Source organism: Anolis sagrei, chromosome 2 (assembly GCF_037176765.1).
Source record: "Anolis sagrei isolate rAnoSag1 chromosome 2, rAnoSag1.mat, whole genome shotgun sequence".
Taxonomy (NCBI): Eukaryota; Metazoa; Chordata; class Lepidosauria; order Squamata; family Dactyloidae; genus Anolis; species Anolis sagrei.
Genome location: NC_090022.1, coordinates 199,130,444 through 199,273,703, shown reverse-complemented (window position 1 = coordinate 199,273,703; position 143,260 = coordinate 199,130,444). Strand labels below are relative to the sequence as shown.

The 143,260-nt window shown below is 38.7% G+C and overlaps 1 protein-coding gene across 2 annotated transcripts; it reads right to left on the bottom strand.

The window, feature by feature from the left end:
* Window positions 1–22,688: 22,688 nt before the first annotated feature.
* On the bottom strand, window positions 22,689–121,865 carry SLC44A1 (solute carrier family 44 member 1). Of its 2 annotated transcripts, XM_060762568.2 has the most exons (16): window positions 121,417–121,836; window positions 86,140–86,229; window positions 84,280–84,422; window positions 74,792–74,928; window positions 60,600–60,693; window positions 54,552–54,721; window positions 51,483–51,572; window positions 46,900–47,036; window positions 45,210–45,396; window positions 43,013–43,178; window positions 39,797–39,953; window positions 38,143–38,226; window positions 35,591–35,728; window positions 30,867–31,103; window positions 29,899–29,979; window positions 22,689–27,382 (listed from the first exon to the last, which is right to left on the bottom strand). In XM_060762568.2, exons 1-16 carry the CDS (start codon window positions 121,444–121,446, stop codon window positions 27,359–27,361), a joined length of 1,965 nt encoding a protein of 654 aa, XP_060618551.1. In that variant the 5' UTR covers window positions 121,447–121,836; the 3' UTR covers window positions 22,689–27,358. The 2 variants fall into 2 exon arrangements, with proteins under 2 accessions (XP_060618551.1, XP_060618550.2); XM_060762567.2 differs by lacking the exon at window positions 22,689–27,382 and having other exon boundaries at window positions 29,094–29,979; window positions 121,417–121,865.
* Between the last annotated feature and the right edge of the window lie 21,395 nt (window positions 121,866–143,260).

The window sequence follows — 143,260 nt, the reverse complement described above, 5'->3', positions numbered from 1 at the left end:
CCATATATTTTACGAGCTTCAGCTCGTGTCGTTAATGGGATGGAGGCTGCTGAGTGCTGCTGGTGCCTGGGAGCCAATCCGGCGCTCCCAAGCACCCCAGCAGTAAATGGGGCGGGCGGGGCGAAGGGGCGGCGCGAGCGCACACCCAGTGAGCCAAGCACCGCCCCTGCCTGTTGGGCGCCCGGCCCGCGCGCGCTCACCCTTACAACCGGCCTCCGCACACCATCCAATCGGCTCCGGCTCCTGCGCCCTCCTCCTCCTCCTCCTCCTCCTCCCAGCTGTGTTGCAGCCAGGAAGTGCCAGGAGGAGGAGGAGGAGGAGGGCGCAGGAGCCGGAGCCGATTGGATGGCGCGCGGAGGCCGGTTGTAAGGGTGAGCGCGCGCGCGCGCCATCCAATCGGCTCCGGCTCCTGCGCCCTCCTCCTCCTCCTCCTCCTGGCACTTCCTGGCTGCAACACAGCTGGGAGGAGGAGGAGGAGGAGGGCGCAGGAGCCGGAGCCGATTGGATGGCGCGCGCGCGCGCTCACCCTTACAACCGGCCTCCGCGCGCCATCCAATCGGCTCCGGCTCCTGCGCCCTCCTCCTCCTCCTCCTCCCAGCTGTGTTGCAGCCAGGAAGTGCCAGGAGGAGGAGGAGAATGTCCAGGGTGGGAGAAATGAAAGCCATTCAATGCTAATCAAGGTGACCATTACTGCAACATTCACACTTACAAAATGTTTTGTAAATATTTACGAAATTTCGTAAATAACAAAACATTTTTTTTGGAAAGTTTTGTAAATATTTTAAATATCGAAACAAAAAAACACCCCAATTACAAATCGATTTTAGAAACAAATTTTTTCTTGATCAAACAGGCCTACTAGTGGAGATCCGCAGCTCAGAAAAAGGAAAGTTCATGCTACCTGGTATTAGGGACAGTAAAGGTACACAATGTATCACTGCAGAGAGAGGAAAGTTAGAGGAAATTATACTTTTTAAATTAGGGATTGTTACATTGAAACAGGGGGAAGTTAGCAGAGAAGAAGGAAAGTCTCTGTATTGGAGCTGCTGTTGGAGCCACAGTCCCTTTGATTATCTTGAAAATCCATGCTTCCAGGAACTGTGGAACTCCCTGCTGTGTCTCAGATCAGCTTGAAGACAAGGGTCTGCGAGTTCGTCCTCAGATTCACTCCCAATCTTCTAGTCATGAGTGTACAAGCCTTTCTTTCTTTCTCTCCAAATATAGGCCCCTTCCACACAGCTAAATAAAATTCAAAAATTTCTGCTTTTAACTGGAATATATGGCAGTCTGGACAGATAACCCAGATATTGTGGATTTTCTGCCTTGACATTCTGGCTTATATGGCTGTGTGGAAGGGACCAAACATAACGAATTGTCAATTGAGGCAAACATAATGAAACTGAGGGCCCTTCCAGATAGGCCCTATTTCTCAGGATCTAATCCCAGGTGACAGATTTGTATGTGTCCATTGCTGTGAGTAGGGATACTGAAGTATGTGCATAGTACATAGGATCCCTGTCAGGAAAAAAAAAAATAGAAAGTAACAGTCTCAAAAGTGAGGTGAGAATAAACAAAATGAAATACTTCAGCATCCTTGTGGAAAAGGGAAATGAAATTATTTCATCTTATTTGGCTTAGGGTCTTTGGTGCACTATAAATCTTTGCGTTGGGGGTGTGTTGTTCAACAACATTTCATTCCAGGAGCTGTTCCCAGATTATCTTCTTATCCCAAGTTATCTGACAGTGTAGACTCATTCAAGCCAGTTCAAAGCAGATAATCTGGGATCAAATCCTGGATACAGGGCAGTGTAGATCCAATCCCAGTTTCTCTAACTCCTTTGGACATGAGCCTTTGGTACAGTCCAAGATGTTTTATCCCCTTTGGCAAAGTGATTCAAAATCCCTTCACCCTCTCCTGATTGGCCAAGATCTGGGTCCTCATTGGCTGGGGGATCCTGTTGATGTCAGAGGTGGTGGATGGAGTTTTCTCTGTGGTGGGAAAAATAAACAGCTATCATTTCTCAGTTTGAATTTGGAGCCGTTTGGGGAGTCCAATCCTGAGAAGGGGCTGGATGGGCAAAATGGACTAATGCAATATGTAAACTAGTTAAAACGAGATTATACGCTAAATCTGGTCCACACAAAAGGGTGAACTTCAGAGAGAATGGGGTTGATGTGTAAATATGAACAGTTCAAAAGACGATATATACATTTCATCAGGATGCTGTTGTGTCTGTTTGTTCCCACCCTCGGGATTCCCTTTATTTAAAGGATTTGGTCCTTTCTGCCAGCATTGTCTCCTTTGGTGCAGCGGGGAGCCAGAAAAGTTCCATAAGCATATACAAAATATTTTATTTCAGATTTTCCTACATGTGCTGGATTGTATCTAGTCATCCCCATTTCAATGCACTTTAAAAATATATATAAAATACATATGCATGAGTTTCAAATAGAATATAACCACATGTATTCCATAAAGGATTCACTCCCCTCATTGTCCCCCCCCCCTTTATTTTCCACACTTCCCCACACACTATACATTCAGCAACTGCTCTCTCTCTAATTTTATCAATTTCTAACTTTACTGCTATACTTTATATCTAAAGCTATCAACTTTCTCATACCCTTATACCCTTATAACCCTTTTGTCTGCTTCTTTCTATCTACTGTATTTTATTATTATAATAGTGCATCTTATGTGTTTTTAACCAAAAAAACAAATAAAGATTATATATATAAAAGATGTTTCCAAAGAAAACAAAAATATATAATTCCTTTTGGGGAGGGGGGTTAGGTTAGACTTCAGCACACATTTTCCTGCCACTTTCCCCCCAGGAATTTGGATTACAGTGAATGTTTAGTTAATTTCCTCTGAAATGCATGGATTCTGGCTGGGCTGCTGGAAACACGATCTACTTCAGAATAGTGAAACAAAAGAGCATCACTATTATGAAACTTGTATGGAGAGGGTGGGGGAGGGAGGGAGAGACTTGGGGGTTTGTTAATCTTTTAGAAGGGTCAATTTTTTTGACAGCATTTCAAAAGTATTTTGCACTCAACTCAGCAAAGGGAAAGAGAAGAAGAAAAGAAGGAATATTTTGGATTACTGTGAGTTTTCCAGGCTGCATGGCCATGTTCCAGAAGCATTCTCTCCTGACATTTCGCCACATCTATGGCAGGCATCCTCAGAGGTTGTCAGGTCTGTTGGAATATTTTATTTCCCTCTGACAAAAATAAACTACCAGTTCTCCCATCTAATATATTCTTCCTCATTACTAGCTTTTGCCATCACCACCACTTTTTCATGTGCTTGACCATAGGTATCCTGCTTTTCACCTCTGAAATGTTAGAGGGTGTAAAAAAGTCCTCATGCAAAAGAAGCTGGAGCAGAGGGGCTATGTTTATCAGACAACTGTTTTGAAACTGAAAGTAGGCTTGTTAAACATGAGTCCTAAATGCAGATTTGCACGGCTGTTACCCTTCTGCCTCCAGGGAATGCATTAAGGATCTTCATAGACATCAAGGATGCCCAAATGCTAATATTCCTGGAGGGTCACTTCTATTCTTTAGAGTTTGCCTCAGTAAACAAGCTCCAGCTGATGTGGCTCTACTCGGCTAGAGAATCAAATGCTTCAACCAATTAGAACAGAGGATTTCCTAAAGCTATTATGCAACAAGGATTATCTACTGTCCTGTTAACAAGCTCAAGCCAACTCTAATCCTATTCTTGTCTTGCAGGCCATTCCCTCAACATCTTGAAAAAAATTGAAAGAGCTAAATATAAATGTGCATATTGCACATCAACAGCTCTTCTGCCTTGTATTCCTTTGATTAAGGGATAGCACTCCAACCAGGCCAGGTTAGGAGGATGGTACTTTTTAGCAAATCCAAGGTGATTATACTTATTTTGAGCTTCACAAAACTCCTTAAATTATTATAGATGAAGGTGAGTTCTGTTAAAATGAAAGACAGAAATGATTTATTAGCCAAAATTGACAAACACATGAGCTGGCATTCTGTTAAGTATTTACATCATTGTAAATCCATTTGCTGTCATGTAAAAGTGAAACCCGATGTTGTACAGCGTTCATCTGCTCCAGATGAAAAGAGCAGGAACACAGCTGCATCTCTGAGACCATTTGGCAAATGGAACCAGCAGCATATCCTAATGGATAATGGGATGCATTGTGCATTGGGACATATCTCGCACAGTGCCTTGTTGCGCAGCATCACAATTCACTAGCATCATTGCATATCATGTCAGCAGTGTCATTCCATCATATCACAAGATTACACATTGTAGTCTCTGATGCAGCCTCTTAGCCCTTGCGTGTGCCAAACTCTTTCCATATTAATTAGTCTAATAAAACAGTAGCGCATCTGTCACCTTCAAAACCCTTGAATTTCACTAATTTTTTACAGATGTGTATAACAACAATAAGATCTAACAACAACATTTCTAACAATATAAATACAGGAAATAAAACTTATTTCAAATGCAAAGTTACAAATATTAAATAATGAATTATAGCAATAGTCAGTTAAGATAGTTCAAGGCAGAACAGCACAGCTGATTGGGAAGTCCTGACAACAGGTGGATAAAACTTGCCACAATGGGCACTTCCAAAATTCTACAATAATGAGCTTTATTTAATGATCCTGGCTTGGCTTTTTGGATGTCACCAATGCACACTAGGTAAAGGTAAATGTTTTCCCCTGACTAAGTCCAGTTGTGTCTGACTCTGAGAATTGGTGCTCATTCTCCATTTATAAGAGTCAGTGTTGTCCATAGACACCTCCAAAGTCATGTGGCCGGCATGACTGCATGGAGTGCTGTTAACTTCCCGCTGGAGCGGTACCTATTGATCTACTCACAGTTGCATGTTTTTTAACTGCTAGGTTGGCAGAAGCTGGGACTAACAGTAGGAGCTCACTCTGCTCCACGGATTTGAACCAGTGACCTTTCAGTTAGGAAGTACAGCAGCTCAGCTGTTTAACCCACTGTGCCATAGGGGGCTCCTTATTCATGCTAACCTAACAATAAAAAGTGGCCACACCTGAGAAGATATCATGCACAGGACTGTTACGTTAAAAAGACAACTGTGGCCAGTGCCTATTCAAAATTCTTGATCAGTAGACTAGTTTGTCATATGGTAAATGCAGCATGTATACTATAAACACTGGAAAATATTGAAGAATCTATTAGAGGATGAATGAATTACCAAGTTAGTAGACATTACAGAGATGGACTAGTTAACTCAGCTATTAAAGGAAAATCTAAATCAATAAGAACTTGCTTACATTCTATTTGATACTAATTAGTGATGTCAACAGGTTTTAAAAATGCCTATTAAATTTAGGAAACAGATGGAATTATAAGGAAAATGTGAGGTGGAAGTTCTTGTTTAAATTAGAAATTAAGAATGAACAATATGAGAATGTAAAGCATGACATCAGCAATTAAAGGGCAAAATATATGCTGTTTTCTGAACAAATAGAAAGTAATCTTTTTAAAGTGGGGATAGATAGATAGATAGATAGATAGATAGATAGATAGATAGAGGTGAGTCAAGGTTTTACTTAGTGGTAGGTAAAGGTAAAAGTAAAGGTTTCCCCTGACAATAAGTCTAGTTGTGTCTGACTCTGGCTCATTTCCATTTCTAAGCCAAAGAGCCGGCGCTGTCTGTAGATGTCTCCGAGGTCATGTAGCCAGCATGACTGCATGGAGCACCGTTATTTTCCCGCAGAAGCGGTACCTATTCATCTACTCACATTTGTGTGTTTTCAAACTGCTAGGTTAGCAGAAGCTGGGCCTAACAGAGTGGTAGGTCTTGTAACAGGGTCGGGGGATTAGGTTTGTGTCATATGGTATTATTTATGTCTTATTTATTTTTATATTTATGTCTTGCTGTGCTTTGTGGTATTGTTAGATGTTTTCTATATTATCAGTTATGCGTGCATTTATTTATTTGATATATTTAATAAAATATTTTTAAAATCTTGACCCTATTTGTATCCTACGGAAATTTTCCAACAGAGCCATCAGTTTTGGTTGTTGCAGGAGCAGAATTTGCTTGCTAAAGTTTGTTCTTTCCTTTTTTCCCCTTCTTTTCAATAGCAACTGTCTTCATATCAAGTTGCCTCTTCTGTCATTCATTCTTCAGTGAATGAAGAAGCACAATTGTTATTTTTTTTTTTAATGAGACAAACAATTATTCTGGAGTATTATTTGTTTCCTTAATTCTGGATATTCCTACTCTCTGGTTACATAATTCTGGCTCAGGTTCAGTGGTTAGGTCCCTGGTAATTTCCGAGACTTGAACTATCGTTCAGCAGTTTAAACCAGTGCTGTAGCTAATCCCTTAGGGGAAAGGCAGCCTGTCTTAACAAATTTGTCACATGGTGTGTTCCTTCGGCTTGGACTGCCGTAATTCTTGTGAAATGCCTCCCAGCCTTTGCAGATGTAAGGGCATATTCATGTGGCTGATACTTTCACCCGAAAACCAAGTTCAGGTAATAAATGAAAAATGGGGAAACCTTCCTTTGTGAACTGGACTATGGTTTCTGGATGTCAGGAAATTCTGAATTATCCTAACATTTCCTAAGGCCCCTTCCATTCATCTGAGTAAAATCCCACATTATCTGCTTTGAATTGGAATATATGGCCATGTAGAATCAGATATCCCATTTAAAAGCAGATATTGTGGGTTATTCTGCCTTGATATTTTGGGTTATATGGCTGTGTGGAAGGGCCCCAACGCCCCTTCTACACTGCCATATAAAATCCAGATTATCTGCTTTGAACTGGATTATATGGCAGTGTAGATTCATATAATCCAGTTCAAAGCAGATAACGTGGATTATCTGCTTTGATAATCTGGCAGTGTAGAAGAAGACTTAGCTGAGCAAAAGATCCAGTAGCTGGAGAGCACTGATTTTCTATATTTCCCAAGGCAAAGGGGGAACCATATTTGAATAGCATTACCATGTTCAAGATTTAAATCAGTGAATGAGACAATATCGAGGCAAACACCAGCATTTTAAGCCCAGAGCTTAGAGAATTTACCCCTATTGACTTGAGTCTATTGCACCATTGAATTTAATGTTCACCTCAGTTTTCAGAACCATGAAACAAAAAATATTTTTGTGGCCAAAAGTGCACTGTTTGTAATTTGGTCAAGAAAGACTTGCATTGCAGTTGCTGCCTGCTTAGAATTATTTATTTTTTTAAAGTATTGGGATAGAAAAGCTTCCGGCAAAGGAAGAGAAAACCTTGGGGTGTACCTACCGTTGCCTGGGTGCTGTTGGAACCACTAGCTACCTACTTTATCCTTTTTCCAGCTCTGAGAGGACCTACCTCACAATCTCTCCATGGCAACATTCTGGCAATTGCTGGAATTACACTGCCCTATATCCTAGGATCTGACCCCAGATTATCTGGCAGTGTAGACTCATATAATCCAGTTCAAAACAGATAAATTGGGATAAAAGGGCAGTGTAGATCCAGCCTTTGTGGGTCTTTCTTCCTTCCATCTCATAAATATGTCACCTTTCTTTCCCAGTGACATCACATAGGGCCACTTCACCTAGCAGCAACCAATCCTTCACCTAGCAACAGCCAATCTAGCAACATTTCAAAGGGCCACTACACATAGAAACAGCTTTGTGGCACTGACAGACAAATATGGATACCTTGACTTACACACACATTGATGAAATGAAAGCATTATTTCTTTCCTAAATGTAAAGGAACCAATATAAAAGAGCTCCTAGGTATGCCATCAATGTTTTGATCTTTGTTTCCTAGGCTTGAAAGTAGGCTTACATTGTAACTCATTGCTAGTAATATCTTTCGTTGCAACACATCACTTGTAACACATTAGTTTTGGCAAGTAATAAATGTGAAACATTCTTCCTGTTGCACTGGTAAAAAAATCCATAAAACTATTCTGTTCCCCATAATGAAACCACAGTTGCAGCCATTACCTGCAAAGCATAGCATGTGTTCCCCCAAATAACACATCACACAACATCATTTGAAAGACATGCCGTATTATCACAGGATGTCTACACCCTACATTACTGGAGAATTTATACTGTATAGCCAGTATTATACCACCTGACATCCGTCAGTAAGTAGCACCCTGTAATGAATGGACCAGGCCCGTAGCCAAAATTTCGATTCGGGGAGGAGGAGGGGCTGAGTTTTTTTCAGGGGGGTGTTTCGGGGGGGGGGGGGCTGAGTTTCGGGGGGGGCTGAGTCTGAGTAAAAGAGGGTCTACCCTAGCAAACCTTTTGTATCATTACCCCAATACCCCCATGCATATGGGATATATTGAGTATGGTGATCAGATCATGATACGAATAAACATAACAGTTAAATAATGCACCAGTAAGGCCTTTTCGTGAACCACCATTAGAATTTCAGGGGGGGAGGGCTGAAGCCCCTCAAGCCCCTCCCCTGGCTACATGCCTGGGACCAAGGCATTAACATCTCTGGCCCATCCTCTGTTCAAATGTCAGCCAACAAGCCAATGGCTTAAATCAAGAAATAGATTTGTAAGATCTATAGAGATACTTACAAGAACACCTCAGCAAGCAAAAGTCCAAAAGTGGCAGGCTAAAACCCGGAACATCAATCAGTGGCTGAGACCGGATGAGAGACCCCTTCCTGGGCACACAGAAGACTGGGTGACTTGGAAGGCGCTGAACAGACTGCGCTCTGGCACCATGAGATGCAGAACCAACCTTAAGAAATGGGGTCACAAAGTAAAGGCCACAAAATGTGAGTGTGGAGAAGAGCAAACCATAGACCATTTACTACAGTGCAGTCTGAGCCCTGCCACTTGCACAATGGAGGACCTTCTTACAGCAACACCAGAGGCACTCCAAGTGGCCAGTTTCTGGTGAAAGGACATTTAGTATAATGTCACATTTAAACTTTGTGGTTTTTGTGTACATTATAACTGTATTCCAACTCGCTTCTATCACAATAAATAAATAGTTCAAAGACATATAAAGCTAATGCATATTTAAATCCATTCGGTAAAATTTTAATATACTCACTTCTGGATGTCCCAGAAACCAATCCGTTTTATGGGAGACCTCTCGTTAAAATATCTTGTTCTGTTTTTCCTCCTGGTGAAACTCTGGGGAAGAGAATATGGGATGCAGCAACTGGGAGAAACATGAATTTCAAGTATTCCCCAAGACATTTGCATAGCTTTACCAAGTTAATTCATCATATTAAAAAATAAATAACACAGGAGATATAAACATGCATTTTAAACCTCAGAGTTTGTTTCAAGATTGTATTATAGGTAAATGTTTCAAACTGTATAATAACACCAAGTGTGTGTCATATTTTCTGGAATTTGTAGTCCATATCCAGCAGAGGGTGCTATGAGATTATGCTATGCAATTGGTAGTTATAAGGCTTTTTTGGATTATTAGAAAAACAAGTATAGGTTGAGCATCTCTTATCTGGAATTCTGAAATCTGAAATATTCCAAAATGGGTGGCAGGCATGTAGCCGGAGGGGGGGGGGGGGGGGTTGAGGGCTTCAACACCCCCCCCCCCCTGAAATTCTCATGGTGGTCTGCGAAAAGGCCTTACTGGTACATTATTTAAACTGTTATGTTTATTCATATCATGATCTGATCACCATGCTCAATGGGATAACCATACAAAAGGTTTGCTAGGCTAGATCCTCTCTCACTCAGAGTCACTCACTCAGAGTCGTGCTTCACTTTAACCTATTATGCAAATGTATAGCAGTTATTTAAAAAACCAGTGTAATTTTCTAAGCTGTACTATGCTGGCAGTTATGGCTCCATTAAAGATGTTCATGGAGGATTCACTCAGAGTCACTCAGTATCATGCATAAAATTATGGAAAATATTGCATACAGTTACTTTTAGGCAGTATTTATTATTATATATTTATTTACTCTATTTATACTTTTCTCTAGCCCAAGGAGGACTCGAGGCAGCTTATATGCAGTCACGCAGGTAGGAGGGTCCCAAACCATTCAGGGCTTTGTAGGTAAGAACCTGCACCTTGAATTGGGACCGGAAAATGAACGGCAACTAGTGGAGCTCCTTAAACAGAAGGGTTGACCGCTCCCTGTAAGGAGCACCAGTTAACAACCTGGCCGCCACCTGTTGAACCAATTGAAATTTTCGGGCCGTTTTCAAGGGTAGCCCCACATAGAGTGCATTACAGTAATCCAATCTGGAGGTGACTAAGGCATGGACCACCCTGGCCAGAAGAGAATGAATAATGTCTTAATGAGAAAGAAGAATGTCTTAACTTCACTTTGTCCCAGAAGCAGCCATTCGCCTAGGATTTCTGCCTTAACTTCTACACCAGAAAATGTGTTCCTTTTCTCTTTTTGTGTATGTTTGAATGGCAAACTGTAGGCCATTGTAGTTAATAATGAACGTGTAATTTATATGCTGTGAAATGCTGTGAAGGAGACCCTAGTGGTAGGAGGGAGAAAGGATACAAAACTGAAGCTTGTCTCTGACAAAAGGCAGATGGGGAAAGATAGCCTAGAGATATGGCAAGGATTGCAGAGAGATTGGGGGGGGGGGGGGGGGATAGCCTAGAGATAGGGGAAAGCTGTCATAGTACAGTGTGCTGGGGAAAAACTGTAATGGATTTTGGCAAGCTATGAATGACTAAATAATTCAGGGGCTAATGCTTGATCTAATTGTGCATTAATAAGGTTCCACTTGTTTATTTTTTTACAACAGTGTCTGGGTATTCCTATTAGGTTTTGAGTGAGAGCCTGTCACATCTACAAAACAGACCCACTGAGCCACATGGGGGTTGTAACAGGACAGGGTGGGTATTCCCAAGGGGCTGTATACCAAGTCCTTGAATATCCCACCTCTGTCTACATAGAACATATATGTATGTGCATGTGAGGCAATACGAGGAGAGTGGTAAAGGATTCCCATCTTTTTCCATCTCCTGCATCTGAAGGCTGCGCTCAACTTCGGTCACAGGGAGGTGCTATTGCTCCATCTTCTATGCCGAGGAGCTTTGTTGTCCTTAGACATTCTCCTGATCAAATTGCCAGCATGGCACCAAAATTACACATGGCACCTTTTTTATTACCTCCCCGACAAAGCACTACCTGAGTAGTCACATGGCTGTTTTCGAACTGTTACGTAAGCAGAAGCTGGGCTGATGGTGGGAACTCACCCCACTGTTAACCTTTCAGTCGCAAGATTTTCTACAGCTGGTGGTTTAACCCGCTGTGCTAAAACCCGGGAGAGGGAGCAAGCTTGTTTTCTGCTGCCCTGGAAATTGTCTCTGCTCAACAGTGGAACCCTCTGCCTCAGAGTGTGCTGGAAGCTCCTTCCTTGGAGGCTTTTAAACAAAGGCTGGATGGCTATTTGTTGGGGAGTGCTTTGGTTCTATATTTCTGCATGGCAGTGGATTGGACTGGATGGCCCTGTGTGATCTCTTCCAACTCTGTGATTCTATGAAAGTTGAGTGGCAGGAGTACAAAGTTGGAGCTGCAGAGTCTGGAGGAATAATCCATCACCCCTTGGTGGTCTGAAGTTTTGGGCCAAAGAACCTCAGGATCTAGCACAATCCTGAGCTGGGAATCCCAAGGTACAATTACACTTTAAAATTAATGCTGTTTGACACCACTTTTAACTGTGAAGGCTCACTGCTATGTAATTCTGGGAGATATAGTTTGTTGACGCACCAACACTCATTGGCAGGGAAGGCTAAAGACCTCGTAAAACGACATATCCCATGACTCCACAGCACGGAGCCATGGCAGTTAAAGTTGTCTCTAATTGCATTAATTCTACTGTGTAGATGCACTGTTCAGTTTCAGGGACATGTTGCAAACAAGGGATATGATGGGCTCCAGTTGATATGTGTTTCTTAGCCATAGGCAAGAACCCAAGACAAGGAAACTGCAAAGGACAGCCAAATTGAGGCCACCTGACAAAATATGCCACTGTTTTAACATTAGCGGCACAGTGTGCTGCTAACCTGCTATTTCACAAGGTACTTTGTAAGGGCTCATTGCCTCATTTAGACGTCTTGCTTATCCATGTAGATCTGCCATTTAGTCTCAACTAGAATGTTAACATGGCCACTTGGACCTTTGAAACTTATATCACATGTACACAAGACCATAGGCTTTCTCGGTGAATTAATTAACCTGAAGTCCATTATGTCTGCATGTGTTAATCTGCATGACTGTGTAGACAGCTCCTCATCTGGCTTTAAATGCCATTTCACAGCACTTAGTCTATTATTAACATTTATATCCTGGCTTTCCTTTCCTCTGAAACAGAAATAGGAAATGTTTGCATCTCTAAATGCTTTTGGGCTGTAACCCCTACCCTCATGGTACCTGTGTTCGCGAAATCTGATGGGAGTGCAGTCCAACAACAGCCAAAGAGCCATCCCATTACCTTTTCCTGGATTAGACCAAACAATATTATTTGAACTCCGATTTTTACTCTCTACTAGCAACTAGTCAAATGCCATGGAAAAATTATTGGTTGAGGCACAATGCTCTAGGTATGATCTGTTCCATGCTCCAGGATTCATCTGTCATTGAAATATCCTGTCTCTAATAATAGAAACCTAATTTGGTTTGTCAGAGCTAATGTCCATCATTAAACCCTATCCTCCATGAACATCTTTAATGGAGCCATAACTGCCAGCATAGTACAGCTTAGAAAATTACACTGGTTTTTTAAATAACTGCTATACATTTGCATAATAGGTTAAAGTGAAGCACGGCTCTTCAAATGTCTAGAAATTGGCCTTACTCCCAGGTAAGAGTATATAAGATTATAGCCTCCAAAATGTTTTTTAAAGTCTTGTGGAAAGGCAGACAAAAACAAGTGCATCAATAGTTTAAGTATATAAACTGTTTGCATATTTTGCTTGGTTACACATAAACACATGTAAGCCCCGTCCAAGAAAAATCCCTGAGCACCTGATGTAGTTATTCTAGATGTTTGTGCATTTAATATAAATACTGTAAATAAATAAAATAAATAAATATTTTATTTATTGTGTCAGAAGTGAAATGAGAATACAGTTGGAAACCAGCCTGAGTCCCTCTACGGAGGTGAGAAGACCGATATATAAAAGTTCTAAATAAATAAATAAATAAATAATATAGTATAGTATAGTATAGTATAGTATAGTATAGTATAGTATAGAAAAACCACAAAGTTACAAACTTGGCATTGTACTAAATGTCCTTTGACCAGCAGCCAGCCACTTGGAGTGCCTCTGGTGTCACTGTGAGAAGATCCTCCGTTGTGCAAGTGGCAGGACTTAGACTGCATTGTAATAGGCAGTCTGTGGTTTGCTCTTCTCCACACTTGCATGTCGTGGATTTCAATTTGTAGCCCCATTTCTTAAGGTTGGCTCTGCATCTTGTGGTGCCAGAGCACAGCCTGCTTAGTGCCTTCCATGTCCACTATTCTGTGTGCCCAGGAGGGAGTCCTTCATCCGGTATCAGCCATGGATTGAGGTTCTGGGTTTTGGCCTGTCACTTTTGGACTCTTGCTTGCTGAAGTGTTCCTGCAAGTATCTCTGTAGATCTTAGGAAGCTGTTTCTTGATTTAAGGCATTGGTGTGCTGGCTGATATCCAAACAGAGAATGGGCCAGAGATGTTATTGTCTTGCTCCTTTCATTATTGGCTGCTACTTCCCGGCAGATGACTGGTGGTACAATACCAGTTAAACAGAATAATTTCTCCAGTGGTGTAGGGCATAGACCTCCTGTGATAATGTGGCATGTCTCATTATGAGCACAGCCACTGTTTTAATGTGGTGAGATGTATCCCACACTGGGCATTTATATTCAGCAGCAGAGTAGCAAAGCGCAAGAGAAGATGTGCATTGAGTGAGCTCCTGTCAATAGCCCCAGCTTCTGCCAACCTAGCTGTTCGAAAACATCCAAATGTTAGTAGATCAATAGGTACCGCTTCTGCAGGAAGGTAATGGCACTCCATGCAGTCATGCCGGCCACATGACTTTGGAGGTGTCTATGGACAACGCCAGCTCTTCGTCTTAGAAATGGAGATGAGCAGCACCTCGCAGAGTCAGACATGACTAGACTTAATGTCAAGGGGAAACTTTTACCTTTACCTTAAAAGCTTAGAGATGCTTATTTTTATGCACTAGGTGGCACCAGATGTAGCAATATGTGAGTGGCATCAGAAATTCAGCCTTGTTGGTGAAAGGCATCTATCTTGCCTTTATCATCTGTTGTGTTCTCTAATCCAGGAATGGGAAAGGTGTAGCTCCCTCCAGATCTTGTTGGCTAGCTATTTCAATCAACTCTAGGATTCATAACAAATGGACAGGGATGATGGGTGTTATAGTCCAACAACAACTTTAGAGGCAGACGTCATCCAGCCCTGCTGTAAATGTTCCATTGCAATATCCTTCCATTCAAAAAGGCTGAATTATATTTCAGCACTGCTTTGTATTTTGGAAGCCTCTTGAGGACAGAATCATTGCTCTCTTTCCCTTCTGCATCAATTTTATGACAATAATTGCCATCTCCAGCTAAAAGCTATTTATTTCATGCTCGCTTACAGTGTCGGGATTGGCTAATCGAGCAATTTAGCTGGAATCTTTGTAATTCTCCTAGGTTTTTAGCATCACCAGACACTGTGATTACCGGACCAAGGAAATGACTTAACATTAAGCCGTGCCAATTTGAAAATATCACGTTGAAGAGGCCTTGTTAGATTTGCCCTGGGGCTGATGCATATTGACAGCATTCAATTGGTTGCACTAGGGCATCCTCAATTAACCTTCTCTTACCTTCACTGTCACCAACAATTTCCATGTATGGTAGGTACAGATATAGGCAACTGGAAGAAAGATTTACACTAAACAGTAAAAATATTGGATTTGAAAGAAAACAATTAGAATTTGAAAAAGAATTGTGTATGAATGAAGAACATCTTGTGTTTTGTTTGTTTGTTTTCAATGCAACACAACTGTCTGGTTCACTCCTGACATGATAAATAAATCTTATTAGAATTATTATTTTTTATACTGAAGATGGAAATAGAAACAGAGCTGGTAAAGGAATGCATGATTAAATGGGCACAACATAGAATTATATAAATGGGGAAAATGTGGACTATTGGATTAAAGAAAATTCTGTGCTACGACCTTGGAGAATTTTTTTACAAAATGATGAACAGGTGGTAACTGACTCCAGCAAAACTTGCTAAAATGTATAAGGGAAAAAACAACAAGTGCTGAAAAGGAACTTTCTTCCACATGTGGTGGTCCTGTAAAAAAGGAAGAGAACTTTGGGGCAAAATACAAAAAACACTGCAATGTGTTTTTTTTTCAATCAAAGAGCCTGAACTATTTTTATTGGGAATGTCAAATAAAAAACAAAATTATTAAACTTCAAAGTATTGCACTACATGATCATGGCAGCACATGCAGTTTTGGAAGAAAGTGACCTCCCAACAATAGAAGAATGTGTTGTCGAAGGCTTTAATGGCCAAAATCACTGGGTTGCTGTGAGTTTTCTGGGCTATATGGCCATGTTCCAGAAGCATTATCTCCTGACGTTTTGCCCACATCTATGGCAGTCATCCTCAGAGGTTGTGAGGTCTGTTGGAAACTAGGAAAGGCTGCCCTTGTGAAATTGGAATAAGTCTTAGAAAGGCAGCTATGAAGAAACTAGGTAAGTGTCTGAAGTATAAAGATAAACTGTTTAATTTAATGGGTTGTTGTAGGTTTTTCCGGGCTATATGGCCATGTTCTGGAGGCAATTTTTCTCCTGACGTTTCGCCTGTATCTATGGCAAGCATCCTCAGAGGTAGTGAGGATGAGGTAGTGAGGATGAGGAAGTGAGTTTAATTTATTTATATAATTTACAATATTTGTATATTTGTATTATCAACGACAATTAGCAAAAGTAGTTGGGTGGTAATAGACATCCTTGCATTTATGGGTTCCATTATTACCTTCACTCACACTCGTACGTATTGTGACTCCTGACTAGAGCAGACCCATGGTCGTTGACTCACTATTCAACAATGATAGCTGGAACTATGCAACAGGATTGCTGCCAAAGTGCAGCAAAAAGTCCTTGTCTCACTTTGTGTCAGAGAATACAAATTGTTCTTTGATGCACTGAAATGAAAAGTAGAAAGACTGGCCAAAGGCTTTTTTCTTTTTAAAATGCATGATCTTAATAGCAATTATTAATTATGTATGTAGTGTTTAGGCAAGATAATAAATGAAAAGTCAGTTTGCTGGGGGATTTAGCAAGAGCAGGAGTCCTGGCAGACTGCCACTCCAACACAACACATGTACTGAACACTGGCAGACTTCAGACTTTACCAATAGCTTTTCCAAAGGTGAAGGGAGTTTGGGGAGGGGATCTCCTTCCTAGGTGCTCTTAGATTATCTGGAGTCTGTCTTGGGCCTGTAAACTAACCAATTTTTTCGTGTCAGGAGTGACTTGAGAAACTGCAAGTCACTTCTGGTGTGAGAGAATTAGTCGTCTGCAAGGACGTTGCCCAGGGGACGCCCGGATGTTTTGATGTTTTGCCATCCTTGTAGGAGGCTTCTCTCATGTCCCCACATAGAGAGCTGGAGCTGACAGAGGGAGCTCAACCCCCTCTCCCTGGATTCGAACCACCAACCTGTCAGCCAGCAGTCCTGCCAGCACAAGGATTTGGTGCCACCGGGGGGATTCATTAGTGATTAATCAAGGTTGATGGGTTCCAATATTTGTTGGATTTTTAGGCAAAAAATCAATAGATGAATCACAAAAGGGTGTGTGTGTGTGTATCCAGTCCAAAACTTTTTCTCTGCCCTCATTATTACTGAAGACTGAAGAATGGGTTATAAACAAATATCATGATCTGCCCAATAATAGAAGTAGATAAAATGCACATTTATTATTATAAATTATAAATTATAATTATTATAATACTAAAGTTAGGATACTAATTTAATACTAAAATTTAATACTAAAATTTAATACTAATTTAATATTAAAGTTAGGATGGTCCATGCCATTTTATTGCACTTTTATTTTGAATCAAGGGACCAAGAGTTGGCCAAAACATCACTTTCTAAAACACTCAGTTTTTACTGCTGTTTTGCAAATAATAAAGCATATGAAAGTCTCTTTTTTGCACTCCCAGAATCCCCAACCCAATCCAGCAAGATCTCTGGCCTTGTTGGCTGGAGGATTCTCAGAACTGCAGTAGAGAAGCATAATTTTTCCAAGACCTGAGATCTGTACCCTGGAATCTGGGAGGTAGGAACATTTTTTTCCCAAAGTGTAGGCTGCATCTCTCTCACAGGGGTTTAGTCCAATAACCAATTTAGGTGCACAGCCAGCTGCCAAGTTGTTACTATGGTTCTGCCAGCCTGGCTCCAGCTAACCACCTGTTAACTACAGTATCTGAAACTTGGTTATTCAGAAAGAATAGAAAACACACTTTTAGCCTCCAAATGCAGTTTCACTGGGGCAGTGACTTCCAATGTCAGATCCTCAAATATTGTTGAAGTTCCATTCCCAGAGACTCCAGACAAAATGGCCATTAGGAATTCTGTGAGTTGTTGTCCAACATCAACCCACACCTTGAGAACTAAACTTCTAAGTACATGTATGAGCCCAAATAACCTTTGCTTAATACAGAAACCCTAAATAAAAATTTCTAAATAGAAATGTCCTGCTTTCAGCAATGGAGATTTCAATGAAAACATTTCTTGCTTTTCACATAGCTCCCAAGGAGATAGAGACCATTGAAATATGGTTGGCTTCCGTGCCTTGTTCACCCCTGATAGTGATTATCGGCAGTTGTGGGTGAGGGGTGTTGCTTAATTAGTTCCATAATAGAGATTTAAAGATGGGCTCAAAGCCAACCTCAAAAACTCTGGCATAGACACTGAGAACTGGGAAGCCCTGGCCCTTGAGCGCTCCAGCTGGAGGACAGCTGTGACCAGCAGTGCTGCAGAATTCGAGGAGGCACGAGTGGAGGGTGAAAGAGAGAAACGTGCCAGGAGGAAGGCACGTCAAGCCAACCCCGACCGGGACCACCTTCCACCTGGAAACCAATGCCCTCACTGCGGAAGAAGATGCAGAGCAAGAATAGGGTTCCACAGCCACATGCGGACCCACAAGGAAACCCATGATGGAAGACCATCTTACTCGTCCAACGAGGGATCGCCTAAGTAAGTAAGCTGGAGCCAACTCAGGTACAAGTGTAGATTAGAATGAGGTTGGTCTGAATTGGAAATAGAAGTGGTTCCAGGTTGCGAGGGCTAACAGATAAGAGAAGTGAGCCTGTGGGGCCAATGAGACGCTAAGAGAACAACTATTGCTCTTTCCTGTCTGATCTCCCTGAGCAATCTGGAGGTAAGGGGTGTCGGAGCAAAATCATGCAGTTTTCCTGGGGGCCAACTCATGTGGAGCAATGGATCCCGGTGAAATACTTGGGGAATGTGTGGTTTGTCTCTCATGTGAAGAAGTCAGCCTGCAGATTTCCAAAGTGTGTCTGAATTTGATGAAGGGTTGTCAGGTCAAGATTCAGTTCTCTCTGAGGTGTGGCAGCTCTGAAGGTTCACTTCCATGTTCAGAGCATCTTGAATGTGATATTATTTTTCACCCAGGAAAGGGGGTTGGTAAGCATCCTTACAGAGGGAAAGGGAGTGGGCCCATTCCTGCCTTATCAGTTTAGATTTTTGCAGTCTGTTGTTCATCCAGACTAGGACACGTGTTTGTCTGAGGGCTTACTGAAAGTGGGGAGCTAATCTGATGGTATAGCCATGGTGGTACAAACACTGGTTACATCCCGCTTGGACTACTACAATGTGCTCTATGCTGTAAGATAAGGCAGGGACCCCTCTCCCTGTAGGTGAAGTGGAATCCTCAGTAAAGGCTGGATCGACAATGTCATGTAATTCAGTGTGAACTGTATGGTAAGGTCACTGACAACCCATATGATACAGTTCAATGCAGGGACAACCGTTCCCCCCCCCCCCCCCCCCCCGGCCTACCAGATTTGCTATGCTGCATGGCAAATACTCTAGCTGTTGTCTGGCTTCAAGACCTATTGTGATGGGGTCCTTAGTCTTTTCGACGCACAGCAACTAACGGGGCAATTGGCTCAACCCTTTAAGCGAATTAGTAACCATAGATGAAAACTGTTTTAGCTACGAATCCTGATTAAAAATGGGTAGGAAAAGAGAAGGGCATTGGGAAACTTTGGTTCTTTTTGTCGAAATGGCCGGTGTCTGCCAGACACTGGCCATGAGTGCCATTGTTTAGATTTGGCCCAAGTTGCCTGCTTAAGCTATCTACTCTCTTCACTTCCTCTCTAGATCTCGGGTGAGGAAATAGTCCAACTAACGGAGAAGTGACTAGGGAATTAAGCGGAACCTCCTCTTCTATATCAATGGTTCCCTCTTACTGCTTGTCAGCATTAACCTAGCAATTGGGGTCACCTACTTGGGGGAATTAAATGGCCTCAGTTGCCTCAGCCTCGGCTTCCTCTAGATGTATTTACTCCCAGCCAATTCAAACTCCTGGCCTGTAGTAGCAGTTCTGGAGGAGCCAGACACTGTAGTGGGAGCTGCAGACAAGTGCATGTTCCTATGGGATTGAGGAGTGTTCACACATTGCAGCCGAGATTGATATAGCTAACAAAGGGACGCTTAAGCTGGAAATGCTGGGGGGGGGGGGGCAACAAAAGGTTTTAAACGTAAGGTGGGCAGAAGGGAAGAAAGAGACAGGACAAGACAGAGGGGAAAAAAACCCAAAGCCAAGAGAAGGCAAAAGATCAACTATAGTGTATGACCTTTTCTGGGTGTGGAAAGGAGAAAAAATGAGGAGGAGCTAGGGATCTGCTTCTGAGAAACCAAAATCAGATTGGCAAAATGAAAACAAAACAAGTAGTTTTGGTTCAGCAATTTCTGCAGCTTTGGCTTAAAGCAGCCCCCTGAAGGCCATTGGGCTTTTTAGCATTTGGATATATATTCCCTTTTTCTTTGTGGCTTCTGAAAATGTCAGAATTTGTTTCAATTCCAAATCCTGGCTTTCCCTATCTTTCTCTATTCCCTATCCTGGCTTTAAAGTACAAAGGGCTATAGCTGACACCATACTACACCAGGGTTCCTCACCTGTGGCCCATGGGCCCCATGTGGCCCAGGACGCCTATGAATACAGCCCAACACAAAAACGTAAATTTACTTTAATTTTTTTTCAACTGAGTTGTGCAGTTCTCAAGTGCAACCTTTGTAAAATCAACAGAATGGAATGAAATAATCAGAGTATGTTAAGCCTACAAATACAGGCAGTCCAGTCCCCAAGTTATAGATATCCAACATACAAATGCAACCCTAGTTAAGAAATTATCTCCTGCATTGGAGTATTCTCCATAATTCGCATTATAATTGCAGAGTTTAGATAAAAGACCTGCTAGACAATTTTGAAAGACCCTTTGAACAGGATGATGCATCATTAGGATTATTATGTGCAGACCTATTTTGATAATTTGTGGTGGCAGATATCACAAAAAACTATGAATGGAAATTTTATTCCATTCATTGCTTATTAGCGTATTTTATGTGTGGCACAAGACAATTCTTCCAATGTGGCCCAGGGAAGTCAAAAGTTTTGACACCCTCATACTATGCTGAACACACCTAATCTCATCGGTTTTTGGAAGTTATGCCATGTCAGGTCAAGTTAGCATCTGAATGAGAGAGTACCTGATAAATCAGGACTCTCTAGTAAAGAATCCCATCTGAAACCTTGGAAAGTTGCCTACAGTCAGAACTGACAATATCAGCCAGGATAAACCAGTGTTGTGACTCAATATACGGTAGATTCCTAAATATGTCATAACAGAAATATGCAGTATTTAGGCCCCACTGTGTGCATTATGAATCAGGGTTAAAAGTCGTGCTAGTGCAGGGAAACCTCTCGGGTGATACTTGGCAAGTCATGTTCTCTCAGAGGAAGGCAATGGCAAATGACCCTGAAGACACTTTGCTAAAAAAAACTCCAGGACAGTGTGGCCATAAGTCAGAAATGACTTGAAGATATACAGCAACACTGGTCACTTTCCATACCTGCCACAGCATGTATTCGTATTCACTTTCTATCCCATACTAAGAATATCCATAAGGGAAATGACACATTCCAGCCTGAAGGACATTAAGAATTGCTTATGAAAATATCCTACTTTGCTAGTAATCAAATTCAGAATATTTTGTGTCTCAACATCATCTTCAAATAATATTATCCAGATGAAATAAACTCAGTGCTTGATTCCACAGTATGTGGCCCCCAAACATATGCAGGAAGCTTAGCTGCCTGACTGGTCAATGAAAACTATCCATAATTTAGGGGATTTTCAGGACTGCACATTTGCAATATTCCAAGATATATCTAACCTTTCTTTATGCAAATTGCCACTTACATAGTCTGTAATAAACAAAGTTGGTGGGAAACAGCATTGCTTGACTTGCTTGACAGCTGAAAGGATGGATAAGCTTTCTGTAGTTGGCATGGAACTGGGTTATGGTATTTACTTTAAAACCAATGAATTGCTCCATTCATTGCTCAAACAATTTGGGTCAAAACAGACCTTAGGAAAGCAATGTAAATACAAGATGAGTATCCCATATCAGACATTTTTTATACCAGATGATATCAAAGATGGGTTTTTTTTTGGATTTCAGTTTTTAATCACCCTTACTTTAAAACTCTTTCATAAATGGATGGACTCTGATGTCCTACATGTAGGTTACTTAGGAAGTTTTCCCTTTCTAATAGCTCCAGGAAGACATAGATATGTTGGAGTGTTGTCATTGTTAACATCAATGATGTTAAAAGTAAAGTGTAAGTCACATCAAAGAGTTGACTTAAAACACAAAAGAAGATAATCCGTTCAAAGTCTCCTGCCTCCAAAGCACGAGCTCTGTAGAAATAGCCTCTCCAGCACAAAGGTCTGGAGATTTATAAGATCTGAAGAGAAACTATCTGAGGAGAAAGGGTAAAACATTAAAAAACATAGTAAAACTGCACAATACTGCAAAATTGTACATGCTTACAGTATCTTTTCCTTCTTTTAAAAATCTGGGGTTTTATTTACAATCCCCCCTTAATAACATAATTAATTTACTTAGCTGTATCATTGCAGGAGCCCCTGGTGGTGCAATTGCTTAAACCCTTGTGCTGGCAGGATAGTCAACTGACAGGTTGGCGGTTTGAATCTGGGGAGTGGGGTAAGCTCCCGTCTGTCGAACTCTAGCTTCTCATGTGGGTACACGAGAGAAGCCTCCCACAGGATGGTAAACCATCAATCAATAAACTTGCCAGGATTTGAATGGGAAGTGTGGGCCTGGTTCTTGCTGCTGAGATAGTCAAGTTAATTAATATTGTTGTTGTTGTGTGCCTTCAAGTCATTTCAGTATAGGGTGACCCAAAGTCTAAAGTTTAGGTTAGGAGGTGGATAAAGGACCTTGGAGGGCTACATTCGTCCCACGGGTCTTAGTTTGGGAACCCCTGTTGTAGATGAAAACCTGGGCACACTTTTGTGTACTCTCTCCAACCTGCGGAGAATTGTTTTTTAAAGAACACAGCTACCTTAGGGAAGCATTAGCCACAGAAGGTTTTAGACACCATGTTAAGAAACCAAATTTATTTGTAAAACAGGACCTGTATATAAAAATGCTGCACAATCAAGGTATACAAAAATACAAAATTTTAGTTTCTGATTACAATTCTAGTTGCAAGTTCAAACCAAAAATCATCTCTCTTCCTAAGGGAAAGCAAGAAACACAGGCTTGTGGAACCTGGCAAAGCAGGAGTTTCGATGATATCAAAGTGAGCCAAATCTGTGCCTCCTGTCTTGAAGGATGATTTCTGAAGCTGAGGTTAATGGGAATTAACCTCAGTGGAGCCACAATAAGTGACCCACCACTTTCCTTGCTTTGGAATCCAGCGTCTGTAGTTTTCAAGCAGCTGAGCCCAGGTTTCTTTCTGTTGTTGCCAAATACATTGACGTAAGCAGACTCTGTCTGAAGTCCAGTTTTACAGCAGAGCCACTGTACTTCCTTCCCCAAATTAAGGCTCCTCTTAACTCTCCTTCTAAATATTCTTACAGTAACATGTAATATATACATTGAAAGAGATTTAAAGCAGTGCTCTAGTTTAAGCCTAGACTAATGCCTTGGTTCCTGCTAACACACAAGCATTTCAACCAACAGACCTAATGAAGTATCACGATTCACGCTGGTCATGTTCAACAGGTGTCATGAAGGTGCTAGCAGGAACAGAGGCCAATCTAGTTTGCTAGTCTTAAAATGCACTTCCACAATTGGTTTCTGTGACTGATAAAGAAAGGATTCTGCTTTTTCTCAACTGTCCTGAATTTTATTGCAAGTAGTCTGAAAAGATTTAGATGTCAGATGATTGATAAAAAAATGAAACTGAAGCATTTTAGTTACACAGCAAAGACCACCAATTAATTACAGAATGCTATGTTTCCTTCAGCAGCAATTAAAAAAAATGATCCTTTAAAGGAAGCACAGAATCAAAACAGCCATTTGTTTTTTTTTTAAAAAAATCAAAACAGAAAACAACATAAACATTGGTGGCCATTCAGCTCTATTGGGTGTCCCTTCACCCATTTCTGTAACCATTTAGCTAAGCTTACCTAGAACAACAGCTCTCTTTTTCAAAAAGGTTTTCTTAAGGAGTGATCCACCTGTTGAGGCATTACTTCTCTCTTCTCCACATTTGCATTTAGTGCAATAAAGTTTAAAAATTCTGCTCTGAAATATTTAACTTTACATTAACAAAAATAGTTTTCTTAAAAAAATTGTAACAAAAAGGAATATATAGCATAAACAGATCATGAAATTATTCTCTGCAATTACACTATAAGCATTTACCATTACAAGAAGCCAAACAATGGAATACTAGCATTCATTATGAATTAAGTTTCAGGAATGAAGAAAGGAATTTAACACACAAAATATGGACAAGTTCTTGTTACTGGATAAAATGGAAGCTACCAACCAGCAATGAAGCTCTTCAAAAGGCCTCTGACCATCCATGCTGATAGGGACCAAGCCCTGTCAAACTTTGGAACCTTCTGGAAAGCAATTGTGATCGTGTTTCTGCTGTTCTGATTTATCTACACACTGTAGCAGGCCTACAAAACCTGTGGCCATCCAGGTGTTTTAGACTTCAGCTCCCAGAATTCCTGGCCATTGGACAAGCTAGCTAGAGCTTCTGGGAGTTGAAGTCCCAAAGCCTGGAGGGCTACAGGCTATGCTCAATAGCATTGCCTACACAAACAACAGACAAGCTGAGCAAAATTGTTCTGTAACTATATTACTTCAGGGCATTGGATGTGGGAACATCACAGTTAAACATTTTCCGCTAAAAGGTCAGCCTCCATATTTGTGGGTTTGACTTTTATGGATTTGATTATTCGAGGATTTTATTCTAGGAGTCTCTATGTCAATTTCAGTCAGATTCTGACCACAAAGTTGCACTAGATGACCTATAGATTCCTAGGGAGATGCTTTGCTAGATATTTGTAAGTCCTTCTGCATGATTCTATGACCAACTTTTGAATAGAGTGCTGGAGGACCTACAAATGCCTACAATGTTCTTTCAGATAAAAAATATAGTGTTTTTAATAGGGGTTTTCATTCACTTCTTGAGTGGTCCTCTGTGCCTAACCCCAGTGAATGTGATGGTCTACTATAATAATAATAATAATAATAATAATAATAATAATAATAATAATAATAGTTTTATTTATAATCTACCCTATCTCACCAAAGGGACGACTCAGGGCAGTTTACAGACAAAAGTAACAAAGTGGCAAACATTCATTGCCCAAACAAACAAACAAACAAACAACAGCAGCAACAAATGCAGCCTGCATGTAAAATAGTAAACCATATCTGAGAGAAGGATTCCAATAACAATCTACTTAACAAGTCAGCTTTCCATATGTAATGATTTTTGGGTGTGTAATCAGAGTCTTCAAGTATGTAACTCCTCACATCAAGAATTTGCAGTTTAATGTTGTACCTTCCTGGAACAGCATTACTACCTCATATGTTGGTCTATGGAATCTATATAAAGAACTAGCCAGCATTCTAAATTATTTCCGACCATTCTCCCTAACAGATATAGCTACTGAGGTGCTCCAGAGGGTCTTAACACTGCGGTTCCTATGGTCCCAATGGCTGTATATATGGTAGGTGTAGTCCAAAATCTACACATCAGAATGTTTGACTATATGGAAGTTTGGATATCTGGAGACTCTCAACTCATCTCATTACAGAGAGAAGCCATGTGCACTTTGATTTGACCTTGCAATGAATGAGCACTAGACCAAGTCTTGAAAGCAAATCAGGAGTAGAAAACTGAAAGGCTTCATTTCACTCCATTGTACAAATTCAAATTACAGTATTTTAGACCAAAAATGAGCACTGTCTTACAAGGGCATTAGAGCGTTAATCTGTCCATTACCAAGAGAATCCACTCACATAAACGTTTCAAGATCACCTCCCAGGTGCAAGTAGAATGAAGATATCTACTATATATCAAATGTCATCACTGATCAATTTGTTTTTGTGTGGCACTAACACAATTAAAAGTTCTATTGCCACAGAACCAAAAAGTAAGAAATGTTTTCCAGAATGGTCATTTAGCATGATTGAAGAACATACATTCTTTGAATTAAGAGACCTAAATGGCATTCCTATGTGTTCTTACAACACAAAGGTGAATGACTAGAAATGGTCTGGGTATTTAAATGGGGCTGCATTGAATTCTTAGGCACTAGAAAGAAGGGAGGACTTAAAGTGCAGCATGCATGGGGACGAGAGATTGCTGAATGCTTCTTCCACCTACACTTTTTCTTCCACCTCTCTTTCCCCTGACAGGATGTAAGCACAGGAAAACATTGTGAGGGCAGGAAGGACAATAAAGACTAGTACTCTGGGAAGAGAAAAAAATAATCCACAGTTCGCCCTGTACCTTTGATGCAGTTTAAATATCTCCCTCTCTATACTTAGTAGGAATCTGGTATTTTAACACACAGTTTGGGCCACTGTAAAATCCACTTTACTCCTAAAATAATTTAGATATGCTAAATTAAACCCTAGAAATGTGGAAAAATAAGCAAGACAGAAATATTGCTTTCTGGAAGCTTCTGAAGTATTCATGTGGCTCTCCGATACTATGAGCATGAATGTACAGAGGCTCTAAGAACTATGGTAGATACTAAGGCAGTGACATTTTAAGAAGATATTTACCTGCTCTTTCCCACAACACTCCATTAATTAGAAAACATATACTGAAACATGACCAAGAAATGATGTCAACAGTAAAGAAAACAAATAAATGACTTACAGTACTTTTTTTTGTATAGTTGTACAGCTTTTCTCTTTTCTCCTAGCATCTTTCCATGTAGTCATGGATGACAGAGCAGAGCTAAGGCTGAGCTTTAGATGTCTGTTATTCATCCACTTATTTAAAGAATTTGCGTAATTGAAAAGAACAATGGAGTGCAAAGGACAATATTAAATTCAAGGGGAAAACTAAAGTAACACAGGACAAAAGTTGCATATAAAACTCGTCCTCCCTCATATGCCTTTAAGTTTGTCCTTCACAGATTCAGGGGCTGTCTCAATATCTAAATACCTGAGGAGTTGGTTAGGTTTTTTTTAATGCATTAGATAGAAATTGTCAAATGTGTTAATGAAAAAAAAACTGGATAGGCTGAACTTTGTGAATCCTATTAGAATCCCATTGAAAAAGAGCAAGCAAAACCCAACATGATTAATGTATTATTCATTCCAGTTCTAAAAAAGAAAATAAATTTTATGAAGGATTTCTCCCCTCAAAACAGTCATTATCCATTGAGTTTTAAAGTGTTATGCTCATTAAAAATAACCAGGAGGGGAAATTATTTGACCCACTTGTTATTTCAAATCTGCATTCTTGCACAATACCTTTCAAATATTATGTTACCCTTCTCTAAATTATGAAATATCTCAATATTTTTACAATCATAACATTGCACAAACCACAATGATTAGATTTTTAAATGGAGCAATGATAAAAGTTGCTTGTAAAAGCCACCCGTATGAAAAGAGTACATGTTTCACAAAAATAATCATTAAAAAAGTATTAAATCCCTGTTCCTTTTCTCTGATTTTGGCTGCTTTTTAAATAATATATATATATATAGATATATATAGAGATAGATAGATAAGATAGATATTGTTTTGGAATGTCAATGGTTTCCATAATGGCTGGCTAGCTTCAAGATGAACTTGCTCCAGAAGCCTAGGACAAAAAAGACAAGAAAGTTATATGTAAAAATTTTAGATGGTGAATAAGAAATCCATGTTTACATATATGGAAAAACATTAGTATAAAGGAACAGAAGAATTTCGGAAAAGTTATCTGCAGGCAAAGTTCGAGAAAGCAAATATAAAACAATATTCGGTCTGCTAAAGAATAAGGGGAGTTTCAGATACAGAATATTGTTTTAATATACATAGTACCAGTGTAATGTTATGATAGGACACATCTAGGCATGACTTTCCATGAACAGAACTAAAAGGACTTGTGCTAGGTGAGACCAAAGACCTATATCATATAATATTCTGCTTTCACCCATATCTATTCAATACATGGCATTTGCTATACTATACTTAGGCTATACATACACTTGCTATGGAAGCACATCATTAGATGAAAACAATTTGACCACTGTTTTTTTCTCCTCAGATCTTTGATTTGATACAGATGTCTTGGAAAATATACACGCAAGCAATTTATTACCTCTCTTAACACAGAGGACTGACATACCAACCCTATGGGTGCCAAAACATACATTTTTTCTCTCACACACAGAGACAGATGTTAAAACTCTGCTTTACCATAAGACAGGAAAATAAAGTCAAACATAGGTTTAAAGCAGTGGTTCTCAACCTGTGGGTCCCCAGGTGTTTTTGCCTACAACTCTCAGAAATCCTAGCTGTTAGGACTTCTGGGAATTGAAGGCCAAAACATCTGGGGACCCACCGGTTGAGAAGCACTGGTTTAAAGCATCTACATTTTCTTGTCATTTCTCCTATTCTAGGTGCTGTTTTGTTACCACAGTTTGAAATTGATTGGCGTTACAATAATGGTTTCACTCAGATAGAACAGCAAATGATGGTTTAATGTTATGGCATTAAAGCTTTGAGTCAGTGTGGTCCTCTTCTTTTATCCTTTGATGTCGATGTGACAAAGAGACTGGAAGCACCCACCTCCCAAACTCAGGGCACTTCAAACAGGTTAGTTAAAAGGCCATGACCACAAACCATTGCTTAAACCATGGCTTGATGGAACTGTAGTTTGGTTCAGATTTAACAACAAATGGCAACCAGTTTAAAATGAGAGTCTGTAACCAAAAAGAACTAAATTTGCATGTCGCAAATTTCTGCAGCAACCTCTCTCTATGTCAGCACCCATCTTATTTCCACTTGTACCACCATGATAAACACAACCAAAGCTGTTGTGCAAAAAGGGAACAATCATTCTACTAAAAGATACAATATATGATCTAATATTTCCAGCATCTTCTATTGCTCCCAATGATTCTTCTTTTCTCATATATTCACTACCTGTTCTTAGCTCATTGTGGGATATTATGAAAGTTGTAGAAGTTTCATTTGTGCATTATTAGACAATGTGTTTAGGTTACTTAACCCAAGTCAGTTTCTATGACTGATTTTTTTTTTGCTCTAAATATATCATATAAGCTAACTCCCAAATGACCCAACTGGATGAAAGAGGCAGTATGTACACTGTAGATGTTTTGACTTCAATATCACAACAAAATACACAAATAGCTCAATTTTGTTTTACAGTTTTTTGACTTTTCTGATATCTGAGAATGTGATGGCTTACTTTTAAAAAGTGATTCCCTTTGAAAGTAAAACAAGGAAGAGTTTGAAACTGAGAAAGCCATATTTTTCTATAAGACACAACATCAAAATACAGAAAAAAGAATGACAAGGAGAGAAGGGAAAACAGAACACAAGAAATATTACTTTAGCAGGTTGAAAGGAGTAACTGTATCCACTTCCTTGGTTGGTGGGGATGATTACCCTTTGAAATGAGTGCTAAAACCAGGTTAAATAGAACTTGTTTATTTAGTGGAAATAATCGGGGAAGTGAAACAGCTCTCATTCTGAATCATCACTGATCTCCACAACCACAGATACTAGAAATTCAGTTACAGTAAGCAGAATGGTAGTGAATACTCATATTTACAATTTTTGCTCTTTGAAGTTAAAAGATTCACAAATGTGGCCATAATACAATTATCTACTCAGTGTTGGCCCATACATTTTAACAAGAGGTTAGCACACATTATGCCAGGCCCATCAACATTGAATTCAGGCACAAAAATAACATCACAGAAAGGGCACACAAGTACTTTGTTGGTTGTGCTTTATAACAGGAGTCCTTCAAGGCAAGGACTATTTCTCCTGCATGTGTCCAGCCCCTAGGGCACTGTCAATACTATTAGACATCTTTACTGTTGCGCTCTGAGGTTACAGAAACATTGCAAAAGAATGAAGATACAGTTCCTTTCAGCTTACTTTTATGGGAGATGGTCTCAGCTGTGACAAAAACTCTGCCATCCAGGTGATAGGCAAGCTCACAAACAGAAAAAGCAAAACATCCTGAGTGACACAAATGACAAAGACTTCTCCTGAAGTAGCACAGTCAGTGAAAATGGAAAGGGACAGGAAGTACAAGTGAAACTCCTGGAAGAGAGCAGCCATCTCTTCTCTCGAACCTACCATTGGTTTGAGTTCCCTGCCTTCAGGTCCACCTCCCCTGCCAGCTTCTTTCATTGCTTTTCTGCTGTTCTCCACAAATTCCTAAAATAACAGTTGGGGAAAAGTCCTGCATCATTTTTCTATATCACAAATTCCAGGATAAAATGGCTAACCTTCTCCAAGGCAGTGATTCTTGTGGTTCAAAGACTGTCCCTAGTGCTGTTTCACTTAGTCATTTTAACCGGGGGTTCTTAAACTTTTTCCACTCATGATTCCTTTCCGCCTGAGAAGTTTTTACATGAGTCCAGGAATACAGGTACAGAAAATAGGTATAAAAATCAAAACTTTACTGATAATAGACCAACATTTGCAAGGCTTGCTAAATATGGTAAGTTAATTATCATTTTTGTGGAGTACAGCTGAAGCATCTTCTGCAGACTCCACTGCAAACCCTGTGCACCATTGCTAACAGATTTGTGTAAATGGTGCCCTTTAGAAACATTTACTGCTTCCAAATTTTTCATGATCCCAACATGTCCCCATTTGTGGTCAGGACCAACAGTTTAAGAAGCAGTGATTTAAACCACAACAAAAATTGAAGACGATACTGAAAAGCCAAATATGACTGCATTTGGATTTTATACCGAAGACACTACATCATGTCTCAGGGCACCTTTTAAATTTTAACTGAAAAAAATGTCATGTGTCTTCCATAATGCAACTGCTTGCTGTATGGGACTCTTAAAGAAACTGCTGGCCTTGATATGGATGCTTTCAAGCATTCTCCTGTATGTTGGATGTAAAATGTTCCACTCCCAAATCCTAATCAATATCAATAGTCAGTATCAAACTCAAACCCAAATCAAGAAAATCAGAATAGCGGTCTTTAGTGTGTGTAAAATCAACAGGCACTACTCTAGCAGTTTCTCCACTTTATAGCTCCTCATATTTAAATATTGGATAGGTACAGAATGTGAAAAGACACTTACCATAAGAACTTTGTCCATATAAAACTCCTTCCCTGGGCTGCCATCATTATATTTAGTGTCAATGGCAAAACATAAGAAAAGGACATCCACGACCATTTCATAAATCGACAGGAAGCAGTGAGCAACCAAGAATGCAAACAGGCAGACAATGATAAGTGGCAGGACCCATACTGTGTAGTCTCGCTGGTAATTCAGCAGCATGATCCCTGCCAAGCCTGTGCTGCAAACAATTAGGACCTAAAGAGAACAAACACAGATTCTAGTTGACTAGAAACATTATGAGCGTTTCAGTGTTGCCGAGTTTTCTCTTACTAAGATTGATTTTTAAATGTGACTAATTTATTCTATTTTTGTTAGTGATGAGAGGTAGGTTTAAATTAAAAATTGACAGAATTTTGTTTCTAATGCTACTCCTGGGCAATATGGGAATAAAAGTACAAAGCATTGGTTATGATCTTTAAAGCTCTACATTGGTTTGGGACAAGGTTACCTACAGGATCACCTTTTCTTGAATCATCTACACCAAACATCTATAGAACATCCAAATGTGAGTTGAGATTTTTGATGTTGACATGAAACAAGGTCTGCTAACAACTGGGGGTTCCAAACAGATTGCTGTAGGAGTGATCACTCAGTGAGGCCAATATTTGCCAATAACTGATATAAGTCAGGGACAGAAAAAGTGCAGTCCATGAAATCCATTCCAAGCCCCCTCTGCAGCCATCAAATTCTCCTGGTTATTCTTCAGTTTAGAATCTGTAGATTCATTAAATATACCAGTATCATCGAAAGGAAGGTCTTCAATGACCATCCTGGCAGAAGATAAGAGGCTGGATGAGTGAAGCCAAGTATGACGGCAAATTGCCACCACATGAGCCAGCATTTTACCAGCAGTGATAGCTGTGTGCTTCAAAAACTGAAACCAGTGATGCACCAAGAACAGAGCTCTTGCTGGAAGATGAACAGTGCAGTTTTGACCTCATCATCCAAACAGTCAAAGAAAGGAGCAATAGAGTCTCACAGATTTCTCTGGTTTACCATGCAGGCTCTATAGGTTGAAATGTGGGCCAACAATGCAGTGGCAGAGTAGATCTTCCTTCCAATAGCATTGATATTTTTATTCTCCTTGTCTACCAGTACAAAATGAAGGCATTGGCTTGAGCGGGACTGAGTCTTGTCCACAATGATGGAGTTTGGCTTTGGATGGTGTGAAAGCTATGACAAGTCAAAATAATCGGTACCAAGTCTCTACTTTCCTTGAAGTAGGTGCTTGGACGAGGATGCTTTCATCACTTGCAGCAAGTTAGGAGAGAATGGAAAGTATGCAGCAGGAGAGGCTACCCTTAGGGCATCTGTGGGTCATCAATGAACTGCATAGATTGTTTGACCTTGAGCCCCAATGCTGTGGACATTTGAAGGACCTACAGACTGTCTGTAGGAAACTGAGCATCAGTAAGCAAGACCCTCAGTTCTGGCGAGCAATTGGGAAAGCTGTAGCCGGATGACACATAGAAGCTAGTCTCTGATCATGGGGGTGAATAGGGTTCATAATCTTCATTGACGATGCGCAGTATACCCACAGTTGTGTGATTCACAGAGACCACAAAGAAGAAATTATTTTCTGCAGACACCAGAGTCTGAAAAATATCTATGTTCCTCAAAATTTTCCCTCATTTGTGAAAGGAAGATTAGTTTGATTCTATGACTTTTGCTCTATCTTTAATATATCTTTTAGAAAGGCAATGCAAGTTTTCTAACATTTCTTTTGGAAATATCTACCCCAAAATCCTAATTTAATGAAAATATTTAAAATAAATTTTCAAGTGTGAATCCTGGTGTTTAAAATGAGTGAATCATGTGAAAAAACATTCTACTTGATTTTGAAACCTGGCTTAAGCTAAAAAAACAAAGTGCTTGATAGGGGCAGCATATTTAACTAACAGTGAGGGACAGTTATGCAGTGCTAGTTTCATTTCATCTTACTGTGTCCTTTTCACCCATTTGAGAAATGTACCCATCTCACCATCTCAAGGATTGTCTCAAGGCCTTTGATAGTACATGGCACATCCATTTCAAGGAAACCTCACTGTGCAGTCCAATACGCTTAAGGCCATTATATCTAATTATTCACTTTCTCCTACTGCGATTTATTGACTTGTTTATTTGTAGAATTACACATTCTCCTTTCAGAAACAAAGTTGGTTCTAGTGTAAATCAATGAATTAATGTGAATAATGAGAAAGGATAATTTATAACAGGTACCTCGGAGCCATAGCACGGATTTAAGCATGTTTGATTCTCAAGTCTATTATTGTGAAGCATTTTATTATTGTGGTTACATGCTGTCGGGTTGGCTTTAACAGACTGCAATTCTCTGAAGAAAAAACGTCCATGAGATCCTGTTATTAACCTGACCTGCTTTTCGTCTTGCAATTAAGGCTATGGCTTCCTTGATTAAGTCCATCCACACATATTAGAGACTATTTCTTCCCATACTACTTTCATCATAACGTCAAAAAGTGATGCATGTCATCCTATGATATGCCCAAAGTACAATAGCCACAGCTTAGTCATTTTGACTTCTACTGAAGAGTTAAGATTTGATCTGCCCTTACATCCTTTTATTCGTGTTTTTGGTAATCCATAATTCTCACAAAACACTACATTTTAAATGAGTTAATTTTTCTCCCTGTCAGATTTTTTCTACATTCATTTTTCATAACCATATATTGAAATATGGCATGGATTATCCTTATGTATTCAATTTCTGCATTTGAGGATTTTATCTAGCTCCCTCATATCTACCCTTCAATATTTGTTTTGATTTTTAAAATATTGAGCTGTAATTCTGATTTTACAATCCCTCCTTAACTTTCCTCAGTAGGCATTCAAAGTCTTTGCTATTTTCTGTATTTCTTATATTACTGATTTCCCCCACCCCCCCACCGCCATTTTCACACCTCCAGCTTCTGAGTATCTGCTTTCTGTATAGATAAGATGTTTCTGCATTTAAATTCAACAGGTAGGTAATAAAACACACTCTTGTCAAACCTCTCCCAACTGAAAACTACTGTTTCTGCATGTTTTATCCTGAGAGTGGCCTCTTGTCCAGAGTAAAAGAAATGCACTTTGAAAAATGTTTTTAAAAATTGGGGACTGTAGGGGAAAATCATCAAAATAAGGTCCTCTTTTCACTATTCTTTTAACTCTTTTACTTCCTAGCCAGTTCCTCCCCAGTCTATTAATTGAAATGGTCAAAATCAATCACCCTTTGACTTCTCTTCAAATTGGAAATAAAGGCATAAGAATACAAGCTTATTGGGAGCAGGGAGCATTCTTTAGATCCTGCAATCTAATATCACGGCAGAAATTCAGCTTCCTGTTAATTTCAGCTTTTAATTAATAGTTCCAATGCCCCCATTAAATTTATTATCCTTATAACTAAGGCTATTACATGTCTGTCAGTGATTGGTATTTTACTTTCACCCTGAGAACACTTCTTAAGTACAGGCTTTAATGTCATAGGACTCTGAGAGCCATCCACTAGCAGCAATGGCAAACCGGGGACAATCTGATCAGATAAAAATCATGGTGAAGTCAACAAATATTAAGAGGAGACTATAATAGAGGAAGTATAAAGTGAAGAAGTATGATGAAGTGATATCACAAAGAAGCTCAGAAAGACTCCTAGTCCTACTGTAATTGAAGTTGATGAAAAATATACTGAAGGAAAGGCGTGACCCTCATTAGCATAAGATTCCTACCAAAAATGCTTCACACATTTCTGGAAGTTTCTGAAGTGGCTCTGTGCAGTTGCAACCACTATATGTGCAGCAACAGACAGAGAAGGGGAAAAAAGGATTTCCAGTAGTTGATGACCATGAATTCTGACTTTGACAACAGAACCAAACTAAATCATGGAACCTTATTTTTTTAAAAAAATACTCAAAAGAGAAAGGGAAAATACAAAAGCATACAAAATATAGGTGGCATGTAGGTAAACGTTCTGCATAATTTATACATGATACATTGGGTACCTCAATAGGATTACTGTAATGCACTTTATGTGGGGCTGCCTTCAAGGAGTCTTTGAGAGGCATTAGTTGGTCCTAAATGAACTAGAAAGAGTGCTTATATGAAATTAAGATGATTTTAGAACATTTGTACTAACTATCAATATATTTGGGACACTATTCAAAGTGCAAGTAAAGTGCTACTCCCCCCAGAAAACTCATTTATTCTGACAATGGGCCTAAACTTGATTCCAGAGATCCTGCAAACATACTATTGTATGAGCTAATGAAGAAAGCTTTCTGGGTCCTGACATGATTTGTCAGGATGTGTGAGGGGTATTTTTTGCAACTTCACAACAATCTCCTTTCTCAAAGGTTCAGGAGGCTATCTTTCTTTTTAGCCTCTTATGCAAGATAAAGACAACTTGGTTCAGATGGGCTTTTTATTAACCTTGGTATTTTAAGCTAATGTTTTATCAACTATCTATCATGCTGGTTATTCTGTCTTAATGGTTTATTTGAACACTACTTTGAATGCTACTCTGTTAGGGGAAATATAGGAAGCATTAAAACAGAGTAAGTAAATAATCAACTATTTGGCATAAGATTAAGTTTTTTTTTAAAAAAAAAACTCTACAAGAATACACCACTTTGGATATACCTAAACAAAATGTCTGATATGAATTCCCAACATTTTTGTCTCAATCCTACCTTTCCAAGGAAGAGCATGAAGTCTCCCACTGTATTTATGGCAGCCACTCGCAAAGCATTCTCCACTAGTATCACAAAGGCATCCTTTGCTGAGGTGCAGAAGTTGGTGCTGTTGATAGCAGTGGCTGTGTATGCATTCTAGGTAAAGAAAAGGGTAGTTTCAATTGTTAGATTCTTTTCTGCCCAACCTTATAGAATCGTATAGTTGGCAGAGACGTTGTGGGCTATCCAGTCCAAACCCCTGCCAAGAAGCAGGGAAATTGTCTTCAAAGCACCCTCTTCCTCACTTTTAGATACCTTCACAGATATTAATGTGAATTTTGTCAAGAAGATCCCTTCATCACCAAGTGACATTTAGTACACATGTGATTACGAAGAAAAGATAAGAAAATATTAGATTGGATTCCTAATTCAATCAAGTCAATGGGACTTAATATAGAAATGAGAACACCATTTCTGATGGCCCTGATGGCTTGGATTGATTTGAACTTCCACTGTGCAAACAGTTTCACAATTTTGAAACTCACACAAAGATAACTTGCAATACTTTGTCATGCAAGTGGCATTTACATTTTACAACTATACAATGGAGGTTCCCCTTTGCAAAATAGCACCACCCAAAATGACAACCTGTGTGGGATTTTTATTCTGTCAAAACTGAGTCAGATTTAGGCTGATGTGTCTAATCTTTCTCTAAGTCATAAAAATCAGGGTGCAAATTATTACAGACAGATTAGAGTATGTGCGTGTGAGGGAGCTTTGTACAATTTTAAACCTTGACCTATTTCAAGTAAGACATGAAGCATTAGATTCTCATAAATTGTAGGTGGAAATCACATGGCCCTCCCAATGTTTTTGGACTGCAATTTGCAAGAATAACTAGTGGTGAGGGATAATGGGAATTGCAGTCCAACAGCAGCTGGAGGGCTAGGCAAATCCCAAGTCATTCCCCCCAAATCATTCAACGTAAGCTCTCTAAAATTAGAAGTGACACACTGTAAAATGATTACTATTCAGAATGAATTCAAGCTGCTTATGCAAAACAGTGAACACATATTCACATCTTGCTAAACCATAGTGTAATATGACATCTGAATACAGCTCTTGGATATTAACTGGGAACTGACCCATGAGGTCAAGTGTAACAAGACTCCTCTTGTTAACAGAATTGCAATACATGACAGTGAATTACTCAGAGAAATAATAAGAGAAACAGGACAGGAAAAAATAAAGTGGAGGAGGGAAGAGCATATTGCCATTACGTTTGAAGATTTAAGCTTTCAAATGCATGGAGGGTGTAGGATAACTTCCATGTATTCATTTTTCAGGAATTTTACCTACTTAAAACTGATCGGAGAGATGGATGTATAAAGATGTATATCCTCACATCTGGTATGCAGATGTGAAAAACAGTACATTAAGCAAAACTACTCATATATACTCAAGTATAAGCCAACCCGGATATAAGCCGAGGCACCTCATTTTATCAAAAAAACAACTGGGAAAAAATATTGACTCAAGTTAAGCCGAGGGTGGGAAATGCAGAAGCTACTGGTAAATTTCAAAATAAAAATAGATACCAATAAAATTACATTAATTGAGGCAACCGTAGGTTAAATTTTTTGAATATTTACATAAACTGTAATTTAAGATAAGACTGCCCAACTCTGATTAAACCATTATTCTAATTGTCTTCAATATAAATGTGCTTATGTATCCTTCCAATAATAATAGAGTAAAATAATAAAAATAATAATAGAATAAAATAATGGAAATGTAATCATAACAGTCATAATAGAGTAAAATAATAAATGTAATAATAATAGATTAAAATAATGGAAATGTAATAAAACAATAGATTAAAATAATGTAAATATAATAGTAATTATAATATTAAATAGAGTAAAATAATAGATGTAATAAAATAATAAGAATAGAGTAAAATAATGAATAACTTTGACTCGAATATAAGCTGAGGGGGCCTTTTTCAGCCTAAAAAAAGGACTGAAAAACTCAGTTTATACTCTAGTATATACGGTATTCACACAATAGTGACAGAATGTTGTTGGAGCAAAAGAGGAAAAATGGTAAAACTGCAAAGGAAATCCTAACCAAACAGTTGTGTATGGAATTATTATTAGTCTATTGCAATTCACTGTATTTTTCCTTCAAGGAAAAATGCAGGATAGGTATACTGTATAGGGGAGGAAAATGTTAAGACTGCAATAAACTGCAATAAACACATACTACGATTTCTCCTGTCAATCACTGCACAGATTTGTTTCAGTATTGAACCTGATTGCATCACTGTGGCTTCTCATCTAAACTATTAGATTTTCTCTTATATACAGTCAAGGACCTTTGAGAGATCACAATGTACCTTAATATAAGCAAAGACTCTACATATACTGTACGTAAGTGCATTTAAATAGTAGCACACCAATTGGTTATCCCAGGGGAAATATTTCATCCTCCGTTTTAAATTTGATTGGAAGCAAGGCTAAGGTTCCATTTCCCAGCCTTTTCTTTTTTAAAATGACAAGAGATCTTACCTGATTTAAGTAAGTCAGGCACTTTTCTAGACACCAAAGGCAGCAAATGCAGGCTTTCAGAATACATCGAGCACAGGCATTTTCCTAGGAGAAGGGGAGCAGAAAGGAAAACAGAAAGGAAATTTTAATGGAAGAAAGGAAGTGTTACATGCTCAGTTATATTACGATGTGGGATACTTTTCAAATAGCAACATACTTCAAATACAAATTTTATTTTATCCTGGTATTTTTTTTTGTACTAATAGAACCAAGTTTTAATTTGCTGCTTCTTGTAGCTAGATGCTAGACACACATCTGAATCATCCACTTTTTCTCTCAGTGCAACCTCCCTCCAGTTTACATGTCCATTCAGAGAAACCTCAATGTGAACCAGGTGGTAGAAGGAACAAGAGGCAACTACTTGTTCCTTAACCATAGCAAGAGTTACTGCAGTGATTTCCAAATCAGATTTCTCTATATACATTCTGGACCACACCAGGCACTTTGGACAAGGTCTTGGGGCCCACACAATTCATTATCCCAACTCTACAGTGACCAAAAATTCATCTTTTTCTGCACTGCAACCTAAAAAACTACAAAGGAATCCTGCTAAACCCCACCGTGCCTGGAATTATTTCCTGGACCACTTCCTAAAAATCGTGTAGTACTGTCAAGAACATTGGAATCCTCTCTCTGTATTCATTTCTGAAGTACACCAAAGTACTGTGGCTGCAAAGGGTGTACCATGATAGCAATAATTTATCTTTTTGACACAGACTACATTTTAAATCATGAGAGATCGAATAATGTCACATACAACTCATACTACGTATGGACACATAAATAGTCCAAAGACAATATGCAATTGAACAGTGTGCGCTCAACAACAACAAAAATTATTCCTTCCTCGCCACTGTTTTCTACACTTGACGACTCCATGGAAATGGTTCTTTCTTGAACTCGAGAAGCTAAATAATGGAATTCTTTTATTTACTAGAGAGAAAATGTCATTTTTCTTCTAAGTTTTCCTTTACAACTTTGTTTTCTGGGGTGCTGATTCTACAACAAAATTTGCTGTCTTATAGACTGAAGCAGAATAAGACGTTATTGGCCACAATTTCAGCGTGACTAGTTTTTGGAATGATCAGGTTTGTCACTGAGAAACCTAATACTGAACTACTCAGCTTACAGGTGGACAACAACCAGTGGCATATGGCTATGTCTAACCTGGTGAGACCTTGGTGGCGTCCCTACATTCAGTCTGTTCAATTCTTCCCAGACCCTCCCCCCAATGTCTAATATAGTTCCCAGAGGCATCTGGGAGGGAGTCACAAGTAGCTACTTTCTCCTTCTTTTGTCTTTCCTTATCTGATTTAGTACTGTATGGGCTTTTTTGAAAAACATAAAAACCTACAAAGAAAACTAAAGCATGCTAGGGGGGGTAATGACAGGCACAAGATAGCTTCATGGTTTCAGGGGGTAAAATGACTCACTTTTTCTAAAGAAAACTGGGGGAATCACAGGGACTTTGGGGCATAAAAATGACCCTAGAGGGGCTGTGTGGAGCTAAAATAGACCTTTGCTTTGACCCACAAAGAAACCTACATTATACTGAATTTTTTCTTCACTCAATTTCACCAAACAATCCCAATATATGCAACAAACCCCTCCTTACTTTTCCTTTGACTTGTGTATGAATATACATTAGTATCATCCGTGGAATCTTCACTAAGGTAATAATGAAAGACCCTTTTGCCACAGTTCCTAGGTGGTAACAGATCAAGCGATTGACAGATGCCAAAATAGGCGTGAATGGCAAATTTCTTTTTTCCCTGTGTGGAGGAAAAAGAAAAAAAACTCACAATGATAATAGATACCAGGAGGAGCCAAAATGACTATGGCTCAGGGAGCCCAATGAACTATGAAGGACCTTAAAGGTTATACATTTGATAGTTGTGAATCCTGCAACCATATAAATTACAGTGATAGCTCTGTACATCAGTCTCAAGGTTGACTGAGACTTCAATCTGTAAAGGCTTTGCAGAAATTTAAAGACAATACGCACATTAAGGAGGCAAAAACAATGTGGCAATATGTCTTGTTTATTATTGTGGTAACTAGTCTCATACATTTCTTTGCTCCGTCTGAGTCTTCATGTATCTCATCATGTTGGTCCCACTTGGTTTTTCAATCACTCCAAGGACACGCTTCATTAGCAAAGTAAGTCTTTCACTACACACAGAATCCAAATTTTGTGTGCATTTTGGCAAACAAAATGAAAACACCAATTTACATATATGTAAATAACTTTAAAATTATTAAATTTCCCATGAAAATTTAAATAGATGCAGGCTCCAAAGATTTTTGAATCCAGCTTTAAGCCCTGTGTGCTGATTCAGACATTAATCTTCACTGTGCATAAGGACCAAGCACTCATTACTTATTCATCATTGCTGTAGCTTGTATACTCTCAACCTTGGGAATAGTTCAAATCGGTTTCTCGTTGCATCTGAATTTGGACATTGTTTTAATAACTGTTTAAACATTTAACATTTTGAACAACACCTCTCCGAATTCTCAATTTTGTGAGTTATAGCTCGTAAGAATAATTTTCCAACTTCTGGTTTTAACTGATGTTAGTAAGTGAAATTCTAAAATACAGATGCTCACCTCTTACAGCAATAAGAAACTGTGCTTACATGAAGGGATGGGGGATTTTTGGAGGTCCCTTCAATCACAAAAAACAAAAATGACAAGAAAATACTCATTCAATACAACCTAAAGGATTGGGAGGGGTTTTTTTTTTTTCATATTTTGGCAGGCCTCTGGTCATTTTAAGCTCCTTTACTGCAGATAATGACAGGAAGGCATGTCACTTTCTGTTAAAAACAGTGCCTTTCTTAGGTTGAAAATTACCAGGATGATGGGGAAATCATGGTGAAATTGTTCCCATTGCCAAGAGAGCATTAGGGGACAGTATTTTGGGATAAAATATAAATATATTTTTTAAAAATGTTGTGGGTGGAGGATGCTGGAAGTACTAGCCAACAAAAAGCCCATGCACCACATTGTCCCTAATTCTTGTTTAAATAACCCCAAAGACCCCCACACATACAAACATACACAAAGGGATGATCATGTGCACATGTATCTCTCTAGTGACCTCTGAAGATTCAATTTAAGGAGGAACTAGAATGAGAGCAAAAATCCCTCTGGGGGGGGGGGGGGCTTTAATCTACAAAAGGCACTATGTATTGCTAATTTAAATTGGCCTATTCAGATAGTCTCTGAGGTACAAACATCCAACTTACATATGACTCAGGAAAAGAGAGGAAATCTACCCCTAGGAAGAGAAATTTACTCCTGTAAATGTTATCATGGGAAAAAGGTGTCTACATTGAAGTTTCATCACCCATCCTTGTTTCCATGGCAACCCAAAATTGTCAAAATCCAATTGTGATAGGGACAGAAAGTAAGGTGAAATCTTCTGAATAAGGGCACAGACAGCAAAACATATATTACCCTTCCCTATGCTATCCCAAACTTAAAAATATTTTTGGCTGGAGTTACACTTGAACAATGTATGTGTTCCGATTTACATACAAATTCAACTTAAGCAGAAATCTATCGAATCCATCTTGTTTGTAAACCGGGGACTGCCTGTACTCAGAAGAGGTATTTACTTATCTGCTTTGTTTTTTCCCCCACCCTTAGATTATTTGTTAAATTCACTGCATAATGAAGAATTCCTTGCCCATCGTCCAACTATTGTCTTACTTCCTCTCAAGTATCTGCCTGTTTTCATTATATAAAATGAGTACAAGGCTCTCAAAGGCAGTCCCCATTAAAGTAGAAATATGAAATCAACAGAAAGTTCTATTGAGTGAATAGGTTTACTTATACTACAGGACTAGAAAAATCTTTTGTGTGGACTAGAATTAAAAATATTTATTTATTTATTATTTATTTATTTAAAACATCTATATTCCGCCTTCTCGCCCCAAAGGGGAATCAGGGCGGAACACAGAATATACACGGCAAACATTCAATGCCGGGACACAAATTCACATGCAATACATAAACATTAAAAAACATTTATCAAAATATTAAAATACATCATTTGAAGCCATCCTAGTCATCCGCATCAAATCTAATTGGCCTAATAGTTATCCGCATCAAATCTAATAGAGAGCAACTACCATGGGATTATACAATGAATACAAAATAATAATACATTTTGCACACCAGGTCAATGCTTGGCTCTCCCTAATACATGTAATACACCAGAGTATGGGTTATTGGGGCAATGCTATTTCCAGTCAGTAAGATTTATTTATTTATTTACAGTATTTCTATCCTGCCTTTCTCAACCCAAAGGCGACTCAAGGCGGCTTACTATATATATGGCAGCTGCTATAACTTGGAATGCAATGTTGGATCATGAACATAACATGAACCTAATAATTTAGAGAGGCATCGGCAGTAGCCACGGGTTAGGAAGTGATTAGCCTCCTATAGATCAGTGGAAAAGTGCATCCCTGCATTTTTTAAAGCAACTCTGCCATTATTGGGAACCTTCCTGACCTATTTTAGAACTAGAGGGGATGAGAACATATGATTTTTTTAACATGCTCCCAAGAAATATGACAAATGATTTTACAAAAAAATTGCAATAAGAAGTGTTTTTGCAATAAATAAACAAACAAACAAATAAAAATCAGAGAGACCTCAAAATAGCTGATCCTCCCTCACGCCCTTACCCAAAGGACTGTATCTCAGTGAATCCCATAGGACTTATTTGTGAGAATGCATTGGGTTTATATTATCTGCCCAGTCCCAGATACTTTAAAGACCAAGTCTCTAATGATTGAATTGTCTCAGAATCTCTCACCTTGTAAAATAATATGTCACAACAGCTCCTGCTACAGTCATCTGCTGACAGGCAAGGATAAATTCACTAATCCAGACTAAACCCACAACATGATACCACCACATGTACCTCAGTGGGCCTGCAACTCGGAATTCCACAAAGCCCTGTTCATTTTTGACTGGGCTACCTAGAAGATGAAAGAAGGGAAAGGGAAGAAGGAAAATTCATTCTACAAGAACACATCATTTTCTATATTCAAATAAAGATGTTAAATATACACTGCACTGCATCACTTTATGTGATAATCATGAATTCTTATTTTAAAAATCCCACTTGTGTCCTTATCTTTAAAAAATCACCTTAACCTTGTTAACAGATATCAGTGAAAATATTACAATAAATCAAAACATACTTGGTGTTGTCAAACAGATAAAAGTAGTCAGGATATAAACATCCAATCATCACAATTTTCTGGCCTGCAAGCTCTGTAGAAAATGTCTTTAGTAAAAAGTAGAAGTCACACGTATGGGATCAAATGCACTTTCTTCAGGAAGATATACCTTAGTTGTAGTCTCAAAACCAGAGATCCCCCTCATGGATAAGCTCCCACAGTGTCAAAAATGGTAGGAATACAAAGAGGGCTTCTGAAACTGACTGAAGGGGTTAGACAAGAACATCAGGATGGAGATGGTTTTTCAGGTATCCTGGTGCCTGACTAATCCTAGGGTGCATCTACACTGTAAAACTGATGCAGTTTGACATCCCCAGGAATTGCAGTTTTACAACGTCTTCAGCCTCTTTGCCAAATTGTTCCGGTGCCTCACTAAACTACAACTCCCATGATTCCATAGCATTAAGCCAAGGCAGTTAAAGTGGTCTCAAATTGTGTTGATTGTGTAGTATAAATGCATTCCTAGTCTTAAAAGCTACAACAAGCACTTTAAACCAAGTTTAGAAACCAAACTATGATTAGTGAAGATCTTTAAATGCTGTAATATTTATGCCCATGACAGATCTGGTAATCAGTGATTAAGAGGGGACTAAGCTGGGACAAATAGTGTCATGTTTTATTGCAGAATCCACACAGATATAGACTAAGGCATTCTACAACATTGTAGACTTGCAAACCATGTCCCCAAACCTCAATCGTTGCCAACACACGTTTGTTTCCTAAAATCGAAATTATTGTCCCAGATTTGGGACAATAATAAATCTAATGATCTTTGCTACTGAGGTTCTTCTTAGTTCAGTTAACATGTGTATTGAGGATAAAAAATATCCAAAGAAGATTTCAGCAAACTATGATGTAGTAAAGTAGAAATGACAACCCAGTTGTCACTAGGTTATCTTCATTTACGGAAAATTGATTTTTTTGAAATAAAACAACTGAATTCATGGGAAGTGGAAAATATACTACAGGAAATGGCATTGATTTTTAAATTTTTACTTTAAGTCCACTTTGTGTTTTCCACCACTGAGTCAAACACGTTTAATTCTGCACACACAACCCCTCATTTGGATATAGGACAATTTCATACACTAGAATTTTCACTGGCATGACAACCCCACAATACATAGAAATTTTTTTTTTCTTGAAATTAAAATTGTAATGCGATTGTGAACAAATGTGTGGTCCAGGATCCAATTTCATAACCCTATGAAAGTACGAGAGCACAATGATGCCCTCCTACTGAAAAAAATCTAAACTGGCAATGCTCAGTAGTCTGTTTCTGGTATAAGTTTTATTCTAAAACAACTGATTTAAAAGAACTGCCACCCTGGTAGGGTTCCAGTAGCAATCACAACAATTCTCTATTTTTGATACACACACAAAATTTTGGCAGATGGCACAAGAAAATGTCTTGCTGCGGCAAAAATGGCCTTGGATGCATGAGTCCCAGCTCTGTACGTAAGAGTTAATGTGACTATTATATTCTGCATTGACTGATGTTTTTAAGCACTATTCCTACAAAAGCTAAAGAGAATGGAGCAATTCTTGTTCATCTACATTTATGTGAAACCACATCTCAGGAAATCCATAAAAATATTACAGATGATGTGCTTACACATACATACAAAAAACACAAACCATGCCTTGTTTCGTTTTCTTGTCAGTTACTTTAAAGTATGTGTGCTCAATCCCCTAAATTTCATTTACTTGCATAAGCATAATACAATCAAATTACAGAAAATAGCTTCTAAAATATATAGAACATACCTGTGGTACCTAGGAAGAGCAAGACTGTGATCCAATATACCCAGAAAAGCATGAGGGCAAAAAAGGTCCAAAATGGCTGGAAGACGAGCAGTGGCAGGTGAATGAAGACCTTTCCAGCCACGTGGAACAAGGCAATTGTGAGAGCTACTCGTTTACGCATAACTAACATTATCAGCAGTAAAATAACCTGGAGAAGAAAGGAAATTCTACATCATATTTTATACTAATTTTATGTACTGAAGTCAAATAGCCTTCCTATGCATAACTCTGCATCCAAACTTCACATATAGTAGACTTAGTCCCTGACAAAATGGAGGACATTATCCTTATTTTAACAAACACCAATTAAAACAATGGATATTTAGGGAACTGCATATAACAATTGATTTTCAATAGAGTATATCTCTCAAGGAAACTTGGATTTACAACAGAATATATATCTCAAGGAAACTTGCAGCCATTCTTTTCTAATCTTATCTGAACAATAAACATTTTATCATATTTATTTAGACATCCTGAGGAAATCATGCTGGAAGCAATTAACTAAAATAAATGAGTCTCAAGTTTGCCATGTGTCTGTCTACTACACTATGTAACATGACTTTTGTTCCAGGATTATACATGTCATTTCCTAATTGGTTCTATCATAAAAACATGGGAAATGTCGATTAAACTGCTAAAACGTTGTTTTTGCGGGACATCGTGCAGCACATTTTTCTATAGTTTTTCAATTACTATCTCATCGAGTCTCTGTCAATTCAACATAGTTTGTGGCAGCTACAAAAACAAAGTTTCTAGAATATAACAACTACTTTCAAAGTAAGTACCATACAATTAAACAGGAAATAACACTTTCAAACCAGGAACAGGTTTTTTTTAAAATTTTGTTACACAGTGCTACTGATATAATTAATTGTGTAAATACATCTTCAGACTGATTACAACTTCAACCAAATACGATTTTAACTTTAAAAAAAAACAACCTTTCTCTGAAAGTCTAAAAGGCAAACAGTATATATGACATTAAGTCCTTGTGATTGAATGAAATATTTCTGAAGCAGAGGTCAATTTGTCAGTTAATATTCCTAACAGGCAAACCTTTTCCAAGAAGCACAGTTATTTTACTTGATGGCTGTGACAGGGTTACCCTAAGAGAAATTATTAAATTATTAACTAGTTTTCATATTAGTGAAATGATCAAAGAATTATGTATGACTAACTACCCATGATAGGACACTTCAAGACAGAAATATACCAGAAAAAGAAAAAAAATGGGGAAAAGTAAATCAAGTAAAAGATGCTTTTTATGAAGACCAATTACAAAATAACCTTCTAAAGAATAAGTGTTCAAAAGAGCTAAATCTAATTTTTATTACCTAACTGAAAAGAATGGGAGTTATTCATCACACCTAATAATCCCATTGATTGGTTAGACTAATGTTTAGTTCAAAAGCATAAAATATAAATTATGAATTGATAAGAAAAACTGCTTATACTATCATTTGAGATCCAATTTTGGTCTTCATTGTGTCCAATATTGTGTATGACCATGTGCAAGAAAGTCACAATTTGGAGAAGCGGCATAATGCAAGATAAGATAACAACAATTGTTTTCTATTCTCCCCTTTGCAGTAAAAGATGCTTCTTCACATAAGAAGCATTCTTAACTGCACACCTATTAAATACTTACTGTAAAGACTGTAGCTGCAATGGCATAGATCAAGAGGGCCTGGCGATTGTCTTTGGCTATTTGAAGTTGATCAACAGTAAGAGTGTCACTGGGAGACTTCTGCTTAGCATATAGCCACCACAATACTCCTGTGCCACCTGTGTCCATGGAAAAGAAGAAAAAGAAAAGGCACAGTTGCAATGGCAACAGATATGCATGGGGCATTCAAGAAACACAATGGCTTTGGCCAATTTCATTTTTTACTATGATGGTTGTACCTGTCATACTACAACATAAAATGTGAAGATAAAATTGTACTTGTCAACAGGGACTGCCTCTTCAAGACATCTTGAAAATAAAGATGGGAGGGAAAGAATTTGAGGCAAACCAGTTGATGGAACGAGATATAGTAAATAGCAGCATTAGCAGAATCTGAACTAGTACATCACACTGCTACAGCTATGCTATTCTTACATTCTCATAGCTTGAGATCAGCAAATGCCTCTTTCCATTGTATTTCCCTTTTTTAATTCAACATTGGGAACTAGGGTGATCATTGATTGCTGCTCTGATGACTGCCGAAACAATAGTTTGTTCTCAATCTCAGACTCTTTTTTGCCATCAGGTGAACATTTTCAATATATTCAATAAATATTGGTTTTCTGGTCTTTTTGTTGATCCTTTCAAGCAGGGTTATCCATTTTAACATTCTCAAAAGCAAACTTTAACCTTGCCATTTTATTTAAGAGACAGCATTTCAGTTAAGAAAATCAAACCCCAGTGAATACCAAGGATTCACTGTACCATCTTCTTTGGTGAGGTCAACCTGCCCACGCATCTTGATGTGGGAAGATTTCTTTTTATCTGCATTGTCACAGGCTAGAGGAAAAGGTCTGTTCAGAGGTGGGAATCCCTGCTCCTCATATTCACCACTGTCAGGTATCTGCCTTTCCTCCATCACATTTAACAAAGGCCTCATACAAAAATCATTATGCAAGGGAGGCTTTGCTACAATAGCTTCCTACGGTGTATCAGATGAATTAAGAGTAAGTTCAATCAATACCCCTTTCAAAATGTCATAGCTTTGAATCTTGTTTCTCTAATATTTCCTTCCCCACAACTTTTTTTACTCGATAAAGTGTTATTCCCTGACTTCATTCATGAGAAGCCATTCTGTAGCATAAGCAACGCCACTGCTTTGATCCTTTATTAGTTTTATCCTTATTGAGCCTAATGAAACCCTAAACCCTGATAACGACCAGACAGATACTCTTTGTAAGGGCATAACTTTTAATTATTCTCAATATTACAGAGGTTGCAAATCAATTATTCCTCACATAGAAGGTGAATGTTTCAGAGGCAAGAATAATCAAGAGAAGCACCACAGCCTCTTTTAACTGGCACAAAACATAATTTCACACTTCTAGCATTAAAGAGCTATTTTCAACAATGAATCAGTGGGGCAAGTTTTGGCAAAAATGGGTCCTCCTTTATTTTTAATTCCTAAATTAAAATACAGGGTTACCTAGTATAGACTATTTCTTGAACTCAACTGAGACAGATGATCCAGGCCTACCCAGTTAATGCTGACCTGCATTTAATGAATAAAATTTAAGCTGAATTTTACCTGTGCGTAATTGTTGTGTGTGAGAGAACTTTGTTTTGCACCACTGTTTTAACTATTTTGTACCCCGCATCACGTCACAAGGAGATGCAGGTAATAGATAAACAAATTATTGTTATTGTTACATACACAAAGAATGGAAAATGTTGTTTTAGCATAAAGAAGACAACACTAACAAACTGTGATCAAACTACCAGGGGCAGGCTGCACAATTACATTATTCTGCTCCCAATATGCCCTTTCTGGGCCATTTCTTTGATTCTTCTGCCATAATTGTGGTTAATCATCACATTGTCATCAATATTAACAGTGATCAGGACCAACCCAGAATCTTCCTTAATGTGAATTTGAGACTTTTTTCATATCTTCATATACTTTTGCACTAAATTTACTGGTGATAATTTAATGTTTGCCTGTGATAAATGCAGTTGGGGTGTAAATCATCATACAGGCCACTCGCTTCTAATTTATTTAAATAATCTGGAGCACTCTGAAAACAAGGAATGAGAATCAAGTCCTTTGTTACTCAATTTAATATTCTTACCCAAAACCGTAAAACTGACAATGAATTTGGCTCTTCTCTTGATGTTTGTTCTTCCCTTTCTTTGGCTATCCATATTTCCTGCTTGAGTTCATTCACCAAGGGAGCTTCTAGGTTTACAACTGACCAACTGTACTGGGCTTTTGAAAGCACTACAGCAAACATAATATCTTATTCAGGAAGCCATGTTACATCTGTGAGCTCTCTGGTGCTCCCCAGGTCATTCATGGCAATAGATAAGGCTTGCTCAAGAGTTATATTGCTTCCTTAATACATGGAAACAAAATCCTAATTATAAAACAAGAATTAGAGAAGAGGATTTTAAAGAGAGTTTTACTTTCTCTGTCCAAATGTTTTCAGATGTCTAGAAGTCCTGTAAACATCACTCACACAAATATCCTATCCAGATAATGGAAGGAGAATAGTCTTGTTATACCCAAATAACCTGTTTACCAGATTCTCACCTTACCCTTCCTCAGCTTAAATTTAAAAACAAAATAGGCACTTCAGCACCTGAGAAATGAAGCCCAACACCTAAAAATAAACAGTACAAAGGGAAAGAGAGCAATGTTTCCAAAATAAAGAGATTTGCCAAATTTGAAAAATTACATAGAACAGAAGGCCAGTATTGGTCATGAACCATGTAGTTAACCTCTGGAATTTAAAATACAACATGTTTACACAATCAACAGCTTCAAAGGCTTTCAAAAGTTACTACACAAATGGCTAGAGAGCAGGTATATACTAGTTATTAGCAATAAAAACGAAATACCTCTGCATATCAACTGGAAAGGAGTGGTTTTCTATCCTGTTTGTATGTATATTGACTACATCTGGCTGAGTGCTGCTGGAAACCGGATAATGGACTGCTTGGCCTGATCCTGCAGAGCTATTCTTAGTTTCTCAACAGATATGCTACCTGAGGGAAAAGTGCATTGTTTCTCCTCTTTTTAAAAACTTTACTACCAGCTGTCAACGTGAGATATCTGTTCTGTAACATTCAGGAAAATGGGGAAAAAATCAGATCAAAGAGATCAGTAAATTATCTCCTTATTAACCTTTAAAATGTAATAACTGAAAACTCCTACAGAAATATTTTTAAGGTTGTATTATTTAATACTACCTACTCTACATACAAATAGGGATATGTTGGAAATTTCTATATGTCCTGCAAAAATATAAGAAAACAAAACAGTGACCATCATCTTAGCTGAGATGAAGACAAAATGGTACTGTGGTTTGTAAATAGAAAACTAACCACAGGGAAGAACAATTCATTTCTACCTCAAGTGTCCAATAGCAAATTATTCCTGAAATGGATAGACCACCTATTGATTACTGGACAATGTGAATGTGAACAATGTGAATTTTATCATGATAAACTCTGACACTGTAGAGTAGGGAGAAATTTACTTTGAAGAAAAGAGGAATATCCTAGAAATTAGCTACCAATTTAAGAACCATAGTTTTCTAAGTCAGCATTGCATCTGCATTAAATAAGGTTTTTTCAGTAGTGATAAGGTTTTCTTAGGAGCCCCAGGTGGTGCAGTGGGTTAAACTGCTGAGCTGCTGAACTTGTTGACCAAAAGGTCACAGGTTCAAATCCGGGGAGCGGCGTGAGCTGCTGCTGTCAGCCCCAGCTTATGCCAACATAGCAGTTCAAAAACATGCAAATGTGAGTAGATTAATAGGTACCGCTCCAGTGGGAAGGTAACGGTGCTCCATGAAGTCATGGCGGCTACATGACCTTGGAGGTGTCTATGGAAAATGCTGCCTCTTCAGCTTAGAAATGGAGATGACCACCAACCCCCAGAGTTGGACACGACTGGACAATGTCAAGGGAAAACCTTTACCTTTACTTTAGGAGTGTTATAGCCTTTCCCCTGGCAAAGTGGGTTATGAAATTTTGGCAAATAATCATCACTGCTAGAGAGTGTGGTAAAAGGCAAAATGTGATGACCTTAATTCATACAGCAGGTATTTCCAAAGGTACTGATCTCCATGGTAGGTGTAACATCTAGAATGGCTTAGTACCATAGGGAGACAACACAGAAAGACTCCCTTGTTCATATAAATAGTGCTATCCTTAAATAACATGCATTTAAAAACTCTCCTTACATTGGCTTCTAAAGGCAAGCCTATAAACAAGGAAGAAGGATTCTGGTCCTTTCCTTGCCTACATTTTCAGAATTAGGAAAGGATCACATTTTAAAATTCTCAAGCAGAATGTTTTTTCTAACAAATTTCAGCTTTCATAAAGTAAGAAAGCAGCTACCATGCAAGGTCCTGAGGAAACAGACAAAACAAGAGCAACATTTCTACAAGAAAAAAATGGTCAATGGCTTTCAAGGAATGAGGGAAAGAAAGGAAAATGAAGTATTAATCTTACATAAATGCAGACATGCCATCTTAAATGGCAGATTAGTTTCTGCAACTTACCTAGTGATCCTAGTACAACAAGTATTGTTAAGATCCAGACAAGTACTCTTGAGATATATCTGATTATCACCATCATAATCATGGAAAGCACTGCAGGGCAATAAAAGAGAATAAGCACGGGGATTATTATTTCTATCTTAGTCAAGAAATATGACTGCCCGAATATATCTGCACATTACTGATATGTTTGTAAACCCCATAGATTTTTGAACAAAACTGTTCAATTTCTGATTTTCCAATTGAACAAAACAACCCTGTATGAACATTTACATACCATGTTTATTTATATATCTATTTAACACAGAGATGTAGACATATACAATGAGAGAATAAATATGGCATGACAGAACTGCAAGTTTACTATCATGAGTTGCAAAAATACTGTACAACTCATGGTGAGCACAATCCAAAATGGTGCATGCAGACAGGCAGGTTCAACAAGCACTATTATTATGTCAAGTGTGAAATAAGATGATAAGATTGTGATTTTAAAAACCCTATTTTCTATATGTTATTCTTCAGTTGCGTTTTTTAAAAAATAGAGGTAATTTAAGAAGTTCTTTTTACTACAATATTCTACTTATTGAGTTTTTCATTTTTTTAGAGCCAGAAGCTTCCATTTGTTTAGACTCAGTAGGCGCCATCGTGGCATTATAGACAAGATGCTTGAAAGACAAGCTACAATTGTTTTTTTTAAAAAAAGCATGGAAACTCCCATTGCTTCCAAATTGTAGGCATCAGCTAGGAGACCATTGTTCTCAGAAAGAGCTTGCTAGTTATGCACACTAAAGGGAAGCAACTGAGCCAGGAAATGTAGAATAATTCCAAACTATCATATTTAAAGTAGTCTCACTGAAATCAATGGGTGAATCCATCTCTGTATGCAAGTGTATACATACACATATGGAAATATACAACATGTTGAATGTCGAAAGTATCATGAAACAGAGATCCACCAATAATATTGACAAGTCGTTGAAATGCGATTTGAAAACACACAAGTGAATATTGATAAGTGAGGGGGCTAAGGAGATTTTCTCATTTTAACTGGAATTGTCAACATTAACTGTTTTTGGCAAGATACTTTCCATTCGCCATGACATATATAAAGTACAGAAGTTGGGAACGAAAGGCTTGTAAGTAAAAGGGAATGCAGCCTGAAGTGACTGAACCTACGTAATGTTGAAAAGCATTACGAGATTATGCAATGTTAATTAAACTTAATGGCTAAGTTGATTATATAGGTTGATTATATAGGTATTAAAAGTTTTCCATTTGTATAGCTACTCCAAAATGAATGGCATTGAAGTGTTTCTTCAAAATTTAATTGCCTGTAAAATCTACTGTCCTGGTATTAGAGATAGCTGTAACAACAATTTTAGCAATATATACAACACAAATTCCAGTGTTCAAATAGTTTGATTTTTCACTGTTAAATAATGGGGCCATTAGCATGTTCTCGGTGTTAGGATCTGTTTAGTACTCATTTTAATTGAACATTTAAGTCAGGATTGGAAGTTAGAAATGTATATACATTTATAGAATATATTGATACAAGAACAAAACAAGGATTAATGCTATTAAAATTTTAATACTATTTTCAAGTTTTCCCCATGAAATTATATTTAAAGCAATGTGCCTTAGCTTCCTTGTAAAATATATAGCAATCCAAGCTAGACAAGTTAGTTCTTATTTATGCTCTTGTCCTCTATGCTTACTTTGATAACCATGCACACAAAGTCGAGAAATCTTAAATTCACCTGCAATAATCTATGTAATTGATAAACTACTAATTAATCAATTATTAAAGGGCAATTTTATGTGACATCGAGAATAATTAGAACCCTTCCTCTCCTCTTTTTCATGTTTGCTATTATTGTTCCCCATTCTATTGCAATGTTGGCACTTTTTTTTTTTTTAAAAAAGAACATGTTCACTTTTTTCTCCTTCTAATTTAAACCACTCAAGGAACATGATGTTAGTAAACACAAAGATGTACTGCCTCATCATGAAACTGCCAGAACATTTATTCTGGTGTGCATTCAAGTATACACCTCAAGAACAATATGGAATAGAGGGTCAGCGTTCACTGTTGGATGAATTTTGATATGCATCTGTGTCAACCTTCCCTGTTCACTAGAATAACTTTCTTTGGATTCTTCCATTGAAACAACTGAAAAGGTGGTAACTCAATAAGAGTAGGACCAGGTAAAAAACCCACCAATAAATCATGGTGTTAAAAACAGAGATGCCGATTTATTTATTTATTAACAAAACTATTTGGGATTTGTTTCTATAACATGAAACATGAGAAAATAATAAAGACAACCGTCTCCTGCTAAAAATGAGTGGTAGCTTTTCTTTATTAAAATTTAGAATTCTATATATTTCATGTAATAGAGTTAACAGAGCATCTTATTATATATTATATATGTGATAGTATATAGGTTTATTACAATATACCAGATAAATCTATTTATTTGTTTTATGTACAATAGTCCTCTATTGCTCCAAAGAGAGCTCAGTGCGGCTTATGATGAAGGTATCCTATTCACAAAGCATTAAAAGGAAAAGCCTGTTTTAGCTCCAGAGATGGAACTGCATAATGTTCTGTTATAAGCAGATGATTTGTCTACCAAAAACCCCCCCTCAAAATTGGTTTACCAGTCTTACTTTAAATTCAAGTCCCTAACTATATTATGGTTTAGATGTCTCTGTTCACTTAGCAGCTTAAATCCAGATTAATTATGAAAGCGCATTCAAGAGCCCAACTGCAAGCCTTCTGAACTGCGTATATTGGGGAATGGGCAGGGAGAGTTGAAGGTGGCAGAGGATTTAGTGTAAGCAAAAATCCCCACATCAGTTATATATAACTGATATAGAACATAAAACATATATTCACCTTGAAAGAAAATCTAATTCAGCTGCTAGGTAGAAATGTAATTTAAAATAGTCTCCTCTAATATTTAATACTGAACATGCTTGCTTTTCAATATTGTAGGAACAGAGGATGTTCACATTCTCCTGCTGCATACTATAGAAATGGCTAAGAAGGAGAAAAACAATTACCTAGTGATAACAAGCAAAGTCCCAATATAATCTCTCTGCAGGTCATTACTCCACTAATCAGCCTGTGCAAGACACTACTGTCACTGACAAAGGTGATCAGGGCCTCTGCAAACTTGGCATAGCAGGAAATGTTCACAGGAGCACAGCGATGGAAGAATGGAATAGGTGCACTGGTGATACAAGAAAAAAAATCAGAAAAAAAATTACTCCTATGTAATATAAATGCCACATCAACACACAAATGGAAGGTGAATTGATGCAATACACTCCACCCTCATCAACACGCTTAACAAGGAGCAGTGAGATTAATGTAAAGGTGCTGCTATAAATGAGGATGGCTGTAATGGTTCGTGATGCACTTCTTAAGAACGAAGATACCCTGAGGGTGGAGTGTACATTCAGATGTTTCTCAACCTGTCATCTTCAAAGGCAAAACAAAACCCATCTCACCCAAATTAAACTTGTTTTCAGCTGCACTTTTCAAATAGAATTGCCTATTTAATTGTATTTTAAAAACCTTTGTACATTAATGTTTGTTTCTTTTTTAAAAAAAAAATCTTATCTAATTCCATCTGTTATGACTGCACATAATATGGAGGTCCTGAGCTAGTTCCTGAAAGAACTCAGACTACAGTAGGCTTGCAGGTAACAGATTTGTGTAACTCAAAGATGTAATACTCAAGAGGCTGCCTTAGAGGAAGCATGGGCATAAAAGCGTAGGGTCTACTTTACATGTACAAACCAGAATCCAAACAGGCACAATGAGGTGCGGAAAGAATATCTTTTCGTCACAACCAATGTATTATATTGAATGCTTTTCTGTTGTGTCTCATAATATTCATAAGAACAGTGGGTAGAAAATAGAGATAAGGTGGGAATGGAACTAGAATAGGTCTTGGTGTATGTGCACAACACATTAGGTGGCTATACCATTCAAGCTTATATGCCCACATAATTTCAGTAGTAAAATACTAAGATACCACTGTGTTAAGATGCAAAAAAATGTGGACACCTTTACACAGAAATAATGACATATGTTGAATTTTACTGGCTTTCATCCTCACATGGTATAGCTAGAAACAAAATCTGGTACCTGATTAAAACATGATTTTGTCTATTTCACAGTCCAACTGTTCAGCATTAACCCCACTCCTTTCCAAATGCTATGTCCAAAATTAGATGTGGGTTGTGGTCGCGTATCCAGGTCCTATTCCCATCCAACCTTCAAGCCCTCTAGCACCTGTGGCTTGCGCAGCCATCAATTTTTCCAAATGACTGGATAGGAATTTGCAGTTCTGAAGAAAGATTGTTTTCAGGACATCAAAAGAGCCACCGCTTCTCAAAAATTAGAAATGGGGGGGGTGTGTGTGAGAGAGGGTGGTGATCAGCCATGGAAATCTCTCATGGAACGTCCCAGGAGGCTGCAATGGGAATCTTTTAGGACCCAAATCAAACATGGTACTGATACTACAGTGCAAACACACTAGAAATTGCTTCGCTTCTCTTCTCTCCCTAGGAACTGCCTAAAATGAGCTTCAAAGACTGTCAGCACTCTGAAATAGATTTTGGGGTGCAGTAGGAAGAAAAAACCCACTTCCGCCTAGTTTTGTGGATCCAGCAACAAAAGTATAGCTCTGATTCTATAATAATCTCAATTCCATAAACATAGCTAGGCATATCGAGCCATCAGTATTTTAACATGGAATTAACTCTCACTATTGTAACTGGAACTTCCTCCTATGTTAATTATTCTCCCCCGTTTTTAATTCCATAGCCAGCTGCACTGCTGCTGTCAAAATGTATAGCAGACTGTCAAAGTCTGTCTATTTTTAATTTTCCATTTTCATTCACAAGACATTCACATTCTTAATTGGAGACTAAAATCAACTCTTTCATATTTAAACTACAATTTTATTTAAACCTCCAAGTCTTTTCTCTGAATCAGTTCTGGTTGCATTTTCTTGCCAGATTAAGCAACAGTATGTGATGCCTTTGGATTCTTCAACTGGATGTATTTCAAAAACACTCCACTTTCACTTCATGCAAGCAAAGCAGAATATTCTATCCTCAACTTTCCTTCTCTGTGCCTTGTTTGTTTGTTTCCTTCAAGGAAACCTATTACGATAGTCATTTTCTAACTGTTAATCCCAAACTGGGAAGAAATTACTACCTGCTATATCCAGATAATTTTTCAGAGTCTACATTTCTAAATAATCAAAATGCAGTTCTTAGTTATAAAGTCTTATATGAGGTAAGGCATTATTCATGCAAACAACAGGCTGCCTGGTGAAACCTAACTAAATTTACAACTTCAGATTCGGCATGGGAACCATATGGCAATATGCACATTTAAATTATTCTCTCCACAATAAAACAAAAGTCCTCCCTACAGGTCCATTGCAAACCCAAAACTATCTCTTGGGCTGGATTTCAGACAGTATGTATGCTTTGAGGGAGGAGAGGAGGCAAAGGTTTTGAATAGGTGCAGAACACTGGATTTTACCCAAGGTGTACCTTCCCAGCTAGCATTCAGACCATCTGGAGGGCTAACTCAGAGATAGCAGGGGTAACAATGTCTTTCCCTAAATAGTGGTTTGTACAAATATCAAATATGGTCCACTAATTAAGGCCCAGCAAATGCAGAAAAAAATTCTCTGTGTTCTCTATTACCTCCCTCTTCTCTTTTAGTATAGTTACTCATTATTGCCCTGAACTCCCTTTTGGAGGGGAGATTGATTATCCAGCACATCTGAAATTACCTGGTTTTATGTGTAGGAGACAAAATTTAACTCTGCAATAATGAATAAAAAATGAGGTCAGTGGTTACTACATGATGTCTTGGAATAAATGGGACTCTTGAGAATTTAGCACATGAGACCATTTTCTATTTCAGTAGTTCCGGCTTAGACAGGTGTGACTTGCACTGGCCCTTCTTTAATAAGAGGCAGGATAATACATTTATTCAGAGTGACTGTTCATTATTTTATTAATGGTTGTTGGTTATATCCAAAAATATTCTATGCCTTAATGGAACTGCAGTTCTTCCTAAGTATCATTCCTCCTTTAATAATGACCATAACTCAGAAAAGGAGTGGCTGGATATTTATATAATAATAATAATAATAATAATAATAATAATAATAGTTATTATTAACATTATTTATAGGCCGCCTTATTTCCCCAAATAAAAATCAGGGCAGCTTCCAAGCAAAAGGCAAACATTCAGTGCCCTGGTAATAAACAAACAATTTCAGAAAAGGCCGGAATCACTCAGTTCTTGTGGGTTTTTTCGGGCTATATGGCCATGTTCTAGAGGCATTTCTCCTGATGTTTCGCCTGCATCTATGGCAAGCATCCTCAGAGGTGAGGTCAGAAGTAAAGTCAGAAGTGCAATTTAAAGTTTCAGTAAAGTCAGAAGTGCAATTTAATGTTAGCATAAAAACAGAAGCATTGAAGAATAGCATTTGTTTGGCCTATAAAACAGTAAGAAACCCAAGGAATTAAGAGTCCTCCACTTGTGATATTTTCATCTGTGGAGTCCTACCACCAAAACAGGGCATGCAAGGATCACTGAACTCACTGAAGCCTTGAAAAAAATCTTTGAGCACAAAAAGAGCTCCATAGGTGAGCAAGGTTCACCATAATCCTTGGGTAATCTCAGCATGTATGTTTCTATAGTGTTGCATGGTCTACAGAAGCTGCATAGCCTAAATATAAAACTTTGTTGATATAAAAGCTGTAGGCCTAAGGTACAAAAAGAATTTTTATGAAGAAGAATGGAAATTCTATTTAGAGATAGTTCTCATACGAGCTGCACTTTTCTTGTTCTTGTCAGAAATACAGAACATTAACTTTATTGAAACATCTACATACTTTACTGTATGACAATAGTAATTGTGAAAGATGTATGTTTAGCTTCCAACATTATGTCCATGATACTCTCAACTTTGATGAAAGCCCATTTTTTTCATTTTAAAATAAAATATTCTAGTCCTCCATTCAACAGAGGTAAGTCTGGGGAGCTAGTTTCTACTTACATGCCTAAGACCAGAAGAAATCTAACTGGAAAGGCAAGAGCTTTTTCACATTTCACAGCTTAGTGTCCTTCTTACACAAGGAATTACTATCAATTTTCTCATGAATTCTACTACTTTGCAGTTAGTACAGAAAGTTAGAATACAACCTGTTACTATTCTTATTGACATAATTGATTTAATCAAATAAAATCAGAGCAAGTAGGCATTAGAATAAATCATGAAATCTGCATAAATGTCTGTTCATGGAAGATTTCCGAAACCTATATGTAAGTTGAAAAGCTATTCGAAATTTGGCCAATAAAGAAGGAATTGAATAATTAAATGAGCTACTCATCACTGTGTTAACTTGAATCTAACACTCACTTTTTCAGCTAAGTCACCCTGCCAAAATTATGGTGTGTATTAGATTCGTGTAATAGCGTAATCTTAGTGCTGAGCCAGAGCAATAGGGGGAAGCTGCTTCAGGAGCATCTGGAGCTTCTATTTGAGGATGTCTTGTGTAATTTAATTGTCATAGCTAAATGCTCAAGACCTTGCAAAACTGTAGCCCCCATTACTCCATAGCATTGAACAAAGGCAATTGAAGTGGATTCATTCTAAGCCATAGATGCACCCCAAGGTTTTTCCCCCATTGCTTAAAGCTTTGATGTTCCAATACAATTGTTTTTTAAAGGAATTCTAAGCAAGCAGTAACTGTAATGGGCATATTACAAAGAGTGCACCTTTTGCTGCTGCAAATTACGTTCGTCAGCAAATACTTTTTTTGGTTTCAGGGTTTTGAAAATTGAGGTGTGCATTAGATTCAATGGTGCATTCGACTTGAACAAATATGGGTAGATCTCTTCTAACTGAATTTTAGATTTCTTCCAAACAGGGTGCTAGACCTGAAAATAGGGAAGAGAGGAATACAACCAGTAGGTACTACTGAATTTGACTAGTGTTCATTGGAAGATGTTCCTTCTGATCCTTGCTTTGTTGTAATGCAGTAAGGTAAATTAAACTAAATTTTATGAATTGAAATGAACATTGGATTTGCAAAATCCAGTAGCTTTCAAAGAAGTAGCTGTGTTACGACCTCTTCACACGGCCCTTTTGTTTCCCCGCTGCCTTTTCTGCCATCACATGGTAAAAAGGGGAGGAAAGTGCAGGTAGCTCCATTGGAGCTACCCGAACTACACTTTCCTCCCCGTAGTGGAGGAGAAAGAACCTTTCAGCACTTCCCCTGCACTTTGGGAGGAATGTGGGTGGGGCCTGTCTTGCACCATGATTAAAAGCAACAAAACGGGGCAAAAATATTCAGTGTGAAGAAGTCCTTAGTCTCTCACAGCATAAAAAGGAGGAAGGGAAGAGGGAAAAAAGCACCTTTAAAACTAGCTGGTGTTTATTTTAGCATGGAATTTCATATAAACCCATTTCTTCAGATGCAGTCTCTTCCTCCCCCACCCCTTCCTTCTTTTTGCACAATAAACCAATGCAGCATATTATTTATTCATGAGAAAATATTACAGGCAAGCAGCTCAAAAGATGAACTGCATGTAGTACAAGTCTCTATGAGTATAAAGAGGAACAGGTAATTTTGACTCCAGTTTTCACATTCTATATTGGGACAGTCAAGTACAAAATTTTAGAGTAGACAGAAAAAAACCCAAGACTGACAACCAAACCACTATCACTTGAGTGAAATACAAAAAAAAAAGAAAGAAAGAAAGAAAGAAAAGATCACAATTTACAACAGAAACAAAACTTTTCATGCACATGCACTAAACACTCTGCTCCTCTAGCTACTTCCTAGAATTCAGACCTAACAGTGCCTGTCTCCTTGAAGTGAAAAACTGATTGGTAGCAGTAAAATCAACATAGCACACTTTTAATGTATTTTTACTTTTTAAAAAGTGCATTTGTTAGAAAGGACATTTATCAAGATACCCTATGGTGTCGCTCTAACTCTAAATATGAGAATTTCAAAAATTAAGATTGGACACAGGAACAAGACATAAAGGAGTATGTTTACCTCTCTGGAACTGGGAGCTTGGGGCAAAGCTTATCAGCCCTTGGATCTGTAGTGTATTCAGATGGCTTTAGTTCATAGCTACATAAAGTAGAACCTGTTTAAAGAACAAAAAATAAATTTGAGAAATTTCTTGATGAGAAATGAGACCGATATTGACACAAGAAGCAAGAACATTAGTTGTAACACTCCACTCAGTAATAACAGATGCAGTTTAAAACAACTCTGTAATGGGATTCCAAAAGAGATGTGGGCAAAACGTGGTTCCCTAAAGGCAGTTTTCACAGCTCTTAACACCAGATTCCTTTGTTTGTCCACCTGCACCTCTCCCTGTGACTTACCTCTTCTAGAGGTCTCATGGCACTTTTTAATTAAAAAAAATCATTTTATCCAAAACTAGCTGACCTCTGGCCATTTCTAGTTTGTTTCTTCTTCTTCTTCTGGAAATTTTGGAAGTCCACATAACTCCAGAGGACCACAGGGTGGAAAACTGGCCCCAGAATCCCTCTGAATTGGTCATGTCAGGAAAAAATTATTTTCATTTTCAGAAACACTTCAGTTAAACACTCAGTTTAGTTTTTTAAATAATTAAATAAATCCTGGAATCTACCTGAAGGAACCTAGTGTGACGTACTACAGGTCTCATTCCATGCACAGAGCTTATCAGACACTAAGGATTCTCATAATATGTAGCCTGGAAGTTCTGATAATCTACCATGCTCATTATTGCCACTGGACTGAGCAGCTCCTTTTCAGAGGCTCTTACAAGCATCCTCCATAAGGTGAACATAATAAACAAGCATCCTCCATAAGGTGAATATAATAAACTCTTTTAGACCAGTGAGAGAAAAAGACAAGATATACAATTTCTTCCATGGGGACAGTGTGTTTCAGAAACCATGAAATGGAAGTGAAAAATTAAAATCCTTACATGTTTACTGATAGGTTTCAAGAAATTTAAAGATGAAAGGAAAAATTAGGGGTGCTTAGCTGGGTCTGAAGACCACAGGTGAGGACTTTCAGTAGGAATGGTCAGCAGAAACAAGACTGGACTTTGGAGGGTTGGCCCTCCCACATAGTGACCAGAATATCTTTTGCTTTTATAATCCCTGCCTATAAAAGCAAGTGGGAAGACCAACCCAACATACAGGATGTTAGACTCTTATCTGCTGGGAAATGAAAATATTGTTATCTCCTGCAAAAAGCACACAATAGATCACAAAAGAGCACGGGATTGGATAATTACAGTTATGGAACCTTTCATTCTGATAGATGGGTTTGGGCAAGTCACACTCAGTGTCAAAGGAAGGTTAGGCAAACCTTCTTTGAAGAAATCTTGAAAAAAATATTGTGATAGGGTCATCTTAGGGTTGCTGTAAGTTGGAAACAAACTTAAAGGCACACAGCAGCAAGCTGTGTTTAAGCCCCTGACCATATGGAGTTAAACAAGCATTGTTCTCCTAAATCATAATATCCTCTATGAAGTTGTTTAAAACCATAACTATAAATTGATACCAACAGGAAGAAAGCCTGCTAAAAGTACATTTAACATTTAGCCACAGAGTTCACATTGCATTGCATCATTTATTGCCACACTATATCTTAGCAGCACTCTTTTTTATCACCTGTAAAGCCTCAAGGTCTACTGTGCCCAACTGGAAACAGCTATATTTCTGATTGTAAAGAAACCATCGAAAAGGGTCCAACATCTCTGTGAATAGCAATAAAATCTTTAGAATTTACCATTTCTCCAATGTCTGTTTCAACTGAAAACATAAAATAATCCCCAACAAACACCTGTAATTTGCAAACCACTAAGAACAACAATTTCATACATTCTGTCCTTTGAGGATCATTTCTATATTTATGTATGATGCCTAACACAAAGACTCTGAATGGATTTTGGGTGTATACACTTGTGTTGATTCTGAGGTATATTTTGATTTGTATGTGGTATCAGAATCATTTCAGATTATGTAAACCAAGAATACAGCCCATAACAGGCCAGTAATGAGGCCATGGGACCCTGGATTTCTGTGGACAGTTGATAACATTTTTCCATTACTAGTTTTTGACTGATAAACTCTCAAGGGGCACTAAGGAGCTCTCAAATATATTATAAAGTCCCTAATTCAGAATGAAATTAAATTTGACATACGACATAGAGACTAACAACATAGGGATTTAAATTACGAAAATCATCACATGGGCAGGAGGGGATGCAAAAAAAAAAAAAATCAACCAAGACAGAGTACTACCTCAAAATATAATCTACTACAAAAAACAATAGAATACTATGAGTTCTCACTTCCAGGACCCAGTTAAAATCACTTGAATTTATAATCCATTAGCGAACATTTTAGATAGAAATACATCACTCTCGCAGGACCTGGGAGGTAAGGTGCAACTTGTTACAGCATCCTCTTACTTAAAACAGATGCTCAACAGAAGATCCTGTAACAGACTGAGGTGCCAATTTTGGCTTTATATCTACTCTGGCAAAGCTAATGCAGATTCTAACAACATCACCTACAACATTAGGGATTATACACCTGTTCATCTTCCAATATGATATATGTCTTCATTTGCTACCAAAACCCTACAGCATTCTAGAGGTCAGGGGTGGAGCACAGACTTCCAAATGCTTTTACACTGCATCACTCATAAAGAGAACCAATGCACCGAGACAAAACAGACTGATGGGCCAAAATTGCCCACCTCTGCTATGTATCAAAGAAGAAATGGACAAAAACTAGAAATGGTAATAAAGCAGGAGTGGGAAATGATTTCAGCCTCCCAAGGAATTCTGCCACTACTGTTAAAAGAAATTTGAAGAGACATCATAATACGAAAAAGCTAAAGTACATCATATTCTTTAGAATCTATACTTGTACTCTATACAGGCAATCCCCGAGTTATGAACAAGATAGGTTCTGTAGGTTTATTCTTCTTACTGTTATTATCAAGTTGAATTTATTTGTAAGTCAAAACACATACATTTTCAAAAGTAACTCCAGCCATACATACATATATACATACATATAAGATTTGGACAGCCCAGAGAAGGGTTAAAACCCCTGTGGTGTTTGTTTTACTGTTTATGCCTCTGTTCAGAAGATTTTGCCTCACTTTCTGTTTCTGTGATAATAGGCTTTTGAAAATGTGGCTTGTTGTGTAAACAAGCAATGGAGAGAAAGCACCAGTGGAGACACCCTTCCCTATGATAACTCTTTCAGGAGCTGATTTCCCATCCTAGGGGTAGATTTCTCTCCCTGTTGTCTTACTCCCAGAAATCCCAGCAAGTTTACCAGTTGTTAGAATTTCTGGGAGTTGAAGGCCAAAATACCTGGGGACCCACAGGCTGAGGACCACTGCACTAAAGTATATGCCATAATAGATTTGTCAGTTTTTAAGATGGCATGGCACTTTTGTTTTTTGTAGTAACAGACTAACAGTCACTTTATTGAACTCAGTTATCAAATGACAGCTTCTCTCCATCATCCTTCCATTGAGAAGCTGAAGTGCAATTAAACTCATAGCCATGTGTATATTTTCAGCATCATCTATAAATATGTAGTGATTTAAACTTCTCTTCAGATAGTGATCAAACTCAGACCCAACCTACCTGGAATGTATTCAAAACAAAGATTACTCATGAAAAAATAACTAGCTATCATCGCAACATTTTGTTCTTTAATGTAAGATCATATAAATTGATTCTTTCAATTTCAGATAAATGGCACTTTCATTACCACAATTGCCAGGCTGACCGCTAACTCAAGATACAAGTCTTTAAAATGGAATCGCAAAAGAAAAATACCTGCAGTTCAAAACTAAAGGGCAAAGAAATTATTTTTGATTTGCTGAAGTCCCAAAAAAACAACGAACCAGAAGGATTTTTTTTAAAAAAACAGGAGAAAATAAAACTGTGGAAGATGGTAGACAAATCTTTGCAAGTTCATGGTCATTCAAAGACTCATAAGGCATTTATATTATGAACCTTTGAGTAGAGAAACACTCCAATTTCTCTCACTTTTTGATAGTCCTTCTGCACACTCCTAATGGGCCCCAAAATGCTCAAAAGCATGCTTTCTTCACTTTCGAATAGACAGTCACTGATGCAAACACAATCTATGAACAATGGTACTCCCACTCTCAGCAGCCAAGTTCGAGGTCATTCAAAACACATTGTTTCAGATTTCTTTTTCTACTAAGTCTTTTTATATCGTCTCTATAAAAGTACATGACAACACTGACAGATACATACAATTCTAAGCTATTAGGAGGAAGGACTCTGCCAAGGACCCCCACACAACACTGTTGAACCGTGAAATATCAAACCAAAACATCTTATGTATCCATTACAGCTTCTCAAAATTGCATTTCTGTTGAAATAACAACTTTGGGTCATCAGCCATCTGGCAGAAATCCAAGGGTTGCAAGAAGCCATTTTCCCATACCACTTTAACTACCAGTCCTGAACTACAATATGATTCACACTTTTGAAAAAGTACTGCTGAAAATGACAAGACCTTTTTCAAACAAACATGCACAGAATTGCACTGATAACAACAAAATCAGCAGCATCAAAAACAATTTCATGGCTTTGGTAGCCACAGTTTCCTTTTGTTCCCCACTGGATAGTCATTTAAACAATGAATGGACATTTAAACTTTTCCTTCCTTAAAAGAGAATGAATTGTTATAATTGTCTAGATACAAATAATTTTAAACACAGCAGTAAGTGTATACTGTATATGTAAGAGACTTGATCAGAGGTGTGGGGGTTTTAGGAGCTAGTGTGACTAAGAATTTTTATGTTTGTTGTTGTTCATTCGTTCAGTCGTCTCCGACTCTTCGTGACCTCATGGACCAGCCCACGCAAGAGCTCCCTGTTGGCCGTTACCACCCCCAGCTCCCTCAAGGTCAGTCCGGTCACTTCAAGGATGCCATCCATCCATCTTGCCCTTGGTCGGCCCCTCTTCCTTTTGCCTTCCACTTTCCCCAGCATAATTGTCTTCTCTAGGCTTTCCTGTCTCCTCATGATGTGGCCAAAGTACTTCAACTTTGTCTCTAGTATCTTTCCCTCCAGTGAGCAGTCGGGCTTTATTTCCTGGAGGATGGACTGGTTGGATCTTCTCGCAGTCCAAGGCACTCTCAGAACTTTCCTCCAACACCACAGCTCAAAAGCATTGATCTTCCTTCGCTCAGCCTTCCCTAAGGTCCAGCTCTCACATCCGTAGGTGACTACAGGGAATACCATGGCTTTGACTAGGCGGATCTTTGTTGCAATAATAAAAGACAGAATCTTTCTCGAGTATAAGTGAGGCAAGACATTGTGACTTCAGGGATTGTCCATGTTATACAGTGGGGCATTATCCTTTGGGGTTTGATTCCAGGACCCCCACTTACCACTATGAATAATGAAATCCCCCCCCCCCCCCATATATATAGGATGTGTGAGAATTTTTTTCCAAGTCTTGGGTGGCTAAACCCGTGGATGCAGATTCCGTGGATAAGGAGGGATGACTCTATATAATAACTATGGAAGACAAAGGACTACCCAATAAGATTTTGTTACACTAGTCACTGTATTTAATAGCCCTCGTTTTTCACCTCTAATTAAGTGCATCCATCATAATGCTTAGCATCATATACATGGACAGTGTGGTCCCCCATGAACTTGTGATTTCTGCATTGGCTTCCTGGTTCTTGACAACTCATTGCTTATCCGTTTTTTTTTTTTTTCAGCTCACAAAACAAAATTGGTACCTGGCTTCCAATTCTGATTTGCAGACAAGCTATGTTTTGAGCAAATCACAGTTGTTAATTTCTATATGTTATTTATTTATTTATTTATTTGTCTTGTCAGGGGAACCAGTCAATTATATTACATTTCTAACAGAACAAGGCAAACAAACGGACAAAATTTCTATATGTAAAACACATTAAAGAAATTAAATCAGAACTGGAATTTCCAAATGTTTTTTATGTACAATATTTTTGGCTTCCACTCATTGCTGAATACTGATACTATTCTCTAAGAATTCCAGCTACTGAGTTCCAAAAGAGAACTGTGTTCCTCCCTTTAGCTGCGGATTACACCTGCGGATTACAAATTGCCTCCTTAGGCCAGTATAGGGATGCTGAAAAAGGGACAGTAACTCAAAGGATCCTAGATATTGAAGCCCAGAAAGATATAGCCACCCTGTCAAACACAGGATCTCTGAAGTGGTTAGGGCGTTTTAAACATCATTTCCAGAGGGCGCCATACCTAAAAGCTGACATGCCAAGACACTTAAGGACCACTTTTACCAGAGCAAGATTCGAACAAATTGAATCCATGGAGAGACATGGCAGATTCAATCATATCCCATATGAAGAAAGGCTATGTATCTGTGGTGCCCCTGAAGTCGAAAATCTGGACCACACTTTACATCAATGCAATCTATATGAAAAAGAAAGGAAACAATACTTATGGCCTTTTATTTGCAATAAAACAAGTTGGGATACAGCAGCCAAAACTTCATTTTTGTTGGTTCGTTATAACCCCATTCTGACAACACAAGTTGCCCTTTATTTGTTTAAAGCTGCTAAAAGGAGATCAGAGTACATAGATCAGATTGGGGTGCAGTGTAGGGGAGATGAGGATAGTTGATGCATATATCTATGGCTAACTGTATATTTGTATTTTATTTTAAGAGGACTAGATGTATGTTGTATGTTATGTCTGCATTGTTTGTTTTTGATAAGGCCAATTGGCTAATCAATAAAATTGTTGTTGATACTATTCTCCTTGACCTACTACTGTCCTGGCCACATTTATCACATCTGGGCTTTACAGTTATTTAGGGTAAACATATACACATTCATTTATTTAAGGGTGTCGGGCTGTATTTTTCAGCCATTAATTCTGTTGTCCCTTACATATTTAGCCAAGAACATCCTTCAATTCCTTTGTGTGTTGCACTTCTTGCCATTTCAATACAGCCAGGACTTTGGCATTTCAAGCAAGGAAATCTACGTGGACATTTAATCCATTTAATTCACCAAAACTCCGATAATATTTATTTATTTATTTATTTATTTATTTATTTTGGCATTTGTAGCCTGCCTTTCTCTTCATTCTTCCAGAGCACAAACACCACCGCACTTCTAATGATACTGACAGGAGCACATACAAACTCAGCAATTGCCTGGATATTTTAATCAGTTTTAGAAATATTTTTAAAACAACCTTACAGTAATTCCATGCTTTGAAGATAGATTTTAGAAAGCTGTGGTTAATGAGCAGTATCACTTTTTGTAACACTGGATGCTTTAGCTTTGGACTTCCTCCTTTAACAATTTACAGCTCTATGAATGGTAGTATTTTTTTTTCTCAACTTGATCATGGAACACAATTTCGGTTCCCTACTTAAAGGTACACAGATGTCTAAAGCGAGCAAGGCTAACAACCAAGCCAATCGTATTCATCATTCTTGTAACACAGTAGAAAAAGGTTGGGAGCCAGCATGGTATCATAGTTTAAGTATTGGCCTACAATTCTGGATATCAGTGTTTGATTTATCACACAATCAAGAAACCCATTCCATGGCCTTGGACAATTAAGATACTCTAGAGCTCAGAAATGACTTCAAGGCACACAGCAACCAGGAAAAGGAAAGAATTGGAGAAGAACACAGGATCCCAAGATTCTTATTGGGTTGAGTTTTCCTATTCATAAACTGAGAGAGGCTTTGTGTGCTTCCTCTTATCATGGAGTGGAAGTAACACATGAAGTGGACTTTACTACTCTGCCCTGAATTTTAGACTGGCCTGATTTGGATCAAAAGGTTCATCCAACAATGTCTAATTAATGAGACATGGTCTAGGTTTACAAATTATTTCTTCATATACCAGATCTGCAGTTTAATTCAAACCATGGCCTGCAGCTCTAGTTTACGGGCAAGCAAGAGTTTGATGGCTGCAGCCACTGTGGTTTGATGAGTGAGAGAGCAGGGTGCTAAAGAGAATGCAGGTAGTCCCCAAGTTACAAACATCCGACTTACAAATTACTCATAGTTAAGAACGATGGTGAGATAACAGGAAATGAGAGAAATCTACCTCTACGAAGGGAAATTCACTCCTGAAAGAGTTATTATGAGGAAAAGGTGTCTCCACTGAAGCTTTCTCACCAATCCTTGTTTCTACAACAAGTCATTTTTTTTCAAAATCCAATTATCACAGGAACAGAAATTGAGGTGAAATGTAGTGAATGGGGGCACAGAAAGCAAAACAAACACGACCGTGGTGTCAACCGAAACATGCATACATATACATATACATGGCTGGAGTTACACTGAAAAATGTAGCGGTTTCAACTTACAAACATATTCAACTTAAGAACAAACCTCCAGAATCTACCTTGTTCTTAACTTAGGGACTGCCTGTACAAGAACATGAACAGATATATCCCGGAGCAAATAACCATCATGTCGAAAGCAATCAACTATTTATCATAACTATTATTTCAGCATCTGCAAAACTTCAATTCAAGCCTGCATTTTTTAATTTCTAGAAGGCAAGCAAAATGTTTCCAGTTAAATACATCAGATACCAAATTATCTTAAGTCACCCTTTGCAATTATGTCCACTGAAGGAAATTACTTTTTCTCATTCCTTTATCTACAGTTTCAATCCAACTGTTCGTTGGTCCTGATGGTCAGCATTTACATATATTGTCTAATACGCTTACTTCAAGCACAAGCAGCTGCCCCCAAGGTCAGACAAAGTGAAGAGAGATTACAGTGTCTTTTCTGATAAAATCCAATGCCTTGGTTTAGGATTAGCACATTAAATGCTAATTTAAAAACCTGGACAAGTTGGCATAGTATATGAGGAAAGGGAAGAAAAGAAAAGGTGGTAAGGGAGAGAAAGCAAGCTTTTAAAATAGAAAGGGATTAATTTATCCTTTCAAACTTTACTATCAGAGATTTCTTTGGTCTATTACAGTTGCTGTTGCTACTGCAAATATTATTGAGTCATAAAGTGTTAGAACCACAGTATTTTATATGAAAGAATACATAAAATCTTACACAGTTACTAATGGGGCCAAACACCCTCTACTTCTATCAGATAGTTTTCCATGCCACCTCCTTGTTGCTATAATCAAATTTATCTAGAAGGAAGTCCAATTGAAAATGCTGGAACTCATTTCTAAGGTTCCAATGTGAATGTGCAACACCTTGGACATGGATAGATTTATACTGCCATGCCTCCCAAGTGTACATTTCAAAGTGAAATTTAGCATAAATCTACACTCAAACATTTTGATAAAGGTCACTTTAAAATTAGCAAAACATAACTTGAATGCATAGTTTATAAGAGAGACATATTAACAGCCTTTTGTTTGGATCCATTTTGTATGCAACCTAGTTGCATATTATGCTGATTAGATCAAACAAGAACCATTTAATGTAAAAATACAAAATTTCTTTATTGCAATTATGTGAGCCTATTACCTGTTATGGAACTATTGACTTCTTTAATAAGCTTGAGTCGGGGCTCTAAATAATCTTATTTCACTCACATAAATGCCTTTGCCACCTGTCAGCTTACACTAACCTGTAGGGGAGCTGCATGTTTACTTTTCATTTTACTTGAAATGTATAACCTGTTTGCGCCCAAATAAATAAACATACAAAATAGAAGCACTAGAATACAGTTTTGACCTAAACTCAATTGTTAGTCCTAAGTAGAGTAACTCTACTGAATTACATGCAAAATTGGTAAATCACCTATGTAAGTTCCAATAATTCAATATGTCTACTCCCATTCATTTAAGATTTCTTAAATATTTTAAACAATAAAACCTGTGCATGGTAGTGATTTGAGTGTTGGACTAGAAGTCTGGAAGGATTTGAATTCCTGCTTGGCTTTGGAAACCCACTGGGTGTCCCTGAGCAAGTCACACTGTCTCAGCCTCAGAAGAAAACAAAGGCAAATTTCCTTTGAAATTTTTTTACCAAAAGCACTCTATTATAGAATTGCACTAATTGGAAATTACTTTAAGTCACACAATAACAAAATATAATGCAGACATTATCCCCCCCCCCCAAATGCAAAGCCACAGTAATAAAATAAAGCAGCTTCATTGTAAGAAAGAATATCAAATTTGGGTACATTTTTACAAGACAACTCGAGTGAGAGATTGGAAACTCAATGTTTACATAGCACCGAGTCACTGCTCTGCCTTTGACAGCATCAGTACATGACCACTTCAGTAATGATAGTGACTGGTTTGCATAGACAAATGTTTTAGAATCAATATTTACATCACTATTGTATATTTACATGGCCATCATCAATTAACACAGACAACAGATATTTCTATGAAGTATTTGCTGTTATTTCCAATACAAATCAATGTAACTATTTCTTTAAAAATAGAAATTAAAGAGTATGTAAAGGCTTATGAATTTCCAAATGTTTCTCTATTACTGGCTTCTCATCAAAATGGCCTTTTATTTGAAGTGCTCTGGGATCTCTCTGTACTAATATTCCAGCAGGCCCTTAAGGATACCACAACAAAACTATCACAAGTAGCACAGAGCTTCTGGAACTAAAACCCATATACTCCCCTTTCCTGTTTTTGATGCACTTCAACATTTAAAACAATTCGTTAGGAAGCAAAATGTGGCAGTGAAGAGAATGTGCTCTGGTACTGAATAGCTCTACATCTGAAAGGGCACAATCACAGCAACACTCCATGCAAGAAATGTCCATGCTAGGCCTCTTAGGATGGAACTAACTATGTATTATCACAGCAAAATGCATATTCATTCTCAAGTAATGAAAACTGAATGGAAATAGAGAAGACACAGGAGAGCCAAAAAGACCGAAATCTCTTTCCCATGCCTACCCAATACTTCCCAGCAAATGCCCCTGCAAGGCCATTTTCCCTTCAGCTAAACTTATTTCTGGTTTCAGAGCCTGGAGAGAGGGGGGGGGGGTAAAAAAACAACAACTCACAATTAGATTTGTAGGCAATAACTGGGAAGAAATGTTAATGCCAACAATTCACTTCATAAAATGAGACTATATATGTTAGAAACCACATGTCTGTCCCATGATGTGCAGTTTTACCCTCCTTGTGAATATGACAAAAATTACAAATATGTCCTATAAGAGACAGAAAAGGGGGAATACAACAAATTCTTTTGCAAAAAGAAATCCAATTATGTACGAAAAAGAAATTACATCAGTTGAAACAAGAAGAGGATGCCAACCTGCATTCACACATATTTGGTCTATACATGCTCAAAGTCCCACTTTGGAAATTCCAGAGTAAAAGGTTTTGACAGTCGTCCCACCCCTCCAGTTTTATGTGCAGATTCATGTGAACTACCATTCGGTGCTATGTCAGCAAGTGCAGTAAGCAATAGGTAATAATAGCATATATTGTCAAAGGCTTTTATGGCCGCAATCACTGGGTTGTTGTGAGTTTTCCGGGGTGTATGGCCTTTTACAGAAGCATTCTCTCGTGATATTTCACCTGCATCTGTGGCAGGCATCCTCAGAGGTTGTGAGGTTTGTTGGAAACTAGGAAAATGGGGTTTATATATCTGTGAAGTGTCCACGGTGGGAGAAAGAACTCTTTGTCTTTTTGAGGTAGGTGTGAATGTTTCAATTGGCCGCCTTGATTAGCATTTAATGGCCTAGCAGTTTCAAGGTTTGGTTTCTTACTGCCTGGGGGAATCCTTTGTTGGGAGGTGATTAACTGGCCCTGATTGTTTCTTGTCTGGAATTCCCCTGTTTTTGAGTGTTGTTCTTTATTTACTGCTATGATTTTAGAGTTTTTTTTAATACTGGTAGCAAGATTTTGTTCATTTTCATTGTTGCTTCCTTTCTGTTGAATTTGTCCACATGCTTGTGAATTTCAATGGCTCCTCTGTGTAGTAATAGCATGTTTTGTATGTACAGGGATTGGCAACTGAAAGAATCTATTTACAGGTAACAATGTTCTTCATTGTAGCTTCTGCCCAGCACAATTAAGAATCAGTAAATTTATCTCATCCTGTCAAGTTAGGAGGTACATCACTGTCATATTGAACAAAGTATCATTTCCCCAAAAGGCACATCCACTTTCAGCTACCAGATAATGCTGCCAGATGAACACTGATGAGTGTCACCAGATTACGGCTCTATGCAATTCCATCAAGAAAAGCACCTATACCTGTCACTGTTCTACTCAAAAGACCTCATTGTTGTGACAATTAATAACAGCTTCACTATCTAATATGACAGGGGTATTTCACTGATCCCCCACCTGACCACACTTATGACTACAATCTTTTCCCTTCTTTGTTCTCAAATGATAAACAGTCATTAAGTGTTAAGTGTTATGTTAGAGTAAAATATCTATATGACATACAGAGAATGCAGAAGAAACAGTAGATTTGGACAAAAATAGCTGTAATTATGTTCAGGACAGGTGAAAACTATGAACTACCTTGAAAAGACAAACGTGAGATTCAGCATAAGAATATTTCTTTTTCTTCTTCAAACAGGCCAGGGGCCAAAATTACTCTTAAGTAGAAGACCAAGTCTCCTGTTTCTTCTGCAGCTGCATTTTCTCATTATGGTAGTATGAAGTTGTTGTTTGAGGTGTTAAGAATCAAGGGAACTGGAAAAGGTCTAGTGCAGTGGTCCCAACCTTTGATCCCCTGCTCTAATGTGATCCCCATGCTATACTCTGTCAGCCTTTTCAGCAGAGGTGCAGTGAAGTGTCTACCCTCCATTGAAGGGATGGTAATTTCTATTCTTAAAATGGTTGAGAGGGTGGGTGAATCTGAAATACCATTCTGCTAGCAAATTGTCATACTCTATTCAACAGCTGCCCTTGTACAAAGCCAGTGGTTTATGGTTATAGTTCCCTAGATATTTGAACTGAGGTTAAAAGCAGGTTCAAAATATGGTATATTGAATACTTTCAGGAACACATCATGAAAAGAGTCAAAATGCCCAATGGAATCTGATTGAGTAGAAGATATGGAAGCCTTCATGTTATGCTAGACAGTTGCTCAGTGTCAGTGGTAGTGTGCACTTGTCACTTGGCAGGAACAAACAGGAGAAAGCAGACGATTGGATGACATCCCTATCAATCTAGTTAATTTGACAGCTTGTGATAATTGTCAAATTTTTCATTGATTTTCTCAAAAAACCAAATTTCACAGAAAGGCATATATCATCTACTTTTGTTTGCAGATTTTGATTTAAAGCTACAGCTTGAAGCCATGCATATCTGTCAACGAGAGCTATTTTGATGTGCCATCTGCAGACAGTCATACTGAGATAAAATGCATACTAAAATATTATCCACTTTTGCCACACACAAAAATGGATGAAGGTACTTCTATTTTATCCTGTATGGATGTTCCATCAGGTCTGCCATCTTGTCTCAAAGGAACAGTTGGTATTGGCCTGAACATGCTTGATGATATGCAGTTTTTAAAGACGTACATCTTATGACTCATGGTATTTATTTATTTATTTCAAACATTTGTATCCCATCCTTCTCACACACCCCCTCGGGGGGGGGGCACTCAGGGTGGCTTACAACTGGCAACAATTAGATGACAACACATAAAAGCAAAAGCAATCTAACACAAGTTAAACATTAGTTAAAACATTAAATTCTAAGATATCCATTTTAAACGTTATTAACAACAATAATAACCACAGTACCCAAACATTTGAACAGAATGGAAGATCTGATTAGGATGCTACAATAATTAGATTAGGTGCTAAACATATGAAAATAAACTTACAATTTTCCTTTTATACTGGGAGTGGAGATGGGAGTAGAATGGCACCTAAAAGTCAACTGATTTTCCTCACTTCCCATTTAAAATCCCTGGTAACTCTGAATAACGCCCAATCAGTATCCAGGGATTCTGGGAAAGGTGATGTTTTGGCGCAGAGGTAAATTTTGGAGTCATGGATGCTTCTAAGCAGAAATTTACCTACTTGGGGGTAATTTTTTAGAAACAAAGTTAAGAGGGAAGTAATGCCACAAATAATCTTGAGAAGAGAACTACTACTGTTGGGGCAGATAAGACAAAATTGCATACTAGCTAGCTTGAACCTAGTCATAAGGAAGGAGAGACAGTGACCCTATATTATACTGGGAAGCAGGATTATTATTTACCTTACCATTCATATCTGCAAATTTCTGAACATCAGCCAGAGTTTTCAGCTCACTCTGTGGACATGCCGACACACAGAGAGCTATAGATTTGATTTTCCGTTTTACCAGGTCTACGTTGCAGGGTTCCAAAAAAAACACATACCTGAAATAAAAACAAATACATAAAAATTCCATTAGAACAACAAAAGGACAACACAAAGCTTTAGATAAGAAATATTCTACAAGTAAAGAAATACTTAATTCATTTTTTCAACCTTATTGTATTTTTTCTTCATCCAAAATATTATATCTTTTCCTATAAAAGGAATCTTGGGTATGATTTACACTTTTGAAAACTTTTTAGGACACTTTTAGAGTTCAAAATGACATCTCTTATCATATGATGGTGTTATTATGAACCTATGTCAGCTAAGGCAAATCCATTACAGGCTTTTCTTGGCAAGATTTCTTCAGAATTAAAGAATTATAGAATCATAGAGTTGGAAGAGACCACTTGGGCCATCCAGTCCAACCCTCTACCATGCAGGAAAAGCACAATCAAAGCATCACCGAAAGACGGTCATCCAGCCTCTGTAAAAAGCCTCCAAAAAGGAGAGAATGCAACTTTCACAAGATCACTCAATGGGTTTCTGGACAAGCAGGGATTCAAATCCTGGTCTCTAGTGTTGTAGTTCAATACTTCAAACCTCTACACCACAATGGTTCATAGTGGAGGTATGCTTGGCTTTAACGTTAAGAATTGAAACCTTTTAGTTCAAACTAGAACACATTAACTCAATTGTTGATTAGTGAGCTAGCATATGAGTAAATGTCAGCAGGACACAAAGACAGAAACCACGAAAACAAGAAAGTATTGACTGTCAAGGAATGGGGGACAATGGAGAATAAAGAAGTGCTAGCAACCTCACAACACATCTCCTAAGTACAGCATTACCTCTCATTTCTCCGTGATGTTTTCTCCTGGAACAATCAATTATTTTACCTAATTATATCTTTTTAAGATTTCAAAGTATGTTTCAGAGTATTTCATAATTATATATAGCAACTAATTTTGGCATCTATCTATACACATTCAAAGGTGGCCACAGTATTTATAAATGCCCTTCATTTCAGTGGCAATGAGCACAATAAATGTTGAATTTACAGAATAATTTATAAGAGAACACTGGTGGTTATTTTGACATATCTGATGCAGAAAAGTAGCAACTTACTTTAATCAATTGTTCACAGTCAGAGATTGATCTCCAGCACATTAATGAGCTACTGTTCATGCATTTCAACATTTCCACTATAAAATGAATTTTATAACCACTACATAAAAACTCAGCTATTACTTCAAATTGGAGCCTGCAAGATGATTATTACAATCTCAGCCTCACACTAACATACCAAGTAACAATCACTTAGTAAAATTATATCGGTAGTTTGCACTAAAGCAGTATCTTTGATACATAAATATTATGAAAGTAGATTAGTATTTCCACATTATTATTGTGGTTGTAGTTTTTGTATGCATTCAAGTAATTTCTGATTTATGTTACAGGGTTATTGTTTTGTGTGTGTGTGTGTGTGTGTGTGTGTTTTGCAAGATTCGTTCAGAAGCAGTTTGCCATTGCTGTCCTCTTATGCTGAGACAGTGTGGCTTGTTGCCATGGCTGAGCATGCATTCAATCCCGACTCCCACAGGCTCTTAATCCAATACTCAAACTACTACAACCACAAATAAATCAGTTTTGTTCCTAATAATGTTAAACAACTTATACAACTGTGTCTTATCCCCTGTTCAAAGAGTTTGAGGATAGCAGCATGCATTGTAAGCTAGAATTCTGGACATAGTTTTATTTTGGACTTGTAAGAAGTTAGATATATTTTCTCCTAGAAAATAAATATGCACAGTTAGAGAAGTTCATACACACACACTAAGACAGACAATTGTCTTGAAGGAGAAAAATGCCAATGAAAGTAAAGATAAAATTATACAGATGTACAAAAACAATGAAAGAAAACAAGGAAAGCATTTGTAATATATTGTATGAAAATATATATTGTATGCCACTCTGAGTCCTCTTCGGGGTGAGAAGGGTGGCATATAAATTCCGTAAATAAATAAATAAATAAATAAATAAATAAATAGTTGACTATACATTATTGTAAGATTCTACTAGATTCATTTTATGATCTGGGGCAAAAAAAAGACTTGTTTTTTTGTCAATTTCAGGAAGAAATGAATATGGAGTTCCACCACTTTCCAGAGGGGTGAGTAAAGTGTAGCCCTCATTTTTGTAACTTCCAATATAAAAAGGGGGAGAGGCTCTCCCCATAAAACAATGGCAAACTCCACCTCCTGAAGCTTTTGACTATTCCCATAAGGGGCCTTTTTTGAAAACTATGAGTGACCACCTTCGAAAGCCCCCATGGACCAAAAACAGCTCTGTGGCCAAATCTGTCCAAAATGGCCAACCAACCATGCTCAAAGGGAATCTTGAGGACATTATTGGTCATTTTACTGGATGAGACAAAAATATCTGTATATTTTTTTCAATAAAATGTTTTTTTTTTCAAGGCTTCATCTCTTTTTAATCATATTCCGGGCTTATTTGAGTCCTGGTATTGGGAGAAAGGGGAGCTATCAACAAACTAATAAATAAATGTATCTTATTGAAATACTTTCAAGTAATAGATCTAGGCAGTACCTTTCATACATACTCATGTATAAGTTAACCTCATGTATAAGTCAAGGGCAGGTTTTCAGTGAAAATTATAGATTTTGATATGACCAGTAGATTGGTCAAGGATCATTCTCCGGGGAGAGCAAAGCATTAATGTCAACTCAGGGGGCCAGCCATTCCTTGACACTACTGCTATTTTTCCCTCCTAGGCATTCAAAAAGGTCAGAAGTGGCACAAAGGCAACGAGAGTAAAGGAGGTTGGTATTTCTTTTAGTTTCTCCCAGGATGGGCTATGCTCTTGTCTTTTGCCTCTCAATTTTGGGTTGATATTTTGACTAAAAATTCCAGAGCTATCCATGAGCATAGAGTATCTTTTAAGGAACATACTAAACATCTTTATTGGTTTCTTTAGTAAAAGCACTTGTATCCACTCTTCATAAAACATCCCAAAATAATGTACAAAAAGGAAACATAAAATAAATTATAATTTACATAATATAAAAACAAAAGATGAAAATGCTGCTGTGGTCCAGGACAGGTAAATAAAAGGACACCAATGACTGGCATGTAAAACCAGCAAATGCCTGTGTACAAAAGAAAGGGTTTGGCCTCTGTCTCCATTCAAGAGAAAAAAAATATTCCAACATATTAGTTTCACATGGTGAAGGTATCTGAAGGGATGAGAAAGGAAACCATGATTGGTCAGGTGATAAGCAGAATTGTGCTGAAATGTAAATATGCATCCAGAAAGCAACATGGAAAGAAACCCTTTTCTGTATTATTTATGTTCAGGAAGGATAAATTTGCTAAATTCCAAACAAAGTATTAATATTATTCTCATCCAAGTGAGCAGGGTGGGAAATTTGGTTTTTTTGGGGGGGGAAAGGCGTGGCCTTTTCCTGCCCATATCTAGCTGTAACCAATATCACCACCAGCTATTAAAAAAAATTGTAAGGATTTTTCATATTTTTCCTAATATGGTTAAAAGAGTAGACTTTTCTTTTGAAAAAATAAGATTTTTATAAACATTTGAACACGAAACGAAGGGAGTATGAAATAATTCTATATACTACATGTAGACTTGCACTGAAACCATCTGCTAAGTCAGCTGCTGAGCAGATGGAGAACTTTATGTAGTGATCCCAATGAAATGAAAGTAATACATACATGCAAAAAGTATTAATTATTTGTAATACATTATAACAGTACTAATCCTATTAGAGGGTGCGTTATCTGCCTGATTTGTTGTTCAAAACATGACAGATTAATGTAAGAAGTTGCAAAAAATGCTTGAAAAAGTTGTTAAAATAAACCATTATATTTCCAAACCACTGATAATAACACATTTTGTAGAGATTCTGCATGTATAAATCAGTTCATGTTGTAAGGGTATTTAATAGATTCCGGCAATCCAGATTATAAATGTTACGTTCAGGTTTTGCTATCTTTAGCACAGCTACAATGTCAAAATCCATGATTAATGACAAATTGTAACATTTTATGTCTATCATCATCATAATCATCCATTTATTCTTATAGTGTCATCACTGTATATGGTATTTTATAAGCAAAAGAAGAATTTCCTGCCCCCAGGTTTGGAATCTAAAGACAGGACACAAAAAGGGAAATTGCCAGTGTAGGAAAGGATTAAGCCCAGCAGATCCTGCATTTTCGTCTCTCCCTTCAAAATCAGGGCAGTGGCAGTTGGAATGTAGGAAGAGCCTTTTATCTGCTTCTGAGTACCTGAAGCTTTTATGATCCAGCAGCAGAAGCTACAACACTTAGCTTGAGCTGGTGACATTTGCTATTTCATAATGTCTTTAATTTCTTGGCTGATTTATATATGGGTCAATGTGAGCACTGTGCCTTATCTGTTATCAGAAAAAGGAACCACCCCCTCCTAGGAGCAGAGTGGTGAAAGGTGAGGGCTTAGTCCATTCAGGAGGACATAAATAGAACCAACCCCCTCAACTCCCTCTGCCTTTTAGAATGCCTGAATGGGAAAATATGTGCAGCAGTGGTCAGGAGCTGCTAACCACTGAGGCAGGATTAGTACTTTTCTCTCTTGACTCATCCACTAAAATGACCTAATTCTTCAAATCGGTGCCACCTTGATTAGCATTGAAAAGCCTTGCAGCTTCAAAGCCCGGCTGCTTCCTGCCTGGGGGAATCCTTTGTTGGAAGGTGTTAGCTGGTCCTTGTTTTCTGTCTGGAATTACCCTGTTTTCTGAGTGTTGTTCTTTATTTACTGTCTTGATTTTGGATTCCCCCAGGTAGGAAGCAGCCAGGCTTTGAAGCTGCAAGGCTTTTAAATGCTAATCAAGGTGGCACCGATTTGAAGTATCAGGTCATTTTAATTATTGGCCCTAGTCTCCTTTTATAGTTCTTTTAATAGTAATGCATATTCCATGTCTCTTAGAGAAATCTTTTTCTCTATTTTATTATTTATAGTTTCTTCTGTTCTTACCATTTTCTAAAAAAAAAAAAAAGTTCTCATACACTGGCAAGACCAAAGAGGTTCCCTGCACTTCATGATCTTAACCAAGTTAAGACTGCAGCAAAGAAGTGCAACTTCCTCTCCACATCCATTACCATTTAAATAATATAACCACTGGCATTACCATTTAATTGTGGGTTCTTTGTAAATTAGTTGCTAGGGAACACAAGGCTGAAGGTGCAGTTGTAGTTCAGTCCTGAAACAGACTATGAACAGAATGCATGATTATTCAAACCTTCATTCTAATTCAGCATTGCTATATTTAATATTAGCCTAGCATTTATTTGATATGCTACAAGTTCAGTGAGTGTTGACATGCAAGAATAATATAACTTGCAACTAATGGTAGGACAGATGAAGTTATTAGAACATGGATCTGGAGTCATTTGATCTGATATGTACCATTACATGCTATCTAGGGATCAAAAGATTGAGTACCCTCAAGAAGATCCTTTGCTTGACTCTGAAATATTATGGCATAAATAATTCAGAAAGGAATAGCTAATATTTCTTCTTATTCTTTTTTTTTGAGATGGTTCCACTGAACAGAAATGAAACAAGTTTCAATGTGGGCCATACCACTATTCCTATCTGTATGCTTGACTGTACTTGTATGCATCCTTTCATCACACAGAAATTCTGAAAAGATGAAGGTCAGAAAGACCAGTACCTGAGACCATGAGGAAAAAGAAACAACATTAATCTGAAGACAGATTGAGAGCCAAGTTCCTCGTGTCTTTTATGACAACAGTCGTTTTTCTGCATGGTTGTCTCACTGTGTCTCACTTTCAATATCTGAAAGGGAAGAAGCCAATGTATCTGCACTGTTATTGAACTCTAGTAAAGGTAAAGGTTTCCCATGACATTAAGTATAATCATGTCTGACTCTGGGAGGTGATGCTGATCTCCATTTCTAAGCTGAAGAGCTGGCGTTGTCCTTAGACACCTCCATGTGGCCAGCATGACTGCATAGAGCGCCGTTACCTTCCTGCCGAAATGGTACCTATTAATCTAGTCACATTTGCATGCTTTCGAACTGCTAGGTTGGCAGAAGCTGGGCCTAACAACCGGTGCTCACTCCACTCCCCGGATTCAAACTGCCAACCTTTCGGTCAGCAAGTTCAGCAGGTCAGCGGTTTAACCTGCTGCGCCATCAGGGGGCCCTAAAACTCTAACTTGGCTCAAATGAAGAAAAAAGTTTAGTAGTCCCATCTTCATGATTTAAAATCCAATGCAGTCCAAATACAAATTTCACCTTTTAAGACAATTTCATCTCTTCCCTTTAAAAGTGTAATTGCATCTATTAGCAGTTCCCCCAAGACAAGGGAGTTACAGATGGATGGGAGTTTTTCAAGAGTGAAATACTCAAGGTGCAATTGCAAATAGCGCCAACAAAGAGAAAAAACAGAATTCAAACTAATAGCCAACTCCTGTAGGGAAAAGGTCCGCAAGACTAAAGCACAAAAGAGCTCAGGCTTGCCAGGGACATTAAAAACAATAAAAAGGGCTTCTTTTCTTATGTCAGTAGAAAAAGGAAGAACAAGAAGGCGATAGGGCCTCTTCGAGGAGAAGATGGGGCAATGCTGACAGGGAATAGGGAAAAAGCAGAACTACTTAATACCTTCTTTGCCTCAGTCTTCTCACAAAAAGAAAGTCATCTTCAACTGAGGGACTAGAGGACATCCAACCCCAAATTGGGAAACAAGTCATTCAGGAATACCTGGCCACTCTAAATGGATTCAAGTCCCCGGGGCCAGATCAACTACACTCAAAAGTATTGAAGGAACTAGCGGAAGCCATCTCAGAACCATTAGCAATTATCTTTGATAGTTCTTGGAGAACGGGAGAAATCCCAGCAGATTGGAGGAGGGCCAATGTGGTCCCAAGCTTCAAGAAGGGAAAAAAAGATGACCCAAACAATTACGATCCGGTCAGCCTCACGTCGATACCAGGCAAGATACTGGAAAAGATTGTTAAGGAAGTGGTCTGCAAACACTTAGAAACAAATGCGGTCATCGCTAATAATCAACACGGATTTATCAAAAACAACTCATGCCAGACTAATCTGATCTCTTTTTTCAATAGAGTTACAAGCTGGGTAGATTCGGGGAATGTCATGGATGTAGCGTATCTGGATTTCATAAGGCCTTCGACAAGGTCCCCCATGACCTTCTGGCAAGGAAACTAGCCCAATGTGGGCTAGGTAAAACTATGGTTAGGTGGATCTGTAATTGGTTAAATGGATGAACCCAGAGGATGCTCACCAAGGCTTCCTCTTCATTCTGGAAAAAAGTGACGAGCAGAGTGCCGCAGGGTTCTATCCTGGGCCCGGTCCTGTTCAACATCTTTATTAATGATTTAGATGAAGGGTTAGAAGGCATGATCATCAAGTTTGCAGACGACACCAAATTGAGAGGAATAGCCAATACTCCAGAGGACAGGAGCAGAATTCAAAACAATCTTGACAGATTAGAGAGATGGGCCAAAACTAACAAAATGAAATTCAACAGTGATAAATGCAAGATACTATACTTAGCCAGAAAAAAATGGAATGCAGAGATACAGAATGGGGGACACGTGGCTCGAGAGCAGTATGTGTGAAAAAGGTCTTGGAGTCCTTGTGGACAACAAGTTAAACATGAGCGAACAATGTGATGCAGCGGCAAAAAAAGCCAATGGGATTTTGGCCTGCATCAATAGGAGTATAGTGTCTAGATCCAGGAAAGTCATGCTACCCCTCTATTCTGCCTTGGTTAGACCACACCTGGAATACTGTGTTCAATTCTGGGCACCACAATTGAAAAGAGATATTGACAAGCTGGAAAGTGGCGACTAAAATGATCAAGGATCTGGAGAACAAGCCCTATGAGGAGCGGCTTAAAGAGTTGGGCATGTTTAGCCTGAAGAAGAGAAGGCTGAGAGGAGACATGATAGCCATGTATAAATACGTGAGAGGAAGTCATAGGGAGGAGGGAGCAAGCTTGTTTTCTGCTGCCCTAGAGACTAGGATATGGAACAATGGCTTCAAACTACAAGAAAGGAGATTCCATCTGAATATTAGGAAGAACTTCCTGATTGTGAGAGCTGTTCAGCAGTGGAACTCTCTGTCACGGAGTGTGATGGAGGCTCCTTCTTTGGAAGCTTTTAAACAAATGGATGGCCATCTGTCAGGGGTGCTTTGAATTCCTGCTTCTTGGCAGGGGGTTGGACTGGATAGCCCATGAGGTCTCTTCCAACTCTATGATTCTATAAGATATCAAAAGTGATGCCCACAGATTCAATTTCATTTCATTTCCCATTTTTAGTCTGCTGGATTATTATGGTTAATTTGGTTAACAAATTTTTAAAAAGAAGCAAAGCCAAATTACATAAATCAAAAAGATAAGGAACATAGATCAAATTAAATTTAATTTTAGTCTATCATGATCATATATTAGATCTGCACATTTGTAAGCCTCCCGACCTTGTTGTTTAAGTTATCCGTACTTTTCATTGTAAGCAAATTCCCATTCAGGCATTGCTGAGAAGTAGTATCTGCAATGTTTAAGAACGAAAGAGAAAATATCAATAGTATGCTTCTCTTTGACTTCGATCTGTACTTCTCCAAGAGCCTAAAAATATTTTTACTGTTCCTTTCATTTCCAAGAATCAGTTTCAGTGGAAGAGCCTAAAGTCAAATTGAATTATTGTTTCCCAAAACCCAGTTAAACTCAAGGCTACTTTAAATGTTCACAAAATGAATATTTCACCCCAGACATCACACATATATGAAATTCTGTTTCCTAGAGCCTATACTTTCAAAACTATCAAAGTACCATGGCTACATATTTTCAAACTAAATTGCTATACATTTTCAAACTAAATTGTGGCTGTGCAAGTAATTCTCAGCACTTTCTCAAACAACAGCTGTGTTTCTTTGTGGATACTCAAAAGTTAAGCTTGTATAATACTAATACAAGCATGTAGAACAGATATGTTTTAACGAGGCATTCTCCTAAACTGAAGTGACATTACCTTGTCAGTAATACAAGAACCTCCAGAGAGATACCAGCCATTGTACATATTGCTACAACAATTTCTGTCAAAAGACAAGACACACTAGCAACAGCATTAAAGTGCTGAGATCCTGATTCACAAGAATACCATTAAGGCACACATCACATCCTGAGAAGAATCCAGAAACAAGAATAATTAAGGAGAAATATAATTGAAATAAATTACTAAATGTATATGCTTCTGAAGCTTGAAATTCACTGCCAAAATGAGAGAATATTACATTCCATCTGTTTTTGAAACAGCAATCATAGTAGTTGGCTTGTGTACTCACTTTTTTTCTGTGAGGTCTAAGCCACTGTTTTCTATTCCTTCTACTTTTACATTCTTCTGTCCACAGATATTTCCGTAACTGTCATATCCTGAAACCAATCTTGCAGCTGCTCCAGTTGCAATTGAAAAGCCACAAATAAGACCCTGGGAAGAAATAAAATGAGAAGTGGCAAACTGCATTAAAAATAGGGGTTTTTAAACAACATCCACCTGATAGGTCTCTGTCAGAAATGTATAAGAGAGAAATGACTGTTCCAATTTCCTTTTCTTTTCTCTGAAATACTGAAAGGATTTATATGGTTCTTTTAAAAATATAAACCCTGTGTGATCAAAAACATCTCTGTCACACAATGTATAATATGACTTTGCTGTGTGCCTTCAAGTCATATGCCAACCATAAGGCAAATCTATTGTAGGGTGTTCTTGGCAGAGATTGTTAAGAAGGCGGTTATCTCTTTTCTTCCCCTTAGGCTGACAGTGTGAATCTTTCCTAAGGTCACCCAGTTTCCATGATTGAATCCAACACTCAAACCACTCCATATTGGCTCTACACACCAGCTAACTTCACGAGTAGTCAAAAAATACTAATTGAAGCTGATATGTGAAGATAGGGCACCTGATAAGGGGGTTAGAACTACAATAGACCACCGCAATTCTGCCTCCCTGTCCTTCTAGTCTCACTTGATATTTATTTATTTATTTACTGCATTTATATACCACTTTTCTTCCCCCTGGGGGAATTCAAAATAGTGTACATAATGTATGGCAAGATTCAATATCAACATACATATTAACCAAAGCATAATATCTAAAACAATGACATATAAATTTAAATTAAAACCATTAAAATCACATTAAACATAAAACAAAAACAAACATTTAGACAATTAAAACATCTTAATTAAAACATTAAAATCACATAATCCAAAATCATAATCTGAAGCAAACATTAAAATCACTTAATCCAAAATCGTAATCTGAAGCAATTCCAATTGTGAATTTCACATATTTCCTATTCATTTCTTGTACTGCATTATTTTACTGCCCTAAGGCTTGGTCCCATAGCCATGCCTTTACATTCTTTCTGAAAGCCAAAAGGGAAGGTGCTGATCTACTATCACTGGGAAGGGAGTTCCATAGACGAGGAGCCACCACTGAGAAGGCCCTGTCTCTCATCCCCACCAACCGCACCTGTGGAGGTGGAACCGAGTGCAGGGCCTCTTCAGAAGATCTTAACCTCTGAGATGGTTCATAGAGGGAGATGCGTTCGGACAGGTAAGCTGGGCCGGAACAGTTTAGGGCTTTATAGGCTAAAGCCAGCACTTTGAATTGTGCTTGGTAGCAAACTGGAAGCCAATGGAGCTGATGCAACAGGGAGGTTGTATGCTCCCTGTACGCTGCTCCAGTAAGGAATCTGATGGTTGGACATAGGACCATTTGAAGCTTTCAACAGTGTTCAAAGGCAACCCCACATTGAGTGCATTGCAGTAGTCTATTTCACACAGAACCCTAGTGGGCAAACTGGAGATAAATTAACACCCTATTTTCTACACAAATCAACCTCATTAGTTTATTTTTTGCTGATCTGCAATGGAGCAGTAGCATTTTCAACTTAGGAAGAGTATTTCCATGGGTATCCAAACTATTTTAATTAGGAGATAGTTTGGTAGTAAGCAACACCACCACCCGGACATCAGAAATTTAGTGCTGTAGTTTGCTGTTGGCATTCAAAGGCAAGAATTAACCCATTGCAGTTACCCATCCCTAACATGAATAAATCTTCTGAAAATGATATTTTAACATTCATCCAATGATAAGAAAGGGTTCTGCTGAAATCTCAAGCTGTCACTTTGTTACTTACCATGCCAATGCAAAAGAGAATGAACAGTAGCAGCCACGGGATATCTGTGCAACTTCGATCCTCCAGGGGCTTCCACTCTCGCTTGGAACTCTAGCATATTAGAATTGAAGAGGGAAGAAAGGGAAGGATGGGGGGGAAAGATAATGGTTAGTCAAGAGTAATAATAGACATTCTGTTCTCTATACAGAAGGCATGAAACATAAGGAACTCACTAGGCCAAGGATATTCCTGATATACTGGGTTACAGTTGCCATATTTCCAAATCATTTGCATATTATTTCAAAATAACCAAACAGGCTTCTCCTGAGCCAAAAATACTGGAGTGGGAAGACAAAACATCCCAAATTTCTTCCTACTTGGGGGCATTTTAGAGGAAATGTTTTTAGAAAATAAAAATGACTCAGGTGCCCTATGGGCCATTAAAATGGTTCTGTGAGGCCTTCATGAAGCCTGAATTTGTACTTTGCCCATTTCTATGTTACAGAGTTCCAGTTCAGTTAGTTTACACTCTGCTGTAACAAAGAAGCACCTGGAAATTAATTTCAATGCTTTTCTAGCACTATCAAGAGTAGCAATAAAATCTGCCAGTGTAAGGAGTTCAATAAACAAAAACCAATCCAAACATATTCAGTGACCAATTGAATGTATAAACAGCATTCAGCCACAAAAGTACTGCATCTGAGCCACTGTGAAACTTGGGTGGTGATTTGCTGTGGTTCATTTGTAAATGGGAGACTATACATGTGTTAATTGCATCTGCGGGCTTAATTACTTTTATATACCATGATCAATAGGAAGAAGGTTTTGAGCAGTGGGATTATCAAGTAATTATTCTGTTAAAAAGATTACATGCAAATGGAGCCAAGAGATCACATGATAACACACATTTAAAAGGCATGTACTTATAGTTAGTCATTACATTCTTATACATAAAAACTAAATATCCCAATAAAACCACCATCAAATGTACAGCTTTAAAACATTGGACCTTAGCCTTTGAAAGTTAATTTTAATTCTTTTTGTCATTTCAATGAAGGATAATCAAGGAAATCAAACCTTAAAGGGCTGAAATTCAAGAGATACTTGGCACTGTTGTAAATAGGAACACTGTTTATAGTAATAAAGAACTCTGAGACTTGAGGATTTTAATTTACCTTCAACAAAAAGATGCAATTGAATAAACATTATAACCACTCTCAGTAAACAGGAAGCCATAGTTTCAGATTGCTTGGGAGTTACTATTAAAAATAAGCCTTGATATTACAACTGAAATACAATAATTAAAATCAAATAAGAAAAATAAAGACAAACCTAATGCTATACAGTTTCACTGTATTATACATGTATTTTAATTTGTATTTAAAGTATTATTTATTTTATTTTTGCTGGTTGCTTAAGAGTTCTGGTTGCTTGAGAGTTCTGGTTAACTGAAACTACTGTAATATGAGGTAAGTGTGTAAATGAATGACTAGCCAGAGTGCCCTTAAAGCCATCTGAATGTGACTAACCTTGTGGAAAGAATCTTTTAAAAAAACCGAACGAGTGAATTCCTAAAACAATGTACCAAAGTTTGCAGCCTGGGCAAAAAAACGTTTTCATTGTAGGAAAAAAAAAAGAATTTCCCAAGTTGAAGCTCCAAAAACTTTACTACTTCTGAAACATTAGGAATGCCAGGATTTCAAGTTCATAACATAACACCATCACAGACCATTCTGATGTATAGCCCATTGTATTCATAATACAAAAGGAACTAAACAACACTTTTCATCATTGTGTGCAATGCTTTGACAGGTTGGAGGGAAGTTAATAATGACCATTGTATTAGCAAAAGCAGGTACTCTTCACCTCTTTTTGCCTAACAAAGCTTCAGATTCAGCATTTCCCATATCAAACACATTTTAGGAGGCATAATTTAAAGGATCCACTTCAAGGGGACCCCAAATGGTAGACATGTTAAGTATTTGTACCAACACTATCACTGGGTTTAAAGCCACCTGGCAAATGGCTAGTCTCCAAATCTGAACTTGAATTTCCTTTCAAGTCAATCAAAAGCACTTGCTCGTCTTGCTCAGAAAGAATACTCTTGCAGAACTGGTAGCTGCAAGCACCTTAAGAGGCTTTCAATCTCGTGACCACCTGTTTTCTATTATTTATGTGCACACACAGCAAATTCCTTTGCCAAGATAATTAGAGAACCACATGCTAGATATAAGCTACGCAAAAATTATGCACACAGCCTACAGTTGTAAAATGTCAAAAAAATATTAAAAATTGACATCCCTTATCCTCTATATTTCTTCTACATCACACAAGAACCTCCAGGTAGTGACAGAATGGGAGCAAGGGAAGAAGCAAGAAAGTTCTTTTTCCCTTCATTGAAGTGATTGGCAATGTTGTTTGATGCAGAATTCATTTCTTTTTCAGTGCTGCTCAACTAGTAATTTTCCAGAAACACACCAAGCCTATCAAAACAGGGCGAATTCCTCACATGCACACATTATCTTTTGGTTTTCATATGGGGAGGCAGGCAGGATATAAATCAAATAAATAATTAGAAGAAATGCAGTATCTCTAACAAAAGAGACCCAAACATGAATTCCAGAAAAAGTATATTGCCAGATATAGACTGAAATAGTTTTAGCTTGCTATGCTGACCACGGAAATAAGTTAAAGCAGTTTTCAAGTAGTCTTCAATATTTTAAAAGGATACCTTTGAGAATGTGTCATCCTATGTTTGACATGTTTCCATTCAGTGCTTTTAACCCCCCCCCCCCTTTAAAAAAACACCTTGTTAATGATCCTCTAAAGATGCCAGTCACAGATGCAGGTGAAATGTCAGGAGAAAATGCTGATAGAACATGGCCATACAGCCTGGAAACCACACAACACTTCACCTTCTTGATTACCAATTCTGACACATCAACCTAAAATCAATACCTATGGTAATCCTAATCACGATTCTACTTTTAATTAAATAATCAAATATCCTGACTCTGACCCCTCCACTACCTGTTGGTTTTTCTGTGTCATTTTTTTCAGTGAATTAGGGCTACATTGCTCTTGACTGTTTGCTTTTTATGTGTGTTTGTTTTAATACATTGGCTCTATCCACTGTACACATTTCTTTGAAACACCTTTGCAGTTTTTCTCATCCATAGAGAAGACTCAGCATCCTTGCAAAGAAAGGAAATGTATTTGAAGTAAAAGAAACACATATGTGTCATCTGAGTCTCCTGCAGGAGAGACAAAGCGGGGTATAATTCAATATAATAATAGTTGTTATTGAACATATCCAGAGAAGGGCAATGAAAATGATCAACAATTTGGAAGCCAAGTCCTATGAAAAATGGCTTAAGGAGCTGGGCATGTTTAACCTGGAGAAAAGGAGGGTGAGAGGATAGCCATATTTAAATGAGATCATGCTCAGTTATCTGCTGCTTTTGGAGACTAAGATACAGAGCAATGGATTCAATTTGCAGGAAAAGAGATTACACTTAAACATTAGGAAGAACTTGGTAAGAGCTATTCAACAGTGGAATCTGCAGTCTCAGAGAATGGCGAAGTCTTCTTGTCTGGAGATTTTTCAGATGAGGCTGGAGGGCTATCTGTCAAGAGTGCTTTGATTGTGTCTTCCTGCATAGCAGGGGATTTCACTGGATGATCTTTTGTAGTCTTCTCCAACTCTATAATTCTACTCTGTTGGTCAGATTTCCTCAGTGTACAGTAAGTACCATTTCTTTGCAAGACCAGATCCCTGTGCTATGAGTCAAGTTTCTCAGTCAAGAGGAGAAAAAGAACTGCCATATATGACAGCATTAACTCCCGCACAATTATGGTTTATGGCAGCTTTCTGTATCCCACTATAGATAGGAATGGCAGATGTTGCAATTTTTCTTCTTTTTTGCTAGCTTTTTATAATGCATAATTCACTGGTGCTAACTCTTCCATTTTCTGAAAGCCTGACATTTCTTCTTATGCTTTTTACCCTACTACATAATGGAGGGATGCAATTATAGGATGAAAGTTGTGATTTTTCAACCCTTAACCTACCCCATCCCTGCTAAAGTAGAACCTGCTTTTGTTAGAAAGTTTCTGATTGTGGAAATAGTTTCCCAAGGGAAAACTCAAGGCAAGTTCATGTGTTTTTTTCTGAGACTGGCTTAAATGGCAATAGTAATTCCCATTCCTTTGGGAGTAGTTTCCCCAGAGAATCAGTTACAACGAATGAGGAAAAATCAGTCTGTTTTGTATAGTGAGTTCATGTGGTTATTTTGTGATGTCCATTTACTTGTTTACTATTACAGCTCTAGCTATTATATAGTTCTGGTTGATGAGATGTTTAGCTGTTATCCCTACCATCTATAGTACTTATGACTGTCTCCCTTATAGCTCCACGACTGAGAAAACTAAGCACCCGCAACTTGAAATTATTTGGAATCAGACAAAATGCTTATAGGGTTATATCAGGTTGCTTTTCTATAAATGGATAAGGACAACTATATTGCCATGCTGCCATCTTAAGAAATTCTTGGATTTGGAGATTGGTGGGGTAAACAGGAGGGATCCTGATAAAAAAAGGAATTGTGGATGGACTCAAATTTGAATAGAGAAATTGTAGGCTTGTTGTAGGTTTTTCCGGGCTATATGGCCATGTTCTGGAGGCAATTTTTCTCCTGATGTTTCGCCTGCATCTATGGCAAGCATCCTCAGAGGTGGTGAGGTCTGTTGGAAGTAGGAAAAATGGGTTTATATATCTGTGGAATGACCAGGGTGAGACAAAGGACTTTTGTCTGCTGGGGCTAGGTGTGAATGTTTCAGCTGATCACCTTGATTAGCATTCAATGGCTTGGAAGTGCCTGGGGGGAATCTTTTGTTGAGAGTGATTTTATGTGCCTGTTTGTTTCCCCTCTGTTGTTTTGCTGTTGTAATTTTTGAGTTTTTTAATACTGGTAGCTAGATTTTGTTCATTTTCATGGTTTCTTCCTTTCTGTTGAAACATTCACACCTAGCCCCAGCAGACAAAAGTCCTTTGTCTCACCCTGGTCATTCCACAGGTATATAAACCCATTTTTCCTACTTCCAACAGACCTCACTACCTCTGAGGATGCTTGCCATAGATGCACGCGAAACGTCAGGAGAAAAATTGCCTCCAGAACATGGCCATATAGCCCGGAAAAACCTACAACAACCCAGTGATTCCGGCCATGAAAGCCTTCAACAATACTTCGACAATACAAAGAAATTGTAGTTTAGTGGACTGTATTAGAAGTCTCTAGCAGACAACTCTAAGTACCTCACTAAACTACTGTACATGATTCAGTTTTCCTTACAATGGAACAATGCCAATCACAGTGACATAATACTGATATAATTGTACAATACAAATATTGTCAATTAAACTTGTAGGACTAGAGAAAAAGAGAACATCTTAAAATGCTAGGTCTTTTTATTGGAGTGCAACAAATTTGGTTTGTTCATTAACATCTGAAGAAGAGGTCTTGAATTTCACTTTGAAAGGCAGGATGCAAATCCAATAAATATATAAAACAAATTGAAATCTATTTGGTTTCTTTTTTTTATCATGAGGTTTTTTTTAATTAGTAGTACTTATCTTACCCATAAACACAGGATCAGAGATGTGCTGCAGAGTGATTCCCCCACCCGAGGAAATGACTCTCTAACTCTCAAATGTTGAACGGAGCACCCATTTTACTTCTCCGGTTTTTTTAAAAAAAAAGAATGTTAGCTACATTCTCAAGGGATTTCAAAAACTCAAACAGACGTTACATAGCACTCTGACAGGTGCATTTGACCCTTGAGACATCACCTCTGTGGCTGGTTGGTCTACTACAGATATACTTTGAAAAGGAAAGAATTTGTAGATCATCTGTATCAGAAAAGATATGTCTTACATTTTATAGCGTTGGCATCTCTGTGATTCAGTGCAAATGTCAAATAAATTATAACAGCATAGCAACTAGATCTCTCAAAACATGAATGAGGAACTTGTTTCTAATATAAGAAACAATAGAATAGGTATTTCTTCATAATGAGCAGTAAGAGCCTCTTTTCCCAATCTTTTCCAGCCTATTCCTAGATACCTTGAAGTCTATTTTGATAGACTCCATGTGTGCCTGAATTTGGACTAAAGTCTAACTCTGCCCTTGGATTGTCCCTGACAGACATATTTACTCTCTGGATAGACTTTGTTCTTTTGAATCACTCTTACCACTCTCTGATAGGACTCTACAGCCAAATATTGCACTTTCAACTGCCTTTTGACCTTAACTTCAGAATCTCCTTCCCTATAAAGACATTGCTCATATAACAAAGCCTCTGATAGAAAATCTACTTCTCAAGTCTTTGGATGTCCCCACAGTCTTTCCTTTTTCTTCTTGTTTTCTTTCTAGCCAGAAGTTTTTAGCAGCATTAATATTGGGAAGAAGGTGAAGCAAGGATGAAGAAACACGGGCTTTCAGTGTGGGATTACAGTAGCATGTCTGCAGTAAACAATACAATAAACCTCCAGTCTGAAAAGAATGGAATTTCATTCTAGCTGACTGTAGAGCTGTGACTGTATACAAGCAAGGTAGACAACAGCTGCTTCCATGAAACCATTTCTGAATACCAAAAATGGGAGATTAGACCAGATAAGCCTACCTCACTGGTTTCCCAATCTATAAATTTAACCAGGTTTTTCAAAAATATCACTATCAAACATGCTAATTCAAAACAAGGCACATTAACTTCCATTCCGGATAACCACCCCAGGTAAATCCCCTGAGCCAACACATTCCCTACATAATAAATCATGAACAATGTGGAAGAGATGAAATGAAGCACAGGAATGAATGATGCTTACATCTACACACAGATAGATAATGTTCACTGATAAGTCCTTCTGGTCTGTATTTGATGAAAGGCAGTTTCACTGTGTTTTGATGTGTCAAGTAAGCCAGATATACAGGATTCCCCTTAACATAATGTAAGAGACAGAATTGTACCTATACATGTAAAGGTTTCCTATGCTGTCTATTCTACATGTTTCTAACTGTAAAATGTTTTCTTTTGCATTCTTCCACTCCCAAATTGCTTAGAAATGAGGAATGGTGTTTGGGACGATTAGAAAAATGTTGAATAAATAATCTGAAAAGTAAATAATCACACTTACTCAGGATTTGAAACAACAGCAGTTTAAGTAGTCTACAACATCAGAAACTGGATGGTACCTCTTATATTCTCCCTTGGGGTGAAATAAGGACTTATCAATGCACCCATATATGTAGCTTCCAAAAGCTACAATCTGGAGGTGGTAGCTTTTGGAAGCTACATCCACATCAATATTTGGTCAAAACAATTATTTTCCATAATTTTAAAACACAGGGAGAGATAAACATAATGCTGGGAAATACTGTATACCATGACTCCCACCCTAGATAACTACTACAGTATAATCTCACTAATCACTCCACTGCCTACACACCACATCACTAATGACGTGAAATAGCTGGAGTGAAATATAATCTTTTAGAGATATAGCTAAAACTAGTTTTCCCCCTTAGCCAAGATGGGAGCATGGCTATGTGAGACAACACAGAAAGAGCTAGAAAAAAGAGAAGGCACGGAAGATGCTAGCAAAAGAAAAGTGCAGTTAACTTTTCTGTTCCATGCGACTCCAACGTCTGTTGCTTCTACTACAATAGTTCTCTTCACCTACCATAGCATAGTGAGAACAGAGCAAGCAGACGGACCACAGAGCTGTTGGTTTGAGTCCAATGATATCCAACTATAGACAACTTGTCTCATTTCACACTGTTGGGAGTGCTTTACAGTCAAAATAGTATGACCCCATGCACAAGAAAAAGTATCAGCAGGCAAGAGTGCAAACACACTGTCATGTACACATGCAAGCTCGCTTTGTTTGCTGTTTCATTTATATCTTGCCTTTCTCTCAGCATGGGATTCAAGTACATGAAGACTAAATGTGCACAGTAGCCAAGGAAGTAAATAGGAAAACAGAACAGAGTATCCTGAAGGAAGACAGGTACGACTTCATGGAACGATAAACAGAAACCTTCTACAAAACAGCATTTTGTTACAGGTTACACCATAGCCCTTGTTTTTATAAAAGAAGTACTATCTATATAAATAAAAATGTAATGTTCATTTGTGGGATTAACAGAACTCAAAAACTGCTGGGAAAATTGACCCCAAATTTGGACACAAGACACAATTCAAAGCAATCTATGTCCTTCACTCAAAAAAAAAATCCTCCCAAAAAACAAAAAGACCTTTAAATTTTAAAAAGGAAAAAAAATACAGTACATGCATGCAAACCCATCCCCCCCCCCCCCCCGCCACTAGGGCATAGCCAGCTCAAGAGGCACCAAAGGCCATCCTCCCTCCCTGCTGGATCAGGGCAAGAGGCAAGGGAGGCTAGAAGCACCAAGGAGGCCATCTTACCTCATCTTCCCCTTCTGTTCAATTCTGTCAGTGGTGGAGTTGAGCATGCTCAATGATTAAAGGTGAGCTAAAAATCCCTAATTTCAAGCACCAGCCTAACCAGCAGAGGCGGAGGCAGAGAGGCCTCTTCCTGCACCTCCTGCCTTGCTCGAGACCTGCAGAACACACCCAAGGCCGCCTTGAGCCAGGGAGCAGGAGTAGGAGGAGGCCTCTCCGTCTCCGCCGCTGTGCTGCTGGTGCGCGGCGATGGCTGCCGTAGCGACTGTGCCTGGCTGAGGTCTGGCCCGCTTTGCCCAAACACAGTTGCTGTCAGAGAGGTCTGGGCTGCATCCTCCCCCTCCCCCCTGCTCAAGACCCGGCAATGACAGGAGGCTGCTCCGCTGGTTCTTGAGCTAGGGAGGTCCGCCCACCCCCCAACCTTCCCCGCAGGCTGCAGGGCACGCACAGCACCGAAAATTGCGCAAAAAGGCAGCGTTTAAGGAGGTGAATTCTATTACTATTATTATTATTGTTATTATTATTATTAAGCAGAGAGTGAATGTCCATCTGTCAGGAGTGCTTTGATTGTGGGGCAGGATTGGATGGACCTTGGAGGTATCTTCCTACCCTAGGATTATATTATTACTAATACTATTATTGTTGTTGTTATTATTATTAAGCAGACTTTCTCATTACTTTATTTTCCATACCACCAAACTGTGCCACCTATCAGGCCAACAAGTGACCATCACTCATAAAAACACTGAAAAACACAGCAGAAGAGACTTAAAAAACCAAAAATAAAAAATTCCATTACACGCATGCACAAAACCATATATACACATATACACAAATATATACACACATATACACATATATACAGACACAATACACATACACAGACGGGGGTCACAGCAACGCATGGCAGGGGACAGCTAGTGTTAATTTATACAATGGTATTCCCCTTGGTCACCTATGGATGTGAGAGTGGACCATAGGGAAGGCTGAGCGACAGAAGATAGATGCTTTTGAACTGTGGTGTTGGAGGAAAGTTCTGAGAGTGCCTTGGACCGCAAGAAGATCCAACCAGTCCATACTTCAGGAAATAAAGCCCGACTGCTCATTGGAGGGAAGGATAGTAGAGGCAAAGATGAAGTACTTTGGCCACATCATGAGAAGAAAGGAAAGCTTGAAGACAATGATGCTGGGGAAAATGGAAGGAAAAAGGAAGAGGGGCCGACCAAAGGCAAGATGGATGGATGGCATCCTTGAACTGACTGGATTGACCTTGAAGGAGCTGGGGATGATGACGGCCGACAGGGAGCTCTGGCGTGGACTGGTCCATGAGGTCACAAAGAGTTGGAAACAACTGAACAACAACAACGTTAATTTAACAAAAGCGTGATGGTTTTAGCAATTCCTATTAGGTCTATGCTATTCCTTATACTGTGCACATATCACAGATTCTAATATTAATCTCCATGCTAATGTCTGAGAACACTTTTACTAAATCTCGCAACATTCCCACTGTGGGAAGAAGCAATAAAAAGGATAAGAGTAGAATTTCAGAATTCTCAATGTGATGGCTCCAAGGAAGGAATATATATATATATATATATATATATATATATATATATATCGCACACGCTTTTCATTCTCTTGTGTATTCCACCTGCAAATGCAATCATGTAATAGGATTTTCAGAAGCCAATGGAATGGATGAAAGGGGATTTGGGAGTCTAAATGATCACTCATGGTTACCATCAGTAATCTGCTTCGTTTTGCTTGCTCCACAGACAACAGCTCACTTTGGGGGGGGGGGGGGGGAGAGCAGAATTAAAAGGCATGTTTTAAATAGGTAGTTAAAAGGTCACATGGATGAATTAAATCCATACCCATAATGCTGACATAGATTTTCAACACAGTATCACAATAAGCTTTGTCACTAGGCACACATGGAAAGGTATATGTATGATTAAAGCTGTAGATAACATTGCTAATCCAAGCTATTTTACCAGCTATTCCCCTTACTCACCAAGAAGGCTCAAATGAAATCATGTATGCAACAAATGTGCAAATAACTCCTAGTTTAAAACAATGCTCACCCAAGCCTCTTTAATATTTCATTTATCAGCAACACATTCTTATAATCCAAGCATTATTATTACTCATTCTGCAGCCTGGCAGAAGCTCAAGTTACTCCCTTGTTACTCAGGTGTTATAAAAGCTGAGCCCGACAAGCATGGCCTGCAGCCCAAAGTGATTTTAGCCTTTGCTCTTCGCATAAAGACAGAAAGAGGCATTATAGTTTGCCCTGTCAGTTGTCATAGTGCAAATATTCCCCCCATTAACAGTACTGTTATTGTTCAGATAGGCAAAGCATTATACAGTTTCTGTCTATCCTCACAATAATGATGTGGTACAGAGGCTGCTTTATCACTGTTTTAAAACATGTTCATTATCTTAAGATCGTACGCTAACACATATGTAAACAATGTTCACTTCATCTTTGCATCATTCTCTTATGGTAGGGGTGGGAAGTCTTTTTCAATCAGCACCATAGGTGAGGTCAAACAATATTTGGTCTCTTCTCTTCCCCCCATTTCTTCTTCTAGCCCCTTCCCTAGTTCATATGGCCTTGAATGAGAAGTGTAGAGGACCAAAACTACATTCTTCCCCCTATCTCTTGGGGCTGTGAAAATGGCAATGTTAAGTGAGAATGATCACATGCTGCATCACCAACTCACTGCATTCAGAAACTCTGTATACTGAGAAATGGGAGTTATTTTTTCAGCCCACAGAAGGGACTCATGCAAGCTCTTTCCACACTGTAATTTAATGGGTTTTAGTGTTTCTGTGCATTTTCCACAAAGAACCAAGGTAGAAAATAATAATGGGCTAGGGCTGTTTGAACAGGTGAGGGCAGAGGTCCAATGGCTTTTTAAGAAATGTTTTTCTCAGTCTATTTTTTTTCCATTAATTGGCAAACTTTCTTTGCATTTGTATTTACACTTGCTAATAAAAATATCTGATTCTCTTGTTTTAACAGTGCAAAAATAATAGAGAGACATAATGAAAATATACTTATGCAAAAATTCTCTGTCTTTTACTGGGTAAGAGTTGTGTATACACTCAGTTAGATAACAGTCCTTGTAAAAACAGAGCCAGTGTGTGCTATCATACTGGAGACCAGAGTTTGAATCACCACTCAGCCATGGAAATTCTCTGGGTGATCCTAGATAGGTCGTATTCTTTCCGCCTCAGAAGAACACAAAGGTAACCCCCCCCCAAAAAAAAATTGTCATGAAAACCTCATAATAGGGTAGCCACAAGTCAGAAATGATTAGAAGGGACACAAGAACCTTGAAAAGAAAATTATTAGTGTAATCATAAAATCAAATGACTGCTATTTTAAAAATTGCTATACGTTTATAAATATGTGATCTACAAAGCCTGACTTATCAAAACAGAGCTAATGAGCCGGACTGGGAAACCTAGCAAACCTTAATACAGCAGTAGAACATTCATACAAAACCCTGGCTTCCATTTTGCAAACAGACAAAACTTTCTTACTTGTATAACGGTTGGATGGACAGATATCCCTGCTAGAACAAGTGAGATTTTTTTCTGATTCTCCTGTAGCTAACTAACAATGCTTATTTCCCCTTTCAATGAATCAGGGGATTTTCTTTAAAAGTATGAGAAATGGAACTGAGACCAACTTATAAAATCCTGACTTCCCCATTTTCCTCTTAGTAGGTAGCTTCTGCTGTGACATAGTCTCTTCTATTCACAGGACAACACCACCCCTTCCATGCATGAGCGCACACACACAACAGTGGTGTAGAAGGAAATTTTGAAATGCAGAAACCAGTGTAATGGGAAATCAGCCCAGCTGTGTTAATCCATATCAACAAACCAATTCCAGCGGTTTTTATCCCCATCAGGAGCCAATGGATATTAATTGCCAACTCAAGACTAGACTATCTACTTTGCTGGGGATATGCATCACCCCTAGCTACTGTGAGGATTGCAGCTTAAATATTCAGAGTGAACAGGGAAGTCTGGGGGAAGGTAACAGATAGTAGCTTCTTCTCTGTTAATAAAAGCTCCAGTGCTTCTACTATGAGCTCTAGCTACAGCACACCGTTATTCCATTGTCTTCATAAGGGAGGCAGTGGCTAACAAAAAACATAAAAGAAAAAAACTCAGAACAGTTAATAAGCAATCATGCAACAAAATAGTAACACACCTTATTCAAAAACTATGAAACCAAAGCAAGATACAGAATTAAATATACACTATCACAAAGAAAGGTATAACCAAAAACCTGTTCAAAAATATATGGTCAGGCTCCAGTATAAAACACAAAACGGTAGATGTTATAACCTATCTAGGGCAAGAATTCCACATGGGAAGGGTACTACAGAAAATATCTCTGAATATTGCTATCAGACATGCCTCATAAGGTACAAGAAGCTTTTGCCAGGCGATTTAAGAATGGGCTGATTCACACAATGCTGGTGTAGTCCCTTATTGTTACTCCTGTATTGTAATAGGAGATGTAATTGTAGATTAATTCAAAGGTTTTATGTGCAGTCACCTACAGCTAAGAAGCAGATGTCATGGGGAGCTTTGTAGAAGCCATGGGAATAAGGAGGATCACTGAAAATGTCTCAGTGCCAATGCATAACACTGGCAGATGAATGGGAAGGGGATAGAAAAACAACTGATATGCCCCATTTGACACACTGAAACTTGTTTTATATGTGGCACGCATACTGAAGGAGCAACAAGAGATATCAGCAATACTCCTGGTAAGGGAGGTCTATTCTACGATGCAAATCCGACATGCACCATCTAGAAATTCAACAGTAGTATTACAAACATAAGGGATTACAGTGAAAATCTTCTAGACAACATTCCCTCCTCATAGTGCCTCTCAAATTTTAACGGCCAAAACTCAAAATTGCAATAGAAACACTTCTGGGCGGATTTTGACAGATCTATAGTTCAAGCTCTGCCTGACCCAAAATCTAACTGGTGACCAGTAACATAGTACTGGAAGAAAAATAGTGTCCGGAACCAAAAGGAATGTAAGCAAGGCATAAATAAATATATGACACATCTCCTCTTGAAAAAAATCAAATTTGTTTCTTGTATTTTATATATATTATAAATACTTTTGAGGCAGCAGGAAATAGGCAGAAATTATTAAAACATAAATGAAGTCTGGAACTGGAATTCTACATCTAACTGGATTTTATCTTGTTTAACATATCTCCAGGCAACTCTCTAATAGGTAAGCACTAAAATCCTATGAATGCTACACATATTTCCTTGCAAGCCTGGCATACCAAGTCTCTTTTATTCCAAGAATACATTTATGAGTGATATACTCCACATTCTCTAGCGCTATAAGAGAAAGCGCAGTGTGAACTGCTGGCAATTTCAGTGACAGGGTTTACCATATTATTACCATCTTTTATTCTCAGCAAATGTACCAGAAATAGAAGAGAATTTTATATATAAAATAAATAGCAACATATTTCAGAGTACAGGTGCTTACTCTCGTAGATATCACTCGAATATTTAGCCCATAGAATGTAAACACATTTATAGTTTTCCTATTCAATATTTTCCTCTAACACCTATGGTTTTAACTCAGAAGACTATAGAGCTCTTAAAGGCACTCCTTTTAGGATGCCTATTCTAACAAATACACTAAAGGCACCAGACACCATCTGATCTTGCAAACTAAGCAGGGTCAGGCTTGGATAGTACTTATATGGTAGAACACCAACAAGTACCAGTACTGTAGACTATATTTCAGAAGAATGAACTGGTAAACCCACCCCTGAATATTCCTTGTTTAAGAAAATCCTATAAAGTTAACAAGGCCAACATAAGTTGATATAACTCGGAGGCGACATACTGAATAGGATTCTCAGCTATATAAGAAGTAGTTATTGGTCTAAACATGTAAATGCACACAAGTCTCACAAATAAAGCACACTGACAATAACGTTACTGATCCTATCTGGTAAACAGTAGAAACAGCAAAATGGATACAAAAAAGCAGCTTTTTCCTTTTCTCCCTCATAAAGCCAAAATATGAAGAACTAAAGCAGATGCAAAAACCAATGGAATTTGTGAGCCAAAAGCTAACGACAAATAGTTATGAAAGCAAAAGTATTAGAATGGACAATTTGCCAGGGCAAATCAATAGCTCCTTATCTAGGGCTCCCAAAGTTTTCTAAGCAATATTATAATTGGCTCTCCAGATCCACTGAATCTGCATCCAGAGATTGAGCCACCTGTATGTTTCAAATATCCCAAAGTGGGAGGGAAATCCAAAAAGCAAACCTTGATTTTGTCATTTTATACAAGGTGCAGCATTTTACTATACTATTATAAATAATTTAACTTGAGGATTCAAGGATTTTGATAAACACGGGAAGGGGGAGGACCAGGGCACAAAGGTATCAAGGAAGATATCAAGAGCCCGCTGTACTGAGAAAACGCAGACTAAATTGGCAAGCATGTTTCATTGTACTCTCAAGCAACTTGAAGTAACATGTTCCCGTTTAAAAAAATCATGACATTTCAGAATGTGAAATATACATTCAGAGAACTGATATCATCTCAAGCCTTGAAAGCTTGACTACAACTATCTGTTAACAACTTCAGACTCAAGCTACAGTGAAGATTCAAAAATAAAAAATCTCAGGCAGTTTGATAAATTTCAGATTGCCCAGCACTGTTGTTGCCATGTCAAGTATATGGCTGGCAAATCAAGTATATATAAGGTGAAATGTCAAGAAGATAATAGAAGAGAATATATGCTTTTTCAGAATCAAAACAAGGAAGTGTTAAGTTTGCATTGTAATATTTCAGGTTTACCTGAAAATGTTACTTATAACACAACATTTGACCATGATGTTAGAGAAAAAGTGTGACATACTAAGGCAAAGCTTTCCAAACAGTGTGTTGCAACATGTTAGTGTGTCAGCTGCAGTGTGTAGGTATGTCATGTGAACATAATGAGGAACCTCTGTGTTTTTTCTTCTCAATTATTGCTATTGGGGTATATTAATTAGAAAATGATATAGTAACCTAAACATTCTATAACATTTCTGATAAAATAGATGTATGCCTTTCTTCACAGCCTTATAATGAATTAATTTCCCCAATAAGCATACCATGCTACCGGGGGGGGGGGGGGGGAATCCCTGGACTTCCAAGTTTATCAAATACATGTGTACTCATAATTTATGAGAGCTTCAAGACCAAACATGAGTTCTCAAGGCATATGAAAAATTTATTGGTAATATTTTAGAGGGAAATAAAAATTATCTCTAAGTATTTATTTTATCAATAAGGGGGGAAATTCAGTTCTTGAACTTGAAACTACTTGGATCATCCATTGTTGACCAAAGACTTCAATATTTACAAGTTTCTGCTAAGATTTACAAAACAAATACCCTCACCCCGGGTTATACCTCAGAATAATTAGAAATTATTAGGTGACAAATTTGGAAATGTATATAATTCATATTATAAAAATAATGCTAAACAGCCTCCAGTCTTTCCAACAGCTCTAGAGAATTACAAGCATTACAAGAAGGCAACTAAGAAGGCATGTTGTTTTCCCTTAGCACAAATGGCTTGAATGCATTATCATCACCCAGCACTGAACTTATATTACTTTCAGAAATTCTTTGCCTTTTAAAAAACATTTTTGAGCATATAACCTCCCACTTAAAGCATATATTATTAATGATTCTAATGAGACCGAGAAAGCTAGTTTATAAAGTAGGCTTCTTTAATCTTCCATCACTTTCATATTCATCATGTGATTCCTTATGCCACCCACATCTCAGCCTCCCCTTTCTGGCAATCACATTATTTTGTTCTCACCAGGCAAAAGCATCCAAGTACAGGTATGACAAATTATGACTGCCTACATCAAATTATGACTGCCTACATCAACCATCTCACATATATAGTCCAGGCAATATTAATACAGGCAGTCCACAAGTTATGAACAAAAGGGGTAGGTTTGTTTTTAAGTTGAATTTGTCAAAACATGACACAATTACCAAATTCATTTCATTTCAATACGAGGGATAACAGGCACTGTTTTAGGATTAGGACAACTTCCTTGGCTTTAGATTGAAAGGAGCAACTTGAAAGGTCTTGATGAACTACAATTCCCAGCATTTTTTGCCACTGATTAAACTGGCCAGAACTGGTGATGATTGAAATACTACAGAATCTGGAACACTGGATCATTTCAACATCTACAGATCAGATATAAGCATGTGCAGTTGGATTCTTGGCTTGAACCAATAGTTTTTTCACTTCCTACCTTTCCACCTCTATTAATATATTGAGAAACTCCCTGGCTGCTGCAGAGAATTGTAGTATGGACTCTAGATTGCACTTGGCAGTTCTTATAAGTCATCAAGCAGGTAATAGAGCCTTGGTTTTACCCCCTGCAAGTTAGAAGTGGTTAATAAAACCAGGCTAAGGAGATTTCAGGCTTACAGGCTTGTGTATTTGTAAAAATGTCTAGACTTACCAACAATTAGACACACAATTGGAAGACTACATCTAGGAATTTATGCTGAAGTTCAATAATATTGACCACAGTATCCTTCTGAGTTCTCTCGCTGGGATGGAACTAGGAGACACTGTTTTACAGTGGCTCGGGTTCTTCCTGGAAGCCTGTACCCAGAAGTGGTGCTGGGGGGCTCCTGTTCAAACTTCTGGCCATTGACCTGTGAGATTCCTCAGGGTTCCATTTTGTCCCCCATGCTGTGTAACATATACATGAAACCACTGGGAGAGGTCATCGGGAGTTTGGGTAGGTACTACCTATATGCGGATGACATCCAATTCTACTACTCCTTTCAACCTAAAGCCAAGGAAGTTGTCCTAATCCTAAAACAGTGCCTGGCACTGTCTAGACAAGACAGAGGTACTCCTAGTCAATCAGAAGGCAGTCAGAAAGCAGATCAGGGAATAGGGATCCAGCCTGTGCTGGATGGGGTCACACTTCCCCTGAAGACACAGAACCATAGTTTGGGGGTCCTCCTGGACTCAACACTGAACTTGGAGGCCAGGTATCGGCAGTGGCCAGGAGGGCCTTTGCACAATTAAAACTTGTGTGCCAACGGTGTCTGTTCCTTGAGAAGCCAGATGTGGCCATGGTGGTACATGTCTTAGTTACATCCCATCTGGATTACTGTAACATTTTCTACGTCGGGCTGCCTCTGAAGAGTGCTCGGAAACTTCAGCTGGTCCAAACAGCTGTAGCCAGCAACCGGGACTGGCTACAGGGAGCAAACAACCCCCCCCCCCCCCCCCCGTTACAGCCACTCCACTGGTTGCCAGACTGTTTCCAGGCATAATTCAAAGTGCTTGTTATGACCACTAAAGCCCTAGATGGTTCAGGCCCAGACTATTTGGCTGACCACATCCCCTTGTATGAATCTGCCAGGGCTCTCAGATTGTCAGAAGAGGCCTTTCTCTTGGTCCCACCTCCATCTCTATCTTGGTTTGAGGGAATGAGAGAGAGGACCTTCCCAGTGGCTGCCTCTTGACCCTGGAACTCCCTGTCCAAGGGAGACAGAATGGCCCCCTCCCTGCTGTCCTTCTAGCAACAGGCTAAAACCTTCTTATTCAGACAAGCTTTTAAAGAAGAAGGTTTTTAAGATCAAGTCAGGGGTGCTGTAGTTTTTAGTTTTGAATATGTTTTAATAAATTTTAACTGTGAATTTTAATACTATGTTTAATTTTGTTTTGATTCTTTCATAATTGTATATTTAAATTGTGTGGTCATACTTTTAATGTAAGCTGCTCTGAGTCTCCTTCGGGGTATAAATGAGGAGGAGGTAGAGGAAAGTGGGAGCGCCTGCATTTCCTCCTCTTCCCTGGGACAATGATGGGTAGAGCCCCCTAGGACCACAGTGGTAGCACCCCATTCCTCCCACTTTCACAGGGAGGCTAGGCCCTAACCCACACAAAAATAGTGGAGAAGTTTTTGTACACTTTTTACAAATGCACCAATGCTCCTGAATATAGAAACACCAAGCAAAACAGGCCAGCTCTCTTAACAGAAAGGAGCAATGAGGATGGCTCATAATCTGTACCACTACCAAAGAGGAAGAAAGAGTGCTATTTATTTTAGTTTCTCTTTTTGCTAAAATAAAACCAAAACAAACAAAAAAGTGTGCCATCCCCCCAGTACTTGGCCAACCCAGAAATTGGCTGCCACAACTGCCTAGCCTTGTTCTAGCAAAAGCAACAGTTCTAAAGAAACTCTAGCAGCAGGAGAAGAAAGCGGTTTAGAGCTTATTAAAGGTATGCCTGCAAGTGCTGGTTTTATACAGGTGAAAGGCAGGAGCGCAATATTAATTCTATAGTTCTGGGGGGAAATATTGCCATCCATTTAAAAAAAATGAATATGAAAGAACTCACCTGGGAGGCAATGGTGCATAAGTCTGATTCCTGAATTTGATTTCAAACCTGAGATTGGTGAACTGAAGCTCATCAGCTCCATTTATGTAAAGACTAAAATAACAACAAACATTATTCAAATACAGCTTCTTTACTTTCTTGGATTGCAGGTTGATGTAACTGCAGAAACCACAAACTCACCTTCCTCCTCTCTCCTTCTTACTTCTAGATAAATTACATTATTTCAAGTACCCTATCACAGTACTTAAAAAGAAATTTCCTAATTCTTGTCAGACTGCTCTGGGATGGCAGAGTAAGTGTGCCATATCCTTTTTTCTAATTAATGGCTCAATCCATAAAGCTCTTAGTATTTATTCCATTCCTTTTATATAAGAGACCTTGATAAGGACATTACTATTTCATCTGGTATTACTAGTGTCTGAGTCAAATAAATTAAGGATTGGTCCAACCTCAAAAGGGAGCTTGACATGGTGTTCTGTCTATTGAAGTGATCCCCAAAATTCTTTGCTGCACAACAAAAAAAGGGCAAACCCCTTTTTCATGTTGGGAGAGAGGATAAAGGCCCCTTGCTTACTTAGATCAATTAAACTTCACAAAAGATAAATGTTGCAAGCAATCACAATTTTGTTTAGCCTAAATTTTAAATGGAAGGAAAAAGGAAGAGGGATCGATCAAGGGCAAGATGGATGGATGGCATCCTTGAAGTGACTGGATTGACCTTGAAGGAGCTGGGGGTGGTGACGGCCAACAGGGAGCTCTGGCGTGGGCTTGGTCCATGAGTTTGCAAAGAGTCGGAAACGACTGAACAAATGAACAACAACAAATTTTGTGACAGAAAAAAATCAGTGGAGAGGGGAATGATGGAATGGGGAAAAAACCAGAATGATGGGTTAGTGAGTAGGGTCAGAAAGAGTTGTTGAGTCAGAAGGCAACCTGAAGAAGAAATTATTGAGAGCAGGGAGGGTGTGCTAGCTTATTATAAATATTTACAATTGTCTCTTCACATTTGCAGTTTTAATTTATTCATATATTTGATTTAAAAAATGTACTTTCTAGGGATTTCTATGTTCTCCAGTGTAATTTTATGGCCAACTACTTTTAGTCATGATGGAGAAATCTTTAAATTTTTCAATGCACTTCTATGGTCAGCTTTCAGTAGAAGTTGGCCAAACAGTCGTGCTCGACACCTAGATATTCCTCGAAAGGTCTACTCTCAGGTAAACAGAAAATAGCAATTTTTAAATTTGCGTTTTTTTTACTTTCATAGGGGTTCTGTAAATCAATCTAACACCAGCAAATATGGAGGGCTGATTCAGCAGATTATGCCTTGTTCTGGATATTGTCATGTAACGTTCTGCACATCACTGAAGCTAAGGTGTAATATTTTAAGCATGTTCTAGGGCTTTAATTTGGGTGGACCCGAAGGTTGTCATCTCTTATTCCATGGACCAAGTTTGAGGTACACCACAAGGGACATTATAATTCAATACTCTGCAGTAGCTTTTAGACTATGAAGAATTCAAAAAAGTAAAAATTTGGTGACTTCTGGGGGCCAGAACCCTTTAGGAAATGTCTAAATATGTCACCAGTACAGGAACAGAAAATTTGTTTTGCAGACTGTAAATAATATATTGGGGTTCCGATAAATATGATGACAGTATACCATAATATTTATGTAAATTTTAAGCTCAGGGTCATGGAAAACAAATAAAACTGCAGAGTAAGAGATGCAGGGAGTGAGAATGCTGCAAATATCCAAGAAGATTCATCAAATAAATGGAAATAACTTACATTTTTTTCAAATAGCTTACTTAGGAGCAATGCCCACAAACTAACGGCATTGTAACCCTGTGATAATATGCGAAAACCATCAATTCCATTCACTCCCAGGTGCTGTACTCTATATTTCTGAGGAAAAAAACTAGCAAAATCACCTCTTGAATGACAAAACCCTATGAAATTAATGGGGTCACCATAAGTCAATAGACAACTTGACAGCATTTATGCATAAGGTTAAACTGTAAATCATAATGGTTGTCATCCAGTTGGATAATTCCAACTACAGGAGATCTATTTAGTCAATAGCCGAATTGTGAATTACACATAGATACATCGCATTGATGCAATAACTGTCTACTCTAGTCAGGAATAACAAGGGAATATAGGCCAATGAGTGTAGATAACCACCACCACAGAGCTAACATTCACAAATATTTATACTCTTCAGCCCTCAACCCTTTTGTCTACTTTCTGATCTAGTGATGAAATACCTCAGTATACAAATAGTGAAGTTATTGGGAAAGAAGAAGGAACAATGCTATACCATTCAAGGAGAAAAGTAATTAGTACCGTGATATGCCATTTAATATTTATTAATGCTTACAGTACAGAGAAAAAGCCTAGTTGAAATAAAAGAACCTTATTTCAAGACTATATTTTCAATCTAAGAGAAATATGACAAAGCACAACTTAAAAACCTTTCTTTCACATCAGATTAAGGTTACACATGTAACGTTATTTTCAGGATTTGAAATACTTCAGTATTTGGGAAGACCAAGAGCTCTAACACTGTTTCCATCGTAAATATCTTGGTATCACCTTAGATCAAACACTAACATTTGGGAAACACTGTATAAACACCAAGCACAAAGAATCTGCACACAATAACATCCTGCAGAAACCTACTGGCAGCGCATGGGGTGCAGACCCAAAATTAATAAGATCAGCAGCCCTGGCCTTATTTTACTCAACTGCCAAGTATGGCTGCCCTGTTTGGCACAAGTCTGCCCACGCGAAGAATGTGAACATAGTATTGAAACTCTACAGACTAGCTGGCACTGCCCCCCCCCCCCCCCACCATGTGGGACGACAAGTTGCTGCTAACTGTGAGAAAAATACAGTTGAACACTGTGAAAGCCATCCACTGCATGGCTATCAGCCTTCTTCCAGTAGACTCAGATCAAGGAAAAGCTTCATGAGAACCTCAACTCCTCTGGGCCACTAAACCTGAAAATCCTAATGGGATGGCCCTCCACAAGGGTCTGCCTCCAGAGGCAAACCAAAAATGGGCAACTTGGAAGTCCCTGAGTACTCAGAAATGGAGTAAGCAGATCAACCTGGCAAAATGGCACTACCTAAAAGAATCCTTCACCTTGTGTGATTGTGGAGTACAACAAACAACTCTGCATGTGTATGCTTCTCCACAATGTCCTACCTCATGTACAGAGGAAGAATTGTTTACAGCTACAGACAATGCAGTTGCTGTTGCCCGTTTTTGGTCAAAAAAATATTTAGCCGCTTGTGCTCCTATATTATCTGTTTTATACTTATTTATGCAATGCCTTTTATTTGAAATAGTGTTTGAATTTGTGGACTCATTACTATAATAATAAATGATTATTTTATTTATATACTAACGAAAATTTTCCTAGTTCTTTCAGTTCTCATCAGTATTTTTATCACTCCATTTTCCACCTTAATGGAATATCTCCAATACAATCAAAGCCTACATGAGTTTAAGCAATAAAAAATTACTTCAACACCTGCATTTTAGCATCTGCTTGTTCACTGCTCACAAGCAGTAATGTTGTGCAAGAAAGTAATTGGGAAGGTATTTCCTTTGACCACAGACAGAGTCCATACATACTATCCCTTATACAAAATGCCAGAGACCACAAGTGTTTTGGATTTTGGATTTTTTTCAGATTGTGGAATATCTGTAATTGTGTATACCTGTACATAGATATCTTGGAAATGGGACCCAAGTCTAACCATTAAATTTATTTACGTTTTATATACACTTTATACAAATAGTCTGAAGGTAATTTCAAACAATATTTGAAATAATTGTATGCATGTTTGTGTACACCAAACCATTAGAAAGCAAAAGTGTTACTACCTCAGCCACTCGTGTCAACAATTTCAGATTTTAGAGGATTTCATATTTCAAGGTAAGGGATGCTCAACCTTTGCCACAAAAAGCAGAAAAAGTACTGCTGCAACTCTGAGACAAAGAGTGAGAAGCCTAACAGCAGCCTGCTCTTAGTATCCATCTGTGACTAGTTTAATTCTCAGGTAAAGGATGAATATATTGTTACAATTCTGTAGTGGTCATTTGGGACTATTTGAGTCAGCAGCAATATTCCTTTGAGTCAACTGCTGATTTTAACTGAGAAAGTACACAGTGAAGATTAACCTGGATTAAAGACTGGTCCTTATTGGAAAAGAGAAAAATACTTGCTTTAGAAGGCTTTGACTTGGTACAGGGGTGGCACAGTTACTTATGGAGAGGGAAAGCAAAGAAAGAAACTTTAAAAATCACTTTACTAGAAGTGCCTCATCCAAATACGGAACAAATACAAAGAGAGGCTATATACAAAAACGCCACTGTGGTTCTCCCCTAACAAAACGGAGCACATGAGGGAGTTGCCGAGAGAAAAATGGCTAACCTATACCCAGTTATTAAAAATCAACATCCAAGATGTAAGAATCACAACACTAGAAGAATTGACGTTAATGGATTCCACTCTTTTGTGGTTCCAATACTGGCAAATTAAAGAAAATTTTAAGATAGATAATAAAGTAGGTTTTGAAACAAGGGATAAATTCTGGAACATTATATTAAAATCAGACACAAAATTAATAAGAAAGATTTATTACCAACTACTGACATGGTCCACAGAAACTGAACAGGTTAAAGAAAACATGATAAAATGGGCAAGGGACATAAATCACTCGATAACAAAGTTGAAATGGGAAGAGATATGGCTTAAGAAAATAAAATATACTTAATTCCATAGAGCTCAAAGAAAACTGGTACAAACTGTTTTACAGATGCTACTTGACTCCACTGAAAATATCAAAATTTAATAAAGGCAAAACTAAAGGAAATTGTTGGAAATGTGAAGACCACCCAGGAAATTTCATCCACATGTGGTGGAAGTGTAAGAAAATGAAAAAAATCTAGTATCAGATTTATAAGAAAATTGAGCATATCCTTCAACTGAAATTTGATTTCAAACCGGAATATTTCCTTTTAGGAATTTTGGATTTTCCAATGGATAAAATTTAGATAAAATCTTCTTTCACTTAATTACAGCAGCTAGAATTATTATAGCCAAGTTATGGAAAACTCGTGAAATCCCTACATTAGAGCAATGGACTAGAAAAATAATGACGCACCATGAATATGGACATACTCACATTAAAAATGTCAAATAATCACCATAGTACTGATTGGAGTAAAGTTATAGAATTTATAAAAAAAAAACCTCAGGAAGTTATATTATTAAAATGTAAACAAAACTCAACGGATCTATTCTCTGTGAAGCCGATGACAAAACTTAAACTAGATTGAGGAGAAATCAAGGAATCCGCAAACGGGGAAGACCTGGAAGTCTTTTTTGTTTTTGTTTCTATTTTTTTCTTTTCTTTTCTCTCTCTTGGTTTGTTTGTTGATTTGTTTTTCTTTTCGATTGGTTCTTTTTTGTGGGAGTTTTTTACTAACTCTCATATGTTCCTACTTCTCTTTCACTCACATTGTTCCCACTCTTTTTATGTAGTAAGACAAAAACCGCTCCTTTTTCTCTTAGGGAGCTCATTACCATTCTCAATAAAAATAATTTTTTTAAAAAAAAGATTGAGTTGCTCTTACTCAGTTGATTAGTGTACCTGTGAGATATTGCTTTAAAACACACTTGATTGATACTGGAAAGATCATCACTATGGTTCTTTTTAAAATGTCCTCTTATAGAACTACTGCACAGCCCCTATATCCACATGGGATGTTCCAAAATGTGAAACATCCAGTTGTGGCAAACCTTATTGCAATGAATGGCTTTCACTGGAAGAATAGCATAGAATCAAGCTGGAGGACCAAGACAATGCTTAAGAGTGATCTCTCTAGCATTTGTAGGTCTGGCCGAATCATGCTGGAGGATGTAGAAAATGCCTAAAGACAACATACTTTTCAGATACAGATAAATGAAATCATGGGTACGGGTCCTGATGAAACAGGGGTTGCATTGTGATATGCACAATGGATTCCATTTGGCCTAATAACCATTTTATCTCACCAGCCTTTTTATTTAGCAGGATAACATTGGGTTTTAGTTACTTTTATGTTTGTAGAAAACTGAAATCCGGGACAGATCACAAATCAAAATGCTTTCTTTAAAAGAAATAAATAAAATTGTAAACTACTTTGCTATTTTAAAATAAAGCAGTGAGCAATGGACCAAAAACTCAGCCACCAAATATGTAACTTTCAGTCACATAAGTTTCCACTAATCAACATTTTATTATGATGTGGACTGTGAATTTTTAAAATGCTATATTTTTAATCCAAGAGAACACCTCTGTAGGAATTTCTAGGTTCTCAACACAGCTCTGTGATCAACTTCTACTGGAAACTGAACATAAAATTACACTGGGGTCCTAGAGATACCAAGAATCTCTAGGTCCTCCAAGGTGACTCCATAGTAAGTTGACTACTTAGTTGCACTGCAAGACCTAGAAATTCTTAGAAAAGCTTTTAATCAAATCCATGAATAATCAATAATTAAATGCGCCTGGTGAAGTGGTCTAAAGTCCACAACAGCTTTTTCAAAGACTTTTTTTGTCATCACATTTTCAGTCTTCAAGACACAACTACATCTTTCAAAGTCTTTGAGCTGATTTCAATATCATGTTACCTACAGGAAATTCAAAAGCTAAAATTCTGTTTTACCTTATGTATGCAATGATACAGAACTGATGCCGCTACTTTAAGAAAACAGTTACCTTAAAAGGCTGACTGCTATCTCTTGGTCATCTTGGTTAGACAAAACCAAGTGCAGGTAATTTTCTCTCAACTGACAACCAATTATCTCACATCGCTGGGAACACTGCGATTCTTGTGAAGACTCACATAGTTAACAATGAACAAAACACTCTGGATAGAATCAGAATGAAAGGATTATAAAATAATTTCAAAATCTAAAATTACATCCTAGCACAGATTATTGTATATATAAATATGTCTGGCTGATTGCTGTGAAATTCTATCTTTCAGGAAATCAAGGAAATGGTCTGCTGATGTAAACATGCCATGAATACAGAAGGTGGCCTGAAGCTATCATGAGTGGCACACTATTTACTGTCTAGAAAATACTGTCTGGAGTATATTAAGCTATTAACATCTTCTTCAATTATCTTCTATTATAACTTCTTTCATTACACAGAAAAGTGTTTTAGAACCAAGCTGGACTTAAAAGGCAAATCCATCCACAACTTCCCTATTTACATACAAAGTGGGCTTTGCTTGAGCCTGGGAAGGAGAATATATAGTAGGGTGGTTAAAAAAAATTCTATCCCCTGACTATGCCATGGTTATCTACTTCAAATTCACTTTTTCCTCCTCTCTGGCACATTTCCAGAATCAGACATGAGCTAGGAGAAAAGTAGTTAGAGGAATGAAAAGGAAGAGCAGACTTTGATCCACATTCTAACCCTGTTGTTTTCAGACAAAAACCTATACTTATCTTGCTGTACATACGAATAGACCCAGCATCTAGGTGAAACAAATATTTTATTATTACACTATTTTCATTATTTATATGCTACTCTAATGCTGCATGTAGACTAATTTATAGAATTGTGATTCTGAAAACGTAAAATAAACATAGGTTTTGTTTGTAGGAACAAAGTAGCAAGGATATTATATGTCACATATCCAAAATGCTTGGGACCAGGAATGTTTTGGATTTCTGATTTTTTTATTATTTTGTAATATCCATATCTGCATATTCATATATAATGAAGTATCTTGGAGATAGGACCCAAGTCTAAACATTTAGGATTTATATATGTTTTATACATCTAGCCTGTAGGTAATTTTCTACAATATTGTTAATAATTTTGTGCACAAAACAAAGTTTGTGTAGACTAAACCATAAGAAAGCAAAGGATCTCTCTCTTTTTAATTTAATTTTTTAAGGTATCACTATCTCAACCACCCATGTGGACATTTTTGAATTGCTGAATTTCAGAAAAGGGGTGCTTAACCTGTAGCTGTACAACTATAGGATGCCATGACTTAAAAGTTAATTGACATGTGATTTTATCAATTTTTAAAAGAAACGTTTCAGAGTGAATCCTGATGAATGTTGATGGCTTCCCATTACAAATAGTTCAGCCCTCTGTTCCACTTTTTGACTATGATCTTACAAGATGTAGCACTGAAGCATTTGCAGGTGTCAAATAAATACTATCACTAATATTCACACACAATCTAAAATTTAACATTGCTATAAGCAGCACACACATTCCTGGTTTGACAAATACTCCCTTCTACTCTCAAATATAATGAGTTATTCCAAGTTTTTGCAACTTCATATTCAGGTACCCCTCTGGCTCTTCAACACCCTGACTAGAAATTATTGAAGCTTGTAAAAATTCAACTATGGTTTCGACAGCAGCTATTCCAGTTATTCAGGACACTAGACAGACCTACTGGTTATCAAAATTACCCTAGACACAGAAAACATTTACACTTCATGCCCAACAGTGGCTTGAGGTGCATGGAGTGTTATGTTAAGATGACAAATTAGCTTAGTAAAAATCAGTTAAATACTGGCATTAACTTGAGTAATAGTTCTTGTTGTTTCTAAAGTCCTACAGTACCAGCATAAAAAATTTAAGCAAAACATTTAAAACACATATGAATGGGTATAGACGGGATGGAGGTAAACAGGCCAAAAGGCACATTGTTAACACAACTTGAAGAGAAAGTAATGCAGGAAAAACAAATCCAAGTTATTAGTAAGCTATCTGATGTGTTGGGCAAACAGAGTGTGCTTTATGTCCATTTACTATAATTGTTTAGGTTTTTTTTTTTCATTTCCTGGAAACCTGTTGTGCTTTGGGAGCCAGTAGATAGCTAGGAATACAGGAGTATGAACATACAAGAATGATAAAAGATGGAAAACAAATAACTTGCAACATTGGTTTTAACTCTGCTGTCTTTATTATTGTTACTTTGTTATAAATGCTAACACTAACCCATAATTGTTTTCCAACCAAGTGATTCAAGATAAGGAATTGGGGAAATTATTGGAACCCAAAAGGTTTAATTCTGCTCCTAACAAAATCCATGATTCATCTACAGAAGAACTATACAAAGCAAGGACCCAGCTACATGAGCCAAATTAATTGGGGTGGGGGTGAATGGACTCCATGGTGTCCACATGATGAATGGGGTCCATTCACCCTAACAAAGCTTTTCATTAAGTTTTTGAAAGTTGCAGGTTGCTCTGGAGGACTTTGTGGGTGTGTGAACAATATTGAGAAGTAGCCGGACCTGTTCACTGTTTTTCCCTAGGCTCTGCCTCAGGGACTTCCTCCTCTCATCCTTAGCTTTTCAGTGACCACATGGCTTGAAACTGCCAGTGATCACTTGAAACTATCACATCCACTGATGCTGGTTGAAGCGCCAGAGCAATCACAGAAGGGAAGGAAAAAGGAGAGGGCAATTCAGTGAATGTGACGAGTTAAGGAGTATGACGAGTGAAGGAGCAAATTTGTGCCTGATGATGGCAGTTAAGGCAAGGACAAGAGGAAGAAGTTAAGAATGGCAATCTAGCAATACAGTGTTGACTCCATCCGGCCACTGGGGCAGCTCTGTGCCACACAGTACAGACACCTACCTGCTGCCAAACTGGCTTGGTGTAGGGCAGTGTGGATCACCACTACTTTGATCCAGAATACCCCACTCCAAATCAGTACTAACACAAATGGCCCAGGTAGAAGGGCCCCAAGTTACAGGGCATGCAGTAGACACAGTGTGTGATGAATTTCAACCAAGCAGACAAATTCAGAAATGACTAAGGGAGTGGTTCTCAACCTGTGGGTCCTCAGGAGTTTAGGTCCACAACTCCAAGAAATCCTATCCAGTTTACCAGCTGTTAAGATTTCTGGGAGTTGAAGGCCAAAACATCTGGGGACCCACAGGTTGAGAACCACTGGACTAGGGAAAGGCAAAGATACGTTGGCACAATGAAGATGGTGGCCATTAAAGGGAAGAGGTCTGTTAACTATTCTCAAACACTATAGATGGCTATGACATTGACAGAGTGAGAACAGAGAAGTATTACTTCTTCGTATTGTGCTTAACTAAAATATGAATTCCCTGAGTTAGAGATTGGCTCCAACGTGAATAGCTTTTAAAATGGATTAAGAGAAATTCATAGAGGGCACACTATTCATGACTACTAGTCATGATGGCTATACATTACCTCCAATATCAGAGGCGATCTACCTCTGAATACCAGTTGCTAGGGAACAGGAACAGAAGGGTGCTATTGTATTCATGCCCTGCCCATGGGCTTTACATAGCCATTTAGTTGGCCAGTGTGGAAACAGAATGATAGCCCTAAGAAGCCTTTTTCAAATGGATACATAGTTTTTTGTCCAGTTACAAACTGAAGTGTTTTCTGGGTATAGCCATTGTGGATTTGTGTATTATACATGTGTCTAAAGTATATACAGGAATTGAAGCTATTGCATTTTTCCGATCTTTATACAATGTAGTATAAATTAGAATTTTGAATAAGTAAAACTTGTAAGACATTTTTTTCCCAAGAGAAACAACATTTCATCACACATTTTTCTACTTTTTCCAAAATTTCCAATTTTTCTGCAATGAAAACAGAAGAAAACATCACCTTGGCGAAAAAAAGGGGAGGAGCCCTCCAGTGTTTTAGATGTTCACATTTATAGCCAGAAAAATAAGGAAAAGGCTAGTCATGAACCAGAAGTAAATTAATACTATCATAAGATAAGCTTTCTACGCATGTTGTTTGGACCTTGAAAAACAAGATCTACATGACACAGTTGGTAACAAGATTCAAGTTGAGCCCAGCCCTCAAAAGACAAATCTTTCATGACCAAAAATGAAGAAAAAATTATATATACACACACACACACATAAATCCAATAGTCAGAATACTGTTTCACCATATACCAAACCCCCAACTTTTGGCAGTTTGGGTGTTGCCAATAGTAAATGGCGCATTTATTCCTATATTATTTATTCCATATTTGTTTCAGAAGTAAACTTACATTCATAAAAACACATCAAGGAAAATGCTGTCAATATACAGCACATATCCGTTCCATCTATGGCTACTGAAATATATTGCTACAGCCTCACGTAATATGCTATTCTGCAGCAGGGACAGATGATCCTGTAGAACAGGAGAGATAGAGCACAATACACTGACAAATTGCCTTTTACAAACACAAAAGACAGAAAGCAGTCTGGGCACAACTGTAACAAATTAGCCATGTCCATCACTGGACAATAAAAACTTCACAATCATCCTGCAAGAATGCAGCAGTCTGACATGAAACAGGCCATCAGAACACAGCTATGGGGCAGAGAGAACACATCTACATATTTAAGGGGTTTTCTCCCATATGTTTAATCCAACAGAAAAGGTTGCTAGTACCCCTCAAATAGTTTCTTTCTTCATAATTACTACTACTAATAATCTCTGCAGTATTAAATACACAATGAAACAATGTCTTTTGAAAACTATTTTGAAACTGTCTTAAGACAGTGATCCATTTTAAAAGATCTTGAGTGTATGCCTCTATGGAAACAGAGAAAGGTGGAAAATGTTCTAATGTTCAAGAGGAAAGATGTATAGTAAAGTAACTGAAGCATTTTGTCTGGATGTGGAGTATCTTGGTTGGCCTTGGGCAAGTCACTACATCTAAGCTGAGCTACTTCACAGGCTGTTACAAAGATGAAATGGATTAACACTACCTAGATAAAGCTGAGTTTCAGAGAAAAACAGTAGTATATGTATGTAGGCAGGTAGGTAGATCGAGATATATCAGAGCTGTATGTTCATTTGCTTTTTAACTTTGCATATCTAAATTGACCTAAGATGGCATGATATAGTGTTGGACAACATCTCTGGAGTCCATGGTTCAAATCCTGGTGACCTTGGGAGAGTGACCCTCTCTCAGTTACAAAGGCAAACTGACTATGAACAAATATTACCAAAAATATTCTAACACAGGCTCACCTTGGGCCCACCAAAAGTTAGAAATGACTTGGATGCATCAACTGAAACATATCAGAATGCTGTAAAATAAAGCTTCCCGAGTCTGGAGAACAGATAAACAAATTATAAAGACTGGGTGTGGTGGAGTATTTCAAAGCACAAGACGTAGAAAGTGCAACAACAGGGATGCCAAAGGACTGTATATATTTATATTTAAATCCAGAAATTTTAATCAAAAAGCCAACCCAAAAATCCTGGGCTGACTTATCAAAGGGTCAAGGTAAATACTGTATCTTTACTCTTCAATAACTGAACCATCCTTGTCTAAAAGTCCATAGCTTAGTCCACCCCAGGTGAGCCTAAAAGGAGCACCAACCCCCTTGACCACGAATGGGCAAACTTCGGCTCTCCAGGTGCTTTTATTTATTTCAGAGATTTCTGTGCTGCCTTTTTCCAGAGCAGACTCAAGGCAGGTCACAACATCTTAAAAGTGCATAGAACATAAATCCTTAGCTAAAATAGATAATACATATTATAAAAACCATAAAGGTAAACAACAGTCTTAAATGACCCCTCTGACTGTAAAATGCTTGGCTTCAATTAAAACCTGCTTTTAAAAGGAAGGTCTTCACACCTTTCCTAAATGACATCAGTGTGAAAGCCGATCTAACTTCCATAGCTTCGGAGACGCCCCCAAGAATGTGCCTTTTTTGGTGGTTTTTAAATGCATGTTGGTCCTAGACTGTATGGAGACCATACTGGACCATAACGTCTGCCCTGGTCTGCAACTGAGGACACGGTGTCTCAAGTAACCTGGACCAAAGCTATGCAGGGCTATATAGGTTAAAGCAGGGTATAGGTAAATATAATAATAACAAAAACAACAACAGCAACAACAATAATAGTGAGCAACAGAGGCAGTACCCAAAGTTTGGCACTGCCATGGACAGGAAGAGCAACAAGAGCTGTTCAAGAGTGTAAGACACTGCCTATGAGTGTGGTGGAGACACCTTCCGATATGTACTTTAGGAGGACAAGGTCCTTGTTTCTTGAGGAAGGTGGCAGAGGCGGCGGCCCGCTTGCCCTGCAGGATTTTTTTCCCAGGTCTGCTGACACCACCCTTGAGGGGATGGTGTCCTTCAAACTCTGGATGAATCCCTATGGATTTAGCCGCCCCCTGGGACTGTTATCCCCCCCTGGGGAGGGAGCCTTCTGGCTCTACCCAGTCGCGGTGCGAAGATGTTCCTTTTTGTGAAAGTGGTTAATTAAACCAAATAAGTGGGAGTGAAAACTTTGGGTTTTTATCTTGGTTTTAATGTTCACCTGGTTTTATTTCTGTTTGCTGTTTCAAATATTTATGTTTTAATTGGTTGTTTTAACTTTACATTGTACATTTTTATTCTGTTGTAGCCGTCTTGAGTTTGTGCTCAGAGAAAGGTGGGATATAAATTTCTCAAATAAAATAAAATAGCAGTTGGGTTGCAGTGAGTTTCTGGGCTGTATGACCATGTTCCAGAAGCATTATCACTTGATGTTTCACCCTCATCTATGGCAAGCATCCTCAGAGGTTGTGAGGTCTGTTGGAAACTAGGCAAGTGGGGCTTATATATTTGTGGAATAACCAGGATAGAAGAAAGAACTCTTGTCTGTTTGAGGCAAGTGCGAACGTTGCTTTTGGCCAGCTCTATTAGCACTGAATAGCCTTGCATATTCCAAACCTGGTTGCTTCCTGCCTGGAGGAATCCTTTGTCGGGAAGTGTTAGCTGGCCCTAATTGTTTCCTGTCTGGAATTCCTCTGTTTTCTGAGTGTTGTTATTTATTTACTGTCCTGATTCTAGAGGGTTTTTTTTTTAATACTGGTTTTAGAGTTTTTTTTAATACACTCAGAAAACAGGGGAATTCCAGACAGGAAACAATCAGGGCCAGCTAACACCTGTTTTCTGGATGTATTAAAAAACTCTAAAGTAAAGGTAAAGGTTTCCCCTGACATTAAGTCTAGTTCTGTCTGACTCTGGGGGGTGGTGCTCATCTCCATTTCTAAGCCAAAGAGCTGGCGTTGTTGGTTGATGTCTCCAAGGTCATGTGGCCAGCATGACTGCATGGAGCACCGTTACCTTCCCGCCAAGGTGGTACCTATTGATCTACTCATATTTGCATATTTTGAACTAGGTTGGCAGAAGCATGGGCTAACAGCCTCACCCTGCTCCCTTGATTCAAACCGCCAACCTTTCAGTCAGCAAATTCAGCAGCTCAGTGGTTTAAGACACTGTGCCACCAGGCTATTCAATGCTAATCAAGGTAGCCAGCTACAACATTCACACTTGCCTCAAGCAGACAAAAGTTCTTTCTCCCACTCTGGACATTCCACAAATATATGAACCTCACTTGCCTAGTTTCCAACAGACTTCACAACCTCTGAGGATGCCTGCCATAGATGTGGGTGAAACGTCCGAGAATGCCATGTTGCCCAGAAAACCCACAGCAACCCAGTCATTCTGACCATGAAAGCCTTCGACAACACATCAAAACATCTGGGCGTCCCCTGGGCAACGTCCTTGCAGACAGCCAATTCTCTCACACCAGAAGCAACTTGCAGTTTCATGGTAAAAAAAAACAAAAAACACTTGCCTCAAGCAGAAAAGAGATCTTTCTCCCACCCTGGACATTCCACAGATATATAAACCTCACTTGCCTAGTTTCCAACAGACTTCAGACTGAGGATGCCTACCTACTGGCTGTTAGGAATTGTGGGATCTGAAGTCCAGAACGCTGGAGGGGCGAAGTTTGCCCATGCTTGGATTGGATGGAAATCTGCCGGGAGTGCTTTGATTGTGCTGTTCCTATATGGCAGAAAGGGAGTTTGTGGATGGCCGGGGGGGGGGGGGGGTCTCCAACTCTAGGAATTGATGAACGAATTAAATAAACCCCACTCAGGCGAGAAGTGCAGAGAGACTGGGGACAACGCTGCAGTGAATTGCCTAGGAAGGACTGGTTGTTCCCCTTCCTTTCCTTCCTTGCACTTGGGATGCCACCGCAGCGGATATACATCCATAACCCAAGCGGGAGATTGGCGGAGGAGGCCTGTGGCGACAGCCATCTGACAGTTTTCCCGGTGGCAACCAGGGAGCCAGCTCACAGCGCGTGGGTGGGATGAGGAGGAAGGATAGGAGGCTGAGGTTTGGGCCCTGGATGGGGTTTGGGCCTGACCCTCAACACTGGATCCTATAAGTAGGGTTGCATAAGTTCTGGCTCCAGGAAGGAAGCAGAGAGTGTTCTAAAAATATGCCACTATTATGATATGGTAATAGAGGTGCATTGGCGCAAGAGGATAGGACAGGAACACACAGGGCTCTTTCCCCTTTTATTATTATTACTAGCCGTCCCCTGCCACGCGTTGCTGTGGCCGAGTCTCTGTATATGTGTTTTGTGTGTGTGTATATATGTGCATATATGTGGTTTTGCGCATGCATTGTAATGTATTTTGTTTTGTTTTTTTTTGCTTCTTAAGTATCTTTTTCAGTGTTTTTATGAGTGATGGTCACTCGTTGGCCTGGTAGGTGTATTGTGTCCAAATTTGGTGTCAATTCATCCAGCGGTTTTTGAATTAATGTAATCCCACAAATGAACATTACATTTTTATTTATATAGATTATGATCTCCTTCTCCTCCCCAACACACAGGACTCTTCTCCCCCCCCCTCTCTATTATTATTATTATTATTATATCCTCCTCCTCCCCAACACACAGGGCTCTTCTCTCTCCCCCCCCCCCATTATTATTTTTATTATTATTATAACCTCCTCCTCCCCAATACACAGAGCTCTTCCCTCCCCCCCCCCTCTATTATTATTATTATTATATCCTTCTCCTCCCCAACACACAGGGCTCTTCTCCCCCCCCCCCATTATTATTATTATTATTAATATATCCTCCTCCTCCCCGACACACAGGGCGCTTCTCTCCCCCCCCCCTATTATTATTATTATTATTATTATTATTATATCCTCCTCCTCCCCAACACACAGGGCTCTTCTCCCCCCTCTATTATTATTATTATTAATAATAATAATAATAATAATAATATATCCTCCTCCCCAACACACAGGGCTCTTCTCCCCCCCCCCCTATTATTATTAATATTATTAATATTATTATATCCTCCTCCTCCCCAACACACAGGGCTCTTCTCCCCCCCCCCCCCCCTTATTATTATTATTATGATCTCCTACTCCTCGCTCCTCCACCCCCCCCCCCTTTCTCTGGTGGTGGTGGTTGTTGTTGTTGTGCTTCTGCCTCTCACCTGCGAGGCGGCGCTTCCGCAGCAGCCCATGGCGGGCTCGGAGGGGCTGGCTCTCTGCCGCGGGCTCCAGGCATCCAAGCGCCGCCGCCAGGCCCCGCTCGCCCGCCCGGCCCCAGGGCGGCGGCGGCGGGAGGCTGAGGAGGAAGGGAAGGAAGGGAAGGAAGGAAACGAAGGAAGGAAAGAAGGAAAAGAGACGGAGGAGGAGGAGGAGAAGCGGCGGCCGCTGTCGAGAGTATCGCCTGCCCTGTCAGTCAGTCAGTCAGTCAGTCAGCCAGCCAGCCAGCCCCTCTCCCTCTCACGCGCTCTCCCTCTCTCGCGCGCCCGCAGAAGCTGTGGACTGACTGCTGAGGCGGCGTCCGCTCCTCCCGCCTCCTAACGGCAGCGTCGCGCGGCGCCCCCCTGAGGGGCGGGGCTTGTCGCGCGAGGAGGAGGAGCGCGAGGAGGAGGGGGGAAAAGTGGGAGGGGGAAGGAGAGAGGGAGCGGAGCCACACAACAGCTTACTGTTTTCCCACCCTCCTCACCCCACCCTCCAAAACACAGCCTGACCCAGAAACCAAACTCGGAACCCTCCCCTCCCGGGACTCGAAAGCGAGCCGAGCCTAGTTGCTGGGAACACCCTGTACGGGTGTTCACACACACGCACGCGCTGCCTCTCTCGTTGAGAAACCACTGCGGGTTCGCGGAGTGGCGCGCGCCGCAATGGAACGCTGGCACAGAGGCCCCTGTAGGGCGCTGTCCGGCACGCTGAACCGGCCCGCCCGGCTCGCTTCCGGTTGTTGCCAGTTTTGAGCGTAAGCCTTTTCTAGACAGCTGTATAAAATCTTAATGGAATTGGATTATATGGCAGTTTGGACTCCCGACAACCCAGGGCCCTTCCAAACAGCCATATAACACAGAAGGTCAAAATATAAAAACCCACAATATCTGCTTTATTTGCAGTATTTATATTCCACCCTTCTCACCCGGCAGGGGACTCAGGGCGGGTTACAATGTACACATATATGGCAAACATTCAATGCCAAAGACGACTTAAATCTAGAAATAGTTTTCTAAGATCTACAGAGGCACTCGCTGGGACACCTCAGCAAGCGAGAGTCCAAAAGTGGCAGGCTCAAGCCCAAAACCTCAACCAATGGCTGATACCAAATGAGAGACTCCCCCCTGGGCACACAGAGGACTTGGCGACTTGGAAGGCGTTGAACAAACTGCGCTCTGGCACCACGAGATGCAGAGCCAACCTTCAGAAGTGGGGCTACAAGGTAGAATCCTTGACATGCAAGTGTGGAGAGGAGCAAACCACTGACCACCTGCTGCAATGCAACCTGAGCCCTGCCACATGCGCAATGGAGGACCTTCTTGCAGCAACACCAGAAGCACTCCATATGGCCAGATACTGGTCAAGGGACATTTGATCAACTACCAAACTGTTTTGTATTTTGTCTGTTTGCTTGCTTTGTTCTGTTAGAAATGTAATATAATTTGACTGGTTGTCCTGACACGACAAATAAATAAATAAATGCCAAAGACACACAACAGATATAGACAGACAGTCAGAGGCTATTTAACTTTTCCTGGCCGCCAGGGGAGCTGTTGCTTTTATCGTCTATCTGCGACACTGATTAAGTACTTCTGCATTCCCGGATTCAGGTTGCAAAGGTCGACAACAAGCTACACAATTGGTCGGAAGCTCACTCTGACCCAGGCTGGCTTCGAACTCATGACCTTGTGGTCAGAAGTGATCTTAAAGCAGCTGACACTCAGACAGCTGCACCACAGTCCCGCCACAGTCCTGGTTATCTGAGTCCACACTGACATATATCTCAGTTCAAAGCAGAAAATATGGAGTTTTAGTCAGATGTGTGGAAGGGGCCCCTATGGCCCTTCCACACAGCCCTATATCACAGAATATCAAGGGAGAAAATCCTTGAATGTATGGCAGTATGGCACATCATGAGAAGAAAGGAAAGCTTAGAGAAGACAATGATGCTGGGGAAAGTGGAAGGCAAAAGGAAGAGGGGCCGACCAAAGGCAAGATGGATGGAGGAGACCCTACTAAAAGGAGCTCGATATCATGTAGAAGGGGCCTCAGGACCTGTCCACACAACCATATATTAAGTCAGATAATCCACAATATAATAATTATTATAATAATAGTTTTATTTTTTGCCTGCCTCTCCTCATGGCGGGTTACAGCATTACTAAAACATAAACAAATACATAATCATTTTAAAACACTCCATAAAATACACATATTAAATCATACCTCCAGAAAATATGTATCAAAACACACAAAACAAAAACAAGGAATCCAGTTTAAAATTCACCATTAAAACTGTTGCTGTAGGCCTGCTGGAAGAGGCAAGTCTTCACTTGTATCTTAAATACCCATTAGAACCCTATATCTCAATCTCTTAAATGTTCTTTTTTACATAAACATACATAGAGAGAAATCTTGGAGATGAGACCCAAACCAAAACACAAAATTCATTTGTGCTTCATACACACCTTATATACATGGCCTGAAGGTAATTTTGTACACCATGTTTTATATAATTTCATGCATGAAACAAAGTTTATGTACATTAAACTATCAGAAAGCAAAGATGTCATTATCTCAGCCACCCAGAGGGACAATTTGGGATTTTGGAGTACAGGCATTTCCTAAATTATGAACAAAATTGTGTTCTGCAAGTTTGTTCTTAAATTGAATTGGTTTGTAAGTCGGAACAGGTATATTTTTAAGTGTAACTCCTGCCAGTTATATATATATATTACTTAGTATAGGGAAGGGTTAACACTCCTGTGGTCCCATCCGAGTGGTAGATTTTTCTCACTTCCTGATGTTTCACTCCTGTTCTTAACTATGAATCATTTGTAAGTCGGATGTTTGTAACTTGGGATTTCCTGTATTGCAGATTTTCATATATGGGATGCTCTTCCTATAAACTCTGGTAATTATTCTAGTGATTTGTGCTCCTCATTTATGGTACATTAAAATCTGTGAAGACTTGGATTGTGCTTTAGATTTCCCTTTTTGGTCTCAGATCCCTGCATGACCTTGAGTTAGTTTCTTCTGGTCTTGTTCCTGTTATTTCTTCCTCTTAGGAAGAATTCCCCCATATTTTCTTATTTATTGTGAACTTTGTTTCTCTCATCTGCATGGATACATTGGCAAAGAAGAAGAGTGACTATAGATAAGAAGAGTGGCTACAGACAAGCCCAAGAGATACAAATCAAGAGAATACTATGACCAAGAACATTTTTGTTTCTATTCAAAAGAAAGTGAATGTAGCATTTAAGGCACAAAATCCTTGGGAAAATTGGAAAACCAGATATATTTTTTTTAAAAAAATGTGGTTTTTTTAAACCTGTATAGGAATCTCTAGGTTCTCCACAATTTCTGCCATAGGTTGACCATAGAGTTATGCTAGAGGATGTAGAGGATCTTAGAGAAACAATATTGATCAAATCCACAAATAGAAATCTACAAAAGTTAAACCAACAACTGCAGAGAGCTTTGTGTAGTGGAATATTTGTGCAATGAGTGTCGTTTGGTCAAGAGTGAAACCCACTTCACCTCAATAGAAACAGCAATCAGAAGCTACCTTGTGGGGCATTATGCTTAGATCTACACTGAGCGGTAATCTGGGGCCCATACAACATGCCAGATTGGCCCCAAATATGGTCCAAACAGGGACTCCCACAAAGGTGAGAAGCAATCCTCACTGCCCAGTGACACCAAATGAAGTTCTGCACTGCTGGGTGTCTCCTATGTCATGGCAGTCTCTTGACTGTGACATGGGTCCTACCTGCAGTGACGTCAGCCAAGTTGGTGGGGTTCCAAGGGAGGGAGAGAAAGAGGATCTCCCCTCCTGCCTTTCCAGGACATCCCATCATCAATGGTGAGCAGGTATGAGGGCAGGGGAAAGAGCAACTATTCCCAGAAGCCATAAACTGTAAATTGGACTTTGGCTAATGCAGAACAAGGCTGCATTAAGGAGGCCTTACCCTGCGTGAACACAGATCAGCCCAGTGTTGTGTTTGGCCGCCACAGGGCTCATCCACCTCTACACTGACCCAAGTAATCAGTGCAGATGGGACCTCTGCTACATGTCAGATAGGACACAGCACATTATATCACATTATAAACCGCTTTTGGCAGTTTGTTTGAGATGCAGATCAATTCCAAAATAATAACTGCAAAGCAGATAATTTCTTGTTCTTATTCCACTGTTCTGGGTAGTAAAGTTAACTAAAATATTATTTATATTTACATATCTATGCGTCATTGGTGAGTGTAGCACTTTACAAAATGTCAGGTCCTCCATGGGAGTTCCTGTTTAATATTCAAGGCAGGGAATGCAAGAGGTAAGAGAGAGAAATGAAAGCAGGAGTAAATGGGAGTGATGTGTATTTATTTCCATTACATATAGTTAGAAAGCCAGCATGGTACAGTGGTGTGAATGTTGGATTATGACTCTGGGAAATCAGATTTCAAATCTCTGCTCATCTATTGGGTGACACATTTCTTCAGCCTTTAGGGAAGGCAATAGCAGATCACCTCTGAATAAATGTTATCAAGATAGCTCTGTGACAGAAGGCTCATTGCAACATCAATAGTTATATTGATGTGGTGGTGCAAAAGCTAGTGTGGAAGTTGCAGTCCAGATATTATTGCACTGCAACTCTGGCTGGAAGTTGCAGTTTAACAAGATCTGGAGAGACACACGATTCCCACTTCTGTGCCAAATAATAGAAAAATATAAAAGATGGGCTTTTATGGAATGACAGCATCATAGAGATAATTTGAGAAGCAGTTCCCAGCCTGAGGCACAACGAAGGCTGAGTTTAGGAAGTAGGAGGTACCACAGTTCTCTACATAAAATCATAGGAATAAGCCTCATTTTATTCATTTCGACTTTCTTCTGAGAAAACGTACATAAAATGTGCTATGGAAGATAAAACACTCATATACTTGTCTCCTAAGCTGGGACTGCAAGACTCAGTGCTTCTAACTGCAAACTTTGAAAGCATAAAGTTACTACTGTCTTGTCCATTTTTTGTTTTGCATCCTTTCTTCCTCCCCAAACTCCCATCTTTCCAGTTCCCAACTGTCCCTCTCATAATCGTGCTTATCAACTTTCAGAAGAACCCACCCAGATTTCTAGCTTTGTGTATTCTAAAAAAGGTTCCTGGAATCTACTCATAACATTTTTCAACAAAACATTCACAAAAAAGTCCTTGTGCAGTACATTAACACTTATGTAGAGTCACACATGCATCCATACATGTGTATCTGCAAAGAAAATGCCAAATCCTCCAGAGTTAAACTGAGGCCCCTTCCACACAGCTGAATAAATTCCCCCAATATCTGCTTTGAACTGGGATATATGATAGTGTGAACTCAGGCCCCTTCCACACTGCCTCTATATCCCAGGATTTGATCCCAGATTATCTGTTTATCCCAGATTATCTCACAGTGGAGACTCATATAATCCAGTTTAAAGCAGATAATCTGAGAACAAATCTTGGGATATAGGGGCAGTGTGGAAGGGGCCTTAGATAACCCAGTTCAAAGCAGGTATTGTGAGTTATTCTGCCTTGATATTCTGGGTTATATGGCTGAGTGGCCTTAGTCCAGTCAGCACTCCAATTTACTGCAGTTATGTATGCAGAACCTCTGTGAATGTGGAAAAAATACAAATAAAGAAGAACTAGGTATTCCCAAAGAGCAGTTTAATCAAATCTGCAAATTTGGAAGCCCGACTATAATGAACTTTCACAGTTCGTTAAAAAAAGAAAAGAAAGGAAAGCTTTAAAGGGGGTTGGGAATTAGACTAAGGGCCCTTCCACACAGCAATATAACTTAGAATACCAAGACAGATAATCTCCAATATCTGCTTTGAACTGGGCTATCTGAGTCCACTCTGCCATATAATCCAGTTCAATGAGGATTTTATACAGCTGTGTGGAAGGGGCCTGAAATAGAATTGTGTTCTACTTTTCTCCTCAGTTCAATATTCTCCCATATCTCCTTTTATGATCCCCCTTTTATGTGTTTGAGTGTTGATCAAATTGCACAGTTTCTCCTTTCCCTCATTCCCTCCAGCTAACATCCTTATGTGCCAGGAAAACCTTGAATCCCTATATCAGGAGAAAAGCAAAATAAAAATAAAGTAAAAAAAATATTGGGTTATTGTAAGTTTTTCAGGTTGTGTGGCCATGTTCCAGAAGCATTCTCTCCTGACATTTCACCTGCATCTATGGCAGGCATCCTCAGAGGTTGCCTGCAATAGATGCAGGTGAAACGTCAGGAGAGAATGCTTCTAGAACATGGCCATACAGCCTGAAAAAATTACAATAACTCAGTGATTCTGGCCATAAAAGCCTTTGACAATACATTAAAAAAATATTGTGTCACTAATGATTGCTCCAAAAAGGCTTTTACCTAATAACCATGTTCCTGCTGATTTTTCCCAATGCCAAGACTACTGATGCTGGGCCAGAAAAAGGGGGAAAATCCCCACCTTCCCTTTTTTCATATGCGCTGCAAATGCTCCTGCTCTTCTCACTCAAAAATATGTGATTTTACAAAATGAGGGAGGAAGGTGTGTGTCAGAAGTGTCATTTAGGAATCCACATATGGCTTGCATTTTTTTAAAGGCAGAGAGATGAGTTATTTTTAAAATATTGTGTGCACAAAAATAACAAAGATTTTGATTTTTCCAGTAATTTTTTGACTTATTTTCAAGATGAGCCATCATAAGTCCATACATATGTGTGCACAGAGAGACACAGCTTATGCTATTCTATATTATTTTGTCTGAGGAGCTGTTTTTTTCTCATTTTCCATGTTACTATGGGTTATACTCTTTACGTTCTCTCATTTTCTGGCCAGAGGGCTTGACCTTTTGTCATTAAAAAGCAAATCAGCATAGAGGCATACACATTTTCTGGAACAGAACTACCACACTACTCATATTTCTTTTCCACACGCACCCAAGTAATATAAATCATGTCATCATACAAGACACTATACTAGGTTCTGTTCAAAGCAGTTCCACAAAGCTAATTATATTAGTCGGTGGTGCCACAATGTTTGAAAATCCCAATTTCCGAATGTATGCAGTGCTTTTATTAGGATCAGTGACAACTTTCAATCAGGTTAGGTGGTACAAGCAGCAGGAGAAAAAGCAAAACATTCAAAAATTAAGCCAGATGTTGTTTCCAGGAGGTCTGCATTTTAAACCTGGTTTCTCAAGATGGATATTGTAAATGGAAAGAATTAAGATGCTTCCAGATGGAGAGCTCATAACACTAGCAATCAGAAGGCAATGCGCAGCTGTTCTATCTTTTCTTCTTTAATGGATTTTCTGTGTTAAGGAGAAAAAAACCCTATAAAATAATGGGAAAACACAGGAGGTTTACAAATAGAAGTGGGTGATGCCTGTAAATCATCCCCACCACCACATTTCAGTGAATGAGGCTGGGAAATGATAGGATAGAAAAGCAACATATTTAGTCATTGTTAGTGCATTTATTCCAAGAGCTCCGAATTAATGAGGTTCAAATAACAGAGTAACCAGCAGTTAATTACTTTTATTGCCAATGAGAATGAAGTTACATTTCAGTAGTAATGAAATGAGAGGGAATGAAGTTAATATTAATGGTGTGGTGAGTAATTGTTTCCATTTTACTATTATTTAAAAGTATATTTTATAGTCATTCTAACAGGAATTTTAAAAGATTTGTGCCATTGGCTTATAATCCCATTTTAAAAAATTAAATATGTAGCAAACAGTTACAAGTAATGACATGAATAATGTAACAAGTTGGTTTTATAAAGACCACCTATTACTTCTTAAACACCACAACAAATAGTCAAAATGAATTATTTTTCAAAAATAAATATCCAAGCTCTGCCTACACCTAAGATTCTGGGGGAAATGGCCATATTTCTGGAAGTTTTCAACCCAAACCCATTTCTCTTAGCCTGCTTTCATGGAAAGCACATTATAAGAGAACCTGAAGAAGATAACTGGTAACCCAGTTTCATGATGGACTAATTGACTGATTTCTTTTTGGTTAGAAGTTGCACTCAATTGTGTTTGGTAGGATTTATGCTTAACTTACTTCCTGATTTGTTTTGTTCTACCTTTCCTCAAAAAAATTGAGAACAAAATAGACAAAGAAAAAACATGGATGTGGCTCACAAATGGAACTTTAACAAAGGAGACAAAGGAGGGTCTGATTCTGGCAGCCCAAGAACAAGCCATTAGAACAAATGGCATCAAAGCCAAAATTGAAAAGTCAATGACAGATCCCAAGTGTAGATTCTGCAAGGAAGCAGATGAAACAATAGATCACATCCTGAGTTGCTGCAAGAAGATCATGCAGACAGACTACAAGCAGAGGCATAACACAGTTGCTCAGATGATTCATTGGAACTTGTGCCACAAATACCATCTGCCTGTGACAAAGAACTGGTGGGATCACAAGCCTGAAAAAGTTACAGAAAATGAACACGTCAAGCTACTCTGGGACTTCCGAATTCAGACTGACAGAGTTGTGGAGCACAATACTCCTGACCTCACGATCGTGTTAAAAAACCAAGTATGGATCGTCGATGTTGAAATCCCAGGTGACATCAGGATTGAAGAGAACCCCACATTTTTGAGGTGATTTTTAAAACTAAAATGTATAGATGTATACAAGTCTGGACAGTATTCAAGCAACCCCCCACCCCCAACACGCACTTTCTTCACCTGGAGTTCCTATGGGTTCTTCACAGCTTGATCCTGCCCTGTTCCTTACTGCTGACTGGTTTGTGGCTTGTTTAATGGGACATATGAGTATATAGCCAGGTTGAAACACACTGAGCAAGTGTTTTATCAGGCCATATGGCAGAATAACTCAATCAAACCTATCAGAAATGCACCTGAATCATAACAAGAAGACAGAGTGGTATTATTATAGCCATTCTATAAATATAGAGCAGTTGGAAATATATAAAAGCCAGATGATAAGATGACTGAATTTTTTTACACTCATCCTAAATAGAACAGATTTGCATGTGAGGGCTGAATCATGGAGAAGAAGCCTTAAGTACTAATAGCAAGTGACTTCACCTCTCCAGAATTAGCTCTAACACCTTAGACTGAGTGCTTCTTCCTCAAGCATCCTCTTTAAAATGTATGCACTTATTTTGTATGCTTGTAATAAATGTAAAGTGTGTAACTAAAGAGGTAGACTTAGGCTGAAACCATATGGGTAAATTAATTCATCCTTACCTCGATCCTGGTGCAGTTGGAACACACGGCATTTCTAAGTTTTGAAAGTGGAGCATTTTTTTAAATGCTTAAGTATTTTAAAACAGTTTTTTAAAAAGCTCCCTGCTGTTTGTAGATAAAAATGTGCCCTGCACCTCAAATTGGGATCAGAGTGCAATGGGGAGGCCGTTGGAGGGTAAGGCAGGTTAGTGGATGGTTAGCTAAATCCACTTTTTAAATATATTTTCAAAGTTGGGAAGTAGATGTGTGGCAGAGAGAAAGGAGGACATGCATCAGTCATTCATACCCAAGTGAGATGGTGGGAAGGGAATCAGAAATGGGTCAGGAAGGGCATATATGTTCCTGGCATCAGTCAGTCATACCTGAATGTGAGGAAAGGGACTTGGATGGGAGGAGGGATGCGGTGGTCAACAGGTCCCTGGGGCTGACGGAGGGAGCAGGATCAGGGGAAGGGACAAGGAGCGAACCCTTGAAGCCCCTTTCCATTACTGTTGTGCCACTGACCCATACACATGTCACTCTTTGTCCAGTGAATGCGTGTGTACATGCTTGTCAGGAAAATTAAGGGCCCCTCAGTTAGTTTAGACCACAACACTTATGCTCAGTACTCAGGCTAGAAGGGAAGGGAATTAGAAGAGGAGCATACAACGGGACTGCCGGCTATGTGGTTTGACTGGTGGGAGAACAAGAAAGGCTATTGCTTGATAGGTCTGTGCATGCTGGGAAGAAAATAAACCATAGGGTCGTGTGACCTAAAATTATCTAATACAGTAAACACATGACCATGCCACAAACACCCAGCCACAGAGTGACAACAGAGGCAGGAGTGGCACTAAGGCAGCGGAAAGCTTAATGCTTTTCAGCCTATGCATTGAACTGAATGGACTTCTTCAGAGGCTATACTAGCAATAAACACAAGTATAAATAAATTAGGATTCAAAACCTATTCATTGTATACATGTTGATGTATTTTTTTTACAGAATTAAACAAGAATTATACAAGCACATGGAGACTTGTCTGGCTTTTGTTGTTGTTGTTGTTGTTGATGATGATGATGATGATGATGGGCAAAGGCAGGAGGAAAGGTGTGGCACGATGCTAAGAGGAGTGGCTAACCATATTAATGGTGGAGGAAGTTATTGGAATGTAGTATGATGTTGGCTGGGAACTGGAAAGAAAGTGTGGTAGACTGGCCAAGAGAACTATCATGAGGCTGAGGTGTTATTTAGTGTGGTGCAGTCTCCTTCTCTGGTGGTATTTAAGCAGTTGGCCATCTGTTGGAGTTGCGTTGGTTGTGTGCTCCTGCCCAAGGGTGTTGGCCCTTGTGGTTTCCTCCAACTCTATAATTCTATGATTCTAATATGTATAGTGTGCCAGGAAACCATTGTCTCTATTCCAACCACTGTTGATGCTATGGATTGTTGATACAGTTCTTCATGTTGTGGTGTTCCCCAACCTCAGCATCCACAATTGTGAATATATTACAGTTCTGCTTCCTTTTCCAACCTTCCTTTGCTGTTTTTTTAATTATTCAAGGACTACTGTTCAGAGGTCCAAGATGAAATGTCCTGAAATACTGAAATGTTCTGAAACTAGTTTTTGTATATACCCCTTCCTAATATCTGATTCATGTCCATTTATCCTCTGGCACATAAACGTGTTTATCCAATAGAGAGTGCTGAAGAGCATTGTTGACACAGAATGGCATATATCACATTAGCAGATGAGGAAGTGAAAATACCTCTAATATTTGGTGATGATAAGGTACTGTGATGACATTTGCAAGTAGATGTGGCTCAGAGTTGATATTTGAGTTTGTGGTAAAGACAAAATCTATTTCTCCATCCTATTGCCTATCATCTTGTACATAAGTAATTGTTTGAGATTGGGTGGCATTCTGTAAATAAGTAAAAGCTTACCACCAAGAATATTGAGAGATAAGACTGTTTTCCAGAATAGTCTGTAGTTTATTGATGAAATGCCCGAGTGTTCTCAGTTGGGAGCTGTATATGACAGTAAATGGCATAATCGCATCAGTGGTCACATTCATCTCCCAACTGAGTGGGATGAAGGACTCTTTGGATGATGATGTGCAGTACTTTTCCAAACAAGATGTGTACTCCAACGCCTGATCATTCTGCCACGTGCCACTTTCGGTATCTGTCCCAAAGTCCAACCCTGATGCAATTACTGCAGCATCTTCTTCTTGATGTGACACTCAAACAGCAAAATTTGGATATCTGCACACACTGTCTCTAACTCTTATTACCATTTCCTTCTGGCCTTTGGTAGCTCTCCTAGGTCCTGAAGAGTTGTTTCTGACTCCTTGGCTAATTTATTGTTATTAATTGTGTAATGGATTAGACTGCTAACTGTTTTTATATTGTACATTGAATTTCTGCTGTCTCTTATTGTTGTGAACCGCTGTGAGTCGCCTTTGGGCTGAGAACAGCAGTATAGAAGCAAAGTAAATAAATAAATAAATAAATAGGCACCTGCTGTATTGTTCTCAGTTCTGGCCATTTCACACTACAGAGATATACTACTATGATTCCACTTTAGCTGCCATGGTTGAATCATAGGAAATCTTGAGATTTATAGTTTGATGATGTTATGAATAACTTTTCAATAACTTTCAAGCATAGGTTATTTTTATTGCAATTTTCCTGTAAGAGATAAGGCATCAGAACTTTTACAGAACATATTTAAACATACAGATTCGATGTAACTACATTGAATTCACAAACAACCTACAGTTACATTGGTTAACAAACAAAGGGAAATTACATTTTTACTCAGCATTCACATTACCCTTACACATTCATTCATCCTCATGTATACATCCAAATATTACCATATCCTTTTTTCCCTTCTTGGAGAAGCACCTGCTTATACCAGACCCTGCTTTCCCTGCAAGCTGCCAATGCACAGTTCCAAAACTTCCAAAGCTTCCAAAATGCATCCTCGTTCCCCAAGAATAATGTCAAGGATCAGATTCCTGTTTCCCTTTACAGCAGAAACTGTCTGCCTGCAAATATATAATGACTCCAAAATTGCACTCCTTCCTCTTCCCATGAGAAAAGGAGCAAGTGACCAAACTATGTTCCATTGCAGATCTGCCACTCCCAAAGGCACACCATCTCTCTCCTTCCCAAGGAGAAGAGTGATGGGCCGGCTAGACTGCTCCAGTCTGCCACAATTTTGGAATTGTAATAAGGTCACTTATATAGCAATATTTCTTGCTGATGTTGTTCCCAAACGTTGTAACTGAATTATAGATGTTTGTCCAACCTGAAATATCCTGGCTTTATCTCAGTTCCTGGTAGATGTTGGCTTTGCTTAATTGATGTTGGTAAACGTAAGGAGCCCTGTGTTGACTTGCTTCTTAACGTGAGGAACCTTGTAAACATTTCCTTAACTTAAAGAGCCATTGTCTCTGACAATGTAAACACATTTTTCACCAAAAATTCAACAGTTAATAATTGTCTCAAGTCATCAATGTCAGCAGTTCAGCACCTTTTAATTACAGTCCACTTCCTTCTTGTAGTTTTCCAGGCTTCATCTTAGGATGACATTTCTAGACTATATAGACCCAAACTATACATCTTTCATATAATTCCATTCAAACCATCCACCATATATTTTATGACAGTGAATCACTGAGGAGCCCCCGGTGGCGCAGTCCTGGCAGGACTGAAGACCAACAGGTCGCAGGTTCGAATCCGGGGAGAGGCGGATGAGCTCCCTCTATCAGCTCCAGCTCCTCATGCGGGGACACGAGAGAAGCCTCCCACAAGGATGATAAAAACATCAAATCATCCGGGCGTCCCTGGGCAACATCCTTGCGGACGGCCAATTCTCTCACACCAGAAGTGACTTGCAATTTCTCAAGTCACTCCTGACACCACAAAAAAAACCTGAATGCTCTGGCTAAGAATTCTAAATGCCTCTAAAATGTAAATCCTAAAATTCCTTGGGGCAAAACTAAAGTAGTAAAGTGGCCCTTCATCATACCAGGGCATCAAGTAGACCGGGAGAGGCACAGTCCACGTTATGGTAATTAGAGAACAGACTTCTAAGAACCTGTCAGACATCTCACTATCTGGCATTCTGAGACTGACAGGATTCAAAGTTCTAAGAACTAATTCATTTTAAAAAGGACTTCAGTATACTGCACCTAATTCAATTCAGTCTCTAGCAAAGACATGCCTGTTGGTGACAGGCAAATGCTATTACTTTAATTTATTTGTTATTGCTTAATTTCCTTGGTCTTATCTAAGACAACACCATTTGTTTCAGCCTTGCGAGAGAAAAGTTGCACATAACCCAAATGAGACACCGAAAACCTGAGTGCCATCCTTCTTGCCCAGACAGTATCATCATAATACATTATTAGCCATCGCGAGGTTCTATCATTCCACTCTGGGAGAGTTATGGTTGTGGCACTGAGTGAGGATGTAAGACTACAGGCTGAGCACTGCTTGCTGCAAATCTCTCGCAAAGCTCTTGCAATAAATCTCTGAGAGAAAAGTCATTTTTTTAAAAAAAAGGAGGCAAAAAAGATGACACTAAAGGGAACTGTCATTTGTTTTCTTAGGGAAGAGGGGACAAGCAGCTGCAAAGGGACAGAATATGCCACTTCATGCTCTTCACATGGCAGAAGGAAGCATTCATCACCACAAATTCTGTGTTCTCAGCGGAGGGCAAGTGCGGAGGTAAAGCAACATCCAGCCTTCTCCTTGCCCACAGACCTGTGAAATAAATGGTTTCCCTCCAAGCAATCATTTCTTTTCCTTTTATTAGCTACACTGGAGACCACAAGGGGCATTTCTACTGCTGAGAAGTTACACAGTCTCTCTCCCTTACGGACTTCATCCAGGAAATTCCTGTCAGTGACACCTCCTTAGAAGTCACTTTGGGGAAGAACTCATCAATCTTTATTTTCCCCCAACAGGAGAAAGGCAAGCAGGTTCTGCTGTGCTAAGGCAACCCCTGGCTATTCTAACACGGTGTTGAGTACAACGATACAAAGAATGCGAGGAGTAAGCTGAAGGTGGAAGGAAATGGGAGAAAAGCCTCATGGGCACAGCAGTGTAACTCCCTGACAGCTCACCCATTATAGAACAATTTATCGGAAAGGCATTATGCCCATACTTTAGCAAGACACAACAGACAGACCAATAAGAGAAATGTGGCTGGATGGTGCAGTGTGATTGAGTGCATGCAACTGACTGCATTTCCTCCCATCTGTTTCTTTAATACAGCCTCTAGCTAAACACTTGACAGAGCAAGGAAGAGAAGTGTTTGCTTTTTGATTACTATTCTTAGTGGCCCTGTTGGCTAGGATATTCTGGTAGTCCAAAAAGTATTGTTTCCATTACTCATTGTCCAGTTATTTGTTCAGGTACCAAGTCCACCCATATTTATATTTTAGAATTGTTGGTTCAAGACAATAATGTATCTCACTAAAGTTTGGGCATAATTGAATTCGATGAGTTCATCCCAACTACAGCAGAATGATTGGATTAAATGTTGCATTATGAGCCAACACATGTAAATCTAATTAAATCAATGGATCTGCTATAATTGGGAGTAATAATAGGATGTCTTTGCGATATGGACAAGCTGTCAGATTGCTGTACTCCTGGGTCCATAAATCTGGTGACTTGCTTCAGGATTACTCCTGACAATCCTCTGATAGTTTTATCCAGTGTTGTCCTTTGGTAGCCATCAAGTGGTAGAATATTTTTTTCTCCCACATGATATAGTGCAGTGTTTCTCAAACTGTGCTCTTCCAGATGTTTTGGACTTCAACTCCCAGAATTCCCAGTCACCTTACCAGCTGTTCGAAATTGTGGAAGCTGAATTCTAAAACATTTGAGGGAACACAGTTTGAGAAACTCTAGACATAGGGGGGCTAAAATCAGTGCCATGTGCTGATCCAGCCCTGGTCGCCCATGGTTCCCATGGTCACCCATCAAACGGATCAGCTCCATGGGTGAAAGGAAGTGGAACCAGCACGCCACCACAGCAACATAGGAGGCTTCCTGTGCTGCCATTGACTTTAGTGGAGGGAAGCCACACGTTTCTCATGCACACAATGCTTCCCCCATCGAATCAACAGTCAGAGGAGCCAGACAATGGGGTGGCGGCTTCCCCATACCCTGTGATGAAGCCAAGCAAGGTCTACCTTTTTTGGTGGCTATATGATGAGGTTGTTTGCTGTAGTGATTTGAGCATTGAGTTATGATTCTGCAACTCAAGATTCAATTCTTCACTCTGCCATTGAAATTCACAGGATGACCAGACTCTTGGTTCCAAAAAAAAATTAGGATCAGCATAAGATGTAAATGACTTGAAGGCATGTTACAACAGCAACAACAACTCACTAGGCATGTTCAGTACTCACAAGTTACAAGGCATGCTCAGAAGTCCCCAGCTAGAAGTAGAAGACTGGGTAGAATCAGAGACATGACTGGGAAAGAAATAGAATCAAATCTCACCACTGGGCCCTTGACCTGTGAGGGGCCTCGATCAATTGCACAAGTTGAACAGTTGAACCAGTCCTTTCAGTGTATATCTCATCACAGCCCTAAAGAACATATCAGCCTTCTTGCCACTGGGGAACAAGACTCACACATTATTTGCAAAAATTACTTATAGAGAAAGATCATTGCTATACTTTGTTGACATATGGATGATCATTACTGAATATATATAACAACTGGGAAAATGCAGCCTGTGGGTTGCATGCAGTTCCCAAGGACATTTGTGTGGACTATCGGGACATCTAGCACTCCACAAATTCTATTTTGGAAAAAAAAAAGATTTTAGGATTTTTAAGGGTCTGTGAGGGCCCTTCCACACAGCTGAATAAAATCCCTCATTATCTGCTTTGAACTGGGTTATATGGCAGTGTGGACTCAGATAGCCCAGTTCAAAGCAGATACTGTGGGATTTTCTGCCTTGATATTCTGGATAATATGACTGTGTGAAAGGGCCCCGAGGCACTGGTGGAATTATTGCCACATTTTGGGACATTTTTCCTCTCTCTCTCTAAAGGAAATAGCCACAAAATAGGGCTTTCAAAACTTTCTGGAGTTTTTTAAAAAGCATTTCCCTGGAATAAAGCAGTCTCATACAGAGCAAAACAGGTGAAATTACATCCAAGGCCATGGAGGCTTGGAGAGGTAAATTGGTACGGTGAAGGTGGGGAAGAGAAGGGTTTTTTTAAAGTTTTTTTTCTGTATGGGCAAAAAAGCAGACATCCTCCATGGACCCTAGAGTAGGGATTATTGTGGCTCCCTAACATCTGGCAGTTGTCGATTCTAATCTAAGCAATGTAGGATAGATCCAAGTGTAGATTCTCTGTTTATTCCCAAAGTTCCTAGCCAGCATGTTCATCAAAATTGATATGCATACATGTTTATTACACTGTATTTATGCATCCATTTATTAGATGTGCTGATACTTCTTTGTATGATTGCTCATTCAAGCTGTTAGGCAGTTTGATCATGTCTGTTGTTTTGAAACTAAGAGATTTTCCAAAAATGGGGAAATTATTTACAAGATTAATGAAAAATCATGGCACTTTAGCCACTTTTTCTCTTTAACCCAAAATATCTGCATTGAAATACACACACACACAAACACACACACACACTGTATATGCATGTATGTATCTTCCAAAAATGACAAAAGGCAACATTGAACAAGAGAAAATAAGAAGAAGCAAAATTCCGTTTTTTGTTTTGATAATGGTTTATTTTAGATCATTATTGAACATATATTGATTTTGTCTTCCCCCAGCAGCAAAGGTTCTGTTTTTTTCTACAAATCACACACTTTTAGTCAACTTAAAACTACCTGTGGCCTGTCAGTTGTTTGTTACATGAGCAAGATTTATAGAAAATCCAAATAACTATTGCCAGAAGGATGCATTGCACATGGCCAAATACATATATGCCATAATTGATCACAACACCCATTAACACAGCGCTGCAATGAAGAATTTACTTTATTTGTTTTATTATTTATGAAATATGTATTCTAACAGTTTTTCTACTTTTCACAGGTTATCCTTCTTACTTTTTTTTTTTTTTTTTTTTTTGCTTTTTCTTCCTGTACTTGGATGCAGCAACCAGGCAGTTTGCTCTTGGTCTTAAATTTATAAGGGGAATGATGCAGCCTTGACTTCCTTTTTCTTAGAACTTTATCCCACCCCCCACCCCCATTTCTAAACACATATGATCTCATCATATGGGCTAATTTTCCTGTGGTACACCCCTTGCTCTCCCCTTTTGTCATAGAGCCCATTACACAATGTACATCTATTTTCGGCATTGCAAAAGGTGAGAGCAAGGGGCATACACTGCTGTGACGGCAACACAGAAGGTTTCCCATGTGGCCTCTGCAACAATGGGGGGAAGCCAGACAGTGGACACTTCCCCCATGGGATGGGACCAACAGTAAGTTGAGCAATGATGCGGGGCATGGAGCAACAGGTTCTCCACACCCCTCGCCGGGACCCCACAGATTCACCACGATGCATGGTGAATCTCAACTGTTAACGTGATAAGGTCCTTAGAATTCACTAAGGGAATGATTTATGATGGAGCCCTTCCCACGGTGCAAAGGAGCTATTGTTTTCTATCTAAAGAAGTGAAACATCCAGAACAAAGTATTGCTCTTGTTCTCTGACCAAGAATTCAGGAATCAGATGATACTGAATGAAATGATGGGCAATTTTTTAATAGACAAGTGTATGTAGCATGCTAAAGATAATGGCAGTGTGGAGACCATACTAATGAGACAGTGTGGATTTTGCTGAAAGTATGAAAAGTTACAAAGACAAATCAATATTTATAGATTTTTGAATAGGCTTCACAAATTGTTCAACATGAGAGAGAGGAAAAAATAGCAGTAGTAATCTTACCATGACTGAGTGGCCAGGGCCACAGCTTGGATCCTTTTTAGTTTGGATTGTATTGAAGAGCATACTGAACTAAATAGGAAGCATATTATATACAACAAAGAATGCATAAAATACAACATCTATACACAATAACATGAACAACATAAATATTACTTCCAACTTTTTTCACAGCAGCTACACACACACACACATCTAATTCAGCCTCTCCCTTGATACCTCTACTTCTTACATGTCTCCTGAAATTCCAATATGTTAATTGTCAAATCTTATTATTATCAATTCACTCTCTTTTACACAAAAGTCCATAAAAATTGCCCAATGCTTCACAAATAAACTATTGTTTTCCTTGAGTTATCTATCTCAGCCATGTCTACCAGTTTTAACAAGCATTCTTCTTTCATTGGTATTTTTACATTCTTCCAGTTCTCTGCATATAACAATAGCCTGCATCCTGATCTATTTTGGGCACACGCATGCAGAGAATGTTGTAGTTTGATTGTGACTGCACCTGATCTCTCTGGGGATTCTAGGCCTGTTAGTCATTCTGATGACACTGGGGATTCTGGGTCTGCAAGTCAGCAGAGGAGCCAGCAAGAGATTTTAAGCCCTGAAAATGAGTGGTCTGTGTCCAGAGGCCACATTCCTGAAAAGCAGTTCGCTAGGGAATCAAGGTCAGGGGCAGATCTGAGCTCAGAGGATGAAAATGAAAGTCCAGGTGGACAGTCTAATGAGCAGTTAGATAGGAATTTTACGTTCTGTCAAGATAGGGCTTCTCAAGGGTGTATGAAGATCAATACGCTTGTTAGCCAAGAAAACTTTATCAGTTTCCCAAGGGAGAATGCATGATTTTCTCTTTATATTACAAAGCCCAGCAGATGGGCCCATTAGTCCAAGCAAGGTTGGTTTTGAGTAGAGGGATTTCTAGTTCCATGTTCCCTTTTGTTCATGTTTCATGATTCCAAGATGTTCTGTCGCCGCTGGGCCTATAGCTAGTTGACTTTAGATATAGGATGTGTAACCTTTACCCAGCGGGAAGCCAGGGACCCTAGGAAAAGTTCTCAGAGGCTTCCTTTACAGAAGGAATCTTCAAGTGGCTTAAAAGGTACAACAAAGTCTTTTATTAATGAATCAAACAGAAATTGTAAAGCTTTCTTGGTAAGGTATCAGCTCTCTCAAACTTGTCCGCATAACTTTCTTCAAAGGAAAATTCCCCTTTTTAACTTCTCCCAAGGCTAACTAAAATTCAACCCCCACTGGTGTGGGCTCCTCTGCCAGGCCGAACTGCTTCTCGAAACACTGAGAGAACCTACCAGACAGGCAATGGATGTTCTTTAGAGTTGGCTGTCTTCCTGGAAACTCCCAAGGCTGTGAAAAGGAATCCCTGGAGTTCTTCGGAGACCCTTAAAGCTGTGGGAATGCTTCCCTGGTGTTCTTTCCCTGGAGCTCTTAAAGGTTGAAGCCTTTGTACAGGGAAGTAAACACATCCTATACATTGGCTAACCTTTCTGTGACTGACTGGAAAAGGCTCCCTTCTCTCCAAAAAGCAAAAAAGGGGCGGGACCAGGAATCCTAACTATAATTGGCAGGTGGCCTACCCTATAAATGCAAATTATAACAGGAAACCCCCTGCTGCAAAATCCCAAGCATGGGATTGCACACAAACATTTAAACACAGCAAATAAATCTGGAGCTCCTGGAACAGCTGTTCCAGAACACAAGTTTTGAGGACTGTTCCTGAATTTCATGTTTTGAATTTATTCTGCTTTTGTATTCCTGGGTTTTGATGCTACTCTTGTACTTTGATTTCTGTGGATTATTCCTGATATTTGGACTTTGGTTTTTCATACTATTTTGCTGAATTGCTTCTCATATATATCCTACAATAGACTACTTTGTTATTTTATCTTGGGCTGGAGTGTGTGTTAAGTACAGAGGTGGTTCTCAGCTTTGGAGTTTAACAGAGAATCCCAAATGCAATCCCTGGCATCTCCAGTTAAATGGGAGAGGGAAATTGCTATTCACCCCCTTTCCCCGACTATGCTCCCATGACTTAAAAAAAAAGATGTTGGTAAAAATATGCTCCCATCAGCATACATAAATACATCCATTTTTTACTAGAATCCAACATTAAATTCCCACTGAGTTCAATAACATGTTGCACACACTCACTCAATGAGAGGAGACCTTCAGGTATCCAAATATGTGGATGTCAGCATATATACACTCATCCAGTATGTCTTTACTAAAATCCAGGATTAATTCCCATTGTGTTTAATGGAATATCTCCACACATGCAAGCAGACAGTTGAATATCTGAATATATGAATGGATGTATACACACACTGAATGGCAAAATAAAAATATCAAAACCACACTTGTCAGACAAGGATGTCAACACAGCCTCCCTCCAACCACTTGGCTCCCAGTTCCACCCTGATTCCAATTCCTAAAAAATGCAGAGTAAAAGGGAATTTCAAAGTCCTTGGGCATCTCTAATTAGTGCTTTCACTTTACAACTGGAAGAGCAAGCTCAACAAATACTGGGATCAAGGCAAAGACAAATTATTCTGCAATGTGGATTCACCATGAGTTTTACTACAAAGGTAGAATTTACATGCTCCATGCAGAATTTTGAATATCTCAGGCATTGAACATTTTGATCATTTTCTTTGTATATGTATGGTTTAATTAAGGAAAACATGGTCATTTAATTATTACTTTTCTTTTTCAAGCAGACCTAGCTCTTTTGGATCATAGCTCTATTTAGTACGTGGCAGGCACAGTCCAGGCTAAATTAAGCCTTCTTAGATCTAGTTGTTCTCAATGAGAGAAATGTCAGGATGTGCTTAAGCCCACAGTTCCTTTGCTTGATTCAGGAATATCTTTTTTATTTCTATTCCTATGGTTTCACAGCATGGCACCAAAAAGCATTCCGACTGGAATGGATTGTGCTCCTTGTATTGGTTGAGCATCCCAAATCCCGAATTCCAAAATCCTAAATATTCTAAAATCTGAAACCTTTTGCTACCACCTCTGGAACTCACTTCCTAAGGAATTAAAGATGGTCCCCTCTCTCCCTGCCTTCAAGAAACAGCTGAAGTCAGGCCTGTAGCCAGGATTTCGTTTCGGGGGGGGGGGGCTGAATTTTTTTCAGGGGGGGTTTCGGGGAGGGCTGAGTTTTGGGGGGCTGAGTTTCGGGGGGGGGGGCTGAGTCTGAGTGAAAGAGGGTCTAGCCTAGCAAACCTTTTGTATCATTACCACAATACCCCCATGCATATGGGATATATTGAGTATGGTGATCAGATCATGATATGAATAAACATAACAGTTTAAATAATGCACCAATAAGGCCTTTTCACGAACCACCATGAAAATTTCGGGGGGGGGGGGGCTGAAGCCCCCCGAGCCCCCCCCCCCCTTAGCTACATGCCTGTGCTGACTGGCCTTTGAGGAGCAGTAGTTGGTAATACTACTATTATATCTCTGATTAATAACTACCATCCGTATCCATGCCCTGTTCGCCCCACCAGCTCAATAGATATCTTGAGTAATGATCAATCTATTTGCCCTCAAGGAACTGGGAAATTGTTGCTTCTGTTCGATGTTTGATGTTTTGTC

Coding starts and splice junctions, on each gene's coding strand:
- SLC44A1 (XM_060762567.2), bottom strand. CDS start 121,446: ATGGGCTGCTGCGGAAGCGCCGCCTCGCAG. Junction 54,722..60,599: donor AAGCTCCCAGTTCCAGAGAG/GTAAACATACTC, acceptor TTGTATCACCAG/TGCACCTATTCCATTCTTCC. Junction 38,227..39,796: donor ATACACAAGTCAAAGGAAAA/GTAAGGAGGGGT, acceptor CCCTTCTCCTAG/GAAAATGCCTGTGCTCGATG.